This window comes from Dreissena polymorpha, chromosome 14 (assembly GCF_020536995.1).
Source record: "Dreissena polymorpha isolate Duluth1 chromosome 14, UMN_Dpol_1.0, whole genome shotgun sequence".
NCBI lineage: Eukaryota > Metazoa > Mollusca > Bivalvia > Myida > Dreissenidae > Dreissena > Dreissena polymorpha.
The window spans coordinates 12,226,121-12,370,299 of record NC_068368.1 but is presented as its reverse complement, the minus strand read 5'-3'; the positions used below and the strand labels follow the sequence as shown (position 1 = coordinate 12,370,299).

General features: G+C 35.2%; 1 protein-coding gene across 1 annotated transcript; it reads left to right on the top strand.

Annotated features, from left to right (window-relative positions):
* The first annotated feature begins 41,601 nt into the window (after positions 1-41,601).
* LOC127857177 (hexokinase-2-like) lies at positions 41,602-115,272 on the top strand. Its single transcript, XM_052393594.1, has 23 exons — positions 41,602-42,170; positions 62,649-62,811; positions 64,672-64,811; positions 67,352-67,567; positions 68,174-68,273; positions 69,761-69,840; positions 70,603-70,715; positions 71,082-71,237; positions 72,307-72,446; positions 72,895-73,031; positions 73,591-73,726; positions 84,428-84,502; positions 87,323-87,513; positions 89,164-89,326; positions 91,426-91,568; positions 93,279-93,500; positions 93,853-93,952; positions 96,018-96,097; positions 97,336-97,448; positions 102,976-103,131; positions 106,883-107,022; positions 109,265-109,401; positions 111,036-115,272. The coding sequence occupies exons 1-23, from the start codon at positions 42,006-42,008 to the stop codon at positions 111,261-111,263; spliced, it is 3,294 nt and encodes a 1,097-aa protein (XP_052249554.1). The 5' UTR covers positions 41,602-42,005; the 3' UTR covers positions 111,264-115,272.
* Positions 115,273-144,179: the final 28,907 nt, after the last annotated feature.

Genomic DNA, 144,179 nt, shown 5'->3' with positions numbered 1-144,179 from the left:
TATCCCTTTCTATCATCAGCGAACATGAAAACGCTCGAGTAAACACAATTTGGAAAGTCATTAGTAAACTACAAAAATAGAAAGGTCATAGAAAAGACCCCGGGTGGATGCTACTCATTGTAAGATGACGTTCACACACTCGTTTCTATTTTTAAATACTATGCATACACGTCGGACACGTCTTCTGTGGGCACATAATTTTACTTTTACAAAATGTCGACAATGACCCACAATATTAGTGTAGGGTGGAGTAAAACGGCTAATGGTTTTAACAAATGCGGAAGTGAATAGATTATTGAAAATAGCAGACAGCTTCGAAATCGACCTTTGTGATGAATATAAAATAGGAAAATAAGGAAGTGCTTATAATGTTTCATGTTCTTCCAGAGATCCGTATTGATCTCCCACCGAGGCGCTTTGAGCTGATCACCCCACAGGTTAATCATAGCAAGGTAAGTAGCGTTTACTCTAAACAAACTTTAATTTTGACCGGAGTGAGTGCAATGTCAAGGCCGTTTATTTTCGGTTTCATTTAAAGGTCACAATATACTAAATAGTTTCCATATATAATTCAATGTAAAAGCGACATCTTTAAGCGAAAATAAATGCAACATTTTGCACATAGAGACCCCCATAACCATACCTTTTCTTAAAGGCCATTCTAAGCGTAATCGATTTATGCAATAAAAAAGATATGTCATGTACAATGCAAGAAAGAACTTGACACAAAACAAAATCGACTGTTTTTGCAACTTTTTTTTCGGCTGTTTTTTAGTGGAATGTAACCTTTTTCAGTGCAATGGTTTACTATAGTCTTCAAGTTTATCATATTTCAGGGATTCACTAGTAAACACCTATTCATGCCCTACCATTATCTCCGAAAGATAACATCAGAATAATAGTGAAAAGTGTAAAACATGTCTTCCTGTCAACTATGATATTTTTTAAAGAGAGTACAGCCCTACATGAAACGATTATTTAGTATATTGTAACCTATAAGACAACGTTTATTGTTAACATCGCCAAAAGAAAGCACTTCTTGATAATTTCAAACCTATTTGCAATGTGCGTGCCAAATTTCAGATCGATCTTTCACGTAGAAATGCTTGAAAATGCATTTTATAATAATGCCTGGTAAGCCATCTGGCTTTCGCGGTCAGAGCTTTGATTTAAAAAAGGCGTTCAAGAGTAAAAAAGACTGCCCTAAATATTAACAATCAGTCAAAATACTGGATTATTGTTACAAGCTATCTCCATAACGAAGTAAACAACTATTTAAACATGTTTTCAGAACCTTTAAGCAAAAATTGTTGCAATTTTAGATGCTTAAGACAAATTTTGGTACCTTTTTTTTACTATTTTCCTCTAAAAAAGCAGTTTTTTCGTAAAAACTCTCAATGCTCCTTTAATTCATTAAACAAACGCATTTCAGAGCTCCAGATAAGGATTTGTGAAATTAGTTACGGTACTGCCACTGACAGAAAGAAAAGGAGTTGCGCTTAAAATCAATTAGTACCTGTACTACCATATCCTAAAATACAGGTAGTACTGTACTACCCATGTTCTTGGATATTGAAGGGTGTATAACTGACTTTACAGAAACATTTGCAGCAATAATATTTAATATATGTAGTTCTTAAACAGTTACTGTATTAGGTTTTCCATTCTGAATAATGATGCAAACCTAACTACAAATTAAAACTCATGACTTATACTATTTCTTCATTTTTCTTGACAAGAAAACACAAGCCAACTAGTAAGCTAAGTAAATGAATACTTATTTCACTGTCTCATCTGTTTCCACCGTGTTTTCTAAGCCACCGATGCAATCAAATTGTTTAATATCGGGGCGACAATGTCTTTTTCTGGGTTTACAGATTTAATGTCAGGATGGTTAGACGACACCGTATGTAGTCATTATATGACAACAAAGTGTTGTTTTGAACCGCTTTCTGTTAAGCAGGCATTCGATTGCGCGCAGGCATATTGTTTTTGACAGACTTACAAGTTGCAGGCAATCACGCGACAGAACGGACAATAATATTTGAACCCAGTTTACAACTTTTTGGTAATTTAAATTAACGAAAAGCGCCGTTAGGTTAGAGACCAACAAATCACGCCGCACTGACGCAGACGAATCGGTACGGCTAGACATTTTTCGTAAATGCGTAAAATGGATATTAAAGTCGTAATTGTACGTCCAGTTTATAAAAATTAATGCGTTAATCTTCATGAAAAAGGCGTATTTACGGCTGTACGGCCCTTATCTGGAGCTCTGGCATTTATTCCGTGAAAATTGCCAAAACGCGTAAAACCCCACCCCAAAAAATTGTAGTTTCTATGTAAATACAGCACCTTCGTGACGGGGCCTGGTTTGCGTTTAGGTCACGATATACTAAATAGTTTCCCTATATATTTTTTTAGAGAGTACAGCCCTTTCCTACATGAAACAATTATTTAGTATATTGTAATCTTAAACACAGACAAAACACTTTGGTAACATGTTTTCAGTCGTGTACTTGCCACTTGGTTATTTTAATTATCGAAGCAAACACAAAAATATAAATTATAAAAATCACACCTTTTAAACGGGTGTGTTTTAGTATAAAAATACATAGCCATACATCCATAATTAAACTAAGTCTTTAAAGACATAATATGGTTAACCATGGTTACTCTTACAGTATTGACACTAATTGTTATAAATACAATTGTTATAAATACAATCAAGACATCTCAAACCATCTAGTCAAGGCTTTTTGAATTACATTGTCAAGTCAATGCCTTTCACTTCCTCTGTGCATGAGGCCAATTTTCTGAGGCGGCCATCAAGTTCTATGTGCACTGCCTGACAAATTCAATGCCCCTTTTGAGGCCTTGGGATGGCAAGTTAAACAAACAATAAAAGTCCCCTACTTCGCATGAAGCAGTAATATAATTGTCTCCCTTTGTTTTCAAGGGACGTATAAACAAATTTCTAAGCACGTTTTTCGTGAAAAAAAGTTCTTAGAAACTAACACAAATTTCGTTTGTAAGACAATTCTGTTATTGGCAATAGCGAGTGACTAGAAATCTTGGGATTCAATTATTGTTATTTTAAGAAAATTTACCATCTACAAGGCTAAATTCATTAAATTCGAAATCCACTAAAAATGGTGTAAGCAATGTTCTTGGAAGAGAATGTTAGAAAAAAGTTTCCAAATGAAAAATTGTAAGAATTACGAAATACTATATTACATATCTATTCCATTCTGCTTAAAATCAGGGAAGGCTTGGAAAAAGACAACCGTTTCCCTGTGATTTTGAAATGCGGTCAGTACAAAAGCCTATTTGCTTTGCAAGCAAATAAACTGTTCTCAGGCATCCTTGCCTCCGATTGTTTTCGTAACAAAAAATATCAATTTACTTTAAATTTATACTATGCAACAAACAGCGGATTTGTGCTGAATCGCCAATTAGGCGCATTGAGCACTATTGAACCCTTGAAGCTTTTGTAATAACACAACCTTGATGAAATCTGTTCAGAACTATGAATCCCTTTACTGAACTTCTTTGGTTCCATACCAGCGGTAGACCAGAATGCACAAACTGCTCCTTGATCTACCAGCCAACAGAATGCCACATAACCAGCGAATCTGACAAACCAGGAACCTTTCTGAATAACCTTGGTACTTTACAAATAGTACTGATAATATATTTCTTCCACATGTACACAGAAACCAATCAGGGTGTTTTCTGCTTTGAAAAAAGGCCATAAAACAGACCCGATCCCAAAGCAAATGGACCGGATCCCAATTAGAAATTTAAAAAAAAATCTAAAAAAAAAAAATAAATTTATATATATATTTATAGAAAGTGTCTTATGACTTATGATTATTAGACTCTATATCTCAATTTATTTTATTAAACAACCTGCAAAATATATAACCATAATTTATATGATTTTTATCCAAAATGGCTAGGAAAAGACCAGTCCTGTTGTGTCAATATTTGTTGATAAAAAAATCCAAAATTGGTCCATTTTTGTCAATAAAAAAATCCAAAATTTGCCACTTTTAGCGATTTTATAATCCCAATTTGACCAGACTCCTTTTCCCAAAATGGCTAGAAAACTCCCTGCCAATAGAATTTATAACAATAATAAAAAAAAAACTATAACTAAAATATTAAATGTCAAATGCTTAATAAATCACAACTTACCAGAATATTAACTTTACTTTGTGAATTATATTATGGCGTTGCCACAATATAATTAACTTAGCCAATGTAAAACTAAGGTAAGTGATTATAATGTCATAATAAAGAAACGTAAAGCATCTAATTCAATACTGAAACCTTTCTCCAATGTTCGTTATTTTTTTGCCATTGGGATATCATGAAATCCAAATTAGATATATTAAATTTAACTAAATGATGTTGTGTTTAATTCAGTGCCCCAGATAATTATTTGGGAAAAAGGGTTTTCACCCATTGATTTTGAAAAATAGGGTGATTTCATTCTTTAAATAGGGTGAATGAGTTATAAAAATGCATATTTTTAAATCATTGTTGCTTTACTTCTGTTGAAGCTGCACACTTGCATTGCTTCAATAGGACTGTAAACTATCATATTAATTAACTTTAACAAACTGATGTTTTATAACATTTTAAATCCTTAAAACTGCCCATAATATAAACTTCAAACTTAAAAAAAATCGATAACACGAATGATTCGGCACTTATTGGCTCTTGCTTTCTTTGTTCGAAAAAGTTAGCGACCGAGTGATATTTTGGCGCAACAATTGCAGACGTCTTTCGACCTCTCTTAGACATTTTTATTTCGCATCGTAATAGAAACTGAAAGTACAGACGTTTTGCAAATACATGCACAACGAGCGACGAATTAAGTCAGATTGAATACGCATGCATGTCATCGTAAATAATTTGGTCAGACGCTTTATTTAACTATGAAATCTAGTCCGCTCAGCGTTTGAATAACTTTGATTGTTTTCCTGCTCCGTCATCCAGTCGCTTCCTAAAGAAAATTGAACTTTTTTTTACTTTACAAGTTTTGTTTAATATTTCAAATTAAGTGAATTAATACCAATAAAGGATCAATTAATATATAGTCTGATTATCATTATTTAACAGTTTTAGGTTAGAAATACCACTTCCCCGATGTTTTAAAACAACTTTTGGAAGATGTTTTTCTAAATGAATAATTATTTATGCACCAATTTGACCATGACTTATCATGTAGTAATGGAAAGTCCTGATATCATTATAATCTATGACGATTTTTTAAAATCAGTATATACTTAACCTTCAAAAAAGCGTAGATCAGATAATTCAAGAACTATATTAAAACATTTAATGTGTATTAAATGTTCATATATATGTTTTTAATAATTATAAAGCCATAGTTCATTTACATAACATCTATCTATTTAAGCTAATCAGCCTATTTTTTTCTATATGTATATAGTGAAAACATGTGAACACAGTAGAAGTCGCATTTTTGCCAAATTTTCATGAAATTTGCTCAGAACATTTGTTTCCTTGATATGAGAGTTGAGTTAAAAAATGGTTCCGGTCAGTTGAATAACATGGCTGCTGGGAGGGGGGCAGTTTTCTCATTATGCCCCCCCCCCCCCCCCCTTTCGAAGAAGAGGGGGTATATTGTTTTGCTCATGTCAGTCTGTCCGTCCACCAGATGGTTTCCGAATGATAACTCAAGAGCGCTTATGCCAAGGATCATGAAACTTCATAGGTACATTGATCATGACTCGCAGATGACCCCTATTGATTTTCAGGTCACTAGGTCAAAGGTCTAGGTCATGATGACCCAAAATAGTAAAATGGTTTCCGGATGATAACTCAAGAACACTTATGCCTAGGATCATGAAACTTCATAGAAACATTGATCATGACTTGCAGATGACCCCTATTGATTTTCATGTCAAAGGTCAAGGTCATGGTGACCCAAAGCAGTAAAATGGTTTCCAGATGATAACTCAAGAACGCTTATGCCTAGGATCATAAAACTTCATAGGTACATTGATCATGACTCGAAGATGACCCCTATTGATTTTCAGGTCACTAGGTCAAAGGTCAAATTCACGGTGACCTGAAACAGTAAAATGGTTTCTGGATGATAACTCAAGAACACTTATGCCTAGGATCATGAAACTTCATAGGTACAAGGATCATGCCTCGCAGATGCCCCCTATTGATTTTCAGGTCACTAGGTCAAAGGTCAAGGTCACGGTGACCTGAAATAGTAAAATGGTTTCTGGATGATAACTCAAGAACTCTTATGCCTAGGTTCATGAAACTTCATAGGTATATTGATCATGACTCGCATATGACCCCTATTGATTATCAGGTCACTAGGTCAAAGGTCAAGGTCACAGTGCCAAAAAACGTATTCAGACAATGGCTGTCAAGGTCACGGTGACTCAACTTAGACAAATGGTTTCCGGATGATAACTCAAGAATGCTTATGCCTAGGATCATGTAACTTCATAGGTACATTGATCATGACTCTCAGATGAAATAATGATGAAACTTGACCGGATGTTTGTCTGGACAATATCTAGGTCAAGTTTGACATTTGGTAAAGATTGAATGAACCGACTCCTCTTAGGTGAGCGAACTAGGGCCATCTTGGCCCTCTTGTTTCAAACCGTACCGCTTTCAAAACTGAAAGTAGGATTTTGAGACATATGCGATCATTTGGACAAACGCGATTATTTAAGTTTTAAAGCGCAAAAAAGACGTATTTCTACCTTGTAACCACCTGAGCTATATTCTAATTGGCAAAGATAAAAATTAAATATGTTTCTTATTGATACTTAAACTTACTATATGCCAAATAAGTTATGTGGCTTTAAATATCACATTAAAACACTGGCTAGCTCAAAATTATTTTTCACCAAATCTTGGCCTCTAGTGTGATTTACTGATTAAATGCAATTAGCTTTTGATCACTGCCTATAATGCAATAATGCTGGAACAATAGAATAAATTTGCTAATGCCTGCGCGCATGTTGCTGCACTTATTTCCAGTATGTAATGGTTCTCCATAATTATAGGCAGGTTGTCTGATAGCTGCACATTAGTTAGGTTGGTCATGTATTTGTAATGACAGTGCTTTATTTTGTTAGCCTAACCATATTGACTTAGCAATGATGTGCCAGAACTTTATTAGCATACATTTCGTTTTGATCTTAATTTGGTTTTGTTTGTGAAAGTTTTACACAAGTTTGATGAAACCATTACAGTATACTTAATGAGGTACGATTAAATTTATTAGAATGGCTTCTAGTACAGAAACTAATATATTCTTTGTAATGGTACTCTAACAAGTTTTTTTTGGTGAGCTGTAGACAAACAGTAAAAGGATTCTCATCTCAGTGTGATTAAGTGGACATATGAGTCATGTTCTGGGAAAACTGAGCTTAATACATGTGCGAAAAGTGTCGTCCCATGTTAGCCCGTGCAATTCACACAGGCTAATCAGGGACGACACTTCGCTTTTATGACATTTTTCGTTAAAACGAAGTCTCTCCTTAGCAAAAATCCAATTCAGACGGAAAGTGTCGTCCCTGATTAGCCTGTGTGGACTGCACAGACTAATCTGGCACGACACTTTACGCACATGCATTATGCCCAGTTTTCTCATAACACGACCCATATAATTGGAAGTGAAAACTTTTCAATTTTATTCTGGACTTTGAAAATTGCATACTGAGAAAATATTAGTCTAAGGTTATTTATTTGTATTTATTAATATGTAACATATTTAGCGAAATCATGATAAGTCTGTCAGTCATTCGGACTGACTGACTTGAAATATTTGTCAGTCCATATCGGTTTCTGTCAGTCCGACACAACAAGAAAGTATATTTTTAGGTGTTTTATTGTTATGTTAAAATATATCTTTATGTTGCCTTCTTATTATGTAATTAAAATTGTTAATGCATTAAATAATTATTACTTTATCACATACACATTCGCCCTCCTCAATCTATCAAATCTGCCGCGGAATTTCGGCGGCAGTCCCCCACCTGAAAAGTATATATTTTTTTTCCCCTTAGAAAATGAAAAAAAAAAGAAAAATTGCTGATATATAGTTGAAAATTGACCATTTTTCGCGCTCTGAACTATCTGCGCTATCTACGCTTATTTCATTCTATTGGAATTGGTGGTATGTAACCTTAATTGATTAGACGCTCAATAAAACATCGGGAAAAAAACACCCAGACGATCAAGAACGTCCGGAAGGTGAAGGTCAAAACAACATCATGTCTCATAAAAGCAAGTCTTATTGTAAACAAATCAACAGTAAAACATTCGCCTGATGTAAAAAATTGATCTTCTGTTCAAGCAACAGTCCCTTGCCCAGTCAGATGCAGATGCATTTTGTTCCACTAGTACTACTAGTCACGATGCTAGTGAAGATGCCATGTCGAGTTCTGAGATCGCAGAGGCTGACTCCCTGACTCTGTTGATATGGCCCTTGTATGATATTACAATTTTAAATAGGAGTATCGATCTTTTATTTTAAATTATGTCAAGAAAAGATGTTAAGAATAGCAAACTGCATTGATAAAGTTCCTTTTCTTGCATTTTTTTGCTGTAAAGTAATTTTGCTTTGAAAAATTCCCCCATTTAAAAAAAATTTCCCCCTCCTAAGGGCTGCGGACCCCTTCCCCCAAAGTCGTGTAAGGGCGCTGTGTCATTCAACACCTTAGGGAAAGATCTAGCATCCCAAAATGTAACACTCCTGGGTAAGGCTAGAAGCAGCGTGAACATTTGGACAGAAAATTACTTTTTTTTCATAATTTGCCATATCCAGACAAGGGTATCCATAAGTCAAATGCATTCAATTAAGGGTTTTATAGCACAGAATTTTAATTTGTTAACTATAGGGGACAAACATGTCTATTTTGACATAAATTCATAAAAATGAGAGGAGTTCAGCCCTCTATTTTGTTCTAGATCGTTCCCTTACAACTTCTATTTTTAGCTCACCTGAGCGATAGCTCGAGGTGAGCTGTTGTGATCACTCAGCGTCCGGCGTCCGTCCGTCCGTCCGTCTGTAAACAATTTGTAAACATCTTCTTCTACTAAACCATTGAGCCAATTTCAACTAAATTTCATGTGGAGCATCCCTAGGTCATGGGACAAAAGAATTGTTAAAAAAAATTTGATCACATAACCAAGATGGCCGCCATGACCATATATGGTAAAAACCTTAAAAAATCTTCTTGTCAGAAACCGCTCATCAGATTTTCAAAAAATTTCACAGGGATGACCTTTGAGGGCTCCCCTGAAAAAGTTGTTCAAAGAAATTTGATTCGTCAAAAAACATGGCCGCAGGAGCTCGTTGAACTTTGCATGTTTATTCGTTTTTGCCTATTTTGTGAAAACTTTCAAAAATCTTCCACATTTTTTGTCCGATCCTTTCCAAATTTGCACAGTGTCTTTATATCAATGAGGACACGAACCCTACAAAAAATGAGCATTATTGGTCCATGAAGTACAGAATTACCTCCCCTTGAATTGAGAAAATGGTGTTTATGCAATAAAGTCCAAATTTTTCATCCAATTCTTTCCAAACTTGTAAGGATTTAGCATGGTTCAAACAAGGGAAACAACTACGGTTTATGCATGTTCTTTTTATTACAGATTTGCCTCCCTTTAATTCATTCAAAATCTCATTTTACAGCAGATTCCAAATCTGACCTGTAAATAAGCCCCATATTTACTGCTGGTGCTATGTTACCTTTTCCCATTTGATCATTCTTAAGTATTGGTCTTGTAATGCTGCTACTGCTACTGCTACTGCTACTGCTACTACTACTACTACTACTACTACTACTACTACTACTACTACTACTACTTCTACTACTACTACTACTACTACTACTTCTACTACTACTACCACTACTACTACTACTACTACTACTACTACTACTACTACTCCTACTACTACTACTACTGGTACTACTACTACTAGTACTACTACCACCACCACCACCACCACCACGTCTACTATTACTACTTCTACTACTACTGCCACTACTACTACTACTTTTACCACTACTACTACTACTACTACTACTACTACCACTACTACTACTACTACTACTACTACTACTACTTCTACTACTACTTCTACTACTACTACTACTACTACTACTTCTACTACTACTACTACTACTACTACTACTACTACTACTACTACTACAACTACTATTACTACCACTACTACTACTACTACTACTACTACTACTACTACTACTACTACTACTACTACTACTACTACTACTACTACTACTACTACTACTACTACTACTACACCACCACCATTCACAGTGACAAAAAACGTATTCACACAATGGCTGCTACTACAACTTATAGCCCATATAGGGGGGCATGCATGTTTTACAAACAGCCCTTGTTTCTATGGGATTTTAACCACAACTGTTCATGTTTATCTCCGACACATATTTTTAGGTCACCTGTCATGAAGTGACACGGTGAGCTTATGTGATCGTGTGATGTCCGGCGTCCGTTGTGCGTGCCTGCGTGTGTCCGTGCGTCCGTCCGTCAACAATTTGTTTGTGTAGACAGTAGAGGTCACAGTTTGCATCCAATCTTGATGAAATTTGGTCAAAATGTTTATCTTGATGAAATCCGGTTTGGGGTTGTATTTGGGTCATCTGGGGTCAAAAACAAGGTCACTAGGTCAAATAATAGAACAACCTTCTGTAGACAATAGAGGTCACAGTTTTCATCCAATCTTTATGAAATTTGGTCAGAATGTTTATCTTGATGAAATCTGGGTTGGGATTTTATTTGGGTCATCTGGGGTCAAAAACTAGGTCACTAGGTCAAATAATAGAAAAACCTTGTGTAGACATTAGAGATCACAGTTTTCATCCAACCTTTATGAAATTTGGTCAGAATTCTTGATGAAATCTGGGTGGGATTGTATTTGGGTCATCTGGGGTAAAAATCTAGGTCAAATAAATAGAAAAACCTTGTGTTGACAATAGAGGTCACAGTTTTCATCCAATATTTATGAACTGTGGTCAGAATGTTTATCTTGATGAAATCTGGATTGGGATTGTATTTGGGTCATCTAGAGTCAGGAACTAGGTCACTAGGTCAAATCATAGAAAAACATTGTGTAGACAATAGAGGTCATAGTTTTCATCTGATCTTAATGAGTCAGGTGAGCGATTCAGGGCCATCATGGCCCTCTTGTTACTTGAAGTCATGACATTTCACAAGTGTTATAGTTACTAGACTCTTTCAAGTAGCATTGGAGCTAATTTTTGTTTTCCTATTTGCTTTGTCAGTGTTCCCTCTGGGCTTCAAAAAGTTGTCACCACTCATTTTCATCAAATTCAAAAAATTGTCGCCAAACTGGGGCCATATTGGGGCAAAGAAGATAATGTTAAAATAATACCAAAAAAACACATCATCTTCAGTACGACCAATTAAGATAACTTGTAACAACACTCTCAATAGTCGCAGTAATCATCACTAAATGCCTCTTTTCCACAGTCACCAAGCTCCATTGATTTCAGCAGTATGACTTACATCATGGAAATCTACTGCATAACGACTTCTGTCAAGTGGCTGGTAAACAAAGCGTCTTATGTCATTTTAAGGCAATATGGAAAAGAAAAATGTGGATTTTTGAAAAATCACCATTTGCACAAATTTGTAGCCAGAATTTTTTTAATTTGTGGCAATTGGTGACAATTTCGATTGACAGCAGGAACCCTGTTTTTGTATCAAAATTGTCATTGAAACCTTGGTTATTGTATTCGATTGGTTTAAGAAGAATTAAATTTCAATACAGGTATCATGTCCCAAACTTAAATGGTTATTCCATATTGGCCTACAAACCATTCGAAGAAAATATGAAAAATCTCTTTTTGTTAAGCTGAACTTGGATTATTTGAAGTTCAATAATATTATTATAACTGTTTAGTTATATAGACTTTGTATATGATTGATTGTATTTTAATGTGATCCAAACAGATATTTCAATTAAATACGGTATTATTTATGCTTCCTGGCATGCTTATTTTAGCGTTATTGTAATGGGCTGAAATTGTTGAAATTTACGTCACTTCCGAACGCCTTTTCTTTTGTGATCTGATATCTGTGTCTGTCAGTTGTACCAATTTTCTTAAATGATTTGTCGGTCATGAGTAAAAATTGTCGATCCGGACCTGTAGATCGACAGTTTTTGCGAATTCAAATATAAACAATTTAAATACAGAAATAATTCAATAGACCACTTCTTTTTGCTAGATTGAAAGAAAGGGTTGATTTTTAAAAGAATACTTTAAACAGATGTTTTAGTTCTTACAGTTATAAAATAATAATAATATAAAAGTGCTCAGCTTAATTTTTCCTGTCTTATATATGCAGCAGACAACTTAAAGCCATTCCTTAATCTTCTTTACATATATCTGGGAGGAGTGTGCATCTGATTTTCACCTTATTGTTTGTAAATTCCTGTCTGCTGTTCTACAGGTCTGTGGGATATTGATAAATCAGTGCCTGTGAATTTGTGAGATACATGTTAACATGGCCTTGGTCCAATCAAAGCAATCATTTAGATATGCTTTACATTGTTATAGATTTTAGCAGGTTTATATTCTGTGATTTTGTAGGCTTATTTGTTGGGTTATTTCAGCACCATTCCCCTACTCAAAAAGTATGATTTTCCCCTACTAATACAATAAAATTCCCCTCTCATTGTAAGCTTTACTTGTTAAAAAAACCCTCTTAATTTGAAAAAAAAGACAAATACAGATGGATTTTTGTATAGGTTCTGAGCTTTTTTCATCAAAGCCAGTTTAGCAGTTGTAGAAAAGATTTGTATTAATTTTTTATAAAAAAGTTGAATATTCCCCGTTTGGTCTTAAAATTCCCCATCTGAAGGATCCCTGCCATTTTCCCCAAAAGATTTAAAACAAACTGAGATTGTTGGTAGAAGTGTTGCCTCATTCAAAGTCTAGTATTTTTACTTGATTCACACATATTGATTTCTCTTTTGCTGCCTGGAATTTGTGTAATTAGGTGAGGTATTAATATTACAGATGCTGTATGTTCAAACATGTTCACATTATGGACTATCAATCTTATCCCAGAATAATGGACTATCAATCTCTCTCCCCCCCCCCCTTGCAGTATGGACTATCAATCTATTCCCCCTGCATTATGCACTATCAATCTATCCCCCCCCCCCGATGCATTATGGACTATCAATCTCTCCCCCCCCCCCCTGCATTATGGACTATCAATCTATCCCCCCCCTGCATTATGGACTTTAAATATACCCCCCATGCATTATGGACTATCAATCTCTCCCCCCCCCCTGCATTATGGACTATCAATCTATCCCCCCCTGCATTATGGACTATCAATCTATCCCCCCCTGCATTATAGACTATCAATCTCTCCCCCCCCCTGCATTATGGACTATCAATCTATCCCCCCCCTGCATTATGGACTATCAATCTATCCCCCCCACTGCATTATTGACTTTCAATCTATCCCCCATGCATTATGGACTATCAATCTATCCCCCCATGCATTATGGACTATCAATATATCCCCCAATGCATTATGGACTATCAATCTATGCACCCATGCATTATGGACTATAAACCTATCCCCCCTGCATTATGGACCTGCATTATGGACTATCAATCTATCCCCCCTGCATTATGGATTATCAATCTATCCCCCATGCATTATGGCATTATGGACTATCAATATATCCCCCACCCCCATGCAGTATGGACTGTCAAGCTATCCCCACCCCCCTGCATTATGGGCTATCCATCAATCCCCCCTGCATTATGGACTATCAATGTATCCCCCCTGCATTATGAACTTTCAATCAATCTCCCCCCATGCATTATGGACTATCAAGGGAATATCAATATTTTATCTCATAATGGACTATCAACTACCCCCCCCCCCCCCCACCCCTGATGGATTACACATTTTATAAAACATATTTGAAAATATTTAGATTGAATAATACTTTTGTTATACCAATGTATTACATATTAATACAACACATGATGCCATAGGGTATGTAAATAACGTGTGTTTAAATAGCCAAATTATGCATATGCATACGTTTGTATGCATGAAGAACCTGACACGTTATATTGCGATCTCGATCCGTGGATCCTGCTTACCGCGATACATCAGAGTCGCAGTGTATGTCTTGATGCAAGTAATTGTGAGAATAAGTACATATACCATGACAATATCAACCCACATTTTGAGTCATGTGGAGTTAAAAGTAGATTTATCCCAAATAAATGATCACGTTCTTGAAAATGTTGTTATAACATTCGCACAGCAAGATGAAATGTAAAGCATTGATTTTCTGGTTTCAACACTTTGCTCCATCATGGCCATGTTTTATAGAGATTGGGACCCTCTCTTTTATATCATGTAAGCAACAATTTTGCTAAAAAAAATATTATTAAAAAAAAATGCTAATTGTCTCAATTAGTATCAACTAGGTAATGTAATAGAGTATTCCAGGCAGTGGAATGGACATCATGGGATTGATTTCTAAGCTATTTAATCCTTTACCACTCAGAGAGGCCCTGTTACATGTTTGATGTCTCTAGCGATTGTTTTTGCCTAATTGGGAAAATTTTGAGCAAAAAACCATGACATCAGGAAAATTCGCATTGTGAAGTCTTCATATTGGGAAATTGGTGTATTTGATTTTTTGCTCCCAAATACCGTATTTTACCATGTATAGCGCGCTCCCATGTATAACACGCATGCAATTTTTAAAAGCCAAAATGGAGGGGAAAAAAAGGATTCAAGACCAAAAACATGAAAAACGGGCGGAAAATGGCCGCCATTCTTATATTGCGCAATCATTGAATCTGAGTTTTTCAGGCGCTTAATTTTTTGTTTTAAAGAATGGAGCGTTTATATAATCAGGAGCATGGGTTGCATAGCACTATATTTTCTACAATTTTTAAGATTATTCTCTCGAGAATATGGGAGCCCTAAAAAGGGCCGTTGTTGTCATCGTTATGGTCTAGGTGTTGTCTATTAGTGGTCTTCCGTCGATGTCTGATGCGTCGAATCCTTCGAAATCTTCATCATCGTTGTCGATGGCGTATAAGCAATAGCAATTGAACATTTAAAACTGCACTATTGAACGTTCAATATTTATACACACTGAGGTGCCAATGCATATTTTCAAGTTCTCAAGTGTCAATTAAGGTCTCAAATGCCAATTAGCGTCTCAAATTACTCAACAAATTGCTCAACACATTGCTAGATGAAAGATGTCAATTACGAAGTGCAACGACCCCATTCACACCTACCTTAACCTGCGATACACAACTCCTTCACACCTACCTTTATCTGCATTCATTTTATGTCGACGACAGCCCCTAAAAATGCGATCAATGAAGAAGTGTAAAAACACCAAAAAAGACATTTTTTTCATCTTTTAATTTTTGTCAAAACTGTAACTGCCCCGTTTATACAGTACAGCCAAAGCGGCACAAACATAATCCGCGGCTACGCCACGGCCAGATTATTAGTCCGCGGCGGCCGAATCGTGTGTTCACGCGGCGTATCGCCGTGGCACTCGGCATCGATCCGCGCAACGACGCCGAGTCTGTATTAACCACGCGTACTTTCGCGGAGTAAATCCGCCGCATACGTACGCGGCGGATCGAGTGAAAAGATATCCACCTACATGTACATACATGTATGTGTAGCGTAGAATTAATTACGCGCAACTGTTTATGATTCGTTCGATTATCATTATTAAATTTGTAATCCGAAACACACTTCCGAATTTTAATGCTAACGCGTCCTTTGGAAAATTCTAGCGTCAAATAAACTGTGCTAAAATATCCTGTTTCATAAAAAGCGCGCGAAAATTATGCAGACATGTAGAACGTCGTTTGGAAAGTTTGGGTGTATTTTGTGTTGTATAAATACATGAACATCACGTCAGGCGTAAATCGCGTGTTCAGTGGAGAAAAAAAACGCCCCGATTAGACGTTATTTCATCATCTCTATAAATAGTAACAAATGCCAAAATGTATTTGATACATAAGGAAATATCGAGAATGTTTGTGTATCGTAAATATTTACCAGCATTTGCTTTAAAACTGGAATATACGGGATTATCGGGTAATTAGTAGCGATATTAACTGTATAATATGAACAAAATAAAACGTGTTTATATACGCATATTCAAACAATAGTTATAATAAGCTGATAATTAACAAAACTACAAATACGTCGTCACCGTCTTAATTATTGATGTGGCTTCAAACTGCTAATTTTCTCAGCTAAAATATAATAGCGGAATCAACATGCAATTAATTTATAAATCCACCATATGCTGGAGCCTTGACCACTTGTATGTGCGAAAACATAATTACGTGACCTTGTTTATGTGTGAAATACATACGCTACGGGCGGGAAACAAACTTAATAATTGGCCAGACACATTAACTATGCTTACATGTATATGCTAATACAATCCGCGCACAATAAATTTATTATGATTTTAATTATTATTATAATTGTTCTTTCAAAATTTGTTAACTACATGTAACTAATAATTAAAAAAATAAAATTTCATGATCGCATCGACTCGGCATCATGTCGCGGACCGCGGCATGCCTCGGCGGACAGATGCGAAGTTTCGCGGCGAAATGCGACTTGCCGCCGCATACTGACGCGGCTTCAACAACTGACGCGGCATCGACTCGTTTCGCCTTGCCGCCGCGGATCGCGAAATACGTTTGTTCCGCTTTGGCTGTACTGTACCTACCCTCTCCTGTATTTGATGTTTCAACAACGGAATACGGACAAAACCCCTCCCGGATAAAAACCCTCCCGTCATTTCATAGGGGGCGGACAAAAACACTCCCATGAATAAAACGGGGGAGGACAAAAACCCTCCCATGAAAAAACGGAAGCGGACAAAAACCCTCCCGTAAAAGAAATTTAACACCTAGTGTTGCATTCATTATTCCGACAAAATTACCCATTGTGTGTATTGTGTTTTCAGGGGTGTGAAATTGAAAGAAAATGTGTATCCATTAACTGTAAACATACCGCTTTCTAATGTGCATATATATCCGATAATCCAATATAATAACAACATCAATTAAAACATAAAATAAGGCCATTTATAGACAAGTGAATTTAAATTTAGATTCAATGCAATACGATACATTGCAACGTTTAATCGCGTCATACGCTCATTCATGCAAAAAAGGTGCTTTCCGGGAAGTTTCTGAAAACTTTACAAAAAATGAAAATAAAATTCACTGACAAATGTTATTGCTTCACACATTGTTGCATTCATTAATCCGCAAAATTTACTCAAAATAGCAAACTGTGAATCTGCAACTTCTTTTATTTTTTAATAAGTTTAATCACAGAATCAATTAAAAGCAATTAAACGCAGACAAATGTATTTGCTTCACATAATGTTGCATTCATTAATCCGAAAAAATCACTCAATGCTGACAACATTTGCCCAAAATATCATACTGTGAATCTGCAACATATAAAAAGCAATTTGTTTGTGTAAAGGCACACATCCAAAATGGAAATCATCACCACTTATCACTTATCACTCGTCCGGTTGAGGTCCGAGCAGCTATCGGCAAGACGGAGAGTCTGAAGCGGGCCATCCGGAGGAAGAAACGTGGCGTGGTACCAGTAGAGCCAGCTGGTTCTGTCGGCATCCCTCATCCATTGCCGCCACAGTACACCACAACGCAGCCAGAAGGGGACAAGTCATTCCTTATCTATGACAATGCATCTACCGATGCACGGTTGCTGGTCATTGTGGAACGTCATCACATGTCTGCAGAAGGACAACGCCATGGCCGAAGCAGAGGTGTACCGGTACGAACACGGGGAGCCGATAGCAAAGCGAGTCCGGAGGGGACCCTTCTTCACCAGAAAAAGATGCAACGCCTATGTGAGGAGGTAGCCTCGGGAAACAAGACGACACAGGAATTCTTGGCTGCAGTTGGGCACTGCATTCGTATTCAAATTTAGGAGTGTATGTGAACTGTGTAAGTTTAATGAAATTGTGTTTGTTTGTATTCTCAAGTGTCTACAATGTTGGTTTTTGTTTATCAATTGATTATGCTTATTTGTCAATGTATGTAACATTATACTGTCTAGACTTCATAATACTTGTTATAAAACGAAATATAGAATGTCTTGGGAAGCCTGTGTCCGCCTCTGTTATTTTTGCGATGATGAATAAAAAAGAAACACGACTTTGATGTTCGTAATGCACTGGCCGGCGCACAATTTGATATTTTATATATTTTATATAAACACCCTACTTGTTATTCATACTAAGTAATCATGAATTTCGTAGTTCTTATCATACTAAGTAATAATAAAAATCTTAGTTCAAACATATATAATTGACGTCAAATGGGTGTAAAATAACTTTTCAATTCGGAAATATTTTAATTAGTCAATATATAGTGTAATGTTACCTACTGAAGTGAAGTAAATATTACAAAAAATAAATATCTCGGATAACCGACAACAAAATACAAAAGTCGGAAATGACCGATTTCGGATTGAAAATTCATAAATAATCATAGGTACTTGAATTCATGGCTCAGATTTCACGGGATGGTTTTTGTCCGGTCCCGTTTTTTCATGGGAGGGTTTTTGTCCTCCCCCGTTATTTTCATGGGAGGGTTTTTGTCCGTCCCCGTTCATTCATGGGAGAGTTTTCTTCCGGCCCCTATAAAACTGACGGGAGGGTTTTTATCCGGCATTCTTCAACAACGGCCCCTTCAGTCTATAACATTATAAGTTGTAGTTTTCTGCAATAAAAAAATGGCGGCAATTGTGAAGATTTACGATTATGAAATGGATTTTTCGCAATTTAGCAACCAGGAAAGTGTTGTGTCAATGTATTACGGGCACCGAATTTTCATTTTGAAATTTTGAGGTAAAAAACTGCGCACTATACAAGATAAAATACGGTACTGCTAAATTGATAATTAAATGTTGTCAAGTTGTCAATATTATATTCACTTAGGTTCCAGCCATAGAGTTGCCTAGGGAATCTAATAAATGTTGCATTTTATTAATTAAATTTAAAATAAAGGTTAAACACAGGTCACACCCTCTACTGGCAAGATCAGCTTAATTCAGATTGTTTCTCCATACTGCAGAGGGGGTAATCACGTGATAGACAAGATGGCGACGTCCATACCGAGGCAGTTATTTTTCGCTGTTTTAGACCCTTTATTTCTCCTGTTTATTATGCTCCCCAAAAAAGAGCATATAGTCGCCGCTTCGTCTGTCCGTCCGTGTGTCCGTCCGTGTGTCCGTCCGTCTGTTCACAATTTTTGTCCGGGCTATTTCTCAGCAACTAATGACCGGAATTCAATGAAACTTTATGGGAAGCTTCACTACCAAGAGGAGATGTGCATATTATTAGCGGGTTCTGGTTGGATGATTTTTCACAGAGTTATGGCCCTTTGAAATTTTCCATTAACTGTACATATAGTGCAATTCTTGTCCGGGCTATTTCTCAGCAACTAATGACCGGAATTCAATGAAACATTATGGGAAGCTTCACTACCAAGAGGAGATGTGCATATTATCAGCGGGTTCTGGTCAGATAATTTTTACAGAGTTATTGCCCTTTGAAATTTTCTATAAAAAAATTATTGTCCCCCCAACTACTGTGCCCTCAAGACGTTTCCTTTTATCTGAATATATAGTGCAATATTGTGCCAAAAAAAACCTTTGGGGAGCATCACCCGTCTCCAACGGTTTCTTGTTTTTTAAATGACGCTCACTTTCCAGCCATATCAGTAAAAAGGTGATATGCGTTTACTTTGCATTTTAATTCGCTTTATATCTCAACTTTACTCGGTGCAAATTTTCTTAGTGCATCCCTAATTAGGTCATCCCGCTAAGAAATTTTGCACCAAGTAAAGTCGAGATATAGAGCAAATATTACTTCAAAATATAAGTCAGTAACTTTCTTTCTAATATGGCTGGAAAGTGAGTGGAATAAAAAATAATACAAGTAGTAAAGGGTATAAAACGAAGAAAAATACCTGCCTCTGCATGGATGTCGCCATCTTGTTTGTCACATGATTACCCCCTCTGATACTGTATTGCTGAACATTTAGTAAAATTTATGCGGCTTAAATTAAAGCATGACACAGGAATACAGAGATGTTGCTAGACCATTATATATTTAGAGGGGATGTCAGCCTCAACACTCCATAAAAGACAGCAGAAAACATTGCTTAATATCTAATCACTCAACCAGCCGATCATCAATAATTTGTCATTATCTATCATTTTTCAGGAGCAGGTGTTGCATGTATTATTAATGTCCAAAAGCTGTATTTAACAAATGTTATTATGATATTTGTTTATGTTAATGGAGCACAAATAAGAAGTGATAGCAACTAATTCACAATCTTTAATTGAGTCATAATCTGGGATAACTTGGCTTAATGCGTATGTTTAAAGTGGTGTCCCTAATTAGCCTGTGCAGTCTTATAATGACACTTTTTGCTTTTAAGGAATTCTCCTTTAAAGGTAGTTTATTGAAAATCAAGGCTAGACAAAGACTGTGGTCTGCAATGTGGTGCTGGCAGCACAGGCATATCTGGTACGACACTTGATGCACAAGCCCAGTTTTCTCAAAGCAAGGCTCAATTCATAGGAGGTTTTTATGAAGACTTTTCCTTAAATACTCACAAAATGTTACTAATTGTACTCAACCATTTACTGATATGATTCAGTATCCAAAGTTCAACAATCTTCTTTATCTTTTCATTTTTGGGATGTATTTTTTATTCCTTATCACCAGGAAGGTTTAAGTCCATGAAATACCTGCAAACAAACTTGTTACTTAACACAGTCTAAGGGAAGCTATCCTTTAAATAAGCAAAGTTTGGTTTGTAAAATTTGCTTCCCTTGGTCCAAGTCTTAAGTAGTATTCTGACAAGAGTTTTTATTCATTCAGTTAAGTAAGTTAATGTGACAGCATACATGTAGGTATCAAGTTTTGAATAAACAATATTAGAGTTACACTGTCAGTTTAATATTAGACTGTATACATTTTGAATAATATTGTTGGACTTTGTGGCCCCATTCCAAATTTCAAAAAGTATGTATTATTTAGGGCTGTAACGATACATTTGAATATACGAATTATTCGAATACGGCTGTGGACGAATCATATTCGTTATTCACCACCTCCCGAACCGAATATTTGACGAATACAAACAACCTGGTTCGATTTTGCAAGTTTAATCATCATAACTTACAAATGAAGGTTCATACGATTAACTCCTATATTTAAATGTTCTCCTTATTACTGCGTTTATCTTCATGTTTACCCCACCCACTATGTTACACAGTGAAATTATCAACAAAAATGGAGGGCACCAGTTAAATATTTATGACATTGAATTGAATTTTTTTTCGATGGTTGTTTAATGTTTATTTAGGTAAATACGCATGATTTGATGCTTAAACATACACACAAAGGATAAGCAGATGGAATTTCTTTTTTGTTTATCTTTACGACAATGATTGTGCAACTTATCAACCAACATGGAGCCTTGCAAAGGAAATGCTATTGGTATCGTTGACATGCCTGCCAAATACACGTTGTTTGTCTGGCGCTATTTGGTTTCCCCAAAAAAGACGATGACATGAAGACAATTTGCAGTGTTTTGTTATTTCAAAGTGTTATATTTCATATTGTCAGTATGCAATGATACTCAATCAAATTGACAAATACACATAGTTTCATACTAAATTTTATGTCAAGTTGTCAGTATTACTTTTGTTCATTGAAATTCATATTCACAAATAAATATTCGTATTCGCTATCCTGTATTCGTGATACGTATCGTATTCGTCACCTAGTGTATTCGTTACAGCCCTAGTATTATTAATACATAATATTCATGATATCTCGGCCTATCCAACTATACGAGTTGAACCAATTATCTTTTAATAAACACTTTATGGAATAGTATTTGTAAGAAAAAAAACCTAAATTAAATGTCCCAATTTTATTCAAAATGGCGTGATTTTTCCCAACCCCAAGGGTCCAGCCCCTTTCCCAAAATAACTGTTATCATGTTTTAAATCCATGATTTCAAAAAATAATTTGGGTGGATCAAGGCAATACATTTTTGCAATGTTGGTTCTGTCGGGTTTAACACAAATAAACACATTTTTAAGGATGGCCTCAGCTTAAAATTAATACATTCTTGAAAAATTGCTCCTGCCAGACACTACAATATAAAGTATGTTATACGCTGTTCAAAGTGACTTTTATAATAAATTAAATGGTGTTGGTTTTTGTTTCCAGACTGTGAGATAAAAATAGAGCTTCCATTCTGCTAATTTATGCTTATGCTTCATGTTAAATAGCATGTCTGACATGTTCGCTGAGGTTTTGCCAAGTAGGTCAAACATTACAGCCATCCTTTCAAATCTTAACATATTTGACAATAGCATAAATCAAAACAGAAAGATTTATTAGATATTATCAACTTGTGTTGTTGCCCAAAATAGTCCTACTGATTTAAAACTTATCAACTTGCGCTGTTGCCAACTATAGTCCTACTTTAAATACCATTTGTACCATATCTTACAGGTGAGCATGTACCTGCTTTAAAGACATGTCATGCTTTTTGTCAACCTGCCAAAGGCTTAGTTTGTGTAAATGTTGATACCCACTTCAGACCCATGCAATTAAGATAGATCTATGCACGCAATTATCAGATATAATTGGATGTGACAGCAGTGTTTGCAAACAGGGTGATGCAATGATTACACTGTATTTCTAAATTTCCCTGTAGTTTAGTTGGTGAACACCATACTGGACAAGTGGGGATTCCTCCACATACTCCAGATCACCCCTACACACACACGCACACCACAAGACCATCGCTAATTGAATTTTTTTTTATTAACATCAAAATAGCTGGAAATTTCATCTATAGCAGACCTCGACACTAACTTTTTTGTTAAACTAGCCCATGGCCAGTAAATGGAGAACCTTAACTAGTCCTGACCAATCTTTCATGTGCCCTGACCCAAGTATTATCAAAACATTTATATTTATCATTCAACTTGTATTTTCTTGTGAGTGGAGATGCGCAATTATGATTCAATCATTCTTATTAGCTTGCCTTACTAAATGACCTTAAGTATAAGTTTTGCTAATTGAATTGCGTAAAAAAGATTGTCAAAACACTTCTAATGGATCAAACAAATTAAAAGTTATTTAAAATTGATAAATAACTAATAACTAATAATTTTAATGTAACTTTGTGTTAATGTCGAGTTTGATACCTTCATCGATCCCGGACGATCCTGAGTGATCCCGGCTTTTAGTTAAAAAATTTAACGTATTTTTATCGAGAAAAGTCACGTCACTTAGAGGAAACCAATCAAAAAACGTATCTAGCAGAATTCCGTTTAAAAATAGGTACTGACGTGTTTTCTCGATAAAAATACATTCTAAATCTATTTCGACTTCACTCTGGGATTTAATTGTCATCAGATCGTACTGTATTAAGATTTTTACATCTTTGAAAAGCTTATTTAAAATGCAGCTTATATTGATATAGAACAGAATCCCGCCTAGAATACACACGACCGGTCGGGCATGTTCCAGTGGGACATTGGCTAGCCTGGACCTAGAAACAGGCAGTGAATGTCGTTCGGACGTGCCTTAGTGTCAAGCCCTGTATAGTTGTCCCAACTGTACTGAGTGTAGTCAGTTAATAAGGTATGATCTGTGAAACACTCTGGGAACCACTTGTGATGCAGCCTCGGGGTTGTAAGGTTCTCATATTAAATTTGAAATACACACTCACATTGAAGTTTCTTTCCTACTAAAGAAAATGTCTTCAAATTGGAACAACATAAACGTATTAGATGAGCATTCATTTTTTTAAATGTATGAGCATTTGATAAAATAACAGACCACATTAATGTATAAGTAGACTTAAATCTTGATCCTCTCTCACACACGTGTGCAGATATATTGGTGACCTTCATAATGCAGTCAAGAAACTGACATTTAAACTGCATTTCTTGCAGTCTTGTAGACAAGGCTGCAACGGAAAACATTTCATGTAGGATATAAAATGTCTCACGCTATGCTGTTGCTTATGTGTTCATGTATCTCATTGCATGCATGTGTTTTGCACCAGGTGTGTGTCCTTGTCATTTAAAACTGTTCATTACAATTTGATATAGCTGTCCCTTAATCAGACCATAACAATTTCTTTGTATGTTCAGCATCATCATCTAGGTAGGTTTTGTTTGTCATCACACAATATATAACAAATCAAAGCACTGAAGGCACTGCAGTTGTTTGCTCTTTGAATGTATTCTATATTACAGTCACAGGGAAATGAAGTTCCTCTTTTTAATGTTACTAAGGCTCATCAAACGGCCCAAAAATACAAACACCAATATAATTTAATGTAGGATGTCTACAATGTTGAGATTTATGAAAACATCAAGGACAATGACATTGATTTGAATCTCTAATAATTGTATACAGGGTCCACACAAACTGCACTTGTGATTAAAAATATGACGCTTAGTTTTAAAAAGAATGTTCTGTCATAATAAAATTTCTACTATATTTCAACTGATAGGAAGGGAATCTGAACAGACAGAAAAATAAACAACTTTGTTTAACCAGTGGGCACATAATAATGTATTTTAGGGTAAATAAAAAACAACAACAAAACTATGAAACTATCACACTATATCTATTTATTGTAATTAAGGGCTTTCATAATGAAACATGCATTTAGCAACATAGAAAAAGGCCCAAACTGCACAACTTAAACTGCAATTAGCTTTTAAAAAAGTGAACAAAACGTCTGTCTCTGAAAAACATATGAGCATAATGGCCCCGTTTCATAAATAATTCTTAAGTTTTACGTAAGTATTCTCGATAAATACTTGCGAACGTTCTTACGCCAATACCTATGAGCGTTTCATAAACACATTCGCAGGCTCAAGAATTCTTACGAATCTAACAATTATTATACGTAAAGAGTATTAAAATTGCTCATTTGTGTGACTGAACTGCTATAATTTCAATATATTTATAGCATTTACGTCTTCTACCACTGATTGTCTCACTAATGAGTGAATGTTCCTGATATAATGAAGAAAAATTATTTCAAGAGAAAGCAAAATCTGCAGAGACATAAATGAAAATCTCAACATAAGCACAAAAGTGAGTAACTCATGATTGGACAAATTAAAAGTAAAGACTCCAATTTATGCCTATTTATATAAAAAAACAAAAAACTTTTTCAAGTCTTTTCAGTTTATACAACTTTTCCAGCGTTGTTAGCATGATGTAGTTCTCATGAGCTGCTAGAAGCCAATCTCTCGTTAGCTTGTAAATGTTCCTATATGACGTCCTGGGAAATTTACATGGAATATATTGTGACACAGAAAAATTAAAACGAGCATTTGGTATCTCATTAAATCTATGTTACCAGACTACATCTAGTGTTGAAATTTTGACTATAGCTTCATTGATTCATTGATTTTGAGTGTTAATGGGCTTTTAGGAGAGTTGTTTTGCACGATTTTAAGGTGACATGCAGTGGACTATTTTCATTATGCAAAAACGTAATGTAAAGTATACTCCTCTGCCTTGCAAACTCTTCCTCCATACAGATGTGGGTTGAGTGTCATACAATTGTATCTCAAAGAAGTTAACAGATACAGCAGTTTGCCTTCAGTCCTCAATTTTTGAGTGATTTGGTGATGGTAGTACCCTGCAGACAGATTTTAACCACTATTAACCTTAAGCCCTTGTTTGGATAACATCTAAAAATAAACTATATTTACAATGTTTACCGGGTACAGTGATTTACTTAGATACGTATTTTAACGCATTTGTAGTCCCTAAGAATGTTTTATTATGCCCCTGTTCGAAGAAGAGGGGGTATATTGTTTTGCACATGTCGGTCAGTCGGTCCGTCCACCGAATGGTTTCCGGATGATAACTCAAGATCGCTTGCGCCTAGAATCATGAAACTTCATAGGTACATTGATCATGACTTGCAGATGACCCCTATTGATTTTCAGGTCACTAGGTCAAAGGTCACGGTGACTCGAACCAGTAAAATGGTATCCGGATGATAACTCAAGAATGCTTACGCCTAGGATCATGAAACTTAATTGGTACATTGATCATGACTGGCAGATGACCCCTATTGATTTTCAGGTCACTAGGTCAAAGGTCACGGTGACTTGACACAGTAAAATGGTTTCCGGATGATAACTCAAAAACGCTTAGGCCTAGGATCATGAAACTTCATAGGTACATTGATCATTTCTCACAGATAACCCCTATTGATTTTCAGGTCATTAGGTCAAAGGTCAAGGTCACGGTGACTTGACACAGTAAAATGGTTTCCGGATGATAACTCAAGAACACCTACGCCTAGGATCATGAAACTTCATAGGTTCATTGATCATGACTCGCAGATGACCTCTATTGATTTTCAGGTCACTAGGTCAAAGGTCAAGGTCACGGTGACTCGACACAGTAAAATGGTTTCCGGATGATAACTCAAAAAAGCTTACGCCTAGGATCATGAAACTTAATAGATACATTGATAATGACTGGCAGATGACCCCTATTGATTTTCAGGTCACTAGGTTAAAGGTCAAGGTCACAGTGACTCGAACCAGTAAAATGGTTTCCGGATGATAATTCAAGAATAATTAGGCTTAGGATCATGAAACTTAATATGTACATTGATCATGACTGGCAGATGACCCCTATTGATTTTCAGGTCACTAGGTCAAAGGTCACGGTGACTTGACACAGTAAAATGGTTTCCGGATGATAACTCAAGAAAGCTTACGCCTAGGATCATGAAACTTCATAGGTACATTGATCATGACTTGCAGATGACCCCAATTGCTTTTAAGGTCACTAGGTCAAAGATCAAGGTCACAGCCACAAAAAATGTATTCACACAATGGCTGCCACTACAACTGACAGCCCATATGGGGTGCATGCATGTTTTACAAACAGCCCTTGTTTCATTTAAAATACCTTTCTTACTGTATTCAATTATTAAAGGCTTCATTTCCAAGCATGGATACTGATGAGCAGCAAACAGCATAAAACCTGAACAGACTGCGAGTTACTTTTAGGCTGTTCTGGTTTAATGCTGGTTGCAAAAGCCATTTTTACTTAATTTTCTTCTAAGTGGGAAACGTTAAAAATGGTCAAAAAGTGAAAGAGATGTTTATATTTTAACTTGAGAGTTCTATCAATTAGTTTGACATTGGTCAGTATGGTACAATGATGATAAGCTATACTGTTCTGCTTTTTATGCCCCCGGTAGGGTGGCATATAGCAGTTGAACTGTCTGTCAGTCCGTCTGTAAGTCTGTCAGTCTATGGGTCCGTCCGTAAACTCTAACATAACTTTTGCAATATTGAAGATAGCAACTTTATATCGGCATGCATGTGTAAGACTAATAAAGCTGATCATTTTGAGTGGTGAAAGTTCAAGGTCAAGGTCATCCTTCAAGGTCAAAAGTCATAAAATACAATCCAAGGGAAGTAATAAGCTTTAAAAGGGAGATTATTTCTAAACCTGCCAAATTATATATTCAAATTTTATTACAAAGCGGCGCAATAGGGGGCATTGTGTTTCTGACAAACACATCTCTTGTTGGCTTCAGAGACTTTCATTTAGTTCCACTACCATGAAGAATTTGTGCCTTTGCCAGTCATTCACATTTGTATTTAGAGCACACATGCTTTACATGCTTGTGATGACCATTTGTTACCACGGATCCATATTCTGTTGTTATGCCAATGATGATTAATGGTAGCAATTATAGCAGTATGCTTGGTACTTTCTGCTTTTATTTGTAATCATATGTTGATATCTTTTCCTCTCTCTAAATGCATTTATCTTAGCCCTTTCCCACATAAGAAGCAAAATGAAAAATGGCTTTTGCAACCAGCATAAAACCAGAACACCCTGCGAGTAACTTGCAGTGTGTTCAGGTTTTATGCTGTTTGCTGCTCATCAGTAACTTAGAGTTGGAAATGAAGCCTTGAATTTAGTAATAAAGCTTAAGATGTTTAATTAAATTTAACATTCTAAGGGACAACAAATGTGTCAAAATACGTAACTAAGTGGTAACGGGTTCATGGTTATTAGCTCGGCTGTTTTCGGAGAAAACTCTAGGTATTGTCATAGCCAGCTCGTCGTGTCCGTCGTCGTGTCTGCCGTCCGCGTTGTCCTAAAACTTTAACATTTTGTCAAGCTTTTTAACATTGGCTCTAAAATCAAAGTGCTTCAACCTACAACTTTGAAACTTCATATGTAGCTGCACCTTGATGAGTTCTACATGCCACACTCATGTTTGGGTCACTAGGTCAAAGGTCAAGGTCACTGTGACCTCTAAAAAAAACCTGACAAGCTTTCATCTATTTAAAACTGCACCCGCAGCCGAGCGTGGCACCCATTATGCGATGCTCTTGTTTTTTTTTAGCATAAAGTCTGACAACTGTTGATGATGATGATTGAGACATTTAAATCAGTCGTCCCTGGTAATGGTTCTTGTCCACATAATGGAACAGTCTTTTGTTGTTGTTTTTTAAAATGATCCCAATGCAAGACAGCAATTCTGTTACTCATGATTGCCACATTAAGACATATACTGTAAATCCAATATATCGCAGTTGGTGGGGACTCCTAAGAACTTACCTTAATTTTAAATCTGACACCATATAATTTGATGGGTTTATTCTGACATATTTCATCATTCAAAACATATTTATGCACGGTCATGTTACAGGGAAATACGCACTGATTCTTTCCAAATCTTGCGGCTCAGTTTGGTTTGGTGCAATGTCAATGACCCACTAATGGTTATTTTGCAATTCATTCATCCCCGTTTAAAGAATGATGCAGTAAATTGGAAAAATGTCGAAATAGCTGTACAAACTGCTTTTGCTTTTATGACTTTGCTTAAGACTGAAACCTTAAATCTCTTAGTGGGAACTGGATTTGAACCACAAAAAAAGAAATTGCTTACCTTTAAACGATACAGCTGGTGGTTTCCATGGATAATCAAAGTGCTGAAGGCACAGAAGTTGTTTGCTGTTGTCGTCCTTGATTAGCTTGTGCGTATTGCACAGGCTAATCAGTTTGCACAGGCTAATCTTATTTGACATACATTAAGCCCCGTTTTCCCTGAAAGCAGCCAATATGTACAGATTTCAATGATTAACACTAGACTGGCCAATGTCGTCTTACAAGCTGGTATATACACTCACTGCAGTAGTAGATGCAGACGCTCATAAGCATTCGTCGTCTGCAGTGCAGACAGGCAGTGGTAATCGTTTTTAGCATAATGATTTAATGATTTAGCATATGCTAAAAAACCTTGTGAACACTGTAGAAGTTACATTTGATGCCCATTATCTTCATGTAACTTTGTCAAAATGTTTTTCTAAATGATAATTGTTGGTTGAGTTCAAAAATGATTCCGGTCCGTTTTAAAACATGGCAGCCAGGGTGCGGGGCAATATTCCTTACGTGGCTTTAGAGAAACCTTGTGAACACTCTAAAAGTCACAATTTTTGCCCAATCATCATGAAACTTGGTCAAAACATTGGTTTCATTGATATCTCGCACGAGTTTGAAAATAGTCCAGATCGATGAAAAAACATGGCCGCCAGGGGGCGGGGCAGTTTTCTCTATATGTATTTAGTGAAAACATGTGAACACTAGAAGTCCCATTTTTGGTTCAATCATCATAAAATTTGGTCAGCACTTGTGTTTTCTGGAAATGACGGTTGAGTTTTGAAAATGGTTCGGATCGTTAAAAAAATATGGCCGCTGGGGGGGGTACTTTTTCCTTATATTTATATAGTAAGAAAGCTTGACTGAACACTCTAGTTTCCTGATTTTCTGGCAATTTTGTCTGAGCTTTCCTCTTCCTTCTTGCTGGTTTACCTCTTCCAGACATTTTGTGATGCTTTTGTTATATAAATAAGAAATCTCTGCAAATTAATGTAGATTTTTTAATTTTGTTTTTTTTCTGTTTTTGTTTTTTCTGATTTTTTTTCAGGAATTTGAGAGAACTCTTTATTCATCAACATACTAGTATGCTCAAGATACTCTCCCTTGAAGGGTCCAAATTTTTGCTAAAATAAACTGGGTTTTATTGTTTAATACAATAATACAATAACCTACATTATCAAAGATTTGTGTTTTAAAACTATTTTTTAATTGGAAATATAATTGCAAGGTGAGTCTGAAAATAGTTCATGTTTGTTTATAAACAAGGCTATCAGGGGGGTGGTAGTGTTTTTGCATGTCTACAGTTGTTTATAGTGAAACATTGTGAATACTTTTAGTAACATTTTTAGTTCAATCTGAATGACACTTGCTGAGTGCAAATGTTGTTATCATATCTTAATTTAGTTTACTCAATTAGTTTTAATAATATCATCTTCAAACATGGTGACAATCTTTATGAGCAGGGGCGTAGCTGGGCATACGCAAATACGCACGTGCGTACGCTGTTTGGAAAAATACAAAATTAAAGTGATTGAAAAATGCAATAAAATGTGATGCCTAACTCGGGTTATCGACAGCAACAGCGGAGAGGTCTTTTTGCACAATGAGACGGGTGAAGACATACCTCCGTAGCACCATGGGAACGGAGCGAATGTCTGGTCTTGCCCTGTTGAATATACATGGAGAGTGAGAGATCGATCTGGAAGAGGTCCTTGACGTACTTGCCAGACAAAAGGTTTGTTTTAGTCAATGAAAAAAGAATCCTCGGTCGATTCGTGAAATATTGGCCATTTAATGGATCGAGATATAGTGGATCTGCAGTGTACCGGACTGTAAGTCCAACAAAATTGGATATCACCGTCGGTCTTTTAAAAAATTTGTTGGCAATGTTTGACGGGCCGACGGTCTTTCACCATTTATGATATAATAAATGATAACACAGATACAGTTTTATACACATAAAATACAATACACGATAAATACAAAACGTCAACAAGTATTTCCAAATATTCACTGCAGCTGTTCAGTCAACGTCCTTTTCTTTCATGAGTCTTAGGCTGCGGCTCATGAAAGTATAACAGTGTTGCGGAGATGACTGTGATGTCTGTGCCAACATTCCGTTTGCAGAGGGCTCCAGCAATGGGCTACTTTGTAAGTGGCCTGTTAAGATTTACAACATTTCAGCTAACAGCTCCATTTCTTATTCGTTATTTTCCTCAGCGCTCTCCTCTACCTCAGATGGACTGTGGTCGCATGCTCTTTGTCGATCTTATACCACTGTTGAATGTAATTGTTAGATACGCCAAAGGCAGCACGAGCTTTGAGTACATGTTCTTCAAAAAAAGTGTTGAAGACCATAAGGTATTTTTCTGCCTGGCAAACATCCGCAGCTCTGAAAATATTGAACTCCCTATCGCTGTCATTGGCTTCATCAGAGGGTTGCCAATCCCATCCCATAAGGCCCTCTGCCAGCAGCCATGAATGCTTTCCCTCAGGACACCTCATGCCAGGGGCTGTCAAAAATATAGATCACCTTCTCGATTGTCAGCCTTTTCAGGAAGTCTGGGAGGCTGAGATCACCACTGGTTGTTACTGCCTCTACAAGCTGGCACCAGTACAGGCTTTTAGCGGTCACGATGATTCCATTGGCTGGATCTTGAAAACTGTATTCTTCAGCAAGAAGGATATCACTATCTTCTTGTCCTTTGAGTGGGACTAGCAGTTATCCAACAGCAGTAGCGCCTTTATAGGGAGCAGCTGTTGTGGCAGCGAAAGGCAGACAGTAGCACCAAAGTGAAGATAAAACCAGTTTTCAAAGATCGGTGAAGTCATCCAGTCGTTTGAGCTCTAGTCGTACACCCCCGGTAGGGTTGGCAGGTTCAAAAGTTGAAAACACCTGGGCTTGGAAAACTTGCCGATAACTAAAGGCAGGAGCTTGTGTGTGCCTGTACTGTTGGTGCACATTAAAATGGTGATATGGTTCTTAGCCACTTTGAAGCTCAGTGTTATCCATTCCCTTGGCCATTAAATCGGTTTGGCAGCATTGCACAAGCTAATCAGTGTGCAGAGGCTAATCTTATTTGACATGCATTAAGCCCTGTTTTCCCTGAAAGCAGCCAATATGTACAGATTTCAATAATAAACACTAGACTGGCCAATGCGTCTTACAAGCTGGTATATACACTCACTGCAGTAGTAGATGCAGACGCTCCTAAGCATTCGTTGTCTGCAGTGCAGACAGGCAGTGGTAATCGTTTTTAGCATAATGATTTACAATTCTTAGCATAGCTAAGGCTTCTAAGCACATACTGATTTGCAAAACATGCTCTGTAAATTTAATCGTGAGCGTTACTAACGCTCACAACTAAAAATGAACTGTTGAATCAACCATCTTTGAATTTTCTGAATATACATTACGTTGAATATCATGGATTTGAATCAGAAATGGAAGGTTGAGAAAAAAAGGGATCCAAACAACCCCTCACGTTGTATTGGAATACATGTTATAACGGAACGTGCTGTATTGGAGTTACAGTGTAGTTCGCTCCCTGATTTAAGGTGATATTTTATACTTTGAATTTGTAAAAAAAGTTGTAAACTTGTCATGTTGACAATATGTAAACAAGACCTTGTAAGAGAAAGCAAAATTGTTAAGAGTTGATAGCCAAATTCTATCTGCTGCACATGTCTTTATCAGATATATTTCAACACTCAACCCTATTAAAGGGGCCTTTTCACAGATTTTGGCATGTTTTGAAGTTTGTCATTAAATGCTTTCTATTGATAAATGTAAACATTTGCTCTAAAATTAAAGCTCAAGTAAAACATCAATAATGAAATTAAAAAAAGAAAAAAAGTAACCCTCAACAGGGCTCGAACCACTGACCCCTGGAGTCCTGGCGTAAAAAGTCTCCGACTTACACCCCTCGACCATTCTTCCGCATACACTGTCAGATGTATTTTATAGTATATATAAGCAATCATTGTATTTTCACAAAATATAGCAACAACAACAGAACTCCAAATTATTCAATTGTTTTGCGTTACAACGCTTTATAATTTTCAGGTTTTTAAATCGTCAAAAGATGCATATAATGTCTATATTACAGCATGGATAATATTCAGTATTACTGTTTCCTCACAAATATAACTAAATCGAAAATTTGCGAATCTTGAAACAACTTTTTTAAATTTTGTCGATTTACCAAAACATGAAAAGGACCCTTTAACTGTTTTTGCAAGAAAAGGTGAATTGAAGGACATCCATGTAGGGAGAATATTATATCAATCTTGTTGTTTAATGATTGTTTGGACTTTTTTGGCACAAATTCAGGTGAAAGGTTATGCAGGGTTTAGCTGTGATAACATATAGCCTGCCATAAACATGTTTGAATGCTGGTGGACAGCTAATAAATTAAGTCCTATAATTGGTATTTACTAAAGTTGGTTGGTGGACAGCATATATTATGTTTCAATGAAAGCCAAAGGGCAAAATGTTTGTAGCTTTTTTGCAAGGCATGGTTTAGAATTCATGCTTTAATGCACATGGTGATCTCATGTAGTAAAATTTGTATCTACGAACACTTTTATGTAGTCGAATAAACATGCACTTTATTACTAAACAAACATTTCATGCTGCGGATATGCAACTATTAAGTGAAAAAAAAGAACACAACAATACTTAAACCTCTGTTTTAAATTTAATAACATAAAAAACTTAAACTTTCTACCTTTATTTCAAAGTCAGGATTATACGCCGAATGTCTTTTTTAAAGAAAGCTATTTCTTGTTACTTATAGAGTCTTAAAGACAAATATTTATTAGTGTTTTAGCCCAGCAAGGTATGTTTCTGAAACAGTCTCTGACACTGTATGAAGCATGTTGAAAACAATCTGCAAGATGTCTATTTCTTGGTTACTCAATTTATTGCAAAATATTAGCACTTAAATGCTTTCAAAAGATAATGAATTCCAAAAGAAAGATTAAATAATTAACAAAATTGTAAAAATGTTCAAAACACGAAACAACTACAACATCACACTATTACATCAAGAATAATTATCCCTTCTTGTGAGTGCAAAATGAAAAATAAAAGTTCATGTAGGACGCACTTTACTGTGGCGCTCCATTAACCTTTTCAGACTCAAAAAAGCAAAGTGAAAATGGATATGTATAAAACAGCATAAAACCAGAACAGCCTGCAAGTAACTCGCAGTCTGTTCAGGTTTTATGCTGTTTACTGCAATTAAGTATCTAAGGGTTGGAAATGAAGCCTTTAAGTGGTAAAGGGTTATTGTAACAAGTTGTTTAGCACTTTGTGATTGTGTTCATTTGAAGAACATTTTAATTAAATTACCTATAGATATTTACGGCACTAAACATGCACAAATTTAAGACGTACTTGTTCATACTTGAACAAGTATTAAGTTATCAAAATATATTACAAAACAAGTTAATGCTAAACAGGGTTCATCATTAACTTTTTTTACAGCCAGACCATCGGACCAGCTCCTCTTAAAATGTACCAGCCCGAATCTGATGTCTACTAGACCATAAATGACATAGCAAATAAACACAATTGTGTCGTGTAACTGTTTACTCAGGTTTTATCAGTAAATAATTAGTGCACACAAGAAAGTTATTTTGATGCACAGAGTAAAAAATAAAATAAAACTATTTAACAACATAAATTGTTTGATATAATTTCACTGTTTATCACCAGTTAAACAAATGATGTCTGTACAGCAGGTGACATTTATTCAACGTCATCGTCAAATTCTGGCCTCCTTGACCACTGTGCTCCATGTAACCACAGCTCCAAGGCCCTTTTTCCATCATAATCTGTGTCAGTTATACCGTCGGATTCTTCTTTATTAACTTATTTGTCGGACGAAAATCCAATCTTGAACAAAGCCATTCTTTAAATTACATTCTCTCGTCTGCTACGCCAAAATGTTTAGATTGATGATACTGATTTTCGATAGAAGTCGTAAAAAAATGATGTAAAGTTCTAAGACACTGCAAGCATTTTCTGCGGGGAGCTCTCCTTCGCGTCTAAACATAGCGATGAATCATGTGAATGCTCCGCGTTTATTTATATACAGTCAATCTTGTATTAAGAGACCACTCAAGGGAGTAATCAAAAGTGGTCTCTTAATAAAATGGTCTTTAAATAAAAAAGGCCATTCTGGAAGAATGCTTACCCTCAATTTTAATCTATATGAAGGATAATCTCTTTTGTCAACAATGATTTTAACTTTTATAATAAAATGAATATAAACACAATACATAAACAATATTTTACTTATAATGTGTTTTATTTTTTCACTTATTATAAATTATCATATATTATAAATGAATTGTGTGTACATATTTATTTGCAAAAACAACATAGACAAGGAAATATTTTTCGCGTTTTTTTCCACCTGACACATAAATTTCCACGTCTTCAAGCACCTCGGCTTTACGCTTAAGAATGTTCTAAATTTGAGTTTTACCGACTCCAAACTCATCTGCAATTTTACGTGCACTTTTACTCTATGACAATTCCAAAACCAGAATTTTCTCGTTCAACGTTAACACTTTTCGTTTTGACATTTTAATTTCTGCATGTATGCTTAAGGCAATCTGACTCGATTATGATACATAATGAGCTGAAAAAATTAAAACACGTCAATTGAAAACAAACAAACAGACTTGATTGGAAAATTTATTAAGTAAATAACAATGTGATTGGCTAACAAATATCTACTAATTAGCATAATTACAAATTGGTAATGTACGGATTTCGACAGATGTTGCCAATTAATAGTTTATTTTTCGCACTTCTCAGGAAATGTTTGTCGCGTACAGTGCATTGTTTCTGCACCTGTTATCTATACTCGAGAAAAATTGGCGTTGTCTCTTAACATTCCACATAGTAAACTTTTTAAGCTGTAGACTGTGCGTAAAACATTCCTCTATTATTGAACTAAATAAATTGATATGCAGTCTACAACAATACAGGTCAGAACCGGTCAACGAGACAAAGCATAATCATAATGGTTGGTTGTGAAAACAAAGCAGAGGTGTAACAGTACATCTTATCGGCTTAGATAAACAATTAACACGGATTTGTCCCTGAAAGATCAATACATTAACCACTTTTACCTCCTAGTGGTCGCTTAATTCAAGATTTGGACATCAAAATACATAGAAATCAGCGGTCGCTGGTCGCGTAAGACAAAAGTCGCTGAATACAATATCATTATATAGCGAAAAAGCTTCATGGGATTTCAAAATGGTCGCATAAGACAAAGGTCGCTTAATACAAGTGGTCGCATCCACAAGATTGACTGTACGCTAGTTTTGTTTTGATGTTAATAACGGATACGAGAGTTATTTTACACCTTATGAGAAAAAGATTTTCGGTTAGTTATAGTTATATGAATCAGTATAGATTTTTTATGTACGACCAGTCGGACAAGCTAGCCCACAGTTTTACTAGCCCGACCACCGATCTTACTAGACAATGTATGTTGGACGTGCCTTAGTGTCCAACCCTGCTAAACATTTTATACTTGTTAATTCAATTCTTTTTAAACAAATAAGTATTTTTTTCAGTAAAGTGCAACTGCACGTTTGTAATATGAAGTCCCCACACTGATCTGACATGTTTCTAACCGTTCAAATGCGCTGTTGCACGTAACTGAAAAAGTAAATATTTGTTTAAAAAGATCAGGATACCTATAGAAAACTCTTACAAATGAGCGGGCTCTCCACTTTATCCCATTAATATTTGAAATATTTCAAAAGAAATCCTTAAAAATGCTAACTGGGTCGCGCTTTATTCTCCCAACACTGATTTGAAAGTCACGTGGTATAGATATAGGCACTGTGCAAATTTGAACCCTGCAAGGTTAACTTCTGATAGTTTCAAGTAGAATATTTAAAGTGCCTTGTTCACACTTTGGTTTATTGAAACAAATATGTTTTCGTCACAGAATAAAAGAAATATGGAAAATTGCACTTACCGGTAATAAACAGAAATCTCTCTACAAACATAGACATAATGAAGATACTCGTTAATTCATGAGTTGTCTTCGTTTGAAAGCGTTAAGATTATAAAAATATTAAAATACTCTCAACTAGTGAATTAACTAGTGCATTCTGTTGTTTTTTTATCACAGCAGAATTTTTTTTCGGAGGTTCGTCTGTCTATCTGTCCATCCCAAACTTTGTCCAGAGCATAACTCCAAATCTTTTCAATGGGTTTACTTTAAACTTAGAATATAAACAGATGGCAACAAGGAGAAGTGCAGTTTTTGAATTATCTCCCTTTATATAATATAAAAGTAAATTTTTGTCTGAAGCATAAATCTAAATCTACTGAAGGGATTTACTTGAAATATTAATAGATGGCAAGTAGGAGAAGTGCGGTGACTAAGAACCATAACTCTATCTACCTTAGTTTTTAAATTATTTCCCTTAATTGAATTTCAAAGTAAATTTTTGGCTGGTGCATAACTCTAAATCTACTGAAGGGATATACTTGAAACTTGAAATATAAACAAATGACAAGTAGGAGAAGTGCAGTGACTAAGAACCATAACTCTGTCTACATTAGTTTTTTAATGATCTCCCTTTATTGAATTTCAAAGTAAATTTTTGTCCGGAGCATAAACAGATGGCAAGTAGAACCATAACTCTATCTACACATGTACCTTAGGTTTTGCATTATCTTCCGTTATTGAATTTCAAAGTAAGTTTTTGTCCGGAGCATAACTCTAAATCTACAGAAGGGATTTACTTGAAACTAAAAATATAAACAGATGGCAAGTAGGAGAAGTGCAGTGAACATGAACCATAACTCTTTCGGCTGTTGTTTTTTAATTATCTCCCTTTTTTATTTAATTTATAATTTTAAATTATATTTAATTTAATTTTATAGTAAATATTTAGCTTTTCAATTTTTTATATTTCCGTTTATCTAATTTAACAATAATATTTTAATTTAAACACTGAAGTATTCACTGTAAAATGAATAGATGAGTTTAAGGAAAAATAAAGTGATCAAGAACAGTAACTGTTTATAGTCTTCTATTTTAATTACCTCCCTTTCTTTCATCTCCATATATTTTATTCTCTACAGCATATTAATCCAACACTATATAACGAATTATACCCCCATTACTGGTAATGGGGGCTATATAGGAGTCACTTTGTCGGTCTGTCTGTCCCGAAAATTTCATCTGATCTTCACCAAACTTTGTCAGAAGTTGTATCCAGATAATGTCAAGGTCAAGTTTAAATATGGGTCATGTTGGGTCAAAAAGGAGGTCACAGGGTCACTAAGTGCGTTTAAAACCGAAAGTTTGTCCGGACCATTACTATGTCATTTATCGTTAAATTTTAAAATGACTTGGTACATTTGTTCACCATCATGGGACGGTGTGTGGCACGAAAGAAGTATGTCAACATCTCAAAGGTCAAGGTCACACTTGGAGTTCAAAGGTCAAATGCATGTCCAGGCCATAACATTTTTCATTTATTGTGAGATTTAAAAATCATTTGGCAAATTTGTTCACCATTATTGGACGGTGTGTCACGCGAAAGAATTTTTTCGATATCTTCAAGGTCAAGGTCACACTTTGAGTTCAAAGAAAGGTCAAATGCATGTCCAGGCCATAACTTTATCATTTATTGTGAGATTTTAAAATCATTTGGAAAATTTGTTCACCATCTTTGGACGGTATGTCACGCGAAAGAATTACGCCGGTATCTCCAAGGTCAAGGTCACACTTTGAGTTCAAAGATCAAAAATTGCCATAAATGAGCTTGTCCGGGCAATAACTATGTCATTCATTGTGAGATTTTAAAATCATTTGGCACATTTGCTCACCATTATTGGACAGTGTGTCGCGCGAAAGAATTACGTTGATATCTCCATGGTCAAGGTCACAATTTAAGTTCAAAGGTCAAAAATGGCCATAAATGAGCATGTCCGGGCCATAACTATGTTGTTCATTGTGAGATTTTAAAATCATTTGGCACATTTGTTCAGCATCATTGGCTGGTGTGTCGCGCGAAAGAATTAATTACATCGATATCTCCAAGGTCAAGCTCAAACTGTGAGTTCAAAGGTAAAAAATGGCCATAAATGAGCTTGTCCGGGCCAAAACCATGTCGTTCATTGTGAGATTTTAAAATCATTTGCCACATTTGTTCACCAATATTGGATGGTGTGTCGCACGAAAGAATTATGTCGATATCTCCAAGGTCAAGGTCACACTGTGAGTTCAAAGGTCAAAAATGGCCGTAAATGATCTTGTCCGGGCCATAACTTAGTCATTCATTGTGCAAATTTAAAAATTACTTGGTACATTTGTTCACAATCATTGGACAATGTATCATGTGAAAGAATTACGTTGATATCTTCAAGGTCAATGTCGCACTTGGAGTTCAAAAGTGAAATATGGCCATAAATAAGCTTGTCCGGGCCATAACTATGTCATTCATTGTGAGATTTTTAGATGACTCTGTACATTAATTTTGTTCACAGTCATTTGACAGCGTGTAATGAGAAAGAATTCAAGAGTTCAAAGGTCAAAATGGCCATAAATAATAATGGCATAATAATTCTTAAAAATCACCATTTAGATTCTCTTGTTTTGTGAAGACAGCTTGCAAAATAGTCTGTGTCAATGCCGCGTGTGGGGGTATACATCACGTCTGTGACAAAGCTCTAGTTGATCCTTGAAATATAAATAGATGAAACAGGTTCCATGTTTTACAAATATTATTCTACTCTTTAAAACAAATATTCTCATACAAGCAAACACATTTAGGCAGGGATCTGGCACTTACTGTGACAAGCTCTTGTTGATTTTTATGTCAACCTAGTTGATTGCTTTCCTGAGTTGAAATACTTGCATGAATCTGTCATTATGGTCAAGAGGTCAAAGAGGTAGATTGATACGGTCAACCCCTGTTCCAATACCAGTGGTGCAAATTAAAATGTCTAAATATCTTTTTGTCCCCTACCGGTGAAACCGTAGGGGACTTATGGTTTAAGTGCGCTGCGTCTGTCAGTCTGTCTGTCTGTCCGTCACACTTTTCTGGATCCTGCGATTACTTAAAAAGTTCTTCATATTTTTTCATGAAACTTAATACATGGATAGATGGCAATATGGAGATTATGCACGTAATTTCATTTTGTTCCAACGTCAAGAATTCTGGTTGCTATTTCAACAAATATAAACAAATATGCACCAAATATAAAAAAAAAATTTTTTACTGACAATGGTGGAGTTTCACAGGTAGGGGACAAAAGTGCTTGGCAATCTCTTGTTAAGTTTAAATTTTGTTAACCAGGTATTCCTAAGGAAAAAACTGGTTATTAGATTGGCAAATGTCGGCGGGCGGGCTGGTGGACTGGCGGGCGGAACAAGCTTGTCCGGGCCATAACTTTGTCGTTCATTGTGAGATTTTAAAATCATTTGGCACATTTGTTCACCATCAGTAGTCGGTGTGTCGGGCAAAAGAATTATGTCCAGGCCATAACTTTGTCGTTCATTGTCAGATTTTAAAATCATTTGGCACATTTGTTCACCATCATAAGACGTTGTGTCGCGCAAAAGAATTACGTCGATATCTGCAAGGTCAAGGTCGCACATTGAGTTCAAAGGTCAAAAATGGCCATAAATGAGCTTGTTCGGGCCATATCTATGTTATTCATTGTGAGATTTTAAAATCATTTGGCACATTTGTTCACCATCATGGGACGGTGTGTGGCACGAAAGAATTACGTCAATAATTCCAAGGTCAAGGTCACCACGAATAAAAATATATTTATTTTGATACAAATTGGGTTAATTATAAACAATTATCAGATAAAGGGAGACAACTAAATTAAATCAGTTCAGTGTTTGTTGTCTCCCTTTATCTGACTTTTTTTTTCACATTGAAAACCTGGTTTTGTGACAATTTTGTCCCTTGTTAATTTTTTCTTACACAAAAGTGCAAATTCCTTTTACTTTATTAAGTTGAGGCATGTTGATAAGCATAAATTCAAAATCTGTGAACAAGCCCCTTTAACCCTTTACCATTTAGATACGTATTTTGACGCATTTGAAGTCCCTTGGAAAGTGAAATTTAATTAAATACCTTTCTTACTAAATTCAAGTTTGAAAGGCTTCATTTCCAACCCTTGATTACTGATGAATAGCAAACAGCATAAAACCTTAACAACTTCGAGTTACTCGCAGGCTGTTCTGGTTTTATGCTGGTTGCAATAGCCATTTTCACTTTGCTTCTATTGTGGGAAAGGGTTAAGAAATAAACTTGTTTGGCCTGAAATTAGTTATATGCAGTCTGTTGCCAGTTGAGCTATCAATCATGCAGGTAGAGTACCGCCCCCTGTGTATAGAGATCGCTATATAACCCTGAAGCACACTGAAAACAGAGCAAGATTAAAGCATACACATTCCAATACAATATTACTATTGATCCACGGGTTGTTATATTATCAAAAGCTTAACTGCAAGAGTGTACACTGTTTGGACATTCAATTTAGTTGAAGATTACATTTTTCAGCAACAAAAGATAGTTCTTTGCAACGATTTAGGCAGATAAATTTGACATTTTAAAGCCATTTTTAAGCATTGTTAATATCAAGGAAGCAACATCACAGATTCACAAACAGCACAGAGATATCATCTTGAACTGTTAAGTTATTCAACAAGGAAACTGAAAAGACAAATTATCAGAGCAGTGAAGTGTAGTTAACTGTGCGTGTGGAAATAGAAACATTTTGTTTGAATTCCTAAAAACAAGAAAAGAAGCAAAAGCAAACATGGCTGGTTGCGGTGTTGAAATCGACGAAGAAATTCTGGATGTGAACAATCCAGCGATTCAGATGGTGAAGAATTCACTGAAAGACGTGACAATGAAACAGGGTCTTCATCAGCTACTCGCCGCCATCATGAAGATGGTTCCCCCTCACATCGAGGATCAACTTGTGAGTAAAATATTACCGGTTTTCAGCTTGACACTGCGTTTTTTAATATTTTCACCGGTGTGCAAGACCCATTGTAATCAAGAAACATATCTGGATGCCATCTTACATATATATATATTTCTTCTTCTAATGCAGAACTCCTTCTAGATAGATGTATATTTTTTTCTTTATATTATCATATTTAGAGGGGAAAGTGTGAATTAGTTGTATATTTTCTGACGTACAAGATGTGATAGTTTTAGATCTGTTATGTATTGTATCATAATAAACCAGTCAAACATGTATGGTGTCGGTAGTAAAATCAATGTATTGCATGATTAAACTAATTTTATGTGCATATATCCTTGTATTACTTATAAAAATATTATTTATCAAAGTTAACCTTGAAAACATATGGTGGTGGTGGTATTATATTCAATACTGTTGGATTGTTCTCTTGAGAATTTTGTTATGCTATTTTATGGTGTTTTCCAACGTGAGTGATTACATTTTCACTTATTAAAATCATCGAATTTCTTCTGTTAAACTAATGGGAGTTAAATTTTAAAGAAAATATGTGTATCATTTATATAATATTCAAATTAGAATAAAAAAGTGTGTGTAAAGAATAATACAAAAGAAGTGCTTAAATGACATCTGCATTACCTTACAACTAGTCAACTTTGTGAAATACTGAGTTGAATATAAAAATAACCCTCTCACACAACACAATATGTTTGTTTCTTTAAGAACATTTTTTAATCAGTCTGTTATAAATGCTTGTGCTTCTGTAAGCTCTTTGGTTTATTTACTTTTAACAGAAATTGGGCTTTCATTATTATCATTTTTGTTGTTTTTGTTAAGAGGCCATTTACTTAAAGCTAAGTTAAGCTGTATTTTGTAATCTTAAAACCTTGTGGTGTTTGTTTACATGCTGCATTTACTGAAGGAGTGTCTTATCCCCAATGATTTGATTGGTTAAAAGCTTGGAGGTGTGCTGCAATCTGATTCGTCAGTCCTTGAAGTTCATATGAAGGTTACAGAGTACAGACCAAGGTGGTCTACATGATGAAACCCATCAAGCTTCAAACTAGAAACATAGATTAATTATTGTCATTATTGAGTAATTTCGTTTAATTCATGGTCTATTTAACCCTTTTCCACTAGAAATGTATTTTGATGCATTTGTAGTCCCATAGAAATTTATTTAAATACCTTAATTTTACAAAATTCAAATTTAAAGGCTTCATTTTCAACCCATAGATACTGATGAGCAGCAAACAGCATAAAACATGAACAGACTGCGAGTTACTGGTTTTATGCTGTTTGCACATAGCCGTTGTCAATTTGCTTCTGAGTTGGAAAGGGTTACATGACTGTTTTTTGGTGAAATTTGGGTATGGTACAAACTGTTGAACACATTGATAAGTCTCATCACTTTTAAAATCTTCACTGGTCAATTTTGTGTAATTGTTTTTTCAATCTTATTAAATGCGGGTTATGAAAAGATCAGGTATTAGATACTATATATTATTTTGCTTAAATTCATGTTGTAATGTACATTTTCACACACAAAAAATGTTACACACAATTTATCCAAATTATAATTCAAAGAGTGTACTTCATTGAAAATTTGATCGTTAAAATCAAAGTTTGTATAGAGTTATTTCAAACCCACGCATTCTATCTTGTTTTCTATGTTGCAATATGTTTTCATGAAACTTAAAGTAAAACGCAGATTTGTCTGGCAGTGTGCTGGAATTTCTCCCAGGAAAGATGATCTAAAAATAGTGTAAATGTCATTGCAGACATTGCTTAAATAGCCTTAATGTCATTGCCGATATTTCTAGGAAAGTGAAGGTGAAGCAGAAGGTTGTTCTGTAATTGCAGCCTTTGGAAATTATTGTAGGTCCTTGCATGTTTGTTTTTTGTTGAATTTTGTGTTATATTTGAATGTTGCATTACTTTCTGAACCATTCCTTGAACATTTGGATTGCAGTGTAAAACAGACAAATGTCTATGCAGTAAGCCATTCATTTTGATCATTAAAATGCATGTTTAATGTTCTCTGTAAAAAGTCCTGTATCTTTTTAAAAGGGAATAGACTCTATACTCTGTAGTCTCAAGTACATTGTAACACCTGCTGCTGCTGCTGCTGCTGCTGATGATGATGATGATGATGATGATGTTGATGATTTTGTTGATAATGATGATGCAGTGTATATCTAGCTGGGCCTTTTAAAATGAACTAGACTCTTTACTCTGTAGTATCAGATAAGATTTTACACCTGCTGCTGCTGATGATGATGATTATGATGATCAAGATGATGATGTTGTTGATGCATTTTGAGGGGTAAAAGCCAGAACGTGATAACTCCATTTTTCAAATAGTGGAGAAAAACGCAAAATTAAGGTTTGACAGACTACAACTTTTAAATGAATATGAATATCAGCGTAATATTTGGTTATAATATAGGTAATAGTATTGTTATGACATTGTAAACATATTATATGATTGCATACAATATTTAAATGCTTTTGTATTCAAAATAGCACTTACTTCATTCTGGCATAAACGGAAAACATATATATTTTCAGAGTACAACTGTGTTAAGTGTACTTGGTGCTATTTTGCATAAGAATTGAACGCTGCTTTTCCTATACCATACAGGACCTAGTGCCATTTAAACAAAACAGCCTTGTGCTATGCAGCTATTTTACGAGACTAAACGAAACATGTGCACTTAAAACAAGTTTATTTTAATAATTATAATGGTAATTCTTTTTGTAGAAGTACATACTTATTTTCTTTTGCATTCTAGATTTGAGCAGGACATGCAAATGTGTCTCCAACCTTAACAATGGAAGAAAGTTAAGATTCAGATATTCTATTCCACATCTGCATCTTATCTATCTTCTATTGTATCTGGGTCTGGAATATTCTTGAAATACTGGTGATATTCTGAAGGAATTATCCCTTCAGAGCAAAGTGATGGCAGGTCTTTCTTCTTTGTTGCTGTAATTGGAAGTTTGGAATCTACAAGGGTTGTATGTCACATTTTATAGAAGGTCCTTTGATAGAGGATTTGATTTGGTTTTATAGAGGATATGAGTTTTCCACAATGAAAACTGGTGTCATCAAAACTGCACTTAAAAAACACACACCCGGATCACAATTGCAGTTTTATCAATTTTATTTTTGTCCATATAACCTTTTGTCCACTTACATTTACAACATTTGGCGGCATTACAGTTTAAGCTACATGCTTGATATAAAAAGCGTCATAGTTTTTCATAGGCACTACAACATACGGAGTTCTCTTTGGTGTAACCCTCACAATTGGTTCCCCATTAGTAAATATACCAATGTAAATTTCTTTGCTCATTCAATGGAAGCAGGTCCACTATCACACTCCATCTGGGTATGTCCACTTTCTAAATACTTTTGTTCAATGGTGTCTATGTTTTTACATTTTTCAATGCAACAGTAATAACCTAATATCGATTTTGACCACTACAACAGTCAGAATAAAAACAGACATTCTTTACTGTGATGGGAAGGGATTTCATGGAAGTCAAAAGACAGGTTCCCACTTCACAGCCGCATTTTCCTTCAGTTTCTTTCCACAATAAACATGTCAAACTTGTGTTTTGTAAACAGTAAAAGAAAATATTGAAACTTTTTTCTTTTTCTTTTATAATAAACTTGGCTCACACGAGAACATTTAATCGGTAAAACAGCCTCTAGATCAAATCTTATTTTACCATCTTAGTGGGAGAATAATGACTTTTAGATAAGCACCAATGAAGGCATATTCTCCCTATCTAATTACAAATAAGCACAATAGTTTGTGTATTCCTGTTTAAATAAAACAAGATGCAATAATTCCTTAACAAGGAAATGGCTTCATATTTTGTTTTTACCTTAAAATATATGCACACATGGCTTATGTTTAAATGATTTAAGTGCACTTAAATCCTTTTGGCAAATGTTTTTCCTCTCAATATGTATGAAAACTTATTGTGCCAAAATGACTTAAGTGCACTTGAAGCATTCTGGCATACACCAGATTTGTCGATAAGCACTTAGTGCACCTTGGTTCTTTCGGATAAACTATGTTGTATTCAAGATGTGATTCCAGGGAATAGTGCATATTGTAGAGCGTTGGAATAACTCTATGAAAGTGCAAAAAAGTGATTTTTGATAAAAAGTGCACTTATCACGTTCTGGCTTTAACCCCTCGATTTGTTGATAATGATGATGCAGTGTAAGTCAAGTTTGGCCTAAACGGATACCCACTGCCCCCCCCCCCAAGATCTTTCCCCCCCCCCCCTCCAAGATCCCACTCCGCCCCTAGGACACCCGCCATAACCTATTGTGATCAAATCACGTTATTTAATCACTGGAAATTGTTTTTGAAGTTCAATTCATTAATTAATTAATTAATTAAATTGAGACTTTCTTTTAATTTTAGAAACAATGTTGACGTATAGACACATGCTTTACTGAAAATATTCCACAGGGATAATATGGCCATGCCTGTGTAAGTGCCCTTTTGACAAATTAGCACCCTTTTCAAATCCTAGACCTTGATGCTGATGAGGAGGAGAAGGAGGATGTTGTTGATAATGATGATATTGATTATATGATGATTATGATCATGATGTTGATTTAGCAAAAAAGTCTGTAATTTAATTGTTTATATTACGAGAAATGAATGTCTTAAATTGAAAATTTTATCTTTCATCAGTAAACATGTTTTGTAGCAGCAATTGATAAAGCTTGCTGAATTATTTATTGAACATAAGAGATGGCAAAAATTAAAAAAGATAAAACATACAAATTTCTGTTATACATTTGTATTACTTATAGTATAATTAATAAATCAACACGATTCTTTGATGAAGATGATAACAGCTATCCAAATGTAGGACAGAGAGCATTATACATAAGAATCATGGTAAACATGAATCATCTTGATTATGTCGACAATTTAATTTAAAAAAACATCAACAGTATCAGTGGTAAATTGCTGATCGTTGATGATGGTGGTGGTGGAGGTGGTGGTGATGATGATGATGATGATGATGATGATTGATGATGGTGGTGGTGATGATGATTATTATTAAGATGATAATGATGATGACGATGATGATGGTGGTAGTGTTGGTGATGATGATGATGATGATGATGATGATGATGATGATGATGATGATGATGATGATGACACTCTTTCTTAGCATTTATTGATTTTCATTCATCAATTATGTACATTTTAGTAACCTCAGAGGTGATCCAAGGTCAATTAGAGAATTGCATGGGAGTGCCATCATTGGCAAGAGTTGCATCATCACCCATAGGCTAGTGCTATTGGAAACTTGTAGAATGGTATAGGTTTATTGATTTCGTATTGATCACAACTGCCTGGCAGTGGTTCCAATGACTGGGAAAACCAGTCTACTGTTGGAAATTATACTGTGTGAATAAGTGCCGAGAGAATAAGTGGAAGCCCTATTGTTTTTGTCAGGCACATTTGTTTTAGTTGAAACACAGGAAATCTTTACTTTGAGAAGGTTTCTTCATTTGTGTGGTTTGAATATGGTAGGAATTATCTGAAAATTAAGTATAAAAAGTGAGGAAGAATAACATCTTATTGAAAGACATTCATGGGCTACTGAGGACTTGAGTGAAAGAGGTTTTATAGATGCTTTGGTAGATATTTGTATCCAAATTGAAGTGGTTTTCTGAATATAATTACAGGGTGATAAAACAGTTTGCGTCATACTACATACGCCAAAACATTCATGTCTAACCCATTAGAGAGCACTGAACTGTAGAGCCGTGATATGTATAACTAATTTGTGTGATCCTAGATACAGCAGTCTGCCACTGATTCCTCTGGGTTGTTTTGAGTGAAGCAGTGTAATCTATTACCACTCCTGCTTTGTCTTGTTTAACTTTAAATGCGTTAACTTTGTATCCAGTTTATAGTGCAAAAAAAAGGATTTTGGTTTTGGAAAATATTCAGATCAGGTTGGATCAAATTTTAACCTGTGATGTGAATGATCTTAAATAGAATTAACATCAAATTGATTGGAGTTAAATCAATTCAGTGGTACATAATAGGATCAATATAAGGGCAAGGTTGAACGGTTATTCATATTGGTTTGTGTATATGCATTCTGTGAAACATTCTGGTGTAAATAATGTGATTGGAAGTTTTGAGAAATTTAGAGAAGCATGTATGCATTCCAATGTTTACTATTAAGGACATAAATTGAGTTTGTGGTGAACAAGCCTTCATCAAATTGATAATCCCATTCAGAAGGCATTCTTCCGTTTCTGAAGTGTTTATTTTGTTTAAGAGTACATCCTATATAAGGAAGCCATCTTGTTTATTTGACTTTTGTTTTAACTTAATTTAAAACTACTTTTTATGATAACTGGATTAAATGAATATTGTGTAAAGTACTGGAACACTTAAGTTCAATGACCTATTTTTCGTTGAATAGTCTGACCAAGGTATTGTTAAGGTACATTATCTGTTGGTGAATTGTTAAGGTACATTATCTGTTGGTGAGGTCAAAATAGTTATTTCCCAGATTAAACGAGGGAGTTTCCAAACTGATTCAACGAAAAAGTGCTCAAAACTGATTATAACAGATAGAGACTCTGAACTGTGAAAAGAGGGAAATAATAAGTGACTGATTTGGGTGGATTCCAGTAGTGGACAAAAGGTGGAAGTTATTAACTGCAGAATGTCAGCAGGAACGAAAGTTGCACGACCCTCATACAGTCATGCATTTAGCGAAGAGAACAATAGGAATGTACATCGACCAAAATTAAAACGTTCGTTGAGTGCAAATGTGAGGTTAACCATTGAGGAGAAGAGGCGATTGGTAATATGTTATTACTCATATTAATTTATTAGATTCATATAAATTATGAGCCTCGCTCTGGCAAAATGGGACTAAATGCATATGAGAAAAATGCCTTTTGCGAACTGGACTGTGACTTTCCGCTTTTTTGGTATTTTTCGTTTAAAGGAATAAGTCTCTAATATAAGTTAAGATCCAGTTTAGGTGGAAAGTGTTGTCCCTGATAAGCCAGTCTGGACTGCACAGCTTATATTGGATGACACTTTATAAACATGCATTAAGCCCTGTTTTCTCAGAACGCTGCTCGAATCTTAACCATTAGATTGTATAGCCCTTTTGTCTCTCAAGTCTTTAACCCATTTAAGCCTTGTGGACTGTCTCATCCTTCTAAATTGGATCAATTTATTTCCAAAATAAGGGATGTCTAGCATATTGATAATATTTATATATTTAGAATATTTCTTATAAAAATTCCTTTAAGCAAACAGCACAGACCCTGATGAGACGCCGCATCATGCGGCGTCTCATCTGGCCATCTGGGTCTACGCTGTTTGCCAAGGCCTTTTTTCCAGACGCTAGGCATAAATGGGTTAAGATCAGTGAACATATACAAGCCAATACAAGTAGGGTAAGTACGCCACATGTTTTACCTGGGATAATTTTCATCAACCAGTTGCTGTATATTGCATCTGACAGCCACGTAGTTCATAATTGTATGGTATTCAGTTAATATCCAGAATGTTGTAAGTTCCATACAGTAAGACAAGAGTTCAGACAGTTTTGCATTTCTCATTTATAATGTAGGTACATGTATGCATTAATTACCATATATTCTCTGATAAAAGCTTGGAGGAGGGGGGCCTTACATTTTCCTGACTCAGTAGCTCATTATGCAAACAATATATTCCATTTTAACATAATTATGCATATTTTGCAATAATTGCTTTAGTTATTGAATGCATTATGATGGCGTGGTAATTTGACTTGTTAGCTCATTATTCAAATTTCACTCAAAGTTTTACCATATGCGTTCATTAGCATTAACTGTTTAAACAAATGAAAGCATTAAATTGGCATTGAATATTATGAACTGTTGGAGAAAATTGGGAAGGAGAGTCATTTATTAGGATAGGTGCATGTATTTGAGACTATAGAGTATAATGGCTTTAGCAGCATTAATGATCTTTTGTCTTTTAACCTCAATTGATATTTGGGCCGTGTCTGTGAAAAGGGGGTTTAATGCATGTACATTAAGTGTCGGCCAAGATTAGCCTGTGCAGTCGGCACAGGCTACTCAGGGATGACACTCCGCTTTTATGATTTTTTTTGTTTCAAGAAGGTCTCTTCTAAGCAAAAATCATGTATAGGCAAAAAGTGTTGTTACTGATTAGCCTGTGCAAACTGCACAGGCTAATCTGGGACGACACTTTACGCACATGCATTTATCCCCCTTTTCACAGAGCATGGCCCATTTGCTTTTTGACGATGCTGGAACAGCGTCGTCTAAGGTTTGATAACCAGTAAAAAAAATCTTCACAATGGGAACCTATGTAAAAGACCGAGCCAGTCCAATTGAGATAAGTCGATTTTTCAGTTACTTCCCTTGGCATTCACCACTGCGTAGGAGATTGCTCGTTGATTTTCATTGATAACATTCTCCTAGCAGAGTTGTCGTTCGTGTTGATAAAGGTAAATATTAATAGAACAGCATATCCTGGGGAAACAGATTCAATAACAGGGCTAGAATTTAACTTTTCTTTCTACTAGCAAAACATTGCGAGCAGCCTAAATACCAGCTCGCAAAATCAAAAACATTCTCGCAAATTTTGCTGGAAACATAAATAAAAGCAAGTTTGGACATTAGTTTAGTACTATTAAAACTAAATAAAATATGACATCAACCGCAAGTTTTGGTGTTATATATGAAGTTCTTTTTCCCACTTTTCCACTGTTTTCGTGGAAGAATTTAATTTCCGTTTTTTTTTTCTCTCAACTCAACGGTTAACTTTGCTTTATATTTCGTATTGTTATTTCAATCTGTGGGCAAAAAAACTAGTTATTTTTCGCTTCGACGACATGACTGTTCAGTTTTTTGTCTTTTATAGTGAACATGTGTGGATAATCGACTGTTTCATTATCTTTGTACCAATACCATCCGCATATATGTACTATAAGTATACCAGTCTACATACAAGGTGCGAGCTTCCGCATATGGGTATTCGGACGTTCTATTAAATGACCTGCGGTTAAGCATTCACAACGTCGAGCGTATTTAGCAATATAACTCTTTTTTTCCTCTATTTCTACACTCGCAAAAAAATTCTAGTGGCTTAAAACTTAACTCGCAATCGGTATTTTTCACTCGCATTTTGCGAGTGTGCGAGTGTTAATTTCGAGCCCTGAATAAGTGTATCAGAACGTTAATTTAAAATAAGTAATTTTACATCCATTTTATTTTTATGGACCAATGAAACAACTATATATTTTCTCTTTTTTGTTTAATATTTGTTCTCGATTTAGTAAATAAATTGCGAATAAAACATGTAATATTAACTTTTTACGTGATCACAAAATTAAAGAATGCGAACAATTTCGAACCTGCAAATTGTAAACGCTGCTTTGCTATGATATATAAAGATATAACAACATTTCTTTGCGTAATTGTCCGTCCCGCTAGCGCAGTGGTAAGGACGTTCGCTTTTTCACCTTTACGACACCGGTTTGATTCCCGCTCCCGGCGCAATGTTATATTTTGTCTGTTTTGTGGTCACCATTCCTGACAGTTGTTTTTTCCGGAAATCTCACCCCCCCCCCCCCCCCCCCCCCCCGCAGCATTTGACCATATAAAAAATTAAAAAGTATTTCAGTACAAAACAAATAGCTGGAAATTGCAGCTATCATTCAAAATTCGTCCCAACTGTCGTCAATCTAATCTTATTAGGTAGGAGTGCTGGACAAACTCCGGGTCCCAACATTATGCAGCCTCAGCGCGGAGGTAACTCATTACCTAGGAAAAAACACAAATACACAGACTGGGTGCAGCCTAGGCGCGTATAGACTCAAACAAGGCAGCAAACTCAAGTGCGGGCACAATCATTTAAAATTTACATATTGAATACAATATTCTTACAGAAATTACACAACCACCTAAGTGTACATACCACGTTTGATATTTCGTTCGATTGTTAGATTTCAGCATATACATGTATAAGGTCATTTCGCTATTAGTTAACTTATCCATATTTTCGTGGGCGAACTCGGATAGTCAAGTGCTCATACGATTGAGCTCACATGGTCCGGCTATGTGCTCATACCTACTTTCGAGAATCATCATGAAGGTATTGCCATACTTAATGAACAAGAATGTGACCCGCCTCCCAGTTTCGCTCAATGGGTCAAGTTACCCACGGGTACTACTTTCCCGTGCCCCTAAACTTTTTTTCGTACCAAAAATGTTTCGTACGCATTTGTTTTTCGTACCAAATTTTTTTTCGTACCCAAAATTTTCGTACCCAAATTTTTTATCGTACCCAAATGTTCGTATCAACATACACAATTGTGGTGATATAGATAGACTTAAATTGATGTCTTATATCCATCCTCTTAAAAAGCATCGTCACACCAGTACTGTCAGTACTTTGATTTCTGAGGCACTCATCATTATCAGGTTATCTGTTGAGGAGCAAGACAATCACAAAGATGTTAACAGTAACCCACAAATGTGTGATTGTTGAGTGTAGCACTGTTGTATCCACCTAGTCATTTCTATAACAATTTTAGAAGGTTTGCCCTAAAATAGTTGTAATGTACCAGTAAGTGGTGGGGAGAAGTTAGTTCACAGTGCTGGGTTGAATGAAGAAATTGAAGAGAAGGCAGGCAAAGGTAGGTACAGAAATAATTATGATTCATTTATCAATTTAGTTTGTTAGAATGATGGAACAAATTGTCTGTATTGCGTCATCTTAGGAAAGGCTCACACTGGGTTTGAAACTTTAAATTTTGGCTTTGGTTGCCATTCTTGTTCTTTCCAAACCTTTAAAACTTTGTTTATAGGAAACTTCTACATTTTTGGGGTTCCATCACAAATTTTGGAGTCATTGGCCAGTACGCAAGTGCGAATTTCCATGCCCATGCAACATTTAGGAGAAGCTCATTGCATATATTTGCGAGCTAACAGTAATATTGAGCATTAACCATTTAAAATTTCAATTATATGCATCTTTTGAAAAAGGAGGTCGCTGTGGTGTTATGGATAAGGTGTCTGCCTAGCAACCGGGTGGTCATGGGTTTAATCCCCACTGTGGGAGCGTTCTCTAGATTTTCCCCAAAGACACCACGTACTGGTTCTAGTCCCAGGAAACAGACTCAAGAATGTTTCAAATAAGCCTGAGGCTTTCGATGCAATTGAGCTAAAATCATAAGAGTTCTTTTGTTATCAATATATTTTGTGACAATTACGCTGATTGCTTGTATAAAGTATAAAATAAACCACTCACTGAAAGAGCACGGATGGCCGAGTGGTTTAAGTGCAAGGCTTTTACTCCAGGGGTCAGTGGTTTGAGCCCAGTTGAGGATTACTTTTTTTCTTGTTTTTTACTGGAGCTATTTAGCGCAATGTCGGGTAATTCCGACAGTCGTCTAATTTCGACACTTTTCACAGTATTTATCTGACCAGTCTTAAATCATCATCATCCCGTATGATTTCGTTGTAAAATGTGATGTAGTTGGTGTTGTGACGTCACCAAATAACATCTCTCTATCAAACGTCTCACTAATTGCATGTAAGTGAGTCATTTAAAATACGTACATTGTATTACTTAGAGAATTTTTATAGCGTTATGAGCTTCGCTAAGGGAGGTTACATAATTGTCAATTACGTCCCTTCAGGATTTCGCTGTTTTTCTAGTATTTGTACAAGTTCTAGTATAAAATTTGTTTCACTTGACCTGTATTTGTGTTTGAATAGTGCAAATCGTTTGTTAAACTATGATTTGTGGGGTGTCGAAATTATCCTCCGATTTTATACGATGGTGGGTAATTCCGACACTCCAAATGTTTTCAAGCATTCCCAGCGCATATGGAAAGATAGATTCGTTGAATAAAATTACTCTTTAAATAGTTGACGCAGCTTATTGAATATTATATTTAGCTCTCTCTATATCTTTTCAAGCAGATTGTATAAAATTAGAGCTATTTAAAGATTGTGAAGGTTATTGATTAATGAAAATGTATTTTTTTTACTTAATTATATCGTTAATTGGATCACCTGTGATCACCTCGGATGCTGCGCAACCACCGTAAACACCTGTCTGCAAGGGTCATTCACGCGTTTTAAATGTACATGTACAAAAGAAAATCATATACATGTGTACTACATGTAGATGTTATAAGTATGTGCACACGTATGCACTTAAATTTGTACAGTACATAACGTCGGAAACGTAAATAAAGCGTTTAGATGATCAATACTATTAACTCTTAATGGCAATGCCAAATATATCGCGAGATATTTCAACTTTAGTTGAAATTCACAACGAAACTTTTAATGGAAATCAAATGATCACAATGCTGTACCCGCTACGAAATTTGTATTTACAAATAAATACACCCACGCCAATTTTCGCGCGCTTTTTATCAGGACAAAGAAATTCATTTATTTTATCTAGAAGTTGCTAACCGAAAATAGCTGTACCCGGCGCGTGCAAACCGTGTAAGATGATTTTCGCATGTTGGAATACAACTGTATTGTTTAGGGGCTTACATGCAGTTCATCAAACCTTTAAATAGAATCATATGCCGAAATTCATTTGATACTTTCGAAAATTGCGAACGTTTATGTTTATGGCATTCTTGAGCACTCTTATCGTCTATATTTCCCTCAGATAATTTGCTTTAAAAACGGAAATCGGGCGTATATGGGATTATCGAGTAATGGATAATTAAAGAAGGGAGAAGTTGCATGTATTCGATAGATACAGTTGACACATATGTATCGGAGGCGTTTTATTGTCGCCAATATATTTTAAATACTTATCACATCCTTTCGACCAGCATGTACATTAAAATAGAATTTATTTATTCATTATCACTCTTAAATTAAAGGGATCAATTCAATACGTTTATGTTCAATTATATTTAGCGAACACGATGATCACCGCGGTAGATATTATGGGTCCGCGGTGATTCGCGGTGTTAGTCTATGGCAAACGGCCCCCGCGACATTTGATCTGAACACCTATCGCGGGGTTCATATTGGTAAGCTAACAGTGAGATGAACATTACGGCGAGTGGCGTTTGTTTAAGTACACGGTGTCTGTACTGTATATTGAGTCAAGTGGGAGCACAATACGAACTCTAAATGCAATTTATTTATAATTCTCTGATTTGCAAATTAACACTAGTTTAGTATAATCCTATTTATTAAAGCTCCACTGCATGGAAAGCCTACGACTTATTAAAACACTCTCTCCTGATCGCTAGGCGGACATCACATCCACTAAACCACCACAACCTTATTAACAATCGATTGGTCATTTTCGGCTCGGGTACTACTTACATATACCCCGGGTACGCTTAAGTATACTTATATGTACCACGGGTACGGTAAATATACTAAAATCTACCCGGGAATTTTTACGCTAAATCGGTCGTCGTCGGCTATTTTTTTTAGATTAATTATGTTCATATTTATGTCAATTTTCTGTTAAATTGCCTCTATATTATCGGAATCCATACTCAAAAAGCATGTTGATGCAGTTTATAAAAACAAATAACAGAAGTTTGTTTCGTAATAACGGTAATCGGTAGCGCGTTTTACGACATCTGATTTAGGGCGGGAATAAAACTCGGGTACAGTCTAATTTCGACCGGGTACGTTTTAGTATATTTACCGTACCCGGGGTACATGTAAGTATACTTCAATGTACCCGGGGTAAATGTTAGCAGTACCCGAGCCGACAATGAACAATCGAGCCTAATTAACACTAGACATTAAAGAGATCGTGAAATTCTATCAATTGAGACATACAATGTAAATAACTGATTAAAACAGTTGTTGAAAATTAATACAAAGACAAGTGTCGAAATTAGCCGCTGACTGTCGAAATTAGCCGCTTACTGTCGAAATTACACTCCGCCGCATTTAGTTAAATCGCTTGAAGTTTTGAATTATGCCGGCAACGATAATAACGTTCGTTAGCAAATATCAACAAGTCAAAACGGTGTTTTTCATTTAGTTTGGGCACTTGGAGGGTAATTTCGACACATCAGGACTAAATCAAATTTTACTCTTAAGGTGTCGAAATTACCCGACTTTGCTCTAGTTCCAATGTTTACAATTATCAAAATTAAACCATTTAATTACAAACTTCCATACATGCCAAAATCTGTGAAAATGTCCCTTTAATGTTGGTAAATAAAGATTCTACGAGACATATTGCATGACATTTCAAATGCATTTTTCTCAGTATAAAGGGACGTTGTCATCTTAGATGCTTTTTACATGTATGTATATTACTTCTAATTGCAAAAGCATAATTTCTATGAAAATGATTATATAATATGTAGGATGTTGATATGAAAGGATGTTAATTAAAAAAAAAGCTATAAAGGGACGTTGTCATATTAGATGCTTTTTACATGTATGTATATTACTTCTAATTGCAAAAGCATAATTTCTATAAAAATGATTATATAATATGTGGGATGTTGATATGAAAGGATGTTAATTAAAAAAAAGCTATAAAGAACATCTGTCACAAATTCAATAGTTGTGTTCACAAGCCTGGACTAAGACATGTATTTGGTTTCGATCAATTATAATCCTCCCTGGTTTAGGCATTGAGTGTGTAAACTGTTGTATAAGATACTTACTTGTCATATCAGGTACAATATTGTTGCTCTTTACTCACAAGAGGACAATTGAAGTCTGAAGGGTGTAAACATTAACTATTCATATCATGATAAATTAGTTATCTCTTTTCCTGCTCAGAAGCAAAGGTAAGATGTCTGTTTGCAACCAGCCAAAAACCAGAACAGCCTGCAAGTTTACTGAGCCTGCTCAGGTTTTATGCTGTTTTAATATCTCCTCGGTATCTTATAGGGTAAAAAATGAAGCCTTTAAAGCTTGAATAGGCTAGTATTCCATCTGCATCGGTATCCGCATCCGTATCGGCAAAATCATAATACAGACGCTATATTCCATTTATCCGCATACGTCAAATGTATCTTTATTTTTGTATATGGATAAAACTAAAGATTATAATTGAAATAAATAATTATGAATGACAAGCGTGAATTTAAGTAGATATAAGGTACAAATCATCGTTCTGTCTGTAAAAGAACACAAATAGTAAATACTTGAAACATCTTCTTTTAGTGCCTTGGCTATGCTTTTCCAAACATTCAAAGTTAAATCGGAGTCCCGATATGCAGAACTGCGTTGGTTACAAATGTATAATTACGGGTAATTTTTCACGAATTCGATAGTTTTTCAGTTGATTTTTGAGATGACAGCTACTCTCATCGTGCTTAACGCCGTCCGTATTTTGTCCGCATCAGCATTAGAATGCTCACTTCAGCGTTCTTTTGCGGACGCCTTTTGCGCGTGCGGATATACGGATGCGGATGAATGGAATTAGCACAGTGCATTTCAACTTGTTGCATTTTTTTGCGGATGCGGATACGGACAGATGGAATACCAGCCTTAAAAACTGTACAGACGACACTTTAAGCACATGCTTTAACCCTATCCTATTCAGAAGCAAAGAAAAAATGGCTATGTGAAAACAGCATAAAACCAGAACAGCCTGAGAGTAACTCACAATCTGTTCAGGTTTTATGTTGTTTTCTTCTCATCAGCTAAGGTTTGGAGATGATAGAAGCCTTACAAATTTAAATCTAGTAAGATAGGTTTTTAATTAAATGTAACTTTAAAAGCAACTTGAAATGCGTCAAAATACAATATCTAAGTTGTAATGGGTTCAACCCCATTTTCTCTGGCTGGGGCTTATAGACAGTTTCAGCTTATTTTGATTGGTTGTGATTAATTCTGTTTACAATGAGTCACACATTAGTATGACGCAATCAGTTGTGGGAAAGTTTAATGGGCCTGTTCTAAGAAGAAAAGGTTTTAAGTGGTTTTACATTGAAGGAAGTTTAAAACAAATATAAATAATAATAGTGAAACTGTGCAAAAAAATAACACGGTTTTAGAAATAAGGAAAAATGTATTCTCTAATGACATTTATGCATTAACTTCATAAATTGGTTTCTCATATTATTTTTGTATGCAATATGTTTGAACGAGTTATGACATACATGTACACCAACAAAAGCTGTTGCAAGGACGTCATACATGTGTTGATGGAATATTTAATATGTTTGCAATTGATGAAGCAAATCGGATTTTAAACAGATGAGAAGAAGATAATACTTATTGTTTGTGGTTATGAAAGAAATATTTTTGGAATGGAAAATAATTTGGAGCTATGTACTGTAAAGTGATTTAATAAAATGTGCTGTGTTAACACAAGAAAATACTTTGTGGTGACATATTATTAGAGTAGCAATGTTGTGAAAATATAATTTCAAGATTAAAAGGTTGATTTTGAATTCATGACTGTTTTGGCTAATATCATGGTTTACCTAAGTGGAATAGCAAGTCAAGGAGGACATCATTGCTGGGGAAACTCTGGTCATGTTCACAAGACGGTAGGTTCATTTACATCCATTAATCCTTTCCCCCCATAAGAAGCAAAGTGAAAATGGCTTTTGCAACCAGCCTAAAACCAGAACAACCTGCGAGTAACTAGCAGTCTTTTCAGGTTTTATGCTGTTAATCGCTGCTCATCAGTAACTAAGAGTTGGAAATGAAGCCTTTAAAACTTGAATCTAGTAACAAAGGTATTTAATTTAATGTAACTTTCTAAGGGACTACAAATGCTTTGAAATACGTATCTTAGTGGTAAAGGGTTAAATGGCTACCAGGAGGTCCCGGGTTTGATCCTCACCTTGGGAACTTCCTTGAGATTTACTCCAAAGACACTAAAGTACTGGTTCTACCTAGAAAAAGACTTGAGAGTGTATACGAGTCCGAGGCTTGCAATGTCACTGTACTAAAATAAGAAGGTCGTTACTAATCACTGTCAAATTAATTTGCAATGATTATCTATAAAAGCGGAAAGTGTGGTCCCTGATTAGCCTATGCAAACTGCAATCTGGGATAACACATTAACCACATGCATTAAGCCTGGTTTTTCCAGAGCAAGGCTCTGTTAAATGAGTTTGGAGGGGTTGGGGAGATCAAAATGTTGGTATTATTGATGTAGCATTTGGCTGACCTTTTCATTCAAGCAGTTTTGACATTAAATTTCATGAGGTTTGAATTTGTAAGGGATGATTCTGTTTTCATTGGAATCTTTGACATTCTGACTGAAATCTGTGCAAATATTTAAATGTTTTTTACCTTAGTGTTTTTAAATACCATAAATTCTACAAAGGTCAGTTAAACATTTGTTGAAATATGTGCACATATTTACCAATACATGTAAATGTATTACCATATTCCTTGGTTTGTTGATGAGACTAATTGTAGAAAATATTAGCTTCTAAGTTTATGTAAGAAAAATTCAATGTTCTTTAATTTTGAATAACAAAAGGAACAGCTTTATTTAATTCTGGTACTCTGAAATACTATATATTTCTTATACATGTGAGTAACCTTTTTGTACGAAAACCCATATCAAACGCAAGTTTTCAGACACATTATTTTCGGACACACTCTTAAAATTTTAGCTCAAATTATTTTTGGTGACTTGGTTTTTGGTCAACCAGATTTTCCCTATTGTTAATGACTCTAAATTGTCTGACAGTTGTATTCAATCCGAATCCTCGCTGGGTATTAGCTGCCTTTACCCAGGGACTTGACATTAATAAAACCTCTCTGATGAATACAAGAAATAAGTGGACCGTTACGTTTGCTTTATTTAGGTAATTAGGCATGTGTCCTCAATATAGGTAATGATTTCATCTGATTGTGTTAGTTTAGTTTAGTTATAACCTATTTATTTCCACTTTACTTACCACTTATTTGAAACGCTCTCTAGTTTGTTTCCCGGGACTTGAGCCAGTACTTGGTGTTTATGTTGGAGATCGTAAGAAGGCTCTCAAAGTGGGGATTGAACCCGTAACCTTGTGGTTGCTACGCCACGGCAACCATGATAGGGATTGTGTTAAGCAGTTTGTTTTTGTTTTAACTCAATGGTTCCTTAGCTACAGTATATTTATGTGAATCATTGTACTCTGCTGCAGAAATTGAGCATTGGAGTATTTGTCTGTAACAAAAAACGATCAAGAAACATTAACCCTTTGCATGCTGGGAAATTTGTCGTCTGCTTAAATGTCGTCTGCAGAATTTCTAAAATTAGCATTTTCTTCGATTTTTTTTCAAAGAATAATATCAGAGTAGCAAACAGTTTGGATCCAGATGAGACGCCACGTTCTGTGGCGTCTCATCTGGATCCAAACTGTTTGCAAAGGCCTTCAAAATTCGGTTCCCGCACTGAAAGAGTTAAATTGGGTTCAAAAGTTGTTTACCAGATTTTCACCAATAAATTTACTTTGGATTCATTCAATATGATCTTGGTGTACTTTTACACCAGATCCTTTTAAGTGCATTGAAGGAGGCAGCTCATACAGTTCAGAATGATGCAATATTGCCTACATGTGTATTAAATTACTCACAGCTCACCTGTCCTCTCCCCTGTCTAGTTCTAAATTAATGGAATCACATGATTGTGTTGCCACAGTTGTTATCATTTTCTAATCCAAGTCCAAGTCCATCAATGACCAGGATCATGCAATGTTTCATCATCACCTGTAAGTGAAGAAATAAATGTGTTGTATAAATAGCAAAGTACTTGTTGCTCTTGTGATTATGATATCATGAAATTCATTCAAATCCAAATAGGACTGGCCATGAACCTTGCAACAATAACAACTCATGATCATGATTTTATGGTCCTAGATTTTGTCATGCCTCTACTTGATAACAAATACTGTCATTAAGGTGTACTTGTGATTGCAACAGTACTGAAAAATGTACTGGCTTATTTTTAAAGGTTCACCTGTAGATGTTATTCCATCAATTAAAAAGAAATCAATTATATACCAGTAATAGTGACCATACATAATCTCTACATGTTTGCTGATCGGAATGTTTATAGCTCACATAGACTTAGAAGGAAAGTAAACAAACTTAATTTCATTGTTGGCATGTCCTTGAAAAGTTACCTATGTGGTATTAGAAAAATAGACGACATTCCTTTAATATTGATCTGTGAAACATGAGGAATGGCGTTTATTGCTTGAACAAAGTTCAAGCTGACATATGCCTATATATAGATTTTCAGTTTTCATAATCAAAAATAGTGTAAAAATGCATTTTTGCATGCAATACTGGTTGTGATTTATATACCATATGTTTAATTTGGTTCTTGATTTATTTGTAATATTTTTATGAGTATATTTTTATGAAATTTTTACAATTAAAATGTTAAATTGTATTGGCTAATAGCCAAATTGTAACAGCTCATTCCTGAATATTTTTAGCATGTGATCATACTTCCTATTTCATTTTATATTTTCATTTAAAAGTTCATTTTCAGGATGAAAATGTATTATTAAGTTTATACAAATTTATGGAGTTTACAGTAAATAAGATAGATTGGTGATGGTTGTGGAAAGTTGTATTCCTTATAATGTTAGTCTGTTTGTTGTTATATTTCTTATTGAAAATAATGTATGTGTACATTTTTGAGAATGGGAAAAAGGCGAAGGTACACAAATGCCGTTAGCATTGGGGATAATATAGAGGTGTGTTGTTTAAATAAGGCAATTCATAATGATAGCTTATGATGTGATTGTCATTTTTAACCTTAATTGTTTTTCAACTGAAAAATCAAAAAGTAATATTTCAGATTGATTACCAATGTTTATGGCAAAGCATTTTCACAAAAACAATCTCATGTTTTCATGGCTGTTTTCATAACACTGACTTGACCATAAAAAAAAAAATAGTTCACACTTTTAACAGCAGAGAATAATGACTTCGACTTTCAAGGCTTTGAAGTTTAAATCTTTAAGTCATTGGGCATTTCATTTAAATATGACCCTACCCTTTCCTGACTGAGAAATTTCAAAAAAGGATGACCTTGATCTTTGCAGATTGACAATGTTTCAAGCTTAAAACAGCACTGCAGTTGTCATAACATTGACCTTGACCTCTGCAGATAAAATGTTTCAAGCAGTCAACATCAGACCAGCAATAATAAAAATGACCTGACCTTTCCAGAGCAAGAATTAGTAAACCCTTTGACAGCAGTGCAGTAATTGTGACGTTGACCTTTACCTTTTTAGACAGGCAATATTTTCAAGTTTTTAAAAGCCTACCAGTAATTATAAAAATAACCTTGACCTTCATATGTCAAGGATGTTTAAAAGCAATTAACAGCAGAGCATTTATCGTTACGATGACCAAAAATATGACCTTTTCAGTTGAAGAATGTTTCAAGGCATTAACAGCAGAGCAGTTATCATGATGATGACCTTGTCCTTTTGCAGATTGAGAACATTGTGCAGCCATTCATTCTACGGGATGAAGACTACAAGAAGCTCATGGACGTCATGTTGGAAAACTTCACACGCGGGCTGCGCAAGGACACGAACCCGACCGCTAAGGTCAAGATGTTCCAGACCTATGTCAAGTCGGTGCCTGATGGAACCGGTATTTGTTGTTGTTGTAGTTGTTTATGGTATATGAGCCTCTTTATTGGAAAACTTGGTCTAATGCATGTTACGTAAAGTGTCATCCAAAATTTGTAGTCTTCAAAGGCTAATCTCGAATGTCACTGTTTGCTTTCATGGATTTTTGTTAGAAAATAATTCCTATACACCAAAAAATCCATTAAAGGGGAAAGTCTCGTCTCTGAAAAGCCTCCTTATACAGCATGGGCTAATTTGGGATAACACTTTACACACATGTATTAAACCCATTTTTCCCGTAAGTCATTCCATTTTGTTTTCATATTTTCTGCAGCTACCGTCAATCTTTCCCCACAACACTTTGGCATGTAATACTGACTGAGTGTTATTAAAGAATGTTGTTGTTTGTGTTAGTGTTTTCTATTCAAAAATCAGATTTTCTAAAACACAGGTATTTTGGTGTTTAATCAACTCATTTTATTAACCAGGTTTTCCGAAGGAAAAAACTGGTTATTAGATTGGCGAATGCGGGCGGGCTGGCTGGCTGGCGGGCTGGCTGGCTGGCGGGCTGGCGGAACAAGCTTGTCCGGGCCATAACTATGTCGTTCATTGTCAGATTTTAAAATCATTTGGCACATTTGTTCACCATCATTGGACGGTGTGTCGCGCGAAATAATTACGTCGATATCACCAAGGTCAAGGTCACACTTTGAGTTCAAAGGTCAAAAATGGCCATAAATTACCTTGTCCGAGCCATAACTATGTCGTTCATTGTCATATTTTAAAATCATTTGGCACATTTGTTCACCATCATTGGACGGTGTGTCGCGCGAAATAATTACGTCGATATCTCCAAGGTCAAGGTCACACTTTGAGTTCAAAGGTCAAAAATGGCCATAAATGTCCCTTGAGATATAACCTTCATATTTGGTATGCATGTGTATATGGACAAGGCCTTTCCATACGCACAACAATTTTGACCCCTGTGACCTTGACCTTGAAGTAGGGGTCTGCGTTTAGGTTTCAAAATCTGCGTTTAGGTTTCGAAAAATGCTCTTAACTTCTATGTCCCTTGAGATATAACCTTCATATTTGGTATGCATGTGTATATGGACAACGCCTTTCCATACGCACACAAATTTTGACCGTCCGTCCGTCCGTGTGTCCGTCCGAAAACTTTAACGTTGCTCATAACTTTTGCAATATTGAAGATAGCAACTTGATATTTGCCATGCATGTGTATCTTATGAAGCTGCACATCTTTAGTGGTGAAAGGTCAAGGTCATCCTTCATGGTCAAAGGTCAAAAAAATAATTCATGTGCATATCTCCAATGTCAAGGTCGCCACGACTAAAAATAGATTTATTTTAAAACAAACTTACAAAGGGGGTTAATTTTCTTTGTTCATTTCAAAAGTTCAGTTTGAGTTGTCTCCCTTTTTCAGATTTTTTTTCACAATGAAAACCTGGTTTTGTGACAATTTTGTCCCTTGTGTTTAACCTGAAGCACTTAAAATAACTAGACGACCAAATACCATTCAAGCATTTTAAAAGGGCTTGAATTATTATAAACAATTCTTCCCAATTGACTGCTTAATATTCCTTATTGAAGGTAAAACTGTTTACTTTTTATTTTTTTGTAAATCCCAACTTTCAATTCATCTTAAGCATTCAAGTCGATGAACCCAAGCAAGTTTGACGTTTAAAACACTTTTATTTGTGATTCTTTAATATGTAAACCCCCCCCCCCAAAAAAAAAATACACTATTTTTTCTTATTAGGTCACAACAATCGCCAAATAGGCAGATAAACTACAATTGGTAATTTATATCAACTATTATTGCAACTATTTCAACTTAAAGAAATCTAAATGACTCCTTCAGAATGCGGTGATTTCCTAGCGCTGGACCTCGGAGGCACAAACTTCCGCGTGCTGTTGATCTCCCTGGATGGACAGGAAGTTAAGATGGAGAGCAAGATCTACCTGATACCCCAGAATATCATGCTGGGATCTGGCACACAGGTGAGTTCATGTAACAGAATATCATGCTGGGATCTGGAACACAGGTGAGTTCATGTAACAGAATATCATGCTGGGATCCGGAACACAGATGAGTTCATGTAACAGAATATCGTGCTGGGATCTGGAACACAGGTGAGTTCATGTAACAGAATGTCATGCTGAGATCTGGATCTCAGGTGAGTTCATGTAACATAATATCATGCTGGGATCCAGAACACAGGTGAGTTCATGTAACAGAATATCATGCTGGGATCCAGAACACAGGTGAGTTCATGTAACAGAATATCATGCTGGGATCCGGCACACAGGTGAGTTCATGTAACAGAATATCATGCTGGGATCCAGAACACAAGTGATTTCATGTAACAGAATATCATGCTGGGATCCGGTACACAGGTGAGTTCATGTAGCAGAATATTGTGCTGAGATCCGGAACAAAGGCGAGTTCATGTAACAGAATATCATGCTGAGATCCGGAATACAGGTGAGTTCATGTAACAGAATATTGTGCTGGGATCCGGAACACAGGTTAGGTCATGTACCAGAATATCATGCTGGGATCTGGAACACAGGTGAGTTCATGTAACAGAATATCATGCTGGGATCTGGATCCCAGGTGAGTTCATGTAACAGAATATCATGCTGCGATCCAGAACACAGATGAGTTCATGTAACAATATCATGCTGGGATCCAGAACACAGGTGAGTTTATGTAACAGAATATCATGCTGGGATCCGAAACACAGGTGGGTTCATGTAACAGAATATCATGCTGGGATCCAGAACACAGGTGAGTTCATGTATTTTGTTTCAAATGAGCCTTAGTTTGGAAAATCAGGGCTGAATACATTTGTGTAAAGTGTCTTCCAAGACTTAAATGTGCACTCTGCCTTCTTGCATTCAAATGCTTTGGATACGTAAATATCGCTGTAATGAATATATTTTATTATATTCTTGACTTCTCATAATAGAAACTTTGGATTTCTTGCAGATAACTTGACCTGAAATTTACTTTAATGAATATTACTTTTTAGAGCTTTTGAATAACTAGCCCCGTCTCCCCTTCCAAAAATGCGGGAGCACGAGGCCATTAACCATATAAGGGGGCAGTCTACGGTTTTTCTTGAAAATCCCAAGGCTGACAACCACTGGTCTGCAAAACACCCTCAAAACAAGGCCTTCAGTCCCAACCTGAAAATAGATTCAGACAATATTCAGTGCAGCCCATCAACAGCTTGCAAATAAAGCACAAAACAATGCAGAAAAAGCACTTTAAACTGGTATCTGATGTAAAACAGACCTTTTCGGAGGTCTCGGAACTTGCCCCTAAAAACCCCATTTTCAGATAAACCCGGCAATCACATTTATCTTTCTGGGTAAGAATACGCACACAGTGGACAACATGCATTGCATTATCACAGCAAAAGCTTTCAAATTGAGCCAAACAAAATGGGTCATTACCATTGAACTTTTTTGCACTGCTAACTTATTTAAACCCACCGTTGAAATCTGTCAAATGCCGGCTGCTTTAAGCAGGAAGTACATTTGTTTACATCTCACTGAGCATGTTGTTGTTGTTGACTAAAATTCAGTTAATTTAGTTTCGAATTACTGAAAACATGTGAAATTAGTAGAATATTGACCATTTGTACTTACATTTAAGCTCCTGGAGTCAAAAAACAATTTTGTTTAGGTCATACACCTTATGTTCAGGAAATTGACCGGGGGCCAATGTGCAAATAGGGCTACAAAACTGTAGACTGCCTCCTTAATAATGTAGTGTTTTCATATTCAAGTGGCTGGTAAATTGCCATCTTCTGATCCAAGGGCCTCGCCTTCAATGATACTTAATTGCAATTACATTGCATCAGACACTTAGCCTTCTGAGCTCTCCATTTATTCACAGAATACTACAAATTTAATGACAAATCCTAGTTCCTAGAAAATGAGTTTTAAGATGTCCTAATGTAAAATGCACTTTTACATTGATGATGTAATTGAACATTATGACATAACATTCATAAGTTTATTTTGAACTTTTGATTAATTTATTTTCTCCTTAATATTATCTCATTTTCTTTCCATTTGAAAAATCTCTATAACGTACCATAGTTATTGTCTGATTGTGAATGGGTAGTTAGAATTTTTACTTTTTCTTTGATGTAAATGAGGTACACCAATGAAGAAAAGCACAGTTGCTGGAGTAGTTAGTGTATTATTTAAGATTTAATATTTAAGACAACCTGTACGCACATGGTGTGACAAGCAAAAAAGTCATAAGGCAAATAAAGCCATTAATCCTTTCCCACTCAGAAGCAAAGTGAAAATGGCTATGTGCAAACAACATAAAACTTTCATTATGTTTTCTGCTCATCGATATCTAAGGGTTAGAAATGAAGACTTAAAAACTTAAATCTAGTAGGAAAGGTCTTCAATTTAATTTAACTTTCTTAGGGACTACAAATTCGTAAAAAATGTATCTAAGTAGTAATAGGTTAATTACCTTGATTTCATTAGTGTTTCCCTTTCCTCTCTTACAGCTGTTTGACCACATCGCTGAGTGCATCTTCAAGTTCATGAAGGACCACAACCTCATGGAGAAGGTGTTGCCCCTGGGGTTCACATTCAGCTTCCCCTGCAAACAGGTTGGCCTTGACAAGGCCATCCTTACGACCTGGACGAAGGGGTTTAACTGCGCGGGCGTTGAAGGAAATGATATCGTACAGCTTTTGCATGATGCCATTGAGAGACGTGGGGTGAGTGTTAGGCCTTGGTTGTAAATTATATACACAGAAAAATAGTGAAAAGTTTAATTGTTTAAACCTTTTATATTTTAGAATGTTAAGCTGTATTGATAAACTAATTAAGCCATAGTAATAAGCACTAATTATCAGGACTCAAGACATCATTTGGTGAAAAGGCACAATTTGCTTAACGTCCATTAAAAAATCAAGAAAAAGTAAATTGGTTTGTTAGTGGAAAATATTGCAGGATGTTTTTTACACACCATAATGTATTTTTTGACAACATGAGATTTTATTATAATATTATATTATTATCTTACACAGATCTTATCTTACAAGGAATGCTCAGGCTAATCACCGACAACACGTTCCACAGTAAATGATTTTTTTGTGTATAGGCAGTCTCTTTTAAACAAAATTCATTTAAAGGCAGAAAGTTGTGACATTATGCACATGCATTAAGCCCAGTGTTTGCAGAACGAGTCTTTTAAGAAAAGCCACATCATCATTGTTGTTGTTGTTTTTGAGCCCCATCCACATCGTTGTTGTTGTTGGCCCCATCCTCATCATTGTTGTTGTTTTTGAGCCTCATCCTCATCATCATTGTTGTTGTTGCAGGACATCAAGGTCAACTGCATGGCTGTGATCAATGACACGGTGGGGGCTCTCATGTCCTGCGCACACAGTGACAACCACTGTGCTATAGGACTCATCCTTGGTGAGTACCGAAGAAAACGGTGTGTATAGCATTCATTGTTTTGTGAATGCCAAAATGAAAAAAGAAAAGCAAGAAAAGCCAGAAAATGTGCCAATCAGACCAATAATGTTCACCATTTTGCTATTGCACAATCCAATTATCCGTAATGGGAAAGCTTGATTTTGTATTAAAAAATGAAGATTTTTGTGACAAGGAGAATAGGTCACATAGCACTATATTTTTTGACAATTTTTTAACACTTCAAGAATATGGAGGCCCTAGATTTGAGAATCTACCTCTAAATAAACTTAATATTCACTTAAAACTATTTATTTTTTAAATAAAGTACATTTAAAACCTGTATATATTCAAAAGCAGACAGCATTTTTATTGGTTAATGGTTATCAGCCTTTTCTTTAGTCTTAAAATGAGTTTGTGAATACCAGTCGAATTCTGTCGACATTTTTGTCCTCTTTTTGATTAGGTTCCAACTGCATGTATTACAAGTGGAATACTGACAATATAGTCTTATGGGATGTGATTTAAAAACAGGCAGGTCTTATTATTTTCAGTTAACATGAGTTTGTATTTTGTGTCTTGCAGTGTTCATGCTTAATAAGCCATATTCAAAATTGTTCCACATCTGTGATCCAAATCTGTCAATCCAATTGTAGGTGGTTGTATTTTAAGTTGTTTATTGCCATTCATAGTTTTAGTTTGGCACTCTGTATTTTTATGTATTCAAATGAATCCCAGGCAGTCAATGTACAAAGGTTGCTTAGACCTTTTGTCGTCTCTTTCATTGAACAACACATGTGCGGCGTAAATGTGACTGTGTAGGTCATAATAATAATTACGATGTGAATATGCCACAAAGAAAATAGGCAGAAATTGCTGTATATGAACTCAGTGGGTTTTTTGGCATGACTCCTATGTATTTAAAATCTACATTGTGAAAGATATTGATTTGGTTGAGTGCCAATATTTACATTCAAATCCAGCTTTAAATACATGTAATGGAATTAATTATACAAATTTTTTATAAGGTAATTGGTGAGCTGGTACTGCGTAATAATACAGAGAATAATTGGCCCGATGCCATCATGTATTATAGCTTATTAAATCATTTGTATATTTACTGCTATGTGTGTCACTGTGTCATACTGATGCAATCTACCAAAAATGTATTTAACAAAATGAATTTTCTGCAAAGCCTAAAATATAAATAAAATACTATATTTTTGTTAAGACAATTTCTGTATTTTGGATGCAAGTAGAATTTTTCACTGAAACTGTGTTACATGTAATTTTAAATATAAATATATATTTCAAATTTACAAAATAAATAAAATTGGTAAAAAAAACAAATAGTATATATCTATGATAAATATCCATATATCACCCACTGTGTAAAAATGCCCTTTTCAAACTATAACAATACTCATTAGCAAAGAAAAGTAAAAAATGAATAAATATTTCTCTTATGAAGGAATACTTTTTTATTGCAGGAACGGGTACAAATGCCTGCTACATTGAGAGACTGGAGAACGTGGAACTGTGGGACGGGGACTGGGAGGAACCCCAGCAGGTGATAATATACATGATACAGTCATATACCCCTTTACAACCTAGAGACGAATTTTTCCATCATTTTGGGAATGGGGCCGGGTCCCTTTGGATTGGGAAAAATTGTGGCTTTTTGACAAAAATTGGAAATTAGTGTTGTTCTTTTCTTTGCTTATAAATGTTACAAAAATGAGAATTTAAGTATTTTAAATATTAAATTCAATAATAATAAAGAGGAACATGTAGAGCTGGATGGTATATAAACTAAATGTTGATCAAATAAAAAAATCTTTTTTTGGAAACTTTCATTTGGGAATGTTTAGGGAAATATTTTGGGAAAAATATATACTTTTTTCAATTTGGAATGGGGCCAGATACCGGCCTTGATTTTGAACAACAACAAAAAAACAACACAGTACACTTTTAGAAAGTTACATTTAATTGAAGACTCTTCTTACTAGATTCAAGTTTTTAAGGCTTTATTTTCAACATTAAAATACTGATGAGCAGCAAACAGCATAAAACCTGAACAGACTGTGGGTTTCTCGCAGGCTGCTCTGGTTTTATGCTGTTTGCACATACATATGAACCTCGCTCTGCAAAAAGGGGGTTTAATGCATGGGCATAAAGTGTTGTCCCAGATTAGCCTGTGTAATCCACACAGGCTTATCAGGGACGACATTTTCCACCTAAACTTAATTTTTGTCTGCCTATTGTTTCTAATCCAAAAGGCAAAAGCTGTAAAATATCAAGCAAACAAAAATCAGTGTTTCTATGTGTGCAGGTGATCATCAACACGGAGTGGGGAGCCCTTGGAGACGACGGTGCCCTGGACTTCATCATGACCGAATACGACAGAAAGGTGGACAGGCACTCCATAAACCCCGGCAAACAAGTGTAGGTGTAGCTTGGAAATTACATGTTATGGGGTTAATTTTGCACAGCTTTGTAGAGAAATAGGTTTTCTTAATTCCTTTTTCATGTAAAGGTCTTATATTATTTTAAAAATGGTTCTCCGACTGTACTTCGTGTAAGAATGTGATGTGAAAACATATCACTTTACTCTTTTATGATATGTTTTGTTTACAGAAAGTCTCTTCTTAGCAAAAATCCAGTTTAGGCGGAAAGTGTCGTCCCTAATAAGCCTGTGCGGACTGCACAGGCTAATCTGGGATGACACTTTACACATATGCATTTAATCCCCTTTTCACAGAGCTCAAATTAACATTTACAACAGTTACATTTTCTACCTACTAATTGCAGATATGAGAAGATGATATCTGGCATGTACATGGGTGAGATTGTGCGACTGGTCCTCGTCAAGTTGTGTAAGCACGGTCTCATCTTTCACGGACGAGGGTCGGAGGAGCTGAAAACCATGGGACGATTCTACACGAAATACGTGTCAGAAATTGAGAGGTGAGTTGAAAACAATGGGACGATTCTACACGAATTACGTGTCAGAAATTGAGAGGTGAGTTGAAAACAATGGGACGATTCTACACGAAATACGTGTCAGAAATTGAGAGGTGAGTTGAAAACCATGGGACCATTCTACACGAAATACGTGTCAGAAATTGAGAGGTGAGTTGAAAACCATGGGACGATTCTACACGAAATACGTGTCAGAAATTGAGAGGTGAGTTGAAAACCATGGGACCATTCTACACGAAATACGTGTCAGAAATTGAGAGGTGAGTTGAAAACAATGGGACGATTCTACACGAAATACGTGTCAGAAATTGAGAGGTGAGTTGAAAACCATGGGACGTTTCTATACCAAATACGTGTCTAAAAATTAAGAGGGGAGCTTTTGTGACAAAATATGGGTCTGATTTGAGAAGCGAGCTTTTGTGCTGACATTAGCATGTGATTGGCTACTCACTAGTAAAAATAATATGTTTTGTGTTGTGTGAATATATAAAATGGAATGTCATTATGACATGGGCTGCCAATATTGACCTGCATTTTGGCATGTGACAAAGGAGTGAAAATTATTTCTAATAAATACACATAATATAAACATACATCAGTGGGATAAATCCATAGATCATGCACTGTGTTAAAATACTCTAACAAAACATTAAAAAATACTCAGTAGCAAAAAAAGTAAAAAGATTTGTTTGTTTTTGATGTAATAATTCAAAATGCCATTGCTGGAAAAGATACAATATTTTCATGAACACTATAGATTGTATCCTGTATAGATAATGATCATATATTATCACATTGAAAACATGCATATAATCCTCTAGACATCATTTTAATTGTCTGAAAGTCCATTTATTAAGACATCAACAACTAAACAAGCGTTAAGACGAGTTGGAAACACTCTAGTCTATATATTATTGAAATTGTCTCCAAGGCCTGTCTATTGTTTTTGTAGTGACCCTGATGAACATTTCAAAAACACTTAACAAGTGTTTAAGGAAATATAAACAACACTATATATTGTTTAAATTGTCTAAAAGTACTGTCGCTTTTTTAGTGACGTTGATGAACATTTCAAGAACACAAAACAAGTATTTGAGGAGTTGGACATCAAGAAGTATAATGACGAGGACTGCCGTATTGTGCAACACGTTTGCTGTCTCATCTCCACGAGAGCTGCCTACCTTGCATCTGCCGGTGAGTTAGCAGCAGGGATTTTATGGTCAAATTTGGGGCCAAAAGTTGGCACCGTTCCCAATTGACTAACTTAAATTCTCAATCGAAGGTTTTTGAAACAATGTATTTGTTTTGTTATAAAACACTCACTTTTATCGAGGTGTATGTTATGACTCTTAATAAGCATAATATGGAAAACACTTATTCTCAATTATACACCTTTTGTTACAAAACAAACAACACCAATTTACTCAAAATGCTAAGATTTTTCCAAAGTACAAAGGGCCTGGGACCCCTTTCCAAAATAATCAAAAAAACGCTGGTTAAATGTTTGTTCAAGTCTTTAGTACAAGGTAATACATAAATAATTCTTAATCAATTATTATATGTGAGGAAGACTCATAAATAATTCTTTATCAATTATTATATGTGAAGAAGATTCATTTCATGCCTGGCTGATCTTTTTCAGGCATTGCTTGTCTTTTGAACAAGATGGGTCGAGAGGACGTGGCAGTGGCAGTTGATGGGTCGCTGTACCGCTTCCACCCACATTTCCACGACTTGATGATGGAGAAAACTGAGCATCTCGTCAACCCAGGCATCAAGGTTAGCTGTCTTTTGTCATCTGATCTATTTTATTTGGTCATACTTGGGGCCGAAATTTGGTCCCCATTACCATTATCAAAAAGTGTTTTTTTCCAGAATGACTGGTTAATAGTTCCAATTGAACTTAAAAAAAATAAATATCTAAATTCAATCTCTTTATCCAGCTGTATTAGTTGAAATCAAATTAGTACAATATTGAAAACTATTTACTTCTTAATTTTCAAGTGTATGTTTGCCAAAATAAAAATAAAAAACAATGTCTTAATTAAAGTATAAACAACTAGAATTTTCCCCAGTGAAGGGGCTTGTCTGTGTACCATGAATGGTGAAAAAAATACACTGCAAAACATGGTTTTCATTCATGTAAAATTGTGCATTGATCTGTAAATCTGAGCTTTTCTTTATACACTGTCGCCGGTGTATAAAAGTACAATTATTGCAAAAATCTGGACACTAGCTTCACAAAGATTTTATTTTTATTTCTTACTTAGTATTTGGCTTTTGACACAACATGGTAAATAAAAGAGTTTTGAATTAATTTGCTTGTGTTTGGTTTCAGTTCCGTCTTATGCTGTCTCACGATGGCAGTGGAAAGGGAGCCGCCTTGGTTGCCGCGGTTGCACACAGGGTTGAAGAAGAAAAGAAAAAACAACAACAACCACTGGCCCGCGGTGTGAAGGATCTAAACTTAAACTCATAAAATTGTTAGACTTTGGGATTTTGACTTAAATTCCTTGAAGCCAGGAAACTCTTAAGATCTTTTATGTATACCCATCAACTCGGAGCATAAATGAAATTTGTGGATCTTAACATAAATTTATTGAAAATGCTAGACTTAAAGATTGAAACTTGTACAGAAATTGAAAGTATGGAGCCTTTAGATCATACTGTAAACTCTTTGATAGACACAAAACTTGGGAGATCCCAATGTAAATCATTGTAAATCTGAAACCTGGACACCATAAGACTAATTGGGAGATCGTATCTTTGATTTGACAATAAGTTATATGCATAGAAAATGGGAACTTAAATGGAACATTGTCGAATATTATCATAGATTTTGATCTGATGCTGTTTACATGTTCACATAAACTTTTTGATTTGGGATTAAATTTGGGATCCATGATGGGTGTTATGTATGTTTGTCTGCACACATTGCAGTGCATGAAATAATTAGGTGTGGCTTATTCCTTATGCTTGATTGTCAGTTTAACACATCCTTAGTTTGTCATCAGGTGGAAGTTACAGGTCTGCGTGGCGTAGTGGATATGGTGTCAGTCTTGTGACTGCGAGGTCACGGGTTTGATCCCACTGTTAGAGCAGTCTTAAGATCTCCCACAAAGACACCCAAGTACTGGTTCTAGTCCAGAAATTGTCTCGAGAGCTATTCAATAAGTCCAAGGATTTCTATGGAAACGTGTTAACATTAATGTTTAAACTTTAACTTTTTGGAAGTTGTTGTCTCTTCATTCCTTTCTGAAACAGAAAAGGTTCAGTTTTGATAAACAGTAATTTGTTCAGCTCAAAAAATGAAATGAATGCGTACCGTCCTAAATATTTTGAAATGTTTAAAATGCATACAGTTTGGGGGGTTTAGATTCTAAGCTGTTTCAGAGTATTTAAAAGGCATGCAGTTTTTATGGGAAAGAGTCTAACCAGTTTTGGAATTCTTAAAATCCAAGCTGTTTTGGTGGACAATTAGCAAAGCTGTTATATAAAAGTTTTGTCGGAATGTACATTTACATGTAATATACTGTGGCGAGCTTGCCTAATAAAATAGCATTTCACAAAAAGTCATCAAGATTTGAAGAATGGTTCAAATATGGTATTATTGTTAATAAATCTCTTGTTGTGTTATTGTTGACCTCATAAAATATGTGATAGAAATAAATATCATTTTAAAAGACTCCATTATAGTTTTTGTCAGCTTTCAACGCTTGGCTGTTACTTGGCTTACATGTACCTACAGACATTTACCTACTGAACATAAAAGCAATGTGTTACCACCAAAAACATTCACAATACCGACTGGGCTAATCAAGCAAAAGAAGCGATGGAAAGCACAGATCTGAAATCAATAGCTAAAGCTGTTAAGGCCTTGTCTGCACGATTGATTTAAGCAAGCCTACTTTTGTTGTATCATGAATGCCTTTTTATTTATTGACCATATATTTGACGTTCTTCACTGTTGAATTGCATGTGGCTAAGCAGACTTTCTTTGGAATATTTCTTTAGCATGCTTTTAAGAGTTCTAAGCTGGTCTTTAGCATTTTATCGAAAAAAAATGTCCGAACATTTCCGTATCATACTTTTGAAGATTACTTATTAACATTTGTTTACAGACTATTCTGTAACAATCCTGCAACATACAGGCTTGGAGATTTGTAACCTTTAAGAAATACAAGTGTCAGTCCTGTTGTTTATTTCCTGTGTGAAAACAAGCTTTATTGTATTTGTATACCAGTAATACTTTATGTTTTAATGTGAAAAAACTATTGATGTTGAATTTGTAATTATTTGAAATATTTACTTTAGTCTTTCATGAGTGTTCCTACTTGTTACCCCGAAATGTGCTTTTAGTGGATTGTTTGTGATGTGCAGATGCAAAAAACAAAACATTCTGTCCCTTTCTCCCTTAACCACTTAGATACTTATTTTTGACCCGTTATAAGTCCCTAAAGTTAAGTTCAATTAATGACTTGTCTAACCAGATTCAAGTTTGAAATGCTTCATTTCCAACCCTTAAAAACTGTTGAGCAACAAACAGCATAAAACCTGAACAGACTGCGAATTACTTGCAGGCTGTTCTGATTTTATGCTGTTTGCACATAGCCATGTTCACTTTGCTTCTAAGTGGGCAAGGGTTACAGAAATAAGGCCCTATCATTACATGAGTCACATTCTTGGAAAACTGAGCTTAATGCATATGTGCTAAGTGTTTTCTCAGTTATTAGCATACGCAGTCCATACAGGCTTATCAGGTATAACGTTTTCCCCTATTATGGAATTTTTCGTTGAAAGGAGGTCTCTTCTTAACCCTTTGCATGCTGGGTAATTTGTCGTCTGCTAAAATGTTGTCTGCTGAATTTGTAAAATAAGCCATTTCTTCGATTTTTTTCAAAGAATACTATCAGAATAGCAAACAGTTTGGATCCTGATGAAACGCCACGTTTTGTGGCGTCTCATCTGGATCCAAACTGTTTGCAAAGGCCTTCGAAATTCCATTCCAGCGCTTAAAGGGTTAATCAACAAATCGATATAGAGGGAAAGTGCAATTCTCGATAAGAATAGTCTTATCTTGGATGATATTTTATGCACATGCATTAAGCCCTGTTTTCTTACGACAGCCCTTAATTAGCTAGAAACACATTCCATTTCCTGGCATATTTTGTTCTTATCTTGTTTGTGTTCGTTTTGTAGAGTTCTTTTTTGTAAAACATATCCTTTCTTCAAATATGTATTAATAAAAATGGACAAAGAAATAAAATTCAAATAATTCAATTTTTTCAATTCAATATCTTTAAATGAGATAAGAATTTTCCTTATTTCATTATTTGGTCAAGATGTTGTAGGTTTACATTCGAGAATAAATGTCCAAAATAAGTATGGAATAATTCTATGTAGGATTATCAACGAAAGTGGGAGTGTATGTTCGAGCTACACAACTATTGTATTAATTTTTCAGATTCGATTAATATTGAATTGTTTGATTTGATCCCATGCTGTGGTTCATAAACTTGGCTCTGCATGTAATGTAAATGTTTATCAAGTGTATTTATTGTGAACTTGAGGAATTATTTCGCCTTTTGTAGAAAAAAATAATATAAAATTATATTTACATTTATTGAGATAAGCTGAAACAAAAGTGCCAAAATTGTGATAAGCAAAGACAAATTATTGACGGTTTAAATAGCAAGTTATTTACTTTACCATTTATGGTTATTAAAAAGTTGTCTTTACCGCAGTTTTAACGCTTTTCCACATAGATACGCTTTTTGACAGGTCTGCAGTCCCTTTGAAAATAAAATTAAGAACCTTTCTAAATAGATTCAAGTTCTAAAGGCTTAATTTCCAACCCTTAGATACTTATTAGCAGCAAACAGCATAAAACCTGAACAAACTGCGAGTTACTCGCAGGCTGTTCTGGTTTTATGCTGTTTGAAAAGAGCCATTTTCACTTTTCTTTTGAGTGGGAAAGGGTTATAACTTGCAATGTTTTGCTTTGAGTATTAACAATGTGAAGAGGCATTATATGTAGGGTTCTTTCCTTTACCTCTGTTAACAATGTTTGTCTCAAATATTTTTGATTTTTCATAATAAAATAAAAACAGATGCATTCATATTCTTATAAAATATTTCAAATGTGGTAAAATTACTATTTAAAAGTGAACATAAGTTCAAATTGTTGTTTTTTTTGTTTCTCAATTAACAAATATCTGGTGTATTTGTTAGATTTTTTTTTATTTTTGAGATTCAACGAAACTTGGTGTGCAATATTTTCTCTCTTTTTTTTTCCACATGAATATTACATATATCTAAAATGTTGTCTTATCAGAACATCATAATTATAATGTCAACCAAAGTACTTGTATGAATGTAAATTTAATGAAATTCTTAATATAAATGGATTAATTTTTGTTTTTTACAATATTTATAAAAATTGTTTGCCTGCTTGACATTTTCAATTTTTTTTACAAAGATTTTATGAAATATTGATGAAAGAAAAATAGAAAAGCTTTTTATCTGCATAAAATGCTGATACATAATAAAGTGATGTTATTATGAATTACTGAATTTGATCAATAATATATGTATATGTTCATATGTTTATAATTACTGAAATTAACAAAAATTATAGTTAATTTTGTAGGAAAATAGAAATAAAAAACGTAATTCAAGGGTAATTTCTTTGAAGTATGAAACAGACGAATTTGTATGTATTGTAAAGGAATGAATGGAGTAACTTTGCATTTATTTATAACAAGTGTTTGATGAAGTTGTTGTGAAGGTGTTGATCTATTGTTACATATCTTTTGTGGCTAGCTTTGGGAAAAAGTGGCTTAATGCATGTGCGTGGTTTGTCGTGCCATATTAACATGTGTGGACTGCACAGGCTAATCAATCACAACACTTTTCACCTTGACTGGATTTAAAAATGGAAATTCAGTCTTGACAGAAGGTGTCGCCATGATTAGACTGTAGAGTCTGCGCAGGCTGATCTGGGTGGATACTTCACATACTTGAGTAAAGCCTGGTTTTGCCAGAGTGTGCCAGAGTGTGGATTTTAGTTTTATCGGCTAGCTCTTGATCTGTTAGGAAATGGGTGACAATAAAACAACAATAAACAAAGCAAAGTTATTTTCTTTACTTTCGCCAAACAAAAAATTCTAAAACATTATTTATATAATATATATATATATAGCTGGTATTTTAATGCAAACAAATTAGAAGTATAAATATATAAGGTTATTCAATAACCGGTAACAGTAATGAATACACATTTGTGAGACCAAAGTAAACCTTGAAGTGATGTTTCTTAAAACTACTGAATACAGCTGAATACCTCCTCATTATTCAACAAACATCAAACACAGTTTATGTTGAAAAAACAAAGGAGTCCGAGTGTGTTTTATTACAAAACACTTATGACATATTTTTATTATGTTTTTTGCAGTTTATAATACTAGTAAACTGTTGTTTTTTTGTTTCTCTAATGAACTTTTTTGTGTTGTCATTTTTCCCCTTCACACACTGCAATTGTGTTAAGTAACTACCCGGTAGTTTGAAAAACAATTACAAGTAAACATAATAATACTTATATACTGGTAGTTCCAAACAAAAGTGATTATATATTTCATTAATTGATTAGTTATTTACTATTAATGCACAAATTGATTTCTGTATTTAAATTATGTTTTGTCATTTTGATTTGGCTAATATTTTTCTATGATAGTTGATTTGCCTTTTTGATCTTGTTAAACATGCCATAATACTATTTTATAATACAACTATGGAGCAGGTAATGTTTTCGTTTTATTACGTTTTAAATGTGCTTGTGTCGTATGTCAATACATTAAGAAACCGTCATGAATGAGTGTCCTTTTCATCAACCTGAATTTAAATGAGATTTATCACATCTCCGGATGATGATTTAATTTAAGTGCATTCAAGCAATCCATATAGATCAAACGACTCTTACGACTTTGATTTTAAGACAGCAAAGATGAATTACTTTGATGATTCTATAATCTAGTTTTGTCATTCAAATTAACCTACATGGATTTCAAGTTAATAAAAAAAAACTGTACATATATGTTTTTGAAACACGTGAGGGCAAATGATGAATAACAACTTATTTTACGTAACCGGTTTGCGAAACATGTGTGTGCAAATCACGTGCGATTTGTTATTTAAAGGACCTACATATATTTCAAGTTCATCAAATAATAACTTAGTTTACTTTACCGCTTTGCTAAACACGTGAGTGACTGCGCATGAGTGACTGACTGTGTCGTCAGGCGAAATAAAATGCAGAAATGCTCGTCTGTTACGCATTAGGACTTCAAGCAATTAATATTAATAAATTCATGATGGCACAATTTAAATGAGTTACATATTTGAAATTATGAATAACTTGTTGAACTAATCATGAACTCAAACGTTTCATTACCCGTTCTTTATGTTTGACAGATGCATAGTTTCAAAGTGAGCACAGCATACAGCATAATTATTGAAGTATATCGTGTATTAAAATAATCTACATTGCGTTAAGACATGTCCGTATGGTCCGCAAATCTGGTCCGTATGGTTCGTATACCAGCACTAGCAATGTGCAACCGCGTCTGTGCATCAAGTACGGATTGATATAGGTTTGATGCTGTTCAAGATTACATCATTGTAATGTCACCTTGAAACAAGACCAAAGACATATAACAACATATATCTACGTCTCCAGGGACCAATACATGTGTTGGTATCTGGTCTCTGACAAGACTAAGGCTCGGCTACCGCAATAATTGTAAGACAAAGAAATTACAAAAAAGACTTTGACAGCAATGCCTAAGTGCTGAGCAAATGAAAAGTAATTACAATGTACTGAGATATGTGTTATGAGCATTGTATGTCGCGCATGATTCATTAAATAGAGAACTGTTCACTTCAGCATATTTGAAAAAACTTTAAGCTGTATATAATATATTTAATAATTTTGTCAGCTGTACACGTTTGAAGGTAATGTTAAAACGGTTTTGTCTGTTGTTTTTTGATGTTTTTGTAGGTTTTTGCCGTTTAAAAAGTAATACAGATTTTTCACGACGGTATTTTTCTGAACATTTATGGATGAAAAAATCTTCGCTGAATCGCACTACATTGCCCGATTTTTAAGATAATGCGAAATATGTTGGAAAAACATATAAAACCTACTAACCTTGTACAACTATCCGTAAAATTTCAAAACATCCGGTCATAAGCGCCACCTCGGAAGTAGCATTGGCTCATTTATTAATGCATCGCAAAAAGAGGTGGCGCGCGTGATTAACGGCCGTGAATAAGTATAAGATAACACTTCTTCTTGAAACTATAATTTGTGGTCGTTAATCCAAATGCTTAATTTACTAAAAGGCCAATGTCAACGAATCTTAATTAGGCTCATTTATGTTGTTTTTCCCACTATCCACTCCAAAAAAAGAAGATAGGTCGGTCTTTTTCCGTTAACATTTTTGTATAATACATGTTAATTAAAAGACACATTAAACCTAATCTCCCTGTACAATTATCCGTTAAATTTCAAAACATCCGAGCCTGAGCGCCACCTCGGAAGTTACATTGGCTCATTTATTAATGCATCTCAAAAAAGAGGTGGCGCGCGTGATTAAAGGCCGTGCGTGATATCTTTTTTTGATCCGGTATAAAAGAGGACTACTGATAATACCAGATCGCGCATGCCACTTCGCCGCTGTGTTATATAAGGGAGACAACTCGTAAGCTGTCCGTTTTGCATTTTGCATTTCTCTTTGTATTTTCCCTTACTTTGTACCGAAAAAAAAACACAAAACACAGCACATCTGAGTTTATATTGAAACACTCAGGGACTTTTGAAAACAAAATGTGTATAGGTCCAGACTGAATTGGGTCCAATAGAGCCTCGCTCTGTGAAAAGTGGGTTTAATGAACTTGCGTAAAGTGTCGTCCCAGATTAGCCCATGCAGTACGTACAGGCTAATCAGGGACGAAACTTTCCTCCTAAACTTGATTTTAACTTAGAAGAGACTTAATTGAAACGAAAAATATCATAAACGCAGAATGTGTCGTCCCTGATAAGCCAGTGCGTACTGAACTGGCAAATCAAGGACGGCACTTTACGCACGTGCATTAAACACCCTTTTCACAGAGCGCGGCTCATATCAAATAATACATACAAGGCACACAAATAACATTCATGCGTCAAGAATTATAAAAAAAATCTGTCCCAAGCATGTCGAAATGTTAAACGTTTAATTTCATTTTCAGACAATGTTCAGGTAGATTAATTGATAGCTGTGAGGGTGTTCGGATGGATTGATTGATTTTCTGTTTTGGGGATGTTTTTTTTTTGAGGGGGGGGGGGGGGTGGGCATTTGTTTCTGTTAGGGGTGTGTTTGGGGTAAATTGATGGACAGCCCAAACACTCAAAATGTAATACGATCGACACTATGCGACACATTGGGCGTATAATATGAATATCACTAGTTCATGGCAATTTAAATTAAATTTATTTTGAGCGGCTTAAAAAAAAACTTACGAGTCCGTGGGATACGTGACATTAGTTGGTAAATATAATTTATTTGTGGAAAACATGATTCAACGTGTACGAATACACAATCTACTTGTAGTTTAGCGCAGGTTGAATATACGTGTTAAAACCTTGTCTGGAACCTATCGCTTTTAGACGCATTTAATATGATGGTTATCCGGCCATGAAACTTATGCTCTAATAAGTGTGTGACACTTGTATTGGATTACCGATGTATCATATGGCAAACGACCAATCTCGCGACATACGCTAAATGTTTAAACTGCTATGGCAAGCGGTTCGACGCATAATCCCAAGAAACTAGTTTTCTCATGAGAACCTAAGTTCTCAGAATGAGAACCTAGGTTCTCGCTTGAAGATTGCACATGGCTTCAAGAACCCAAATTTTCAAATGAGAACCTAGGTTTTCATGAAAACATAGGTTCTCAGAATGAGATCCTAGGTTCGCATGAGAAACCTAGTTTCTTGCGGTTTGACGCATAATGCCAAGAAACTAGGTTTCTCGTGAGAACCTAGGTTCTCAGAATGAGAACCTAGGTTCTCGCTTGAAGATTGCACATTGCTTCAAGAACCCAAGTTTTCAAATGAGAACCTAGGTTTTCATGAGAACCTAGGTTCTCATTTGAAATCCTAGGTTCTCATGAGAACCCAGGTTCCCATTCTGAGAACCCAGGAACTCATTCTGAGAACCTAGGTTCTCATGAGAAACCTAGTTTCTTGGTATTATGCGTCGAACCGCTTGCCATAAACTGCAGAGACGATTTGCACGAGTGATCTCAAGGGATGAATAAAAAAGAAACACGTGCAATTTGTCCACCCGATCGTAGAAGCTTTGCTTTAAAATAGGTGTGATTAGTTCACATGCATTATAATTATCAAATCTCAAATTATGAAATTAAACACCTCCGTAAATTGACGACCTTGCAAAATTTGTAACAAGTACAAAATACAATTTATAATCGATAGCAACTAGCGAGATCACGCAAAAACACCTCTTAAATTTTCTATTAAGGACGTATATTTACTCCGTCAAGGAAATATCAAATACATGTGTACAATCTCTATTCTGTATTCGACAATCAGTAACTTAACGAACTATAAAGATCAATCTTAAGATTTGAAATTTCTAATTTGCCAAAAAAATTCTTAGATTAAGTTTATTTCATTCAGATGTAAAATATACAAACACAATACAAATTTATTGCACTAACTATAGATTCGCCATATTCCATCATACATTTCTGAATGTGCTTAGCATCTTTCTGATTTTTATTATAAAGAACATAAATTCAGTCGCTTTGTAATTATTGCATTACATTATTTATTAGTACGACGCTGCACACGATATAAAACTAATTGTAAATACCTGGCATATACCATTCAATAAATGTTTTTATTATTGTTGTTCTTTATTGATGTTGATATTTTGTCTGCCATCATCAAATTACTTACTCTTTTACACTTTTACAGCCTACTTATTATTACACTATCCATATTTGTATTTCTTATATTGACACATGTCTACATATTTTCTATGAAATGTGTCTTCTTTTTCCTATGGTATTGTTCAAGTCATTAAGAAATTATAGCAAATGCTTTTCATTTTCACCGCTATAAGAAGTCCGTCAAATACAACTCTGTAACGTATGGATTAGATACGAATATCTGTATACTGACATAAATTGTTGAAAGGGGCCTTTTCACTTTTTGACAAAATAAAAAAATGTTTCAGACTCGAAAATTTTCGTTTCGTTGTAGTTATGATATTTGTGAGGAAATAGTAATACTGAACATTTATCGTGCTATAGAATATCCATTATATGCATCTTTTGACGATTTAAAAACCTGAAAATTATAAAGCGTTGCAACGCGAAAGGATTGAATAATTTGGAGGGTTCTGCTGTTGTCGCTATATTTTGTGAAACTACGAGGATCGCTTATATTAAGTATAAAATACCGGTACATCATTTATTGTATCAGCACGGATTGCCGAATGATGTAAGCAATAGATTTTACTCCAGGGGTTAGTGGTTCGAGTACAGTTGAGGGTTACTTTTTTCTATCTTTAATTTTTTTTTTTTACTGGAGCTTTTTAGATCCAATACTTACATGTATCAATATAAAGCATTTAATGACAAACTTCAATGCATGCCAAAATCTGTGAAAAGTTCCCTATAAAGACATTGTATTTACCGTTAATTGTTAACTTTTAAAAAATTGTTTGCTTTAATCGTCTCATAAATTGTCATGTCCGGAGACAACTACTAGTCGTTATTTAACAAAACTTTCTTATCTGGATAGTTATTAACCAAACCAATAAGATGAAGATGAATGATTATTTTTTGTGTGTGTAGATATCAACATAATATGCCTGTGCGTTTTTTTCTTAGACGTAAATATATATGATATATTTTGTGTTAATATTACCATATGTTCATGTCTGATGCATTTACTGTTTCATATTATGGGTGAACCGAAACTATTTCATGTTGTTGTTTTAATGCCTGATTGAAAATAAGATTACCAAATGTATTGTCTTTACGAGCTACCTTCAGAAATTATATTATTATAGTAAAAAGAACACAATTATGAACGCCAAAATAAGCGATTCGGTTAAGTAACGTACGTACACGTCACATGAGGCGTTTTTTTCGCGAAAAGACTTTCAACGCGGAAACACGTACGTTACTTTGATAGTAGGCCTAATGTTATTTAGTTTGATGTCATTTACATAGGAAATGTTTAAGGGACACTATAGTATCTTTTAAAAAACGACTTAATTTTGTCGGTCAGCTGTATATTAAGCATGGAAACGTATTGATGTATGCCCTGAAATAAAACCAATGGAACAAGTTTATTGTTTATTTTTTCAAGTGCGAATTTCTTTTTATTTTGTAATTTGACAATTACAATGTCGGTGTTGGCCGGCTGTAGGACTAGAATATGTTTTTTGCATGGCTTTAACAAATAAGTAGCGAATCTCATTTTGAAAGAAAGTAAATCAAGAAATGACAGAACAACTTTTTTCTTTCCAAAAAAATATCGTAAAATAATGTAATTTCTTTCACTGGATCACTGGATAATGTGCTGTTAAGAATGATGTTTTCTCTAATTATTGTAACAGTCATCTGTTATATATCAGAGACCAACCATGTGGATGTTCGGCAGACGTTCTTTTATAGAGATCTTAAGGATTCGTTATTTGTCTTAAATGATTCGTTACTTTCCTTAATTTCGTTATTTGCACTTAATTCGTTCCTTCTTTTTATAAATGAACTTTAATGTAATAGATGTTTTAACCATTAACATATGTATTAACCACTAACAATGAAATTATTTTGTTCGCAAATATGTCAGAAAGGCTGATAAATGCGCAAGTACTTACACGAGTTTTAGCACAGTCGTCTTCCTTGATTTCTACATGTACGTGTTGTTATGTAGGTCGTGCTTACATTTTCGCGTACAAAAAGGTTAAAGGAATTCGATAGGGGACAACGGAAGGTTACCCGACACATTTACACGTGAGTTATGTTTTGACGTTGATGAAAATATTGACCAAAAATTGATGTAACAAAGGATAAAACAAATAAATTTAGGAACTGAATGTCTGAGAGAGCGTTTACCCTTTCTGATCGATTTACAAGGCGTCTGACATGATAAAGGCTGCAGACATTGGAATTTGCAATCTCTCCATGGGCCAGGATGTATGAATTCAGATACATACTCGCCACGCTTTTTAGTTTGCAATATACAATGCTATAATCCGCAACCAAAGGGACACGTTTTTAGCCGGTGTTAGGATCGGGTCAAACTAAGTTCTTCTTGAATGCTTTTAGCTTTTATGAGTCTCATCTCATGGATTATTGCAACTGCCTTACTGATGTTAAACTGTGAAAATAGAAACGATGCAGTAATTTGAGTAATGTATTGCTCTATTAGACTGATGGCTGCAGCGTACTGCAATTTTGCAGAATAAAATGCTACTGTGTCATGTAGTTGTGCTTTTGATCATTCCATATACTAGCATTCACAAAGGACCTTTTACAATTTCTGAGACGAAGGTCCCTTTGATCATCCAGTGTTAAACCTCTACTTATTTAGATTCATGTTTTTACATGCATCTGCATGTATGTGTGTATCTCTGTCCATCAATCTGTCTGTCTGTCTCTGTTTTCTGTCCATCCATCTGTCTGTATGTCTCTATGTTTTCTGTCCATCCATCTGTCTGTATGTCTCTATGTTTTCTGTCCATCCATCTGTCTGTATGTCTCTATGTTTTATGTCCATCAATCTGTCTCTATGTTTTCTCTCCATCCATCTGTCTGTTTGTCTCTATCAATATGTTTTCTGTCCATCTATCTGTCTGTATGTCTCTATTATTATGTTTTCTGTCCATCCATCTGTCTGTCGGGCTCTGTTTTCTGTCAGTCTGTGTATCTCTGTCAGTGACTTTTGTCACATCAATCTGTGCAGCATATAATTATCTTCCTGTCTCAAAGGTCAAGGTCACACTAAGAGGTTAAAGGTCACATTTGGCCATACAACAGCTTGTCCAATCAGCGACTTTATCATTCATCATGCAATTTTCAAATAATTTGCCACAAATGTCGTCTTTGTGAACACTGCATGTGATGAGTAACAACGGTGTTGCTTCTTCAAAGGTCAAGGTAGCACTTAAAAGCCAGTGGTTAATTTTTTTTCCACTACATTTTTTTTTAAATTGCAAACAAGTACATGTACAATATTTATTTTAACAATACCGGCAATGATTTGCAATCCAAAATAACAACAACAAAACAAGTATTAATGCAACCTACTCGTATCTAAAGTTATATACAGTATAGTAGTAGTCAACAACAGACAAAGCATATAAGTAAGTGAAATGTCTTTTAAACTTTACAATTATAAGAAGTTGTTTGTTGGGAAAAAAACATACATAATGTACTTGAAAAGAAAAACAACATCTTCCCCTGTGAAAACTGAAAAGGCAACAAAGAATGTTTATATTGTAATGACAGATGAAAAAGGCATAGAGAAGTATTAAAAAGGATAATTTTTGCCATTAAACAGCCTGTCTGGACTGTAACTTCATCATTCAAGCAGTTGTAATTTTTCACCAAAAGATGTTCACCATGTGGAGAAGGTGTTTCAGCCTTTTGACAAATATCAAGGTCACACTAACAGCCAAATGTCAAAAATGTGCATGGTGCAGCTTTCTAAATAGTTACAAACATTCTTGATGCTTCATGATTTGTTATTGTTGGCTGAGGTGCTTCTTAATCTTAAAAGTAATCTTAAATATGCTACAAAGTACTCAGGGGTATGGAAAATATTTTTGAAAGTACCCTGGAGCACGGCTTAGTGTGGCTAAATTAAAATGTATTTTCTGTACCCAGGGTAAATTGTTGTAGACTTAAGAGTATTGGGGTACTTTTTATATGTAGTACCTGAGCAGACAAAGACCAATTTAGCATTAATGACTTTGCCCATTACACCACAGCAACAATACCAGGCATCAGTTTTGTCATGTCGGCCACTGACCTGTCAGCCATGGGAGCCACACGGGCCCGCCCCTCCCTGACGTCCCACGGATCCCGAGGGTCCATGATGCAGAAGCAGGTGGGGGGTCTCTCGCTGGAGCAGGTGAAGGAGAACCTGCTGGGCATCCTGGCGGATAACACAGACTATGTGGTGGGTATTTAACCCTTTCCAATCAGATAGCATCTATGATGTCATTGTAGTCCTTCACAATATCAAATTAAATTTAAGACCTTTCTTTTTTTACTCAAGTTTTAAAGCCTTCATTTCAATCCAAAAGATACTGATGAGCTGCGAACAGGATAAAACCTGAACAGACTGCAAGTGACTCACAGGCTGTTCTGGTTTTATGCTTATTGCATAAAGCCCTTTCCAATTTGTGGGTATTTAAGCACCACTCTGGGAAAAATGGGTTAAATCCCTGTGTGTAAAGTGTCGTCCCAGAATAGCCTTAACTGTCTGCATAGGCTAATCATGGATGACATTCCCGCTTTTATAAAAAATTTTTTATAGGAAGTCTCTTCATAACAAAAATGCAGTTTCAAAATTATGCCCCATTGGTCGAAATATGGCCACTCCCCAGGGGTCACATGATTTATGTAGACTTAAGTAGCTAAAGAGCTAATACACTGCAACTCCAATATATCGCGGTTGAAGGGGTCCAAAGATCGCGACCGTGATATATCCGGCGCGCGATATAAATTGTCAGTTTATGTATGCATGTATATGTATACATTAGCATCATTATGCAATCTCAAAACACGCTATTTACCAACCTTATTCAAGTTTGTGTTATATCCATATGTCATTAATTGGTATAACACAAAACATTATTCCATGTGAGTATTTTCAAATGCGTATAATTAAATAATCTCTCAAAGAACAAAGCCCAGATGTGTAAATTAATATTTGGCATATTGCATCATATGAAATCCTCTACCAAGTTTGTTCAAATCCTGACCCTATGTTCAACATATGCTCTGCTCTAGGGGTAATTTGTTTCAATTTTATTAGTCCCCTACCGGTTTCACGGGAGGGGACTTATGGTTTGTGCTCCGTCTGTCAGCCAGTCTGTCAGTCAGTCAGTCTGTCTGTCACTCACACTTTTCTGGATCCTGCGATAACTTTCTTTTAAGTTCTTAATATTTTTTCATGAAACTTGGAACATGGATAAATGTCAATATGGACATTATGCACGTCATTTCATTTCGTTCCTATGTCAAAAATTCTGGTTTCTATGGCAACAAATAGACTAGAAATACTGCTGAAATGGTGGTTTTCTGGATCCTGCGATAACTTTTAAAGCTCTAAATATTTTTTCATGAAACTTGAAACATCGATAGATGGCAATATGGACAATATGCACGTCATTTCATTTTGTTTCTACGTCAAAAATTCTGGTTGCTATGGCAACAAATATATATTTTTTAAATTCTGAAAATGGTGGAATTTCTGACAATGGTGGAGCCGGTAGGGGACTTATATTGCTTGACAATAGTCTTGTTTATATTGTGACCACTTAAATGATCTGCTCTGGAAACATGAGTCTCAAAGTTTTGGTATCAGAGGTTTGTTGTTTAAGCATGTATTAACAGCGTTTGGTGGTCTCATACCAAGTTTGTTGAAATTATGTCCATGGTTAAAAAATGAATTTTCTTATATGAATATAGATTATAAACAATAAATGTTTAAATACAAAAAGAGCAGAAAGTGGCGTCCCTGATAAGCATGGGTGAAATGCAAAGGCCACTCTGGGATGACACTTTAGGCATATGCATTAAGCCCTGTCGATATATTTGACAGGTAAATAACATCATTGAGCCATTCTGTCGTCCACATGAAGAGTACTGTCGTATCCAACAACTGCTGCTGGAGAATCTGGAGCGTGGCCTTGACCCGGTGTCACACCCAACTGCTCCCGTTAAAATGTATCCTACCTTTGTGAGAGATATCCCTAACGGGACAGGTTGGTCACCATGTTAGCAAACAATTATTTTTTTGAATAGATCATTTAACTGCTCCCTTGACAATGTTTTCCAATCTGTGTGTGTGGGTTATCTTAAAGGGACAGGTTTGTTACACTGTTGAAAGAAAAATATTACAATTTTTATGCCCCCAAAGGAGGGCATATAGTGATCGCACTGTCCGTCCGTCCATCCGTCTGTCTGACAGTCACACTCTTGTTCATTATGCATGCTCATCATGTATATTGATTGAATCCCGACAGGCTATGGGCCCCTGCAGGCAGTCTCCTTTGATACCTGGACATTAAAAAACTGCTCTATATTGATATGTAATGAACAGATATACAACAGATGGTGCTTTCACACTCCTGTCGTTATGAAAGTGCTGAAAACCTTACAAAATGACACAATCTTTGGTGCTTATTACATGCATATTTCTTGATAAAAGCTGGTTATTTACCGGTTAAAAGTGTCTATATGGATGTTTTAAGAAATTAATGTATTCAAAAATCCATTGTTGACTAACTAGTTTTAATTGGAACAACTTATACTATAATCTTTTCAAATCATTTAGCATCAAAATATTACTTGTATTTCATTTACTTTTCTTACTTTTTTTGCTTGTCTTTATGCAATGTTCAGGTTTAACCTACAGTATACCCGACTCATACAACTAATTAAACGAGTAATTGACAATTAATTTGAGTTTTTTAACAGGTTTCTTGTATGCAAACACAATAAGCAATTGCAATCAACATTTAGATGTTAATTTACTGAAATTATTTCTTCTTTTTTGTCCAAATTGTTTTTTATTAGAACATGTTCAAAAACACTTGGTACGAACGCCGTGTTGTAAATATGCATGCATATTCATATGCTAACAGAAGCCATGTTGCATATTGTAATGTTTTCAAAGCATTATTACTTTATCTGTCATTTTCTTGTGGATTATAGTACTTTATTTGGTAAGAATTCATTATGCGCAATCTTATTGCATATACAGTTATTATATATTATACTTTGTGAAGGACCATTGCTTAAAGAATAAACTAATATGAATCAACATATGACTCGTCAATATTTCTGATCTATACGGTTATATGGATAGTATCCGTATACCATATACAGATATCCAAATACTTATTATGATAACGATCTACATCCCTAGATAATAATGTAATTAATTTAATTTGTTGCAATTTCGGAAGTTTTAGGGTCAAAGTGAGGAGTAAAAGAGTTCTGGTAAAACTGGCATAATGCATGTGCAGGAAATGTCGGCCCAGATTAGCCTGTGCAGTTTTCACAGGCTTATCATTGACAACACTTTCCCCTTTAACATGATTTTTGTGTAGAAGAAACTGCCTATAAACACAAAATTAACTTAAAGCTGAAAGTGTGGTCCTGAATAGACTTTTGCGTACTGCACAGGCTAATCTGGGCTGGCGTTTAACACGCAAACTTTTAGCCCAGATTTCCTAGAATGAGGCTCAAATAAATCCTGTACTTCCATTTATGCAAACCCATGGCTGTGGACATTGGCGTCCATGGTACCTTCTTCATACAGAATTGGTCACACTTGACAATTACTCATGCACGATGAAAAATTTGAATGTATTAATTGCGTAAAAACTGACTCACGTAGAGATGAGTAGTTTATAGGTTTTTGTCTCACAACCATTCTATAATTAAGCCTTGTCTGGGAAAACTTGGCATGGGCATCAAGTGTTGTCCCAGCTTAGCCTGAGCAGTCTGCACAGGCTAATCAGGGACAACACTAATATTTTATGGATTTTTTTTAACCCTTTTCCTCTTAGAAGCAAAGAGTAAATGGCAATGTGCATACAGCATAAAACCAGAAAAGCCTGCGAGTAACTGGCAGTCTGTTCAGGTTTTTATGCTGTTTGCTGAACATCAGTATCTAAAGTTTTGAGATGAAGCCTTTAATACTTTAATCATCTAGTAAGAAAGGTCTAAAATTTAATTTAATTTTCTAAGCAAGTGCACATGCGTCAAAATACGTATCTAAGTGGTAAAGTGGTAACGCACATGCATTGAGCCTTGCTTTTCCAGAATAAGGCCCCTTTAATTTTGTTTCCCACAGAGAAGGGACAGATGCTGGCCCTGGACTTTGGTAGTCACCATCTGCGTCTGGAGTTGGTCACCCTTGACAACGGCTCATGCACAGTGGACAGTCAAAATGGATTTGTTCCAGAAACATTGCTCACTGATGGAACAGGAGAGCAGGTTCGTATTAAACGGTCACTTCATAAGTAGTGCTAAACTTTGTTACTGTGAAATCACTTATTTTCTTGAAGGCCTGATTTTCTTGCTTTTCATGGTTACGCCACGTAGAGAAGGTATTGATTCTGAGAATATTTACAGATGTTATTACCACAGCATAAGTAGGATTTTCAGGGTACAATTTGTCCATTAACATTATTTTTAAAGTCCTTCTTGTTTAAAAAGATACAATGTTATCGTCATATTTTAAATGTACTATTCAAGATTAAAAACACACGTCAACATTCATTGTAGTTAAGTTTAAATTATGTAAATAAAAACAATAATTTCAACGGGAAATGAGCATCCACAAATAAGTAGTTGAATGCTTTAAAATAAACAAATTATATTTACCATTTTGTTACACATTTTTGTCATATTATTCTTTGTATTGGGCATGCAAACATATTGCTGAAACATGTTTAACATCATTTTTTGCACATGGTCATTAAAAAAACACTTTGTTGTGTAGAAGACAAGGAGATTTTTCCTTTTGTATAAATGTTTGTATAAACTTGATATTATTATGCCCTCATTACTGGTAATGGGGGCTATATAGGAGTCACTTTGTCGGTCTGTTTGTCGGTCTGTCTGTCTGTCGGTCTGTCTGTCCCGAAAATTTCATTTGGCACATTTGTTCATCATAATTGGACAGTGTGTCGCGCGAAAGAATTACGTTTATATCTGCAACGTCAAGATCACACTGTGAGTTCAAAGGTAAAAAATGGCCATAAATGATCTTGTCAGGGCAAAAACTATGTCATTAATTGTGAGATTTTAAAAATACCTGGTACATTTGTTCACAATCATTGGACGATGTGTCATGCGAAAAAATTAATTATAACTCCAAGGTCTAGGTCACACTCGGAGTTTAAAAGTACAAAAATGGCCATAAATTTGGACGGCCTGTCATGCGAAAGAATTCAAGAGTTCAAAGGTTGAAATGGCCATAAATGATAATGGCATTATAATTCTTAAAAATCGCCATAAATTGGATTCTCTTGTTTTGTGAAGACAGCATGCAAAATAGTCTGTGTCAATGCGGCACGTGGGGGTATACGTCACGTCTGTGACAAAGCTCTAGTTTTCTAGTTTATTTAAGAATTTACAAGTTTACATATTGAGTGAACAATTTTCGCAGCAAGTTTTAATTGTAATTTTAAAACAGTAATAAATAAATAAAAAGGTGTCAGTCTGACTGGATGTCATAAACATATCTCTGATCTATGTGTAATATAGCAACAAGAATTAGAGCTGTGCATTTGTCAATTAGGGGCCTAATCATATACTGACGGATGCATGCATTTATGCAATAAACAAGCTGTTTTAATGGGGCATTCCACTTGCATTATGCCAGATGGGGCTTAGCATTCATAAATGATTGCAATTGGGCATAGATAACAAAAAAGTTAATGCTAAAGTTGAAGTCTTACGAATGTAAGACCTCCCAAATGAATCCACCATGAAATTCGAACCCTGTGAATTCCATTGCTTTCCAAGTATCTTTAATTTGTTAGGCATTCACAAATGAGTTTGACACTAGCAAGATTGGATATATCTGAATAGATACACTATATAGGAATTTTATTCTTTACTATACTTGCAGACATTTACTTTAGAAAAAAAGATGTTTTCATTTGTTTGCAACTTCTTACTTACCAGTATTGATTTCAGCTTTTTGACTACCTCGCAAAATTCCTTCACCGCTTTCTGAAGCAACGGAAGCTCCTGAACAGGAGCGACCCCATTCCATTGGGGTTCACATTTGCCTTTCCCTGTGTCCGATTAGCGTTGAATCGCGCTGTGCTCACCCATTGGACAAAAAATCTTCACTGTGACGGGGTCGAAGGTCAGGAGGTGGTGGCTATGTTGGAAGAGGCAATCACGAGGAAAGGGGTAGGTCAACTTGTTGATATGAGCCGAGTCCTGGGAAAACTGGGCTTAATGCATGTGCGTCAAGTGTAGTCCCAGAAAAGTTGTTGCAGTTTGCACAGGCTAATCAGGGACAACAATTTCTGCTTTTGTGGATTTTGTTTTCTATTTCAAATGAAAATCCAGTCTGCGGACTACACAGGCTAATTTGGGGTGACACTGTACGCACATGCATTAAGCCGTTTTCCCAAAAGAGGCTAATATAGTGATACAAAAAATGGAATGATCTTAAAAGCAGTTAGTACCAGCGCGTTTATACAATCAATCACCATCATCATGAAATCTTTATTATTTTGCCCCTTTTTTTCATGTCAAGGAGATGAACGTTGTTGTTGATGCTGTTGTGAATGACACAGTGGGGACGCTAATGTCTGGAGGGTTGGACGATCCAACTTGTGCGATAGGACTCATCCTGTGTAAGTCTAGTGTGTAACCCATCATGTGCTTGTGTGGTGTGTAACCCATCAAGTGTAAGTGTGATGTGTAACACATCCTGTTGTTGTGTGGTGTGCAACCCATTCAGTATGAATGTGGTGTTTAACCCATCCCATGTAGATGTGTTATATATAACCCATATACTGTAAACGTATAGAAATTCGTCGGTATGAAATTTCGTGGTTTAATAAAAAACAACTAATTCGTTGACACGTAATTTCGTGGATTTCAAATAAAAAACAACTAATTCGTTGACACGTAATTTCGTGGATTTCAAATAAAAAACAACTTACCGCCATAATTATTAAAGTTTTAATAAAACAACCAGAGTAATAACGAAGCATAATCTGCTTATCTGTGTTGACAGCAAGACTCGACAATGATAATGCAAGCTACTACTGTAATCAAAGTAACAAGCAAACATTAAGGAACTAATTACAAACATCATGTAAAATCACCTTATACAGTTAGTGGCTTTACCAGAGATTCCTTTGAGATCTTCACCATGAAGTGTTCAAGTGTAAAAATAACCAATATACAAACATTGATAGTTTAATTTTTTAGCTCACCTGAGCACAACGTGCTCATGGTGAGCTTTTGTGATTGCCTTTTGTCCGTCGTAAGTCGTCCGTCATGCGGCGTCAACATTTTGCCTTGTGAACACTCTAGAGGCCACATTTATTGTCCGATCTTCATGAAACTTGGTCAGAACATTTGTCCCATTGATACCTCAACCGAGTTCGAAACAGGGTCAAGGTGGGTTGAAAACTAGGTCACTAGGTCAAAAAAAAAGAAAAACCTTGTGAACACTGTAGAAGTCACATTTGATGCCCAATCTTCATGTAACTTTGTCAAAATGGTTGTCTTAATGATATCTTGGTTGAGTTCAAAAGTGGTTCCAGTCCGTTGAAAAACATGGTCGCCAGTGGAAGGGGCAGTTTTCCTTATTTGGCTATTGAGAAACCTTGTAAACACTCTAGAGGGCACATTTCTTGTCCAATCTTCATGAAACTTGGTCAGAAGATTTGTCCCATTGATACCTTGTAAACACACTAGAGGCCATAGTTTTGGTCCAATAATGATGATCCTTGACCAGGATGTATTTCTTGATGATATCTATGCAAAGTTTGACATTGGGTCATGTGGGGTCAAAATCTTGGTCAGGAGGTCCAAATCTTACAAAAACTTTGTAAACACATGTAGAATTAGCATTACTTGCAAATGTTTGCATGTAAAAAACCCATGCAAATAGACAGTACTCAATCAGAATTAATCATATGCTCACACTGCAAAAGTAAACAGAAGAGAACCAATCTAATATGCTCCAGAGTACTGAATTTTCAACTAAGCAATGAACATGGCCTTGTAGAAAAAGTTGAGCGAACTAGGGCCATCTTGGCCCTCTTGTTTATTAAATTCTTCTTTTCCTTCCAGTCAGAAGCATTGTGAATCCATTTATCCATGTAAATTTACCATTTATCACTTAGATACGATCTTTGACATGTTTGTAGTCCTTTAGAAAGTTGAATTTAATTAAAGACCTTTCTTACTTGATTCAAGTATGTAAGGCTTCATTTCAACCTTAGATGCTGATAAGCTGCAAACAGCATTCAACCTGAACAGACTGCGAGTGACTCTCGTCTGTCCTGGTTTTTGCTGTTTGCACATAGCCATGTTATATTTGCTTCTAAAATTCGAAGGGTTAATTGCAGTTTTTGCATTATGTGAGCTTTGTTCTGAGAAAACTGGGCTCAATGCATATGCGTACAGTATTGTCCCAGATAAGTCGGTGCAGTTTGTACAGGCTTTTCTGGCACGACACTTTCTGATTAAATTTTTGTTTTGTTTTAAATGAAGTCTCATCTAAAGAAAATCCAGTGTAAGTGGAAAGTGTAATAAGCCTTTGCCAACTCCACAGAGAAAACTTGGACAACACTTAACACACATGCATTAAGCCCAGTTTTCCCAAAACAAAACTCATATGCAATTGCATACAAAATTATTTGCACAAAGGAGGTATAACTATTCTACTTTTTGTTTTGTTAGCTAAAGGGGTCAACGCCTGCTACATGGAACAGCTGGACAGGGTCGGGACATGGACTGGGGATACCGGCGAACCCAAACAGGTCATAGGTCAAGGTCATCGCACTGAGATTGTGCGCCACAAATAGGCCTTAAGGGTTGTAACAAACCCACATAATATAAAGTAACTGCATCGTCTCATTTGAGTAATTGTTCTTGAAATCAATATTTTATAATTGTTTGCACAGCAGTGCTCCAGCTAGGAAATAATAAACGGCAGGTGGGGGCTAGTTTGTCAAAAGGGCACTTCTGAGCACACAGGCATATCTGGAATGGGCTCTGTTGCATATTAATTTATATGTTATTAATAATTGTTAGAATATATTATTCTTATAATTAGTTAACCATTCAAATAAAATGTCTACAATGAGGAATTAATAAATTACAATGTAATAAAAGATTTATAAATTATCATAAAATAAAATAAAAATATAAATAAAAGGGCAGGGTGGGGCCTCAGAAGGGCAGGGGTTTCGGAAGGGCAGGGCAGGGCACCCTTCCATTTAGGGTTTAGCTGGAGCACAGCATAGTTTGGGCTGTCATTGACTGATCAATGTTTTCTGACAGGTTATTGTCCCTTACCAGTTTCACCGGTATGGTTTGCGCTCTGTCTGTCAGTCTGTCTGTCAGTCAGTCAGTCAGTCCCACTTTTCTTAATCCTGCGATAACTTTAAAAGTTCTTAATATTTTTTCATGAAACTTGAAACATGGATATATGGCAATATGGAAATTATGCACGTCATTTCATTTTGTTCCTACGTCAAAAATTGTGGTTGCTATGGCAACCAAAAACAAAACAAAAATCTGAAAATGATTGAATTTCTGACAATGGTGGAGCGGGTAGGGGACCATATTGCTTGACAATAGCCTTGTTATTAATATTTTCCTGTCATGCCAGGATGTGAAGAACATGTGATCATGTCAAGTTAGGCTCTTTTCAACATGCTATTGTGTCATGTCAGATTGTTATCAATATTTTATCATGTCATTGTGTATTGTTACCTTGATGTTATTGTACCAAGAAAAATTGTTATGAATATTTTATTATGTCATGACAGAATGTTATCAACACTTTATGTCATTAATGTTTGTCCTTGAAATGTTGACAAAATGTCTGTACTGTTTGTCAATTTATTGTTGTCATGTCATGAAATGTTGTTATCAACAGGTTGTCATGTCATGAAATGTTGTTATCAACAGGTTGTCATGTTATGACAGGTTGTTATTGACATGCTATAATATCATGTTAATTTGTTATAAGTATGTTGTTATGTCATGACAGGTTGTCATTGACACCGAGTGGGAAGGGTTTGGGGCAGACGGATGTCTGGAGTTCTTCATGACGTTGTATGACAAGGAACTGGATGAGCATTCCAAACGTCCTGGGAGGTACATGTAAGTAACCACTCATATGCATCACTTTTCTAAGACCTTACAACAAATTTAAGTAAGGATGAATAATAGAAGAAAAAAAAACTGAAAAAAAATGAATTTAATCAACACTTTTGAAAAGAATGGTTGTTATTTTATGCTTTCTTTTGGTTTATGGGGAAGTATAGTAATTTGGGATAATATGGGAATATATTGATTTGTTGATTATTTGTGTTTTATTTATAATTTTTAATGTTTTAGTGTGCAATGTTAATATGGCGTCATGGTGTTACTATTCCAGGGAGAAATAACAGTTTTATCTGTTTAAAATGTAATCAAAAAGCAGAAAAGAATTAAATACACAGAAAATGTGTTGGGTTCAGTAGATTATCAAGTAAATCCCTCTGGAGATCATAGCTGCGCCACTCATGAAAATATTGATTTGTCTGATCACTTCTGAATTAATGCTTTACCCCTTAAGAAGCAAAGGGAAAATGGCTTTTGCAACCAGAATAAAACCATAACAACCTGCGAGTAACTCGCAGTCTGTTCAGGTTTTATCCTGTTTGCTGCTCATCAGTATCTAAGGGTTGGAAATGAATCCTTTAAAACTTGAATTTATGAAGAAAGTTATTTTATCAAATTTAGCTTTCCAAAGGACTGCACATGTGTCAAAAAACGTTTCTAAGTGGTAAAGGGTTAAAATGGATAATCTTAAGAAACCAACAAATATCCTTCATATTTTACATGTTTAAACAAAGCAGTTAGGTTCTTTTTGTTTAAAGGTAGTATTTATATACATGCTTTAGTAAGGGTTTAAAAATAAGAGAATATTTGTTGGTTTTGGTATATTATTGTTCTTAATTCACAAGTGATCAGAGAAATTAATTTTGGCGTATTAATTCAGTTTGTCTTCTGAAACACTGTATTAAGACTTCTGAATTAATTTGTAAACCAAGTGCTCAAGAAGCAAATTCTGTACTTTCACTCATTCTGGACCAAAAATTATTTGTTTGTTTGTAGATATTTTATGCTCTTGCATAGATTTGATCAGCTGGCTATTTGCCCAAGTCAATACATGTGTATGTCGTAGTAGATGTTTACAGCTAATTAGAGTCCATTTGTTTGTCTGTTGCATTATGTAATGTATGTGATTGCACAAATGATTAGTATCTCAAATAACTAAAAGTAGACATTTTGCTTAAGCCTTGACTAGACTCTTCGAAACTTGTCAGACATTCACTGGATGAGTTCTCAGGAAATAAGAATACATAACAGTTGTCTGACAGACTGACAAAATGTCGCACATTTATCTCATGTCTGACATATTTGCCTTTTGTCTGACAGAGTGACCATGTGTCTGACAAACTTACCACATGTCTGACTGACTGACCACATGTCTGACAGACTGACCACATGTCTGACAGACTGACTTCATGTCTGACAGACTGACCACTTTTCTGACAGATTGACCACATGTATGAGAGATTGACCACATGTCTGACAGACTGACTACATGTCTGACAGACTGAAAACATGTCTGACATACTGATAACATGGCCCCATGTCTGACAGACTGACTACTTGTCTGACAGACTGAAAACATGTCTGACATACTGATAACACGACCCCATGTCTGACAGACTGATAACATGTCTGACAGACTGATAACATGTCTGACAGACTGACTACATGTCTGACACAGGGACAACATGTCTGACAGCTGACAAACTGACCACACTTCTGACAGAATTCCAATTAACATGTGTGTTTATGTGTTTGACTTGCCCTTCAAAGGTTTTTCCAAGTATAACAGACACTTTTGTTATCTACTAGTATGTGCCAATTATCTCCCCTTTTCTTATTTTCAGAATATGCCTTGTGAATAGCTGAAGGAATGGTTTAGTTTTTTACATAATTTCTTAGCATAACTAATACTAGCAAAGGCTATGCTGTGGTAATTTGTGTCAAACTCTCGCTTGTATGCACTTGAATTCTCTAATCTTACTCAAAACGCAATTTTGCCAATAACTTTGTCAAACATTAGATTTCATGTAACTTAAATGAATTTTTGTTAAGTGTTCAAAATTTGGAGTTCTTGAAGAGACAACTCATTTTGAAGTTAAATATAAAAGAAGTGTGTTTAAAAAAAACAACACTGTTAGTTTTTGCTCATAGATATGAAGGTGGTGCTATTTGTGCACGTTATATAATGCCTCCCATGTGTCCCAAATCAATTGGAATTGACCTGGAAATACAGTGCTCTGCCTGCAGTCCTGAAATCATAAATATCTGAGTGTACCGATGTGAACCCTTTCCCACTCAGAAGCAAAGTGAAAATGGCTATGTGCAAACAGCATAAAACCAGAACAGCCTATGAGTAACTTGAAGACTGTTGAGGTTTTATGCTGTTTGCTGCTCATCAGTATCTTAGGGCTGGAAATGAATCCTTTAAAACTTGAATCTAGTTAGAAAGGTCTTTAATAAATATTAACTTTCCAAGGCTCTACAAATGCATCAAAATACTTATCTAAGTGGTAAAGGGTTAACTACGTATTTAAGTGTTAAAGGGTCAACTACGTATCTAAGTGGTAAAGGGTTAAATACGATCTAAGGGGTAAAGGGTTCAATATGTATCTAAGTATTAAAGAGTTAAATACATATCTAAGTGGTGGTAAATGGTTAAATAGGTATCTAAGCCTCAACTGAACATTCCCATGTATGGAATACCACCAAAATACTGAACATGTCACCTTGGATGGTAAAGGTACACCAGATTATATCACTGTCCTTTGAAATGAAATAAATGAATTCCAGTTGCAACAAACAATACAAATCACAGCATCATTAGTTAAGACAGCATCTAAAATATGCCAGTCGTTTGCAAATGTGTCAGTGTAACAAAAAATATTTGAATTAATTGCCAAAGTCTGGCATTTTATAGAAGTCGTAGGTGTAAGTTTGTTACACAATTATCATGTGGACATTTATAAATGCCTCTATGAACAATAATGTCAGCAATCTAAACAAGCACTTTGGATGTAGCACTAACAAATTAGAGTTCTGGAACATAATTCAAGGATTGGGAAAAAAATAGAATCAGACAATTTTTATTGCATTTGATTATTTTGTATTTAAAAAGGTGTTTGAAGAGAATAAACATTTGAGGTTTCTGCTTTACAATTATGAAAATATTATTTTAGCTAAGATGAAAAAGAAATCGTCTAATATGTAAATATATTCTTGTTTCTCCCCTTGTTGACTTCCATGCTTCACATATTTTCTTGTTTACTTGTTCTTGCCTTGGATAGTATTTCACTGCGCTGCTGCTAGAATCTTGTAATAATCAATTGTACATTAAGGGCTGTGTTTTTTATGTCGCTGGTAGGGTGACATATAGCAGTTGGACTATCTGTCCATCTGTCCGTCCATCAGTCTGTTTGATATTCCGTTTACAGAGTTTTTTCCTTAACACTTTCAGATATTTACCTGCTTTTTGGTATGTGAGTCTACCTGCATGACTTACAGATCTTGTCTGAGTTTTGTTCTGGTCCATCGATTTTTGAAGAAAAACGAGCCACTTAACAATTTTCTCTAAAATAAAAGTTTTTAGGATTTTTTTTCGAAAAACTTTTCAGATACTGACCTGATTTTTTGGTATGTGAGTCTAACTAGTTTTCGTTTGAATATAGTCAATTGATTTTTGACGAAGTTACAGGCCTAGGACTTTTTTTATCCCTTTACCACTTATACACGTATTTATAAGCATTTGTTGTCCCTTAAAACGTTAAATTTAATGTAAGACCTTTTTACTAGATTCAAGTTTTAAAGGCTTCATTTCCAACCCTTAGATACTGATGAGCAGCAAACAGCATAAAACCTGAACAGACTGCGAGTTACTCACAGGCTGTTCTGGTTTTAAGCTGTTTGCACATAGACATTTTCACTTTGCTTCTGAGTGGAAAGGGTTAAAATAGCTGCTTTGTAGCTTTGCTTCAAAGCACAGGAGGGGTCATTGTGTTTCACAAACACATCTCTTGTTTCAGCTGTAACACTGTTCTGCCTAGCCACATCTCCACTTAGACAACTCCCCCTCCTCTTGCATGATTATCTTAAAAAACATTGACATTAAAGGCCAAAGCCTGGAAAGTAACCATTCGAGACTAGTCAGTAAAGATTTGAGTTGGCAAAGGAGGGCTCTATACTTAAGTTGCAAGAAATAGCACATCATTTGGCTTTGAGGTATATTTTGGAAATGTGGTGTGTAGCTAGAATACATGCAGACTTTGCAATTCGGGCCAATGAGGTCAAGGTGAAGGTCACTGTTTCTATAAAAAAAAAAGGAAAACAGTTTTCGCTTAATAACTAGACTTTGAGGTTTTGCATTGATATATGTGTGTGAAGGTAGCTTATATTCAGAGCTGGCTTGGGTTGCACAGTAATTTAAAATGAAATACATAACTTGGTACACGAAAAATAATAATTATATTTTTGTGGCATGGTCATGTTTCTTGTTTTAATATAATAAATTTAGATTTAATTTTGCATATAAATAACTGCGTAAATATTACACATGTTCACCATTGATTATGCCATCACATTCATCATAATTACCAGAAAACATTAAATTATCAAAGGGGAAGTAATGGCGAATGCTCTGTTTTTTGACAGCTCTTGTTAATAAATTTAGTTTAAACCTATTTATTTTAGCTCAATTGCATAAAAAAGACTAAGGCTGATTTGAAACACTCTCGAGTCCATTTCCTGGGACTAGAACCAGTACTTGGTGTCTATGGGGGAGAACGCTCCCACATTGGGGATCGAACCCATGACCTCTCGGTTGCTAGGCGGACACCATATCCATTACGCCACAGCAACCAAATAAATTTTATTAGGAAGGTAACTTTTAGAAAAACAAGTTTAAACAAAAGCAAAGCATGCTGGTTTTTCTGTTCCATAGTTGCCAAAATATAACGTAAATTGCATAAGGTATACCAGTATCTTACTTTGAAACCAATGAGCCGTGCTCTGATAAAAGGGGGTTTAATGCATGTGCGTAAAGTGTTTCTTCCAGATTAGCCTGTGCAGTCCGCATAGGCTACTAGTAATCAGGGACAACACTTTCCGCCTCAACTGGATTTTTGCTTAGAAGATACTTTCTTTAAACAGTAAATATCATAAAAGCATAAAGTGACATACCTGATTAGCCTGTGCGGACTGCATACCTGATTAGCCTGTGCGGACTGCAAGGCTTATCTGGGACTGCACTTTACGTTCATGCATTAAATCCCCTTTTCACAGACCACAGCTCACATATTATTTGTCTGACTCTTATTTATGTGGATTTGTGTGTGTTCCTCAACCACAAATTCAAATGTCCAACGAAAGTTCACTCTCAGTTTGTTCTTAACAAAAAAAGAGAAATTCAAAAATTAAAGATCCAACAAATAAGCCCAATTTTATAAATTCGTGGCATTTAATGTCCACATTAGTAGAGTGCACAGTTTATAAGAAGGAAAAAGGCTGCGATTGTTTTTTCCTGTTTCCACAGTTATGAGAAGATGATATCCGCCCAGAACTTGGGTGAGATAGTGCGGCTGGTGCTGAAGAAGCTGCATGATGACGACATCATGTTCCAGGAGCACTGGACCGAAGAAATGGACACCAGGGGGCGCTTCTACACGAAATACATCTCCGAGGTGTTGAGGTAAGACATAGTTATTTTTTAGCTCATTTATTTATTTATTTTTTTATTATGAGCTATTGTCATCACCTTGGCGTCGGCGTCAGCGTCGGCGTCCGGTTAAGTTTTGTGTTTAGGTCCACTTTTCTCATAAAGTATCAAAGCTATTGCATTTAAACTTGGTACACTTACTTACTATCATGAGGGGACTGGGCAGGCAAAGTTAGATAACTCTGGCATGCATTTTGACAGAATTATGTGCCCTTTTTATACTTAGAAAATTGAAAATTTGGTTAAGTTTTGTGTTTAGGTCCACTTTTCTCATAAAGCATCAAAGCTATTGCATTCAAACTTGGTACACTTACTTACTATCATGAGGGGACTGGGCAGGCAAAGTTAGATAACTCTGGCATGCATTTTGACAGAATTATGTGCCCTTTTTATACTTAGAAAATTGAAAATTTGGTTAAGTTTTGTGTTTAGGTCCACTTTATTCCTAAAGTATCAAAGCTATTGCATTCAAACTTGGTACACTTACTTCCTATCATGAGAAGACTGGGCAGGCAAAGTTAGATAACTCTGGCGTGCATTTTGACAGAATTATATGCCCTTTTTATACTTAGAAAATTGAAAATTTGGTTAAGTTTTGTGTTTAGGTCCACTTTATTCCTAAAGTATCAAAGCTATTGCTTTCATACTCGCGACACTTACTTACTATCATAAGGGGACTGTGCAGGCAAAGTTATGTAACTCTGACTGGCATTTTGACAGAATTATGGCCTCTTTATACTTAGAAAATTGAAAATTCGTTAAGTTTTGTGTTTTGGGCCGCTTTACTCTTAAAGACTCATTGCTATTGCTTTCAGACTTGGAACACTCGCAAACTATTATAAGGGGACTGTACGGAACAAGTTGCATAAATCTGGTTGTCATTTTGATGGAATTATGGCCCTTTTTTGACTCAGTAACTTTGAATATATGGTTACATTTTTACATTCACTTTACTTCTAAAGTATCAGATTTGATTGATACTTTGACAAAACAACTCTAACATGACATACTACAATAGACTCCACCTAAACCAACACCCATGCCCCCCCCCCCCCCCCCCCCCCCCCCGAATCCCCACCCTCCAAAAAAACAAAACAATTTTTATTTTTCATTATTTTTTGAATGATCATCTTATAAATGACCACTTCCTCACACTATACCCCCGACCCCCTCCACCCCCCCCCCCCAATTATTTGTTGGAAACATGGTTAAAAAAACAAAAATATTAATTTTTATTATTTTATTTTTGAAAGACCGTCCAACTATCCCACCCAAGAACCCCCCCCCCCAAAAAATATAATAAAATATTTTTATTTTGTTTTTGCATTTTTATTTCTTATTTTTGGAAGACAATGTAATAAATGACCACACCCCCACACTATGCACCCCTCTCCACCCCACCCATCCATCTTTTTTGATTGAAGTATTGAGATATTTCCCTTCACCTTTATAAAAAGAAAAATAGAAGAGCGGTCTGCACCCGCAAGGCGGTGCTCTTGTTTATTGTTGCCATTCCTGTCAATCTAATTCCCTGTTGGGTGCCCCAAAATGTCATTACATGTATGTTGAAGGAAAGCTAATCCGTATGTTGCTTTAAACATTCATAGCAGAGTAGTCGTCCTTGGTAAAATTAGGGGTCACAATGGGGAAACCAAACATATCCAAAAATAGTTCTGCTGAAACAGTGAATTATAAGTTTCAATTCACTGATATTTCTCTATAATCCACGGAAAAGCATAAAACAATGCCAATGTTAATTCAGTCTCAATTTTGTTTCAACATTGGACTTAAATATTCTTAAGGATCTTAAATTTGTCGAAATAGACATTATTGACATTAACTAGTCCATTATTATAGATGATAGTAACCTTCCCTGTTAATATAGAGGATATATGTTGGGTTTGGTGGAATATCAATTTTAATTCACAAGTGATGTATGTTCAAGGGTTCAATTCACTGATATTTCTCTATAATCCATGGAAAAGCATAAAACAATGCCAATGTTAATTCAGTCTCAATTTTGTTTCAACATTGGACTTAAATATTCTTAAGGATCTTAAATTTGTCGAAATAGACATTATTGACATTAACTAGTCCATTATTATAGATGATAGTAACCTTCCCTGTTAATATAGAGGATATATGTTGGGTTTGGTGGAATATCAATTTTAATTCACAAGTGATGTATGTTCAAGGGTTCAAGGGAAGCTAATATGTATGTTGTTATAAATATTCATTGCAGAGTAGTTGCCCTTGGTAAAATTTAAGGGTCACAATGGGGAAACCAAACATATCCAAAAATAGTTCTGGTAAAACAATGAATATTATTGATAATTTCCACTGTTTGAAACAGTGAATTATAAGTTTTAATTCACTGATATTTCTCAATAAACCACCGAAAAGCATAAAATTATGTATCCCAATTAACTAGATCACATGTCTTCATATTTTACTTTGAACTTTTGTCTTTGATCCGTTGTGTGTCAGCTGGTTAAAATGCATCCATTAACACAATTCACACAAATGTCAAGTGTGTGCTAAGTCCGGATCAGGTTTACTAGAGTTCAACAACAAATGTCAAGTGTTAGTCCAGATCAGGTTTACCAGAGTTCAACAAGAAATGTTAAGTGTAAGTCCAGATCAGGTTTACTAGAGTTCAACAACAAATGTCAAGTGTTAGTCCAGATCAGGTTTACCAGAGTTCAACAAGAAATGTTAAGTGTAAGTCCTGATCAGGTTTACTAGAGTTCAACAACAAATGTTAAGTGTAAGTCCAGATCAGGTTTACTAGAGTTCAACAAGAAATGTTAAGTGTTAGTCCAAATCAGGTTTACTAGAGTTCAACAAGAAATGTCAAGTGTGTTCTAAGTCCAGATCAGGTTTACTAGAGTTCAACAGGAAATGTCAAGTGATTTCTAAGTCCACATCAAGTTTACTAGTGTTTCACAAGAAATGTCAAGTGTTTGCTAAGTCCAGATCAGGTTCACTAGTGTTTAACAGGAAATGTAAAGTGTGTGCTAAGTCCAGATCAGGTTTACTAGAGTTCAACAGGAAATGTCAAGTGTGTTCTAAGTCCAGATCAGGTTTACTAGAGTTGAACAAGAAATGTCAAGTGTGTTCTAAGTCCAGATCAGGTTTACTAGAGTTCAACAGGAAATGTCAAGTGATTTCTAAGTCCACATCAAGTTTACTAGTGTTTCACAAGAAATGTCAAGTGTTTGCTAAGTCCAGATCAGGTTCACTAGTGTTTAACAGGAAATGTAAAGTGTGAGCTAATTCCAGATCAGGTTTACTAGTGTTTAACAAAAAATGTCAAGTGTGAGCTACTTCCAGATCAGGTTTACTAGTGGTTAACAGAAAATGTCAAGTGTGAGCTAAGTCCACAGTGTTCTTGTATTCTGTTTTGTGTAGAATCTGAGTTTATCTGGATTGTGTAACAAACGAAGGATAATTGCCTGGAATACTTTCTATGGTTATTCTGTGTTAAAAACTGTAAACATTGAACATTGAAAATGATAGGGATCTTCAATTTTAACCCATGCAATAAAAGAAAGTGAATGTTCCAAATTTAATAATGATTATACAATACATCCTTTAGGCTCTTTCTGTAATAGCAAAGTCATCCTCCAATATTCACCAAAATTGATCATTTACTTCTAGATTTTTTCCCTAAAGGGGCATTTACTGTTATATTGGAACTTAATGTATAGCATGTGGTTTTCAGCGACGAGGACATTCGGTTCCAGAAAACCCGTCATGTGTTTGAGGACCTCCATCTGGGACATGCATCAGAGATCGAGTGTCGTGTGCTACACCATGTGTGTCAGATAGTGTCCACTCGGGCTGCTACTCTTACTGCTCTTGGTAGGTGTAAAATGTTTCAATACTGACATTAGCAAATGTTAAATGATAATTGTTGTTTGTGCCCCAGGCCACTTAGCCAATCAGTAAGGGTGTGGGGAGGGGGGGGGGTAACTGGAATCATGTCTGTCTGTCTGTTTGTCTGTCTGTCTGTCTCTTATTGTGTCTGTCTGTCTATCTGTCTGTGTGGGTCTCTCTGTGTGTCTGTTTGTCTGTCTTTCTGTCTGTCTCTCTCTCATTCTGTCTGTAGGTCTGTCTTTCTGTCTGTCTGGCATTCATTCTGTCTGCCTGTCCCTTCTTATTTCTGTCTGTCAATCTGTCAATCTGTCTGTTTGCCTGTCTGTTTGCCTGTCTGTTTGTCTGTCTGTCTGTCTGTCTGTCTGTCTGTCTGTCTGTCTGTCTGTCTGTCTGTCTGTCTGTCTGTCTGTCTGTCTGGTCTGGTCTGGTCTGGTCTGGTCTGGTCTGGTCGGGTCGGGTCGGGTCGGGTCGGGTCGGGTCGGGTCGGGTCGGGTCGGGTCGGGTCTGTTCTTGTGCTCATAGGGAACTTTTAGACCGCCTTTTTGTCCATCATTAGTAGTTTGTTTTTCATCATGCAACAACATTTATAGAGTTGATGTTTTAAGTTCAGGACATTCTGCCCTATCTCAAAAGATCAGCTACAGTAATAAAAAAAGAGCTGTAATCTGTGGAAAAAGGGGGTTTAATTAATGTGCGTATAGTGTTGTCTCAGATTAGCATGTGCAGTCCGCACAGGCTATTCAGGAACGACACTTTCCGTCTAAACTTGATTTTGCCAAGAAGAGACTTATTTGAAATAAAAAATATTATAAAAGCAGAAAGTGTCGTCCCTGATTAGCCTGTGCAGACTTCATAGGCTAATCTTGGGCAACACTTTATGCACATGCATTTAACCCCTTTTTCACAGAGCACAGTCCATATTAATTGTGAAAACTTTATTATTATCCCCCGCCATTGGCGGAGGGATATTGTTTGGCGTTGTCCGCCCGTCTGGCACTTTTGTGTCCAGAGCCATGTCTTGGAAGTGCATTGAAACTTGGTATGAGTATTATATGGATAAGAGGATGATGCGCGCCAAATGGCATTGTACACCATCTGTTAATAACGAAGTTATGGCACTTTGTATTTTGAAAAAATGCTACTTTTGTGTCCAGAGCCATATCTTTGAAGTGCTTAGGTGGATTTCATTGAAACTTGGTATGAGTATATATATGGATGAGAGCATGATTCAAGCCAAATGGCATTGTACACCATTGGATAATAATGGAGTTATGGCCCATCGTATCTTGACAAAATGCTTTTTTTGTGTGTGCAGAGTAATATCTTGGAAGTGCTTTGACGGATTTCATTGAAACTTGGTATGAGTATATATATAGATAAGAGGATGATGCATGTTGGCGTTGTCCATCTGTCCAGAAAACTTTTATGTCCAGAAGTATATTGGCGGGGGATATCAATTCAACGAATTTGCTTGTTTTCTAGAAGAGCAAGGCCCTGAGGTTTGTTCTTTTGGATGTACCATATTATAGTTATCCTCTGTTGGTTCAAATCATATCCCTGGGTTCCAAACTTGCCACGCCCAGGGTGAGCATTCCTAAGCCTTAAGGCTCTTTTGTTTTACTTACATTTTTTCTCTGGAGCAAAACAAAAACAAGAATACTTAAAGACTTGAAACTAAGAACCTCAATGTAAGTCATTAAGGGTATGTGCAGTGAAAAAAATACTCCATAACTGCTGCTACCATATAATATACCGTATTTAAAGTGATTGCCTCTTGTTAATTTTTGTTAAATTATCCGGAGCATATCGTAAAATCTACAAGATGTATCGACTGTTAACTTAACAGGTTGGTACGTGCTATTGAGGGACAGTGCAGAAGAACAAATACTTATGCTTTCATACTTTTAGACTTAGTGCCTTATGTAATATCTCTCATGAAATTTGTCCAGAGAATATATTGAAAGCAACTAAGAGGTATCTTTTTTTTTTTAGACCTTGTATGAAAATTTCTTGATCAAAATAATTTTCAAGTTTCTATGATATCATCATATGCAAATTTTCACGACATCATAAAATTAGTTTCTATGTGGCTTCATCTGTTGATAAGTTTCTATGACATCATCATTTTGAGATTGTCCATGACATCATTATACTAGCTTTTATGTGACATCATTTTACAACCTTCTATTACATCATCATTTTGCGAGTGTCATCAATGTGGTTGCAGGTTTGGCGACCCTTATTGATCGCGTGGCGAAGAACGAAGTGGGCGTGGCAGTAGATGGCGCTCTCTATCGCTATCATCCGACCTTCAAGACCATGCTGGAACAGAAGATTCCCTTGTTCCTGAAAAAGGACAAAATGGTCAGTGTAAGTTTTGTCATTTTTCAGAAAAAACATAGGTAATATTCACAAAGCTTGAAAAAAGCAAACATAAAGTATGTTAGTATTTATGGGAAATACTGGAATTCTGTTTTCCTTGTTCAAAGGAATGGTTTCAATTTGGCATGTGGCAAAATGAGAAGCACATATTGAACCAGTATCAGAGTAACCTTAGTGCTCTGTGAAACGGGGGTTTAATACATGTGTGTAAATTGTTGTCCCAGATTAGCCCATGCAGTCTGCACAGGCTAATCAGGGACAACACTATCCGCTTTTTAAATTTTTTGTTTAAATTAAAGAAAGTCTCTTCTTAGCAAAAATCCAGTTTTGGGTGGAAAGTGTTGTTGGTGGTATGCCTGTGAGGATTGCACAGGCTAATCTGGGATGACAATTTATGCACGTGCATTTATCCCCCATTGTTTTGTGTCTCGAGGCACATTTTATTCTCATATTAAAATTATGTTCAATGAGAATTCTCGGTACAGTTGATGTTTAAATTCAACTGATGGAATGATTGAGATTAAGGAAAAGTACAAACTTATGAATGTTTATTGACTGGGTGCCCAGGCCTTATGATTTAGGAAAAATTATCAAAATTAACCTGTATTGTTACTTATTTTTATTATCCCGAAGGAGGGCATATAGTGATCGCACTGTCAGTCCGTCTATCCGTCCGCCTGTCCGTCACACTTTGTGTTTAGGTTTCGAAAAATGCTCATAACTTCTATGTCGCTTCAGATGTAACCTTCATACTTGGTATGCATGTGTATATGGACAAAGCCTTTCTATACGCTCACAAATTTTGACCCTGGTGACCTTGACCTTGAACTTGGGGTCCGCGTTGAGGTTTCAAAATCTGCGTTTAGGTTTCGAAAAATTCTCATAACTTTTATGAAAGCGTTTTTCGAGGGCATATGTCATACATGGAGACAGCTCTCGTTGAAAGATTCGATTATAACATTGTGTTAATATACTTTAACTTAAAAAGAGAGCAGATTGCATGTTTAAAAATGTTTAATAATGATCAGTCATGTAAGCTGTACAAAAACATGGAGGTTGTACCAAGAGGACTGATTTGAGCCTTTCCTCTTGACTTCAAGTAAAGTGGCAATCATCAACCACAATAAGATATGTCGATCAATCCAGGGTTGTCATTAAAAGTCATCATAGGATCCTCTCTGTGGGAAATTGAGGTTGATTGCTTGTGGGTAAAGTGTCGTCCCAGTTTAGCATGTACAGTCCACAGATGATAATCATTTACAACGCTTTTCGCCGAAACTCGAGTTGGGTTTTAAAAGAGACTTCTTTTAAACAAAAAATGACTTGAAAACAGAAAGTGTTGTCCCTGATTAGACTGATTTGAGTGCACATGCTAATCTGGGATGACAACATACACATGAGCATTAAGCCCCTTTTTCCCAGAAAAAGACTGTTATATAAGTTTCATCCAAAGCTGAATGACAAAGGTAAAGTTGTAGGACACAATTGTTATAATACAAATTACCATTTTGAAGTTCATGATCATAAAACAAATTTATCAGAATTTTAAAGGATCAATATTATCTGCAATCATTTGTGAAGAATATCAACAATCTTCATATTTGTGTATGATTCAGTTTCGTCTGGTCTCGGCTGCAGACGGCAGTGGTCGTGGTGCAGCCCTGGCGGCAGCAGTTGCAGAAAGGATAAAGGGAAACCACTGCGCTCTGAGCACTGACATACCAAATACGGGTGACAATGCCCACACTGACACACCAAATACGGGTGACAATGCCTGTACAGCTGAAGAGGGGAACAAGACCCCAGATGCCTCTGTGGTCAATCAAATGTCTGATGCAAAGTGAGATTGTGAAGAGAGAAAAAATTAGATCTTAAATCTTATACTGCCTGCGGAAAATATATGATTGGATTTTCACCAAAAAGAAAAAAGAGTTGGAAGTAATATCAGGTATTGCCAGCTGCAATATGTGTTATGGTTTTCAAGAAGACACAAAATGACAAAAAAGTTGACAATGGTCATGTATTTTAATTCTTCAAATCATTAAGAAAGCAATTAATACTGAATTATTTTGATATTCTTGTAGTGCACATAGGAATTCCTGAATATAAATGACTGGAACTGCACAAGTCAACCATAGTTTTGTGTACAACTTTGTTTCAACATTTATTTAAAAAATAATGTTTGGCTTTATTACAATCACGATAGAGACATTCACTCCCTTTGTGTAGTTGACAATTTTCTTTAAATAATATAATTGTAAATTTGATAGTTTAAAGCCCTTGTTCACAAATACCTTAGAAATGTAAACCCCCTGTCCATAAATACTAAAATTTGTTAAAGCCCGTATCCACAAATACTTTAGAATTTTAATTTCCATACATACCGGTACTTACATTTTAAAAGCCACTGTCTGCAAATGAATTTCATCTTTAAAGCCCCTGTCTGCAAAAACTTTACAACTTTGAAGCCCCTGTCCTCAAATACATTACAATTTTGTAGCCTCTGTCCAAAAATCCTTAAAATGTACAGCCCATGTCTACAAATATTTTACAATTTTAAATCCCCTGTCTACAAATTCTTATCTTTTTAAAGCCCCTGACCACAACTATTCAACATTTTTAAAGCCCCTGTCCACAACTATTCAACATTTATAAAGCCACTGTCAACAGGTACCTAAAAAAACTTTTTTAATTGTTTTTATCTAAATGAAAATTTATAGGACAAAATTACAAAAAAATACATTAGAGTCAGTAAAATTATAACGTTTTGGTATGTATCTTATAAGTAAAGTATGCATATCGTTCCCATCAGGCATCTTTGACAAATAAACATTTGAGCCTCGCACTGTGAAAAGGGGGTTTAATGCATGTGAGTTAAGTGTCGTCCCAGATTAGCATGAGCAGTCTGCACAGGCCAATCTGGGACAAAACGATCCGCTAAAACTGGATTTTTCTAAAAAGAGACCTTATTTAAACGAAAAATATCACAAAAGTGGAAAGTGTCGTCCTTGATAAGCTAGTGAGGACCTTTTGTGACAACTTATGCTTGATTAGCATGGATAACATGTTTGTCTGTGGTTAGGGGCAACTTATGCTTGATTAGCATGGATAACATGTTTGTCTGTGGTTAGGGGCAACTTATGCTTGATTAGCATGGATAACATGTTTGTCTGTGGTTAGGGGCAACTTATGCTTGATTAGCATGGATAACATGTTTGTCTGTGGTTAGGGGCAACTTATGCTTGATTAGCATGGATAACATGTTTGTCTGTGGTTAGGGGCAATTTATGCTTGATTAGCATGGATAACATGTTTGTCTGTGGTTAGGGGCAACTTATGCTTGATTAGCATGGATAACAGGTTTGTCTGTGGTTAGGGGCTTTCAAACAACTCATACTGAGATTGCTTTGATAAAGATGTGTTTGAGCAGGCTGATCAGGGTCCTCACAATTACTACTATGCAATTTTCCGGATTTTGAGACAGAAGTAGCAGACTTGTGTAGCAGACAATATGGGAGTGTTTTTATCTGGATTTCCATATATAAACTGTTTTATATGGATTTGTGTTTAACTTAAATACTCATTCTTTGTAAGTTTTATTAGTATTATTTTGGTGCTTAAAATGCGCTTTTAATTGGTATAGCTTGGGCATTAAATGGATGGAAGTTTCATAATATGGAGCAATTTTTCTGGTCTATAAACTTGAAAAAAAGTTTGTGTTATATAGTCATAAATTGTGTAAGTAGTAAATATACTGACATGTGCTGCGGGTAATAAAAATGTATACTCCTTAACAAATAGGGCATGTATTATTGTCCCCTACCGGTTTCACCGGAGGGGACTTATGGTTTGCGCTCTGTGTGTCCGTCACTCTGTCAGTCTGTCAGTCTGTGAGTCTGTCACACTTTTCTGGATCCTGCGATAACTTTAAAAATTTCTTAATATTTTTTCATGAAACTTGAAACACGGATAGATGGAAATATGGACATTATGCACATCATTTCATTTTGTTCCTATGTAAAAAAAATTATGGTTACTATGGCAACAAATATTTTTTTTATATATATTTCTGACAATGGTGGAGCCTGTAAGGGACATATATTGCTTGGCACTAGTCTTGTTATTAAAACTTCGGTGTTAATTTTACTATATGATTCAGTCTTGGTTGTGTGTATGTTGTTGTACTTCCAATGTCGTCTAGTTGTTCTGTTTTGAATATTTGTATAGTTTTGGTTGTCTTGGTTTATTCTACCAATGGTGGTAAGGAATATTATGACTGAAAACCCCCCAAAATAACCACAAATGTTGATGATCTGAAAATCAACCTGACCGTCCTATTTAAACATTTACCATGATTTTAAAAACATGAATTAAATACGAGATTTGTTTAACCCATTTATGCCTAGCGTCGAGAAAAAAGGCCTTGGCAAACAGAGTAGACCCAGATGAGACGCCGCATGATGCGGCATCTCATCAGGGTCTGCACTGTTTGCTTAAAAGAATTTCTGTAAGAAATATTCTAAATATAGAAATAAATATACTAGACATCCCTAATTTTGGAAATAAATTGATCCAATTTAGAAGGATGGGAGAGTCCACTAGGCATAAATGCGTTAATGTACCAAAAAGTATTCATTTTACTTTTTTTTGTACCATTTTAGTCTGTGATTGTTCGCTGGAATTATTGTGTAGGTACGATTGGTATGGTATGAAATTGTTTGTATGTTTGGTTGTTTGATCAGTTCATGTATGGATGTATGTGCCATATCTCATATACCAGTGCCATATATTATATCTAATAAAATAACCAATTGTATATTGATTGTACATGATTGTTTGTTTGTTTTCCAGTCAAGTTAACTAGCAAGAAGATAACAAGATTTCAATACCAAATTTGTATTGGAATCATTAAAAACCGTGGATGAATTTACTGAATGAGTTACATGAAATATTTGTAAGTATTTGCAAACACGTGTATTTAGATGTTCAGATAGTTTTGAATGTTAGATTTATCTCTAGTTGTGTTGCATTTCTAGTTGCATGTATCACATGTAGTGTTATTTTATGATATGCTTCATTTGGAGATAATTTATTTGTATATTTGCAGCTTAACTATGTAAAAGCCCAGGCCTTTTGACCTTCATACGCTGCGTGTATACTTGTCATTGAAATGACATCTTATCTGAACCCGACCCCTCTCCCCCAAGCTTCAAAGGAATGATCCCTGGATGATCCTTTTTCAAAGTTAATATACCAAAACATGGATTTTAAAATTTGAAACTTAAAAATAAAAATCCTGTGTGAAACCCTAAGAGTCGGGGGTTAATTATTTGTTGTGTAAGCACATTAAGTGGTCCCCTACTATGTTTGTTCACTCATGCCCCTCCACGGGTCATAAATAGCCATGGCCATGGGGTCAAATTATTTTTATTACTAGAACAATCTCTGAAGGTTTTATAATTGATGTTTACAATCATATGGTGGCTCTTCCCATAGACTGGTGAATAATGCCATTGGTTCAAAATCCATGCCCCATGACACAGGTTTAGACTTTTTCAGTTCCAAGAGATATTAATGTGTTAAAAAATGTCACAATTATTTTTATCATTTATTAGGTTTTGTTTCATGTTGTATTTTCACATGATATATTATCAATAACATTATTTGTATTGCCTATGAATGTTTTCTTTATATTCATCAGGGAGCGGATATTGACAGGAGTTGAAACGAGTATTTGACCCTTACTGTAGTCAATTCAAATTTATGCAAAAATTAATCAACCGGTTTTATTGATTTATACGTTATCTTGTTGCTTATTAATTCCTCTTTCAAAAAAATATAACTTTTAGTATATTTCCGTTGTTATTAATGGATGTATAGTGAGTTAAACACGAGAAATACACATTTTTAGCTTGATTATTATATATGAAATATATATAGTGGAGCTATCCTACTCACCCCGGCGTCGGCGTTTCCGTTAGCATTAGCGTGCAAATGTTAAAGTTTTCGTACTACCCCAATTATTTTCATTGTCCCTTGATATATTGCTTTCATATTTTGCATACTTGGTTACCAACATGACCCCAACCTATAAACAAGAGCAGACAACTCTATCAAGCATTTTTTTCATAATTATGGCCCCTTTTCCACTTAGAAAATGCAGCAAATGTTAAAGTTTGCATACTACCCCGAATATTTTCAATGTCCCTTGACATATTGCTTTCATATTTTGCATACTTATTTACCATCATGACCCCAACCTATAAACAAGAGCAGACAACTGTATTAAGCATTTTGACAGAATTATTGCCCCTTTTATACTTAGAATATGCATATTATTGATAAATCTATGTTAATGACGTGAGTGGGTACATCAAAATGTATAACATCGGCGCTTCGATGTACGCTAATCGATAGCTACTGGTTACGTAACAAAGTATCGACAAGCTATTTGCCGATACGGTCCCGTTTCATATCCGTCTCATCTAGAGTCCGTGTATTCATATATGAAATTATAAATCTATACTCGTTATCACCATTATAGTAATATATTACAACATTAAATTTTCGAGTCAATTTCCAATGCGCTGGTTGGTATTTACAATAAGCAGATTTAGAATGCTTACGAGGTCATCTTACAATCTTATATTTTGTTAACCATCAAAGGGACATTTTCACAGATTTTGGCAGGTATTGAAGTTTGTCATTAATTGATTTATATTGCTAGATAAAAACATTGAGTCTAAAACGCTCCAGTAAATAACAAGAAAAAAAGAAAAGAAAGGAAAAAAGTAACCTTCAACTGGCCTCGAACCACTGACCCCTGTAGTAAAAGTCTACCTCTTAGACCATTCGGCCATCCGTGCCCATACTATAGATGATGTATTTTATACATTTGTTTGTTTTATTTGTGCATACATATCAAGCAATTTACAATTCAATGCAATCAAGGCAATAAGTAACGTATAGATTGCATTATTATCATATTCAGAAACATGCATTACATGAATGGTGCCATTTATCACAGATCCAAATAAGATTACGACATGATGTATACACAGGATAACCCGTAAAGCTTAGACATGTAAACATGAAAAAGCTTATTTCCAACGGGGTCCCTGGATTTAGTCGAACAGATCTTATACGTGACTATAAATATATTGTTTTTTCAGTTCTTAATATATAATCGACATGATCCTACACATGATTTCTTCTACGAATTAAGTGAATCTTTCAAAAGTTGACATGATAGTACACTGACACGAATAAAAAACATAAAAATAATGAATTACATAAAAATAAAACAAATCTAAAAGTAAAAATACATGGAATTCTCGTCTACCTTCATATCATTTAATAGATGTGTCTTAACAAGTTTCTTAAAAGTAAATTTCGATTCGATGGACTTTATATTATCGGGTAATGCATTCCAATCCGTAATACCATTGTAGTAAAATGAAGAACTAGTAAAGCCATCAACTTGAGGTACATAAAAATTAAATCGGGATCTATTCCCATACTGATGGACATCTGTACATTTGACAAAATTGTCTTTCATATAGCTTGGACATTTATTGTAGAAAATCTTATGGATGTGGTTAAGCCGAAGTTGCTTGCATCTTTGTTCAACGTTCAATAAACCAAGTTCTTCAAAATGCGATACAACAAGTGATGTCCTACAATGGGAATTGTTAATAAAACGAACCATTTTATTTTGGACTATTTGTAACTTGTGCTTAAGCTGTTTCGTGAGTCCACAATACCACGAAGAGGATACATAATCTAAATGACATTGTATTAAAGAATTACATAAGCTTTTTCTAAGACTTTTATTTAAAAAATCACGTTGTCTATATAAAAATTTAAGTCTAGAGTTAACCTTCTTGACGATATTATTTACAATAGAAGTACCGGACAAATCAGCATCTAGAATAGAACCAAGATATTTTACATACGTCTGAGATTTTATAACATGATCATTACATTGTATATGAAAATTGTCCACCTTGGTGAGTTTACGTTTCGAACCAAAAAGAATACATTCTGTTTTGCCTAGATGGAGGGATAGCTTATTGTCAATTAACCATTTACTACAGGACTCGAGTTCTTTGCCTAAAACTTGACTGATGGTACTTGGATCTTTATGTGAATACAAAATAGCACTGTCATCAGCATAGAGTATTAATTTACAGTTGGATGATATACTTGTTTTCATATCATTAACGTAGGTCAAGAACAAAAGAGGACCCAGTATACTCCCTTGGGGAACACCACACACTACTGATTTGAAATCCGATTTAGCGGCATGTACAGACTGCGTCCTATCAGCTAGGTACGAGCGAAACCACTCCACAGACTCCACTCCCATCGCACGAAGCTTCCGACACAGAATGTCATGATCTACAGTGTCGAATGCCTTCTGTGGATCTAACATAATCATACCAGTAAACAAGCCATTAGAGGTTTGTCCACGTATATGATCAGACAGGTGAATAAGACAGGAGTCAGTGGAGTGATTCCCCCTGAATTCACTCTGATACTCATACAACAGACCGTTCTTCACTAAAAAGGATTCCAACTGGTTGTATACAGCTCTCTCTAATATTTTTGAAACAATGGACAAAATACTAACCGGTCTATAATTAGAAACCTCGGACCTATTGTCTTTCTTAAACAGTGGTTTTACCTTAGCACTTTTTAAATCAGTGGGAACTACATTGTTAAAGGGGCCTTTTCACAGATTTTGGCATTTTTTAACTTATTCATTAAATGCTTTATATTGATAAATGTAAACATCGGATCGTAAAAGCTCCAGTAAAAAATCAAGAATAAAATTAAAAAAAGGAAAAGAACATTGCCCGGAGCAGGATTCGAACCAGTGACCCCTGGAGTCCTGCCAGAGTCCTGAAGTAAAAACGCTTTAGCCTACTGAGCTATTCCGCCGAATACACATACTTGACGTATTTTATACCTTATATAAGCAATCTTCGTAGTTTCACAAAATTTAACGACAAAAACAGAACTCTCCAAATAATTCAATCGTTTCGCGTTGCAACGCTTTATAATTTTTAGGTTTTAAAATCGTCAAAAGATGCATATAATGGCTATATTAGACCATGGTAAATGTTCAGTATTACTGTTTCCTCACAAATATCATAACTAAAACGAAAATGTGCGAATCTGAAACAACTTTTTTCAATTTTGTCAATTTACCAAAGCGTGAAAAGATCCCTAAATGTTAGATGCTGTATTAAATAGATTTGGAGCAGTAGGAAGCTTATCAACTAGTACTGAAGCAACAGTTGTGAAAAAATAGTTAAAATGATTGGCTATTGTTTTAGCTTCAAAACATAGGTTGCCCTCTACATTTAAAACAACATTGGGTGAGGATTTACTATTATTGCTATGACCTAACGATTTTAAGTGAGACCACAGACTTTTAGGATTGTGTTTGTTTTCTTCTAATTGATCACAAATATATTCTGCCTTTGCTTTCTTCACAGACCTTTGGACTTTATTTCTATATGAACAAAACTTTTGAAAAAATTCCTTATTATTAGTTTTTTTAAATTTGTACATAAAATAGTCCCTAATTTTAATTAGTTCTAAAATATCGGAATCCATCCATGGCTCTGTTCTCTGCTTTAAACGAACTTCTTTGGTTGGAGCTACACTATTCAAAACTGTCAAAAATTTGTCTTTGAAAAATAACCAAGATTCTTGTACGGTGTCAGCAGTAAACATAGAATTCCAATCACAAGTGTTCAGTTTGTTAATAAAATCTTCCACAGTATAGTTTTTCATACACCGAACAAGAACTGTGTTATGCTTACTTATTTTATTTTGCTAGTTTTTCTTGTACAATATACTGGGAAATGGTCACTAAGATTTATGGGTAAAGTACCATATTGTGAAACTTTATTACTTTGATTACACAAGATATGATCTAAAATTGATGAAGTTGTTTCAGTTATTCTAGTAGGATGAGCAATCATTTGTTGTAGGTTAAAAATGTCTAATAAAAGTGCATATTTTTTAAACAGTGAACACATTTTGTTTTTACATTATATACATACACTATTTTAAAATATAAAAGAAAATGAGAGCAAGGAACGACAACTCTGCGTGGAGATTGGTCTCGAAGTTTTTTTTCAGGAAAACTTAAATATGCTATCAACTCAAGATTTATTCATAACTGAAATAAGTAGTAAGATGTTTGATAAAATATTGCCTTGGTATGTGAAAACATTCGGACATTGCTAAGGGTGTTTGACGGCTTTTACGCAGGTAGGTGTTGTTAAAAGTTAATATAAGTTAATTGTTATATGTTTCGCTTGTTGGTTATAATCTCATTTTATATTGCTGCTATGCGTTAACGATGCACCGTGTTGTATGCCCATACAATGGCAATAGATTGAAAAAAATGAAACCCGATTTTATGTAGGACTAACGACGAAAAATACGCAGAATAAAATCTTGCAATTTGACAACAATCGGAGTTTTCTTTTTTCTAAGACCTCAAAGAAAACGATGCAAGTGCAGATTAGTTTAAAACCGAAGGGAAATATGTCTGTGCAATAATATTTTAGTTTCGTTCGAAATGCATTATGTCATTTAGTCTTATCGTTTATATACTCGGCTGGGGGACTTTTGTAAAGCTTTCGATAGCGTGGATGTAAATTTATATGAGCAGGGGTCTATACAAACCTATATTGTTTGTATAGGTTCCCTATTATAAGTTATAGGAGAGAGAGTGCGTACTTTTGAACCTGCGATTTCTTATAAATGTTCGTTTATCTTGTGTGATATCAACCGTAGACTAGCATACCGCCAAAGCATTTAGATTTGTGTTAAATATTTTAACCTGTCGGTAAATAAGCCAAGTTTGTGGAGCGAATCTTCCTGCTTTCTTTTCACAGATTTTGGCAGGTATTGAAGTTTGTAATTAAATGCTTTATATTGATAAATGTAAACATTTGATATAAAAAGCTCCAGTAAAAATCAAGAATAAAATTAAAAAAGAAACAAGGTAATCCTCAGCAGGGCTCGAACCAATGAGTCCTGGAGTAAAAAGTCTACCACTTAGACCTCTCGGCCATCCTTCCTGATACAATGACAATTGTATTTTTTACTTTATATAAGCAATCCTCGTAATTTTACAAAATTTAACGACAACAACAGAACTCTCCAAATTAATAATTCGTTTCGCGTTGCAACGCTTTATAGTTTCCAGGTTTTTAAATCGTCAAAAGATGCATATAATAGCTATTTTAGAGCATGGGAAATGTTCAGTATTACTGTTTCCTCACAAATATAGCTAAAACGAAAATTTGCGAATCTGAAACAACTTTTATTACAACTTCGATTTGTCAATTTACCCAAACGTGAAAAGAACCCTTTTGAACTTTGAAGTATCGCATCACCATAAAATGTGGATGTGCAAGACACCTGTTCAACCCCAGATTGAATTACGCTTGTTTCTATGCGGTGACGCCATTCTAACATTTTAAAAAAGGAACCGTGATAATAAAGAAGTTGCAACTTTTAATGCGCACTAATTAATATCCCCCATAAGCCCCCGGAGTCCAGAATTGTCTGTTAACCGCATCTTTTTAACCCTTTGCATGCTGGGAAATTTGTTGTCTGCTAAAATGTCGTCTGCTTCATTTCTAAAATTAGCATTTTCTTTGATTTTTTTCAAAGAAAACTATGAGAATATCAAACAGTTTGGATCCTGGTGAGACGCCACGTTCTGTGGCGTCTCATCTGGATCCAAACTGTTTGCAAAGGCCTTCAAAATTCGGTTCCAGCACTGAAAGAGTTAATTTGAGGATTGTATAATGTCACTTAATACAAATATCGTTATTAAATGATGGCATTATCAACGCTAAGAAAAGTCCAGGACACAGCCAAAACCGAGGAAAATAAAGTCTACAGGTAGTTCTCATTTCACTTTCAAAACTATGTTTAGGATCATGTTAGAATCGAGTTAAAATTAAGGTATTGGTCCCTAGCTATTTAACATATCATGCTCACGCAGTCGTAGTTATGTTCCTTGTGTATATTTTTTGTTTCACAGTCTTAAATTATTTTCCGCGAAATGAGCTAAGCTTCCTGCATGGAAATAAAAATTGAAGATTACTTTCTGCAGAAAATATCATGAAAAGATTTTTTATAATGCAGTGTAAAGAAAATATCATGCAATAATTATTTATTAAACAGTTTAATTACTCATTTAGGGATCCGCTAGTTCATTGAGATGGTAGAAACATCGATGGTTATTAAAGAGATATGCGTATTTAACAATATATGCTATGTTTATAGGTGTCTATCACAACCGTTGTTTATTTTTTATTTATTTTTTTTCACTTCATATACGCTTATATTTGTTAATGCAGCATCAACATACTAAAACAATATCCCGGAAAGAGAAAAATAATGCATTTGAATATAAACCGTACTTTCGTTTTGACAACTGACGACAGAAATGATTCGATGTACGATGTGAATCTAAATTTAGTTTTAGTGCAGATTCGTTTATACGACACACGAACACTAACTCCGATTCAAATAAAAAGACAGTTCCGCTCGGCTTAGAGGACTGGGACAATCATGTAAAATATCGAATACAATATTTATTTTTTATAAACAACTGGTAGCAAGATGAGTTGCAGATAATGGGTCATTTACAACATTTTAACTAACTCTTGACCTGTAAATTCTTTTCAGCTCAATTCAACAGTGAAAAATGCGCATAAGATAATGTCAGAAGCATTGTTAGGGTAAGGTAGATGTAAACAAATTAAAAAATATTAATTTAAATCTATGAAATATATTACTTTATTGAATATATAGGTAAAAAGTAATTGGGCTTTTGGCAATTGAAATCGGGCATGTATATTGCTATGTTTGGGGCGATCCATTTCTATGCATTTTGAATGTATTGACTGACGGGTTTGCTTCCATACATTTTAATGGTCACATTAAAATATCTGTTGCTGTTTTCATTTCTGAAAAATATTACTAGAATTGTTTGCTATAAGGTATATCTAACAAAAAACCCCGGTATAAACAGTTCAGTTCAAAAACTCGTTATAAAAACTCGTTTTCACGCTGGTCGTCCGGATACTACGATAAACATCGATGATGGAGAAAAACAACAGCCATATGTGAGAGATCCTCAGTTTGCGTATAATTGATATTTTAAGCTCTAGATAGGGAACACGGTGGAGTTGATAAATTCTATATCCTTTTGTAAAGATAAGAGAGAATTTCACAAATGCCAAATACCTTATGCCCACCACCACCCCACGCCCACTAAATGTTTTATTAAGTGGCTGAATGATGTTGTAGACACTTCGATTCCCGATTAAGGGAATGTCGGATAAATAAGACTTTGAATTGGGCACTATCCGAGATTTATCTTCGTCTTGAAATGCGTTTATTTATTTCGACTATTCTTACCAAACATTTTGAAGTAGGAATTAATTTGCGTAGCCAAGTGCGACACATGTGAAATCTATGCATACCTTTATTACAAACGTATAAACATGTAACCAATGGTCATGTTCGTTTTCAAAAATCACATTTAATATTCAACCTCTATCTGGAAATAATCTGGATTAGTTAAATGTTTAAATAAGATTTATATTCTTATTTCTAAAGAAATATATTTCAAGTGACGACCGGAAACTATAGTCAACACGAGGAACCTGTTTTAGTGGTAACTTCTGGTTTAGTGAATTGAAAATATAACGAATGTGTATCAACACAATTTTATTTAATTTTACTTATAGATGGACTCTAGATGGTACGGTACAAAACTATTATTATAGCCTTCTTACTTTTACAGTATTCCAATGCGAATTTGCATTTGTGGTTCACAATAAAAGAATGTGTTATTAAAATATGTCGGGTAATCGGTTTTACAACATCAATGGTCATTGAGATGAACGGCTAAAAAAGTGTCAATTAAAATAAGGTATTCGACATGTCAAACATTTGACTTTCTGCACATATGTTAGTAGACTAAAAATAGCATGTTGTTACATTAATAGACACATTAATCTTAACATAAATTCGATTAGTAAACACGTTCTTGTTTTATTTCTAAATATTTTTTATTTAGTTAAAATGGTCTTATTTGGATATCCTGTTCATGCTGATTTTTAACGTCATTTTCTCGTGTTTTTTTTTTTCAAGCAATCCTCCGTTCCCTAGCAAATTTCTTTCTTCGCAATACGACGTGCTATACCATATATCGGCCAATCAATGTTACTTGTCTGCAAACCCAATGCACGTAATTGGAAAAACACTAAAAAACTCGCCACTCGTACTTGGCTTTTGTTAGTTGTTCGCGTAGCGAACAGCTAATGTTGTTACTGAAAATTTCATGTCAGTTCGGCCTATCTACGGAAAGCCTACTACCCGCCACACATGCCGTATCCGCGCGAGAAAGAGTTGTATAATTTATGCAAGAGGTTTGAGTTCTCCAACTATGCTCATTCGCAAATGGAAACATTATGTGAATATCGTGTGAAATGGAATATTTTTGAACGGAGCTAATATAGAAAAGAATCAATAAATGTTTGTAGTATACGTGTCGCGGAAGCTGCGTCTTAATGACGTGGTACAGTCATTCTAATTTGAGGCCATTAATAGATTCGGGAAAACAGCGCAATAGTATAAGGTTACGCTTGTTTATTATATCAATTTATAAAACGTTGAACATGAGTTCAACAATAACTTCAGGGATACGATAGACAACAACAAATATGCTTCTTAATTGCTTAAACCGAATATACAAAACAAATATAACAATAATTATTTGTTTCGTAATCTCGTTCATGCTTCTACAGCGGGGTTAAATTTGATATTTCTGGGAAATATTCTTTGGTTATCAACAGATAGTGGCGATCTTTTGTATTTACTGGTGCTAACAACGCAATAGTAGAAGGTTAAGGTTGTTTATATTCACAGTTCTCAATTTATAAAACGTTGAACATGAGTTCACCAATTACTACAGGTATACTATATAGACAACCTCGAAAATGCTTTATAATCGCTAAAACCGAATATTAAAAACAACTAAATATAACAAGAAATATATTTGAAAAAGGTAGTCGGCGTATATGCTGACTTTGAAATAAAGTTTGCAATTTACGTTTCTAAATAAACTGAAACAAAAGCTTAACTATTGTGTTGTTTTTTTCACTTGTAAGTCGCATATTCACCGCATCAAAAATGTGTGTTATCATTGTCAAACCACAAATTAGTGTAAGTAGATAAAAAGTATACTATGGGAGTGCACATCATATGTGTCCTAACATGCCTTATTATGAGTTTATTTCTTCGCTATCGAAATATATCGTATGTTAGTATTTGATTTAAACGCAGTTTTCTTTCGACACATTTAAATCACACTTTCATAGCCGCGTCATGCGAAAATGGTTCATATGCGTTTTGGCCTGCGTATCTTTAACCCAAAATCACTCAATGTGTTATGGTCTCATTATGTATCTCCTGACCAGACTGAGAAATGCGCAGGCTGAATAAGCTATATATATATATATAATAGGCTCATATGGAATAAGACCCATTATCGCATGACGAGGGTCATTAAAAATCTAATTTCGAATTGTAAATGGCACATTTTAGAACAATGCTTTTCGATACAAAATTGAATTTAAAATGGCAAACTTGTAAATAAGGGCAGCCTATCAAGGCGTTCAGGAACGATTTCCAGACGTGCTGACCGAGTACGGCAAACATTGTGGTTGTATAATTAAACGATTTTCCTCTTATCGTGACACTATGCTATTTCGGTAATGTTTGTTTTTTTCATCTTGAAAGCAAAAATGTGTTAAACAATAGTCAATTATATTTTCACCGGACGATTTAGTGAACGAGAAATGACCCTGAAATTCTGCGAGATGGGTTTTAACGCGTAATTTTAACTGGGCCACAATTAGTGTCGTTTGAACACACATAGAGTAGTCCGGAATTCCTTACACTGAACAGTGCTACTTCCTTTGCGCTGAGTACAGACACGGTGATGTAGCCAAAGTTCAGAAATTTTATCTCGATTCTACCTATGAAATATTCGAAAATATTCACGCGTGTCTGCTGGCGTTATGTAAAAGCCATTTAAGGTCAAAAGCTTGGTAAAACAGCCACGCCGAAAAAGCGCATTAGTGCTCTATACCTATGCTTTGGTCAGAGTTGTTGACACCGTGTAAACTGCTAGGGTAACAAGTATTGCATAAACAACAAAGTACGGGTCAACAGGGCTTTCTTCATGACTACCTAATTCGTGAGTAAAAAGTATTGCTCGCAGATTTATTTTTTATTTATTTTCATCAATTTTCTTATTGTATATTTTGAATTTGTATATGGTGTCAAAAATCAAAAGTTTTGTAAAGGAAATTTTTCATCGTGAAATTATATTCTTAGTGAGATAGGTATTCGATATTCCAACAATATTCATTTAATAAGATGGTGCAAATTGTCTTTATATTCCGTTCTTCTAACCATTTTTATCATACTTTCTATGCTTTCAGAACGTCAAAAAAAGGGTCATGTTGTTGTCATTTTGTCTAAGATATCTATATAAAATAAGTAGGATGATAACAAGTGCACACAAATCTCGACCCGTGCGTTATGACACACTCTTTATAAATTTGAATGGCGTGAGTTCATTTCAAACTTGAGATTCATTTTGAAAAATGAGTTGCGTCTTAAATTTTGCAAAAGCGAACAACTTCAGTGCCTTCAGCGCTTTGATTTTTCTGTGTTATCGAAGAGCCATCCGTATAACGATGTACCCAGAAAACCAGCGCGAGTTCAAAAACGCGTTATAAAAATGTGAACAGATCATCATAAACAAAAATCCGAATCTTTAAGTTTTGAAGGAATATATTCGGATTTTCCGACAAGCTTTTACCGTAATATTTGTCATATACGGACCCTTTGCAATATAATATAACGAAATCTATATTTGGCATACATGTAACGCGAATTGTAGTAAATATATTTCCAACTTTGAAAGATAGGCTAATTTTAATTTATAAATGTCTTAAGGTAAGATGAGCTTAAGACTTTAAGAAATATTGGTTGTGAAATGTTTTGTATACGTCGCATGTGCTGGGTTGTCGTTGAATAAGTGGGTTATTATCGCAATTCTGGTTTTTAAGTTTTTTTGTTATTTTGAAGGCCAATAAATGTATATAATCTGGTTATTCTGCCGAAAACAGAGTATTGGTCATTGGTCAGTCCTGAAAATAATTCATTTAGCATAATATACTTCCGTTTGAGCCAACATATTAATAATTATATTTATGTCTTGCATAAGCAATAACGCGTTTAATGTTTGCTTGGAGACGAAACTTAGCAGTCTGAATACGATTTAGTTATTTAGATATAAATTCATATTAAGGTTAAGAAATATCGATCACAGTGACCTTATTAATAATTCTTATTTTTATAACAAGGAATAACAATGGTATACAATTTTCAAATGTCCATCACGAATCGTGGTAGTATAGACTTGATGAACAATTGGTTATGTAATTGATTAAGGAAGTTTAAACGCATATTGGATGGCAATAAAGTAAGAACAAATCACGTTAGGAAACTTAAATATTAAAAAAAAAAACAGATGGGGAAATTATCATCATTATAATGATTATCATTAACAACAACAGTTGCCACCAGCATCGTATAGCACCATCTCCATCAGCTGATTACTTTAAATAGTATTTTTGTAATTGCAATATTCTAATGGCATCAGGTCAAGGGACTTGTTCACAATTTGGCTAAATGAATATTTGTAAACAAATGTCATACATTAAAAAAAAGAATGTACACATTTTGTTTAAACAAGCAAGCTTACACTCCTGACGAAGAAACATATAAAAATATGGGCCCTCTCTGTGTAAAGGGAGTTTAATTTATGAGCGTAAAGTGTCATCCCAGGTTAGCCTTCGCAGTCCGCACAGGCTAATCAGGGACGACACTTTCCGCCTAAACTGGATTTTTTTCTAAGAATATATTTTATTTATCTAAATATATCATTAAAGCGGAAAGTGTCATTCCTGATTAGCCTGTGCGGACAGCAAATGTTAATATAGGACGGCACTTTACGCACATGCATTAAAGCCCATTTTCACAGAGCAAGGCCCATATTGGTTCATTAAAGGACGATAATCATTCGACATCGGAAAAATAATAATTCAACCTCTCTGCCTCGATAATTTTGAAAATACATTTAGTTCTAAAATAGCATTTATGGTTTTCTAAAAAAATCGGAAGACTGCGTGACGCAGTTTTAGCACTCTAGCTTTTGCTTTTGCTTTTGCTTCCAAAAGTCCCAGGGGTGGTATTCCAGAAGCATCTTAAGTTAAATTTTATTTTTATCCTTAAATTGGGAATTTTTCTTCAGTGTTTTATTTCATACTGCAATAGTTAGGCATCGAAAATTACATCAAAATAACATCATTATGTCAATGTTATTTGAGGAATACCAAAAAAACATGCATGTCTTTATTGAGTAAAGAAATACAAAACATTGTATTTTTTAACTTAAGTGAAAATATTTAAGAAATGACTTAAGATGTTTCTGGAATACCACCCCTGGTTCGAATCAAGGGAATGGAAATATATTCTGCTCATCTATGCTTTTTATGCTATTAAAATTAGTTAACAATATTTAGGAAATTATAGCTTCTTAGTCTACACATATAATGAATGTTTTTAAAAATTACGAAAATCTGTGAACAAGTTCCTTTAATTTACATTGGGAATATTTTTCAAAATTTAAACAATTACTAGTAATTAAGATTGTTCAACTATTAACCGGGCCAGTTTCGGTCACATGAAGTAAGTATCGGTATGCGATGTGATATGATCATATATCGAAAGCATTTAGAGTTGTATTCAGCTAGCCCTTTGATCCATTGTTAAGGTCCGAATCCCATTCATGAAGAACACGCCGCCGCTGTTGATGAATCATACATTTACGGTGTTCAATTATGTACCTATTGACATATAGGCTACAGAGTTTATATACTAACTACATAGTAGTTGTCTATTCTTTTAACCTGAAACCGTGACTGCCATTAGCTTAATCAATATAGGAAGTCCCCTTGACAATTGTACTGGGCTAACTACCTCAGTAGGTAAATGAAATTTGGCCTGGTCTCAACCTTTTAATTAGATTTGGACTTTTGACGACCGTGGATATATTTGTCAGTGGCCTGTACAGTACATGTGTTTTCCTACTTTCTAATTATGAATTTATTTTTTTTAAAAACACATTAGTTGTTTCTGATCAAAGGATTTTCACAGTCGCATCCGTTGGAATTCCGATAAAAAAGGTATATAAACAAGGCAATGCTAACAATTTATATATGTGTTAAATAAGAATAGACAGAAAAGAATCTGCTCACCTTATAATAAGATGGCAAAATTACATTTAATAGCATGTAATGTTTTTTTTTAAATCACCCTCAGAGTATACACGGTTTAAATTAATTTATTGAGCATTGTTCTATTCAAGATATTTTGTTTTGTTATTTCAACATTATACGTTTGTCAAAAATACTTAAATCTTAATTCACATAATTTATTTTCGATTCTTACTTTTACATTTAAAAGGAGCATATTTAACTTTTATGCGGTTTGTACATTTTTCAAATGCAGATTACTTATTTTGTGTTATTTCTTTTCTTTCAGATTACTCTGTTGCATTGGCATGCTTAGGAGTTGAGTCTTCTAGACTTGAAGGGGAAAGGTCCGTATGTAACGGAAATAAACGAATAATACCGAACAATGCCGGACACCTACCGAGTGCTCTTCGTCGCCTTTCTCGATCACTGCAAGACGTATCGGACATGTCAAACATGATTTACAATCTTTATGTAAGACACATAATACGAAACCTGACAATTAACAGCGTTAAAATATTTCAAAGATTTATAATTCAACAACAGTTTGAATACAAAATTACTTTACTTTAAAGAATTTTTATTGCGTCGTTTTCAGAATTATCAAAACCAAATAAAAATAGAAATTGCGTAAAAATATAATTGTTGTTTACACTTGTGTAAAATGTTAAAGAAATTAAGATCTAAATGATTTCTATAATTAGCATTATTGATGAATAAAATTCTGCGTTTAAAGTGCTGAATGAAGTGTCTATTGCTTCAGATCTCTGAGCGAATCCATTCCCCTTTACTACGGACACTGACTATACCATGTACGGACACAATGGTCAGTCCTTCGGACGCTATCTCTGGTCAAGTACGTATTTTGCTTAATAAAAGAGAAAATTGACTTTTCACAGAAAGAATATGTCACTGATTCAAAAAGAATGTGCATTTAAACATTATATTAAACAATCGAACTAACTATGAACACATTTTTAAATATATGTTATTTAAAGTTAAATCATCAATCGACATCAATAATTTGGAGAATACGTGTTTTACTAATATTACGTTAAGGATAGACAGAACAGTTTTAAGGCCTTAATGGTCAGGCGATAGTCCGTTAGAACTGACTTCCATAAGTTCCAATCTGAGTGAATGCAAAACAACTTGTTTTTCTTTCAATTCAATAATACTTGTTTTAGTCTACCGGTATTCCTATAATAGTGTTACTCAATACATTTATGTCATATTTGTACAAATACGAACATCTATGAACAAGCTCCGTTAAGTATATGTATTATATCAAGGAGCACTTAACTTGTGCTCATGCAAAATATATGTTCAACGTTGGTGTGTACGAGCATTGCCATAATTGATCATTTATATAAAAAAAAAACATAGGTCGCTCTACCTTTGTATCTGTCTAAGTTTTGTGTCCAATAATACAACGTAAAATGAGTGAAATATGCAGCACGTTGTATTTTCATGACATATAAACTATTATTATTTCAGGGTTTAACAAATCTCCGAAGCCATTTCGAGCAAATGATAAACATATCGTCCGTCGTATCTTCAATTGTTGACGAAGAAGACGAACCGATTTTCAAAACTCTCTTGCGAGACCTTCACAATCTCGTATATGACGTCATCTGTCGAATGTTCCACGTGGGCATGGCTTCCGGTATTTCTTTTCCGGTTAGATTTACCGCACCGGAAATTGAAAACGAGTGCGTAAACGTCAATTCGATTTTACTCCACTGGAAACTGATCAAGAATATTGAACTTGTGGCGACTATTTTGCGAGAAAAGTACGCATAGGGATAAATTGATAATGTGATGTTCGGATTTTACGTATAGAGTTAGATAAACGTGTTCATTTATATCATGATTTTACCATAGTTCTATTGCTTCAAAAATATTGTTTTTGTTTTGTTTTCAGTGTACGGGTAACACTTATATACGGGTAATAGTAGTTTATTTTAAGACTTTCGTGTGCAATAAAAAAAAGTTTTCACTGCATTTAAATAAATAATACTATCTTTATGCTCAATTGGTGCGGTTCAGTTAAATAAGAAACGCAAAGACTGACCATTATAAATAAGTCCGAGTATAAAATAAAATATCGTCCAACACACAGAACTAGAATTAACATAAAAATACATGCTATTTTTATTTTATGTTGATGACTCTTTCAAGAATGTTTGCCTGTTTTGTTTTGTTGCGTGGTTGCTTTATTATCAATACGTGAATATGCTGGTTGTGTGTGTATTAATTTGTTTATTGTTAAATAGTAATTAATGAACGTTTTTCTTTTTCCCCACTAATGACTGATAAACTTTTTAAAATGTTAATATCCTATGCAATAAACTATTTAATAAGTTGTTAAAAGTTCTCATATGTTTTGTTCCTTAATCTATTCGCTCATCATCAAAAATACTGCTTCTACCAGCAGAATATACTCCCGCATCATTAGTTGATTACTTGAACGTGTATTTCTGTCGTTCTTATTAAATCAATTATGTATACATTGGAAATAATTCAACATCGAGGTAAGCCGATTCTTTGTAATACAAAAATGTCCACATCTAATTAACTTTCAAAGACCAGTTTCGACCGCAGATAGTATCGAAAAGGGATATGATATGACCCACTATTAAAGCACGTAAAGTTGTGTTCAACTTTACGGATATTTGATCCACGATAAGATTCAATCCCTATTGTTGAAGGAAACAAAGCGGCAGTCAACGAAACAAACATGTACGACGCTAATTTATGTGCCAATTTACATGAAGGCTACAGAGTTTAGATACTAACTAGATAGTTGCTGATTGTTCTGTCAACCTGAAACCGCATTAGTTAACCGGAAGTTAGTGAATGAAAATTGTACTTGGCCGTTTCGTAACCTTTAAATCGGATTTGGGCTATCGATGACCGTGGACACATTTGTAATTATTTCACAGTGAGCTGTACATTTACCTAATTAGATTGTATTTGTTAATATACGTGTTTTCCTGCTTGCTCATACAGAATTGTATTTTTGAATGACAAATTCGTTGTTTCGGATCAAAGGATTTTCAAAGTCGCAACCGTTGGAGCTTTGAAAAAAGGTATTAATAATAATTGTTTCACGGCAGTGTTTTTTCCCACCATCTTAGGAATGGGGCCGGGTCTCTTTGGATTGGGAAATATCACGTCATTTAAATAAAATTGGGAAATTTATGTTGTTGCTTTTATGCTTACAAAAACTTTATAATTGATAACAAAAGTGATTTCAATAGTATATTTGATAAGGTTCAACTTATAGAGCTGGATGGTGATGAATGACATGTTTAGACTTAATAAAAAAAATGTTGTTTACAATTTTAAATTGAGATTTTTTTAGGTCTCATTTGGGAAAAATTATATACTTTTTTTATTGGGAATGGGTCGCTCTACCAGACCCAAATTTGAACGAAAAAAACAACACTGCACAGTATTAAAAGACAAAACAATGTTAACAATCTATGTAAGTGTGTTTTCAAATAAACATAAATATTACACCTACTGACATGTAATGTTTTTAACATCATTCTGAAAGTATTTACGTTTTAAATTAATTTATTTTGAAGAGTTTTCTATTAAAGATATTGCGTTTTGTTACTTCAAACTTAAACGTTTGTAAAAATACTTATTTGTTTACATCATTTTGTTTTCAATTATTAGTGTTATATTCAAAAGGAGAATATTTTACTTTTATGCGGTTTTGAATTGATTGTTCAATTTCAGCATAAATAATGTGTGGTATTTATTTTGCTTTAGATTTTGCTGTTGCTTTGACGAGTTATGGGTTGGGTCATCTAGATTTACAGGGGAAAGATCCGTTTGTGGCGGAAATGTACGAACAATACCGAACTATGGCGGACTCATTCCGAGTGCTCTCCTTTCGCGATCTCTTCAAGACGTATCGGAAATGTCAAACATGATTTACAATCTTTATGACAGGAATCTGACACTTCACAGTTGAAAAATATTTCAAAGATTTATAATCTAACAACAGTTTGAATACGAATTAACTTTATTTAAAGGGTCCTTTTCATAGATTTTGGAATGTGTTGACGTTTGTCATTAAATGCTTTATATTGATAAATGTAAACATTGGATCTAAAAAGCTCCAGTAAAAAAAAAACAAAAATAAAATTAAAGAAAGAAAAATAAAGGAATCCTCAACTTGGCTCGAACCACTGACCCCTGGTGTAAAAGTCTATCGCTTAGACCACTCGGCCATCCATGCTCATACAGTTAGTGTTGTATTTTATACTTTATATTAGCAATCCTCGTAGTATCACAAAATATAACGACAACAACAGAACTCTCCAAATTATTCAATCTTTTTGCGATGCAACGCTTTATAATTTACAGGTTTTTAAATCGTCAAAAGATGCATATAATGGGTATTTTAGAGCATGGTAAATGTTCAGTATTACTGTTGCCTTACACATATCATAACTAAAACGAAAATATGCGAATCTGAAACAATTTTCTTAAATTTTGTCAATGTATCAAAACGTGAAAAGGCCCCTTTAAAAATATTTTAATAGCATCGGCTGCTTAGACAGCTTTCAACTGTGTAAATTAACATGCTTTTAAATTAACAAATACAATTATTACAATTATTACAAGTATTATGTTGATGGCACTTAACTTATGTCGCTCTGTTTTATTAGTTTTTAGTTTTATTTGGAATTAATGTATCTTTCCCCTTTACAGGACACTTTCACTAATGACACAAAACGTAATGAAGAATCTACATTCTTAACCTTTGCTGGGCACATGTACCGTAAACATAGATATTATATGTAAATACAATATGTAATATGTTAAGTTGCATTCATGTAAGTTCAACATTTATATATAACTAAATTATAACTGTTTCCTCCTTGCATTGAAAGTTATGCATAATGAAAAAACGTTGGCATAAATTTCCTGGGAAGAAACAATACTTCATGTAGTTGGTGGAGATACATGCACGAAAATGGGATGACGATACAATTAAATTAAGATGCAAAGGATTTCACATAAGAGTTTAAAAAAATGCTGAACATTCAGTAATATATTTAATATTATCACACAAAAGTAATAACAAAGGTTTTTGCCCGTAAAATAGGAAGCACCAATGATCACATTATCGAGCGTTTTCATAAATGACCATTTTTAAAAACAAACGTAGTTCTACCTTTCTGTTTGTTTAAATGTTCTGTGTCCGATAACTTAAATGAGTGGAATATGCAACACTGTGAATTTTATTTCATATACACTGTTAATTAATTAAATGTCTCTATATTTACATAATATTGACAAAATATGTCGTATATTTTATTTTATTTATTCGTTCAGGGTTTAACCAATCTCGGAAACCACTTCGGGCAAAGGATAATCATTACAATTGTTTTTCTTTGTTTTGGTGAACGGGTTACACTTGTACGGATGATACTTATTTGTTTTCAAACGTTTGTGTGCAATAAAACCTTTCTGCTTATTTTAATATTTAATTCTGTATCTATTTTTATGTTAATTTTTGTGATTAAGGAAAGCAAAGACCGAAGATTTAAACTAGTTCCGAGTATGAGGAAAATACCTTCAAAACACATAGATCATGTAATAACGTAAAGAGAAATACATTTAATGCCATTTGTTGTTAATTCTGCTTGAAAGTCTGCCTGTTTTATTTATTAGCGTGTTTGATTAATTACTTATAAGTGATATTTTATTTGTTTATGCGTGAATGTTTTTTATTAACGTTGTACTTATTCCTCTAGCGTTTAATGAACTGTTTTAGATATTAATATCCTGTGCAATAAACGTTTAAACTCTCCTATGTTTTGTTCCTTTTACACATTCGCTACCACATAATCAAAGGTTCTGGTAGAAATGCCATCTAAATCTTTTCGCTAGTTTTTTTTTAAATGCCTCTATGTAAGAGAAACTTCATTTTAAATAAGTATCTTTCTTATCTCACAATAACTAATTGTCACACGATGGACCATAATACACATTTATTCAATATTGTTGATTAATTGTTGATTTAACATTATTGACATTCTGGAAACATATTTTTAAATTTAGGTAATACGCGTTCATATTAAAACAAAATGCCTTTTTAGCAAAAGTACTGTATACACTTGGACCCACTTTTACCAGCATATTATGGTTAGGATACGGGAGCATTTAAACAAATCTGGGTTAATTTGCAGTGCTATATACACTTATTAATACGCATGAAGACAAAAACACTTTAACGTTACGTTTTGTCATATTCGAAATACCGATATATGACACATAGGACCACAAAGAAAATAAAGTAAATCATCGTTTTTATCTTACAAATATCTAAAAGACAAAGAATTATCGTGCCAGAACACCGGTATAACATGTCATACGATAATACAATAACAAAAACTTTTTGATATAAACTGATCCGGAAAACCCCCAGATACGATACACTTTGGGAACCCTGCGTACTGTGTGTCAGGAACCCTTACTATTAAATACAGTTGGGAATTATTAAATTACGATTTTTTTTCGAAGCACCAACATGTATATCTTTTTTTTAATATAATAACAATCTCACATCTCAAATTAGCTTTAGTATTACTTTATTAAAATCGAACGGGTAAAACAATAGCATTCGTGTTTAAACTGACCGTACATTCTGAACAGATTTAAACTTAAACCTAAAGTCTGTTTATAGACAAAACCAAGACCTCTGAACATTACCATTAACCCGTTACCACTTAGATACGTATTCTGATCTGTTAAACGTTAATATTTATTTGTCCAATATCTCAATATTCATTACAGATATTGAAATACTTCCGCACATTGCAGATCAAAATTATGGAACTTTGTCGGTGACATCAAATAATGACTCCAAAGACCAAACAATTTCTGAAGTTTTATTTCAATACCTGTAGTAGAAACGGTGATATGGAGATGTTGTAATTGTACCTAAACGAATTGACTTAGTAAACAAAATAGCACAATTCCGTTAATTTAAATGTCAGAGGTAAAAACTTTGTTAGTGACCTCAAAGAATACCCCGAACACATGCGTGAAGTTTCAGTCGAATATCTGGAATAGAAACATTGATACGAAGATGTTTCACGTTTACCTTAATGAGAGCATAACGCGGATATTTTGGTGAGTAGCTCGGATTATTCGGTGAATAGTAGAGCTCATAATTACATTATGAACAATGATGCTTAACTGAAAATGGTACTGTAACAATGATTCTACCCTCGCCTCAAATTATAAATCAAAGCGCTGAAGGCACTTCAGTTGTTTGCTCATTGAACGTATTTAATATTACTTACAGCTTCAAGACATTAATATCGACTTTTTAACGTGGGCCAATCGACCGGCTACGAAAACTGCAAACACCCATCAAATTTACCTTTAATTGTATACAGTGGTGAGTTTTTGAAGAAAAAACATCAAGGAGGAAATGCTATTTATAAACAATCTCTCAGAATTTTATACAGGATTCACACAAACTCCATTTATGATTACAAAGATGAACAAAAATCAACGTATATCTAAGTTGGCGCTAAAGAAAAGTCAGTGAGTCTAACAAAGAATGAACCACGACATAATTCTAATAATAAATGTACAATAATAAATGCATTGATAACAAGGAGCATTGTATTAAATTCCCAATAAAACCACATTACAAAATATTTTTTATATATCTTTCGCCTGAAATTAAATGCTTCATTTAATGTATTCCATTTAAAAAAATTTAATTATCATGTACTGACATTAACATGTAACTCCTCTACTCTCCCACCTGTCAAAATTATTTTTATGAACGTATCATCTACTGTAATGTTTAAGTCGTAAATTAACATGTTTTTCTATAGTTTAAATGGGTCAATACTTTCTCATCGTTTGCATTTATTCCGATTCACATTTTTTTATCATAAAATACTACATGTACTTAATTGCACGTCTATATTTAGTTATAGCACCTGTTTGTTGCAAAACGCACGCTTTTCATGTGTGGAACTGGACAGACGATAGTAATAATGTCGCGCTATCTTATAAAAACACGTTTTTTAGATGCGTACGAAGGGACTTTAATCAGAAAATATTAACACATGGCTATAGAAAATCGAAATATACATGTACTAAGATTAAATTGCTACCGCGAAGATTCTTTAAAGGTTGTTGTTTTCACAACTTACTCACCATAAGGATTCAATTACTCACCATTTGCTTTTAACTGTTCACAAGTAACTACAATTAAAAGGTGTGAGGATGATGCCCGACATTGTCTTTAATGTACTGTATTAATTACCGTTTTATATAACGTAAATGGTAAAACTGTACTTATTTGTTCAACAATCTGCTGTAAACGCTGACTTTATTGACCGACGTCAAACAAAAATAATAGTCGTCGGATAACCCCGCCCTCATAAGCATTCTCGGAACCGATTGGACGGCGAGAATTACAGTTTTGTGGCCAGAAAGTAACCTGAGAACATCACTACAACTAACACCACCACCATCAGCACCTTCTTTACCAATACCACCACCATCGATACCAATACGACCATCACCATAACCATCATCACCACCATCAACAAGTTCACTATCACTACCACAATCACCACCACTATCACCATGACCATCATCAACACCACTATCACCACATAATCTCCATCAACACCATCATCACAACCAACACCGCCATCACCACCTCCACGACTTCAGGCACAATCACTACCACCTCCCAAACATCACCAACAAAATCACCACCACCAATCCAAACACCTCTATCATCATCGCCATCGCCATCACCACCACTAAAATCACAAGCACCACCACCACAAGCACCACCACCATCACAATTGCCACCACCATCACCACCAACCAAACTTCCGTAACCATCACCACTATTACCATCACCACCACCACCATCACCAATACCACAACTTCAATGACTTCAATCACCAGCGTATCCCCACCACCACCACCTTCAACACCACCATCACTATCACAAAAAACTCCATCACCACCACCATCGCCTCCACAATCACCAACACCAACATCACTTTCATCATCATCCCACCCCCATTACCACCAACACCACCATCACAGCCATTCCATCACCATCACCGCCAACACCAATATCACAATTACAACCAACGCCACCATAACAACCATCATTTCCATTACCACCATCGTCGTCTTCGCCCACACCACCACCATCACCACTACCACTTCAATCACCATCACCACCATTACAACCACCATCAACCTACTTTTTTTAAACCTATATCTCCATCACCAACAATTCCATCATCACCACCATCACCATCACCACCACCACCAGAGCCACTCCAACAATCAGCAACAACATGACAAATAACCTCCACCATCACCACCATTACCGTTTTACCATCACCATCACCACCACCATCACCACCACCATCACAAGCACAACAACCACCACCAACATAACCACCATCACACCACAACTATGAGCCTTCACCACTTCCATTACCATCACCACCACCATCCTAATCATAACCATCATTATCATGACCACGATCACTTTTACCATCACTACCATCACCACCGTAACCATCACCAACACCATCATCATCACAACCACTATAACCACCACCATCACCATCTTCCCCATCATGACTAACATCACCATTACCACCATCACCACCGCCGTCACAACTATTACCACAACCATCTCCACCACCATCACAAACACCATCAACACCATCAGCACATTTATCACCATCATAGCCGCCGTCATCACCATCACCAACACCACCATCAGAACCATCACCACCACTACAACAATAACCACAATCAACAGAACCATCACCATTTCCACAACCACCATCGCCATTATCATCATCTTTCAAATCATTTTCCTTGTTAATTTAACAAAATGTATTTTCTTATAAATAGTAATTATACATGGAAATATAAGGCATGTGTGTTTGTATTTAACGGGGTTTCTTACACATAAATATAAAAAATATTATTCAGTCACTACAATTTCTTTAATATGCAACGATGTTCAGCCTCCACGGAATGACTAAATTGAGGAAGCTTCGTGGCATCAGTAAACGTTTCGCCATCCTTCTCCAGCAGTGGAACCGGATCGTGTTAGGGTCCTATCTAACACGAACTGGAAACTGACCTAAAATAAATGTAACGCTACTTAATTGAAAATCAACAATTAGCGCTTCTTTTCTCCTTCTCCATATCTTACCCCCACCGAATACATACATTGAAAAGCAGATCAATGTATTTACACCTCATAAAAATGCAAAAACTAGAAACGCGTGCATTTTACGCGCAAAACCAATACTGTGTTCTCTCTACTTAATACATAAACAATACCAACAATATATTTCCCACTCCCACAAAGTGTCAGGGTTAACGAAGTTTAACTATTAAGAAAGTAAATATGTTTTCTCATAAATATAAAACGAGATATATGGATTAATCAATTACTTAAGATAAATGCCAACTAAAAGATCACTTGAAAACATGATACTGCATTTGCTGTCAATATGCCCATAAAAGGGTGTATAAATGACATATATATATATAATCACAAGCTTTATATCGAATCCAATCAACTGAAAAGGGTAGGATTTAAAGTTTTCCCAACAATTTTTGTGGTCTTTACGTGTTAACATTATTTACATGTTTCTGGCGATTACAAGATAACGTCAAGTGTACAGCTAAACAAAACCATACATGAGTATTCAATACGAAAAAATAACAGATAAATACACTAAACACGTATTAGCATATATATAGAAAAAAATAGGATACGTCCATTTGCAACAAAAGATCAGTGTGAACCTTATACTGCTGCACTGGAAAAAAGAGATAAAATGATGCAAGAACTTACTTACTGCCTTTGGTTAACAGAATTGCAGTGGAAATCAGAACAAAAACGCTATCGATTAGACTTGATTTTCAGAGCTAAGTCGTGTTAACACTGTTTACACTGACTCGGACTCGCTTTTGCACCATCGACCCACGTCAGTGTGTTTACGCTTGCGGGCAAAAAAGTGTGTCCCTCATTGTAAACTGAGGAGCCTTGCCCGAGTTTGAGTGCCAACAATGTTAAAACGTTTTAGCTCTATAAATCAAGTCGAATGGGCAGTGTTGTCTGTCTGCAAACCAACAGCAGTAACGCTTACCAAAGAAAGTCAACAACAATCGCACATCACAATTATCTCTTTAAGCATACCTGTCTAACGTCATCTTTTAACTTTAAAAATGTTTCACATATCCTTGTATTAACGGCAATAGCAGAGGTGACCGTCCACACTTCAGTCTAATATATGTGACCTTCAGCGGTTGGCAATGGTGTATCGGAGCCCTTGAGAGTTCCTGCCAGTATCCCAATGCACGGAAAACTGTTGAACAAACATATGTTAGAGATACCACCACGACGTTTATTGGATACAGACAAAGAATGTATCGCCAATATTTGTTGTCAAAATATATTGATTAAAGTGTTATAAATGACCATGTGATCTATTTTTCCAAATTAGTTGCAGATAAATAACATAGACACGTATTAGCACGCATAGGTAAATTTGAATACGTCCATTTGCAACAAAAGATCAGAGTTAACGTTATACTGCTGCACTGGAAAAAATAGATAAGATGATGCAAGACCTTACTCACTGCCTTTGGTAAACAGAATTGCTGATGGAAAACAGAACGAACACGCTATCGATTAGACTTGATTTTCAGAGCTAAGGCGTTTTAACACTGTTTACGCTGACTCGGTCTCGCTTTCGCACCATCGACCCACGTCAGTGTGTTTACGCTTACGGGCAAAAAGTGTGTCTCTCGCTGTTAACTGAGGAGCCTTGCCCGAGTTTGAGCGTCAACAATGATAAAACGTCCTAGCTCTATAAATCAAGTCGAATGGGCAGTGTTGTCTGTCTGCATACCAACAAAAGTAATGCTTACTAAAGAAAGTCAACGACAATCTCGCATCACAATTACCTCTTCAAGCGTACCTGCCTTACGCCATCTTTGACCTTTAAAAATGATATTACTTATCTTTTTATTCACAGCAATGGAAGGGATGACGATCCACACTTCAGACTGGTATATGTGACCTTCAGCGGTTGGTCATGGAGTATCGGAGCCCATTTAGAGTCCCTGCCCTTATCCCAATGCATGGGCAGCTGTTGAACAAAAATATATTAGAGATAACACCAATGACGTACCTTGGAAACAGACAAAGAATGTGTCCCCATAATTTTTGTCCCAATCTATTGATTAAAGTTTATAAGTGTTCCAACTGACAATTTGCTATATTTATTCCAAATTAGTTGCAGCGCGAAAACCTTCCATTTACGCTAATTGACAGTGTTGAAAGTTCAAAACCATCCATTTAAGTACACGTACACATGTATGTGCACATGTGAATTGTTTGATACCTATCTTTTTCATGGGGAACACAAAACACATATAAATTTGTATTTAAGACATGCTTCTTTTCAGTAATACCGTCATGTTTGTAATACTTCGTTCGGTAAATTAGTAACCTAAAACTATTTTGTTTCAACTAGTTTTACATCTTCATTATGTATTATTTTCAATTAAATAAAACACATTCTAAAAACGCATCTTTCTCACAAGCACCGTCTCAATTGCAAAGCACACAACGATACAGCATGCGTTACACAACTTCATATTTACCTAATCAGGTGAACTACACATCCACCTGATTCAATATCCCGACAACCAATGGTCTAAACAATCAAGTTTCACACCTTACCATATCACCTGATCACATCTCAGAAAGGTGCAACACGCCATTAGAACAACTCATCAGATGAAGTGGTAGTACATATTTAACCCTTTACCACTTAGGAACGTATTTTGACGCATGTGTAGTCCCATAGAAAGTTAAATTAAATTAAAGACCTTTCTTACTAAATTCAAATTTAAAAGCTTCATTTCCAACCCTTAGATACTTGTGAGCAGCAAACAGCAAAAAACCTGAACAGACTGTGAGTTGCTCACATAGGCATTTTTAATTTGCTTTTGAGAAGGAAAGGGTAAATCGGGTGCAGGTTTTATACGGTAAAACATCGTCCGATTTCGAATAAGATCGTGTTGGCATCTAGTGGCAGGAAAGGCACTGAGCAAAGTTCAGTTATTATTAAGGTATCGGGCAAAGCCTGTGCAGACATCGGGCGGCTACCTGTACAGAAGTCAGAATTTAATGCGGCGGCATAAACTCGATTCCTCGTTCAGCGAATATGCAATAATGTACAATCATGCATGAGAAAGATCCTCTAGGTTGAAATCGATGCACACTTAAATTTGATCGAGCAAAAGATAGACACGTATACAGCATAGCGGTTGTCCGAATATACTGCTAATGCTTATATAAAACGAGAAGTGTGTGCACTGTTTATCCCCATATTTATGTTATAGAAATAACTTAGACAAAAAAACAACACGTCTCTTTTTTGACGTTCATAAAGCATTAAAAATATGCTGACAATGGTATACTGAGAACCAGATAATATAGAATAAAATTTGCAATCGCCATCATATTAAATAAATATTGTTGGAATATCGAATACCTATCACAACTAAGAATATAATTTCATGATGGAAATTCCCTTTACAAAATTGTTTTTACACCATATTCAAATCAAAATATACAATAAGGTAATTGATGAAAAAAAATCAAAAAAAATCGGCAAGCATTAGTTTTAAATCACGAAATAGATAGTCTTAAAGACAGCGCTGTTTACCCTTTTTGTTGTTGATGCCTTACTTGTTACCCTAGTAGTTCACATGGTGTCAACCAGTCTCTTACCTTAACATCGGTATGGAACACTCTCGCGCTTTTTGGCGTAGCTGTTTTGCCCAGCTTTTCATTTTAAATGACCTCTACACAACGCCAGCAGGCACGAATGAATACATTCGAATATTTTAAAGGCTGATTCGAGAGAAATCCCTTGACATGTGGCTGCATCACTGTGTCTGTGCGCAGCGTAAAGGATGTAACACTGTCCAATGTACGGAATTCCGGACTACTCTCTGCGTGTTCAAACGACACATAGATTCAAATGGTGGCCCAGTTACAATAACGCGTTAAAATCCATATCGCAGAATTTCAGGGTATGTGCTCAGTCACAAAATCGTCAGGCAAGACATAATTGACTATCGATAAACACAGTTTTGCTTTCAACATGAGAAAAAAAAACTAACAAAATGTATAATGTCACATCACGAGAAAATCGTTGAATTATCTAACCACAAATGTTTGCGTACTCGGTCAGCATGTATGGAAATCGTTTGTGAACTCCTTAAAGGGCTACCCTAATTGGCCAGTTTGCTGTATTTGCTTTTTTGAATTCAATTTTATATCGAAAAGGCATTGTGCTAAAATATGTCATTTACAACTCGCAATGAGATTTCAAAAGGCCCGCGTCATGGGAAAATGGGTCTTATGCCATATGCACCCGTCATAGCTATAGCTAACCCAGCCTGCGCATCTCTCAGTCTGGTAAGGAAATACATAATGAGACCATAAAACATTAAGAGATTTTATAGCGGACAGCATCGCCTCTGACTAGACTTCGCAAATGCACAGGCTGGGCTTGAGCTACGCTGGCTGAAACGCAATAAGACCCATTTACGCATGACGCGGCTATGAATGTGTAATAAATGTTTCAAAAGAAAACTGCGTGTTATATATTAACATACGATATATTTTGATGGTGTAGAAATAAACTCATTATAAGCCATGTGAGGACACATATGATGTGAACTCCCGTAGTATAATTTGTATCTGCTAACATTAATGTGTGGTTTGACTATAATAACACACATTTCATGCGGTGAATATGCGATTTGCAAGTGAAAACACACGCACAATAGCTTAACTTTTGTATTCAATATAATTATTTAGAAACGAAAATTTCGAACTTTATTTAAAAGTCAGCACGTTGGCAGCACATATTCAACGTGTTATAAATTTAGAAATGTGAATATAAACAAGCTTAACCTTAAAGTTATACTATTGCGTTGTTATCACCCGTGCAATTGAGAATACATGTGATATTGCCGCTATCTGATGAGAACAAAAGAACGTTTCGCAGACAAATCAAATATAACCCCGCTCTAGTAGCAAGCAATAGGTTACGCAACAGATGCGTGATAGTGTATTGGACTCTCGATATCAATAACCTAAGATTATGAATTATGAATGACCTGTGCTGAGGAAAAATACCACGTGATTAAGACGCAGCATATAGTGAACTATTTTAA

What these genes read in the sequence shown, in the direction of transcription:
- LOC127857177 (XM_052393594.1), top strand. Translation starts at nt 42,006, where the DNA reads ATGGCTGGTTGCGGTGTTGAAATCGACGAAGAAATTCTGGATGTGAAC. An exon ending in TGCCTACCTTGCATCTGCCG is followed by an intron (nt 72,447 to 72,894) that starts GTGAGTTAGCAG and finishes GATCTTTTTCAG; the next exon opens with GCATTGCTTGTCTTTTGAAC. An exon ending in TCCTGAAAAAGGACAAAATG is followed by an intron (nt 109,402 to 111,035) that starts GTCAGTGTAAGT and finishes TGTATGATTCAG; the next exon opens with TTTCGTCTGGTCTCGGCTGC.